The following is a 144,179-nucleotide window of genomic DNA, read 5'->3' on the forward strand; positions in this document are numbered from 1 at the left end:
ATATGGTGCTGTGTTTTGGGCCTTTGGAATGTTGCTAACACATCAATGTTTTGGTCATTGATAAAGAATTCTTGTAGTGTCAAAGTTTTCCCTTTCCCTCCCTGCAACTCTGTTTCCTGAGTGAACAGAATGAGGGTTTGTTTTTTGTTTCAGCCAGGACAGAAATTATTTTCTCACAATTAGCATGAGCAGAGAGGAGCCTGGAGGCCTGTGAGAATGTATAGGGTGTTATTCTCTGCCATGTCCCTTTATCACCAGAAGAAGTGAGGGGGAAGGGAAAGGGCTGCTTGGACTTTAATTTTCAGCTAGTTTTAAACCACAACATGGCAATCAAGAAGGTGCTAGAGGACACAGATGGAACAGTTGACACAAATGGGACAAAGCAACAGTCCATATCACAAGGTGTGATATTTAGCAATAAAAACTGTATATAAAGGAAGGTTGTTTTCCAAAGGGGAAATAACTTAGAGGCTGTCTGGGTGTAATTTTGCTTGTGGAAGGTGCTGAGTGACTTTTAGTTCATTGTTTTTTGGGGTTTTTTTTGCATTACTTGTCTGGTTTTTTGTGTGTTTTTTCCTCTTTCCTCCACTTAGTGATCTGTATTTATCTTCATCCGCAAGCTTTTCTGCTTTTGCTCTTTCTATTCTCTCCACCACCCTACTGATGGTGAGGAGAGTGAGCAAGGAGAGTTGGCTGTGGTCAACTCACCCCACTTCTATAAACAGTTTTTTTCATTCAGTGGTTTATATTTTGCTGAATCTCTGCTCTCGAGGAACTGAGTTCCAAAGGCTGTCATCACTACCCAAAGAATGCACTGAAAATTGGTTCATCAAAATAATTGCAATTTAAAAAAGATACAAAGAAGTGAGAGAAGAAATGTAAAAAAAAAACAAAAAAAAAAAAAACCAAAGCCCTTAGTTATGATTTAGTCTGTCTAAAGCTTTGAGTCCAGAAACAGAATGTGGGTAATTTAAGTCTAACATATATTTTTCTTCTTAAGAAAAAAAAAAAAAAAGGATAAAATCAAGATGTAAAGTCACTTTAAAACAGAGCAAAGAGTTTCTGTAACACTCCCAGTATTTCTTAAGGGTTCTGTCTTGTCTCCGTGAAGAAATGACTTTGTTGATAAACTCTACTAGTTTGTGTCTCAAAAAGAACATCAGTGCATGCATTCAAGACAGAGATCTCCAGATGTCCCTTTCATCCAAGCCATTCTGTGATTCTATTATATAATTAAAATAGAAGATACAGATCAATTTTTAGCATGAAGAACTTTACATTTATCACAATATTATAATGCACTTCCATGACTTTTGTTCAAAGTTCTGTCTTGGAAATACATTTACTGAGACAACTTGCAGGTTTGGAATTTGGAACTATTACTAAACTAGCTGAGAACAGGAAATGAGAAAAGTGTCAGACTTAAGGCATTTAAGTCTTTCTTAAGTGACTGTAGGTTTTAAAAATATTTAGGGTAACCTTAAGAAGCATGACTTGATACAGGTTAAAGAATTAATAGTTATTTAACATCATGTGGTTATTATAAGCACATATATATTACTTAGATTCTGACTCCGATTCCATAATGTGCTTAATATTCTGGCTGCTCCTGCTGAAGTCATATATATTTCTGCAGCGTTGAAGTCAAATTAAAATAAAATACTTTAGGACATAAACATGAAAAATGCCTGAAGTTAGCTGATCATATTTAGAATTACCAAAGTGATACAACTTCTAAATTAATCTATTAAATGTAAAACATCTGCTTGTGTTAGGCTGAGCCATTTGTACAACCAGTAACAGTTTTGGTTCCATTCATCTTTGTCAAAGTGAGCTACTTCTGCTTGCATACCCTAGAGAGCTACCCCCATTTTTCCAGCTGTGCTAACATTAGTGATTTAACAAGGATCCAGGTAACTCTTTACCTGGAGCCTTTTGTTTTCTCCTCAGGATTCAGCTTTTTTCCAAAGTTATTTTTAATTCAAACAACTCTTCAGTCACAAAAAAGCAGTGTCAAGCACAAAATAACAAGCTGTGCATAGAGGCAGAAGCTCAGCCATTGCACCAGGCTAACTTGCCTTTAAGGCTTTCCAGCTGGAGCTGACAAGCACCTGGCTAGTGACAGGCTGGTCTGTAACACTGCATGAGCTTGCTTGTTTCTGTTTGCAAATTCCCATGTAAACATGGGTAAAGTAAAACAGAGCAAATTCTTGCTGCATCTTGTCTGTCAGATTTAGTCTCTGTGGATTCACTGTGCTGATAAACAAACTGAAGCTTTTAAGATTATCACAAAACAAATAAATGCTCAGTCCTACAGCGCTTTTCTCCATCTCCAACATCCTCAGATAGCAGAATTCCAAACACACAAATTACATTGGTTTTTGTAACTGCTAGAACGTCAATCATAATGTTAGCAGAAAATGAATATAAAATAAATCCTATTTCCTTTTAGATGGATACAAAGATATATGGGAATGGATTCAAACTAAAAGAAAATAGATTAGATTAGATTAGATTAGATTAGACATTAGGGAAAAAAGAATCTTTGCTGTCTAAGTGGTGAGGCACTGTAACATGTTGCCTGAGAAGTTCTGTATGTCCCATCCCTGGAGGTATTCAAGTCCAGGCTGGATGGAGCTCTCCGTGACCTGGTCTAGCAAAAGGTATCCCTTCCCATGGCAGTAGAGTTGGAACGAGATGATGTTTAAGGTCCTTCCAACCCAAACCATTCTAAGATTTTATGAATATATGACAAAAATCTCCCTGTTTGCAATCTCAGCTTTTCTGTGATATGTGGAAATGTTAAGTCCCACAAGTCACTCGTGATTCTGGTCCTGATTAGGTAAAGTTCCTTAACATACAAATATTGTGCTTTACCAAAATTAGATATTTGTATATTTTTTCATATTTTCCGTGTGCTTTATAGAGCAGAAGTGCAGCTAACAGTTGTACAGGAAAGAGTGTTCATAAGCAGCATTGCTCACAATGTGGAGCTCACAGCACAGAGGTGGCAAAGCTATCCTTATCCTATCTTGCCCCTTCCTGAAAATTAACGTAGCTTGCATTGTTTACCAAAAGAGACTGAATTCCTTTGAATAATTTCTGAAATCTAGTCTTTGCTAATTGTTCTTCATCTATTCTCTATTTTAAGTACCAGCTACTGCAATTAATTGTTTACTACAGCTAGTAAAGATTTGTATTTTGCCTCAAGCAGATAATGTAGAAGAAAAGCTTAAACAAACTTCACTTCTAAAGAGAAAAATAACTTACTTTTACAACTTCTGTTGCAGATAAAGACACAATCATGACAAAAAGCAATAAATACATCTTAATAGAAGAAGCAGATAATTTCTAGTATTAGCCTTGACATCTATCACAGTACTAAAATATATTTTCATCTAATTGATTGAATCTTCTGTTTTAGAAAGGCATTCATCAAAACACCTTTCAACAGTGAATACAGGTATTTTTTGGGTGCTGTAAGCTTCAGATAGAGCTGACAGCCAAGTCATGAGCTGATGGAGTTTTTGAATTCCTACATATTCATGAAACCGCATAAATACTTGAAAACTATACACTGAAGCTAATAAAGAGTAAATTAACACCAACATTACGTATCTGTGATACATATGATATTTATTCAGACAGTAGTTACTGCAAAATAAATATATAAAATCTTGACAAAGAATAAGTCATAATAACTCTCTGGGAAGAGAGAGGGAAGCTAAACATGACTTATATAAATGATTCTTTTCCTGTCCTAGAAAGAAGGTGAGGCAACTAGATTGTATTTTCCAGGTATTTAGAAAAGTTATATTTGGAATTATCAGAAGGATCATGATAAAAAGATTTGCTAGACACTTTCCTGTAATTCAGGGAGTAACAGGAAAGTAGTATAGCACTTAGTTAAACACTTTATTTCTCTCTGTACACCATTTTTTCTTAAAACATTAGTTTTTCTATCTTGGTTTTTATTTAGACTACCCACCTGGCAATGCAGAAATGTGTGCTTTTAGCTGAATGCCACATTAAAACTACACTAAACAAGTTTTAGTGGTTTATGCTTTAGCATTTTTTTCGCACACTCTAATGCTAATATTCCAAATGTTGCCATATTCTGCTCCATAGTTCTTAGTCTTCATATGTGCAGGTGTGTCCATGAGAAACAAGCACCTTGCCTCAGTCACTGACCTTTTCATTCTGCTTTTCATTCTGGCTGCACTGGTGCATGAAACCTTGAGCTTACATGAGGACTTTATCCAGAATTGTCTATCATCCTCAAAGGAAAGTAAATTTTACCTAGGTTAATTATTTCTAAATCTACCATAGATTGTAAGGCTACTTTATTATTTTTTTTCTTTCCAATATTCACTAGTTTATTTCCTGTCATTATCATATTTAAGTGATAATACTTTTGGGCTGATTAGAACTCAGTACTTTTATTCCTTTGTATGCAGCTGTTTTCATTTTGATATTCAAAGGAACAAATTATGTTAATTTCTTCAGTAACTTATCCCACTCAAATTCATTTTACAGTTCCATGTAGTGAGCAGCAGAAGCGTGATCCCTCAGCTAGCAGAGGCCAGGAAACAATAGTGTTATTTGAGTGCAAATAGTAATTCCTTTTTTCCATCTTGTTTTTTTTTTTTTTTTTTAATTTCGTTTGGCTTGGATTTGTGGCTAAAGGCAAACAACATTCTATTTCACTTACCCAGAAACCAGCTGATATATTGAAATAACCATTTTAGAAAATATTTAATGTCCTTTGTTTGCTGTAAATAAAACAGGATATTGACACTAAAGATTTTGTTGATACTTATATTGCATCTCCACCAGAAGTGGCCATATTGTAGCTGTGCAAACACCCAATGAACTAACGAAGACCATGCCATTAAAATTGACAACACGTGAATTCATAATGTCAGAATATTTTTTATCGTGTCTGTATTTCATTTTAAGTTTCCCACCATTATCAATACATTTGAAATTCACTGTGTAATAGTGATCATTGCTAATTCATTCAGAACTGTCATGGAAATTTCCACCAAAATCTCACCATAATGCCTATTTATGAAAACATTTAAACCCTATCCTTAAATATTATCAATGAGTTGGAGTTAAACAGTTTAGCTATAAAATGTCACTTCTGTTGTGATCTCTGAAAATGTGTTATCACAAACACCAAAAACTTCAGATTACAATAATGAAATAATAAAAATGGTTTTTCTGCAGTCTTGCAGAATTTTCATACTTTAACTCAGAAAGATAATTTTTAGCCTTTGATTGTAATAATGTAATTATTTTCTGATTTTATAGGAGGGAAAAAAGACCAGTGTATTTAAAACACAGACAACAATAATTTTCAAGTTTGTTTGAATTATGTTTATGTAATAACAAGCTGAAATAGGTAAATTAAAAATGTATGAATGTATAGAGCTGCAATGAAGCATTTTTACCACATTTCCTGATTGCTGTTGTTGGCAGGAAGGATTATACTATTCACTGAAACCTTGGACTGGATTTTATTAGTATTTTATTCAGTAGGATCTTATTTTGTAAGCAGCTACACTGGCTACACTGTTAAGAACATCTGGCCTTAAACAGATCTAAAATTACACCACAGAATGAGAAACCACATTTCAGATTAAAAACCTGAGCCTTTATAGGTTGTGGTGCAACTAAGCACCATAGAGCTGCTCACTTACTGCCCAGGTGGGATGGGATGGGAAAGAGGATTGGAAAGGTAAAAGTGAGAAAATGCTTTCAACTTTTTTCAACATGGGTTGAGATAAAGACAGTTTAATCACCAAAGCAAAAACTGCACACAAAAGCAAAGCCAAAGAAAGAATTCATTCAATACTTCCCATGGGCAGGCAAGTGTTCAAGTATCCCTAGGACAGCAGGGCTTCATGATGTGTAATGGGATACCCCAGTGTGGTCAGCTGGGGTCAGCTGTCCTGGCTGTGTGTCCTCCCAGCTTCTGTTGAGCACCACCTGCTCACTGGTGAGGGGCTGTGAGAGGCAAAAAGACCTTGACTCTCTAGAAGCACTGCTCAGCAATAACCAAAATATCTCTCCATTATCAACTCTCTTTCCAGCACAAATCCAAAACACAGCACTAGAGCAGCTACTATGAAGGAAGTTAACTCTTTTCCAGCCAAAACCGTTATGGTAAGTAATTTAATTGCTAAGATGTTCAATAATGCTTCTTTTCTATGGAAATTAATGGGCCAAAAAGGCTTTAATTATTTTGCACTGGTTCAACATATGTGTGCTGTGATATCACTGAAAATAACTCACACATTAGTGAAAGATGCATGTTTGAATGTGTTGAGAAATAAAAGATACCTGAACCTAGGGCAAGGCTTCTGTGTACCCAGGTGTGAATAAAAGTGAGCTTAACGCTTCCAAGTATGTAAAAACTCCAGCTATTATTCTGGAAATATTTTTGTTTCCAGTACCGTGGTTTTTGCTAGCCCAAGGCATCTCAAAATACACCAAATATTAAATGAAGACACCTGAATTTTACTTTTAGAGTGGTATTTATTTGCAAAGAGATAGATCTAATGTAATTTCAGTTTCTGTAGGATATTTCTTCTGGCCTTGAGCAGTAGCAAAAGATGACAATGAGTCATCTCATATATTCTGTGTAATTTTCATTGTCTAGTGTTTTTGTCTCAGATATTTCGGGGCATCTGCATGTGTTTAAGTAACTTCATAGAACTCTAGATTTCCACTGACAAAAATGAAATCATGAAGGTGAATTTGAACAACGTGGTCTCATTAAAGGCTCATCTATATGCTCCTGTATTTAGATCCCTGCAACCTGGAGCTGAACTGTGCCACTGAGTCTGGATTTAAAATTATTCCATTTTGGTTTTCTCATTGATTTGAGCTGTAGTTGAAAAATACAATCTAAAAGTACTTCTGAGCCTAGGACTGAAAAATTTAGATCCTATTCAGTGGCACCCAGCTCTTCTAAAAACACCTTTTTATGATTTTGGACACTGTTTTGCAAAGCTAGATGAGTAAGTATGTGAAATAATCAAGTAGGGTAAAAGCATTATTAGTGGTACTTCTTAAATAAACTCCAGTAATCCAAAGCCATCAAGGGTTAATCTGTGTCACCGTAACAGAAGACAGATACCTGACATTGCAATTCTGTGGCAAATCATTGCTCCAAAATGCTGTCCAAACCTTTTGTGGCAGTGTCACTTCACATCAAATCCAAAAGCAATCAGCTGTGAGACTATGTAAATATATTTACTTTTTGTTAGGAGAAAAGGGAAGAGGGAACAGATCTCCTGATTCCAAAATTAATCACTAGACATGTAGAATCCCTTTGGTTCACAGTATTGACAGGTCCTTTCTCTGTCACATGAGGACCAGTTCGAGTAAGAAAGCCAGGCCCTGCTATCCCACCTGACTTTCATCTCACAACATCCATTCTCATAGGACTTACTGGTAAGGTGTTTTTTAATTTAATTTATCATTCTCATTTCAGGTAATTTACTTTTTCTCTTCCCCAATGCCATCATTGTCTGTGTATGAATGTATATGCTCCACAGCTTCTTTGAAGAGGAAATTGCCTTTTAGCTTCTTGGTTTCGATATGATATCACATTTCTTTTCTTTGAAAAGTCTAGGGGCATATACTAAGGCAAAGTGAATCCAATTATTGCTGCAACCTGCTCATTTTTTTCTTGCCTTCATGCTTCTCCAGAACACTGTGCATATATTTCAGGCATTTCTAGTTTATTAGAATTGCACAATTATTTGTGGTACCAGTCTGAACATGTCCTTGAATTTGTTACGGGAGGGCAGCTGTGAGGAGTAAATGGATCCTTATATTGTATTAGGTGTAGTTTTTGCCTTCAGTGATGGAGTCCTTTGTCCTTAGAACCTAGTTTAAAACAGCTACAGTATTCTTCACCAAAATAAAAGGCATTAGGAGTACTAGTAATTTCTATGTTAGAACACCAGAAAGTACATTTGGAAACAAATATCTAATTCTTTTTTACATCACACATATTAAACAAAATTAGTTTTAATGATCTCTAGTTATGAAAATGTTGTAATCACATTTAAGTCATTTGACACTTTGAGATCATTACTTTAAAAAATAATTAGAAGTCTGTTACTTAAATATTCTTTATTTCTCTATATTTAATATTTCTTTATAGTAGGAATGAAAACATTCTTTCTTCCCTGCTCTTCAGGAAATTTTTGTGTGTTTTTGACATTTTCCATTTATATTATCATGCCTTCTCCACAATTCCTTTCTATTAAATAACCTTGTTCTTCAATTTATTTAGTACATATTTTTTTCCATGCCAGCTGTTATTAATGACAAGAACAGCTCTAATTTCATTTCCAAATTTCTAGATGCTTGTCATTTTTATTTCTTTTTCCTTGGTAAACCTTTGATATTTGCTTTAAAATTAATGTTTTTCATATTTTGAGTAAAATCAATATTGCTGTTTTGATCACGTTTATTACATATACAGGATACATAATAAATATCTAGACAAATATACAACCAAAGAGTCAGTATGTATCTACCTATAATTACTGAAAATAGGCTTTGGCATTCTTTTCCTGACATATCTTTTGTAAAGTTCAAGGCAAAGGTCCCTGCCAATGTTATTTTAATTATCTAAATATCATGATATCTAAAGAAAACATGCCCAGTATTTTTTCTTACTTTTAAATAGTTTAAACTATATCAGTTTTGAATGTAATAGGAAGATGATTCATAACCAAAATATGTGTTGTCTGAATTTAATTTAGTATCGAAAGAATATTTTTTCCTTTTTTTTGAACACTGTAAAATTTTCAACCTGAAAAGGAATAAATGATCACATTAAAAAATAAAAAAAAAATATACAACCAAACAAAACTTTTAAAAAATTCTCTGGAAATATTCTAAATAACATTATTTTGAAACACCCTTTCTGACACAAACTGTGATGTCAGTGTTGCATGTGAACAAAATGGTTAAATGACTGAAATCAGGAGAACATTTTAACCATGTATACTCATTTCTAGTGGGAATTAATTTAAAAAGATTATTTTTCCTAATTTTATTATTTGTGAATCAGGCCTTCAACTGAGATAAAAGAGTTGGATACGTTCCATGTAACTGAAACAGAATAGTTAGACCAAAAAACCCCAACTACCCTATTAACCTTTATCACATTAAGATGTAGGTGGTGGCATTCGATCTTATTTACAATTAGTTGCCAAAAGAAAACAGTGATCCATGTGAAGTTCAAGTTGAAATAAGGGGCTTAAACTGGCATCATAGATTTTTTTTTTAAATTAATATCTTTTCAGAGAATAAACCAGGTACTATTTTGTTATTACCCATATAGAGAAAATTAGCAAAATTCTCATAAAGTTTAGCCTTCAATTAATTATGTAAAATAATTGCTTCAGGGAAACAAAGGCAGAGCTACTAGCCTGTTTCAAGACTGAATATTTTTTCAATATTCTAGGCTAGGTACATGGGCAAAGAAATCCTAAAACTCAGTAGTGTGCTATTAAAAAAACTCAACCAAGCAAAAACATGGTAAGTAGGGGAAAATTTTCAAGTTTTATAGAATTCAATCTTATTTACATACAAAAATTTATAGGAAAATTACCATCATATTTCCAGTCAGCTTTTATTGGACCTATTTAACTTGCGTGTTCAACCTCAAGGCCACTAAATATTTTAGGTTGATTTTTATTTTAATAAGAGTGGAAAAGTAGACCAACACATATTTTTGGCTATAGTAAGAAGTGTATTCTTGACAAGAACTATTTTGTAGTGAAATTTTCTGTTTCACAGTTGTTTATTTTTATGTTTTATCAATAAAAGACTAAAATCTTTCCTATTTCAACCACTGTGCACTACTAAGCAATCTTAACACCTTTGGACATTAATTTCTTGTTTCTTGAGAGATGATCTAATTTGCTTAGCTGAATATGAGATAACAACATGTGATACTGCAGCCCTTTTTTTGTTTGTTTTATAGTTATCTAACAGACAAAACTCGTCAGAAAGGAAAATATTGCAAGCTTTAAATATTAGGGTAGGTTGGAATGAATTTGAATGCTAATCAAGCTGGTCTCAAAAGATAGACTTTTTTCCATGTCTTAATGCAAGGTCTTTCAAAATCTAAAAATCAGGGATTCAGCTGCTTTGAAACCTGAAGTTTTGTACTATGTGATGAAGTATCTACAGTGGATTGAACTTGGTTGGGTGCCACACCAAGTTCACCATGCCCACCAAGCACCTTTACAACTCCCTCTTCATAAGCAGGATAAGGGGGAAAATACAACAAAAGTCTTGTGGATTGCGATAATGAGTGGAGTGTCTGTAGTGATATTACAAAGAGTAATGGGTGATTAAAAGAGGAGACATTTTTTTAGAATAACAGGAATTCTTTACTGTGAGGGTGTTGAGATATTCAAACAGGTTGTCCAGGGAGGTTGTGGATGCCCCAACACTGGCAGTGTTGGATAAGGCCATGTTGGATAAGGCCTTGAGCACCCTCCTTAAGATCTAGTAGAGGGTGGCCCTGACACTAGAAAAAATAACTGTTCACCACAGAAACACAGAACTTGTAGAATCTTAAAGAAGAAGCAGCATTTGCAACATCTGGCAGATGGAACTTAATCTCATGTAAGAAATAAAATTTAAAATAAATTACGACATTTTCTTCTTCCTCTGCACTTTATAACTTACAACACTTGTTTACTTATATCTTTACATTGTGAGATGTATTTAATGCATTTAATGCTGCAGATGTTTAACATTCATTGGATGTAACAGTCTCCATTGCTACAAAGCAGAAGCACTAAATCACAGTGAAACCATTAATGCAAAGTCTTGATCAAATGGCAACAATAAATCATCTTCAAAACCATTTTTGTCACTTCTGTTCTTCAGTTTTCATTAAGGCCATTGAAATTTTAAGTAGAATCTTTTGCAAGTGAAATTTGTCTTTTGCCAAGTTTTAACTTTTGAAGGTGATCAGACTTCCTGGAAACATTAAACTGTGCTATAGATGAATTGACTGGTTTTTGAAGATGAATGGAAATCAAAGACTTTATGCACTTATTAGATTATTTTTTGCTTAGATATGAAATATGAGAGAAAATTTTAATTTGCTCAGTTTCCTTACTTTATCATTAGATAAGAATGTAAAATACAATCTTTTGAGTTTTCCATGGGAAATCCTAAGCAGTGTTATAATGATCAATGTACTGCACTTTCTCATGAAGAAATTGATTATCACAGACTCATCAATTCAGAGAAGTTTTGGGTTGCAAGACAATTTAAAGATCATTAAGTTCCAATGCCTTTGGCAGGGGTGGGGAGACTTACACTAGACCAAGCTGCACAAAGCCCCATCCAGCCTGGTCTTGAACATCTCCAGGGATGGGGCATCCACAACTTCTCTGGGCAACCCGTTCCAGGGCCTCACCACCATCACTGTAAGGAATTTCTTCCTTATATCTAATATAAATGACCCTCTTTCAGTTTAGGGCCATTCCCCCTTGTTGTTTCACTACATACTCTTGTAAAAAGTCCCTCTCCAGCCTTCTTTTAAGTCCCTTTTAGGTACTGGAATATGTCTTCTCCTCTCCAGACTGAATGACTTTCTCCATAGTAGAGGGGTTTCCAACCTGTAATCAAATTTGTGGCCCTCTTCTGGACTCATTCCAACAGGTCAAAGCCTTGCTTGCATTGGGGGCTCAAGAGCTGGATGCAGTGTTCCATAACGTAATTCCTACTTTGGAGAAGTTTAAGCAATATCTTGTAGTAAAAGATATTCAGTGCATGGTCGTTCTCACCATGAACCAAACACTTATGAAGGGAATACCCATAGTGCAACTATGACAATAGAATAATTTTTCTGAACATAACTGGATTTTCAATCAGTGCATTGCTTTCAGCTGAGAGAAGAGCTGAAAAGTGCAATGATAGTGACACATCACTTGTAAGACCAAACAAAAAGAAGTGTTGATGATGATCAAAGGGGACTTGGTACTTGTTTGAGGTTTTTCCTTGACTTTATGGAAATTAGAGACAGAAACAAACAAAAAATGTATTTGAATATTTTGTGTAATATATTTAAATTCATTAGAAGAAAATCTCTGACATAATTAGTAGAGAGAGGGAATGGTGATTTTGAAAAACGTCTTTTTGCTATTTCCTACTCTGAGAAATTGCCATAGTTATATTCATGTTGAAGAAGACAGGTTTTAGTCATCATAAATACTTGAAAAACTCTTCATGGTAACTTCCTGCATTTTCAAGACACATTTTAGTCATCAGTTATTTTGCAAATATCTGGGCAGCTAGGCTAAAAGTCTTAGAGTTCTTAGTTGTTAAAATTATAATTCATTATTTTTCTCTGATGGTAATATGCTATTAGTTTGCCATTGGTATATAAAAATTTTGAGAGCTTAACATTTGAAATGGGAACTTAAATTACATCCTTCCCGTATAAATATATATTTTTAAGTTATGTTTTCATTTGTCAAGTATTTGTCAAATTTTTAATTGTTAATAGCTAACACATTTTCTTATCATATCTGTTAAACAGCTATTGCAAAACAGAAACACAGTAAATTCTTCATTTTTTTAGAGAATGATGAGTGTTGTCAGAGATGAGGTGTTCTAGAATTTAGTAATTACCACCCCTTCTCTAATTTTTCAGGGACTTATAGAATATTCTAAAAGAAACTGTCCTCCCTTACATTCCAAATGAGAGAAAATAATACCTAGATAATTGACATAATTTTCCATTACTGTCAGAGACTTTACAGAAAATTGAACAAGTGAAATAATGCATAATTACAGGTCAAAAGCTATGTGATATCCACAGTCTCTAACTGCCTCAGACAATCCCATTTCATTTTCAGGTTTCATCCCAGTTTTTTCTGTATGTGATTTTACAAAAATAGCAGTATCCCTCTAGTTAGGTTTTTCTTGGATGATACTTTTATGCATTTTCATTCTAAAATATGATAGGAAAAATGGCATCAAAGATGAGATGTCAAATTTCTCTTAGTGGTTACACAAAATATAGTCTCACTCCAGTTCTATTTAAATCATCATTAATCAATAATAGATCATGAATCAGCAAATATAAAGACATGTATTTTTCATTTTTGTTTTCCTATCTGCAAATTAAATATTTGGCCCAAAAAGCCACTGTTACTCTCTACTCTTCATTCATCTCAAATGGCTTTTGCTCATATTTTACTCATGTTAACACTCTTAAAATATTGTGATCTGATTTGAAGAGTCAATTTGCAGCACCCTTTATGTCAGTTATTGAATGTAGGTTTCCAGGGAATCAGAAATGGAAGATTCATAAACTCAAATGAACAGACAAAGGTCTGGATCCAAGTCAAATCACTACCCTATTACAGGAAAATTGGCTGCTGTTCCCATAGTGCTGAATCCATTGACATCAGTGCCCAGTACAATCTATGTGGCTTAAGTAGAATCGAGGTCGGTCTCTCAAAGGAAGATAAGTGTTTTTTTCCTTCAAAATGGCACATCTGGGAATGCTTGGACACCCAGAGTATGGTGCTTTGTAGGACTTAAAGGTCAAATTGGAGGTAATTATAAAATGTAACTGACTTTTACTGTAGGCTGTGCTTGAATTGCAGGTTGAGACTGAGGTGAGTTTTGGGTTTATTAGCAACCATTTCAGCAGAAAGACTTGGCTAATTGGTAGCACTTCACTTTCAAATCCAAGACACTATCATAACTAATTTAGTCTGTGAGGCCTTCTGCTCTGCACTGGTGAGGTCACCCCCAGCTTCACAGAGATGATTAAGTGAAGGCTGAGCGTGTTGGTACTGCTTAACATAGAGAAGAGAAGGTTTGGAGGAGGGAGATCTCATTGATATATATGAATACTGAATTATATTTGTTAAGGGTCTGGATGAGGACTCAGCAAGTTTGCAGATGACACTAAACTGTGATGAGTGGCTGAATATGATTCCTGAAAAAGCCAGTTGAATCAGAAAATGATTGTATATTTGCTTTCACATATCTTCAGGAACTTTGCTAGTAAGATACATGCCTTGATAGTCACAGGGACCATATGTGATACAAGAATTCCAGCAAAGGCTACTGTTCACTGAGAATAAGTTCACATGGCTTAGACAATGCTATTGGTGAAGGATTTGTTTATCTGTTAAAGTGTAATCTTTACTGCAATGCTGGTATTGTGCCAACACCAATTATCTTAAACAACATGTGCATGGTCAAGATGAAATAGAAAAGTATCTCAGAAATAGAAAATAAACATTTCAGAGTAGAAAATAAGAGCCTTTAATAGCACAACAGTTCATGTACTGGTTATTTGCAAAGCTGGAATGTGAAATCACTTTCAAAGAAAAAAAACTCCTGATAGAGCTATAAACTCTAATGTAATTTTATGTTTAACAAACACCTATAATCAAGGTAAGAGAGGGATATGAGTTATGATGTGAGATATTCAGAACATAGGAAACTCTCCAAACAATATATGTCAAACCCTAGCTACTCATGTCTAACAGAACATTAAAAATTTGAAAGCAAAATCTTTTGAAGTTCCAGGAATGATACCTACAGTTGAGCATATGCTAGGATGTATTTATAATTATTTAACTTGTAATCTTTTGTTTCCCACTGTTAGCTAATTGCTGACCTTCCTTCTGGCTAAATTATCCTTTTTACTTTTTTCTTAAGATTGTCTAGCTGTCTAGACAACAAGATGCATCTAGATTAAACTAATATAGAAAACCATTGATTCCCAGCTAAGATCAAAGCCAAGTCCTGTTTTTGAGGAATATTAAATGGCACATTTCAGGATAGATTTAGAAAAAACACAGGTCTGCCAAGTTGAAAAGATGGTGAACTTACATCTCCTTTTTGTAAGGAACATCCCTGATATCTGAGGGAAGCAATTTGTCAGCCTGTCTTGGAGTAGCATAATTTGATTAATGAATTATGGAGTAGCATAAGTTTATTAAATATTTTTTGAGCAAAGAATTCAAATTGATTAATTAATTGATTAATTTTCAAGTGAAAAAAGCTAGCCATAATTCCCCAGAAGCAAAGAGTCAAACAAAAAAAGTAGTTTTCTTTTCTATTGTTTTTCATGTAATCTATGCTTCCAACACATATCTAATAGCAAAAAATATTAAGAAAAGGTTTTAGCATAACAGCCTTTTAGAATAAAAACTAAGATGATCATAACTCAGGAAGTGGTACTCAAAACCATTTTTGACACTAGAACTTCATAATCATAATGAAAATTCCTCAAAATAACTTGCTTAGTTTAACATAGTAGGCAAAAATAGAAAAAAGAAATTAAGCCAATCTATCTCTGTACCACAGCACTGAGCTACCCTTCAGTATGCCATAAATATGTACGTGTAAATCAATGTCAGTTAGTTGCATCATTAGCAGATATTTTTAATCTGGCTCACTGAGTTGGGTTACTGAAGCATATGACCAGAAATATTTTCATCACATTTGCTCCCATATGCCACTGATTTCTTCAGTCTACAAGCATGCCACATAGTTTCTGGGTGTGCTGATTTGTCCATCTTTGCTAAAATTTTATCTGTGTGCCTAGTGGCATTACACACAAAAGTGAAAATGTTTGTTCTAGAAATGTTCATCCTGGCTTAATGTACCACAAAAACATTCTAAATTATGGTAACACTAGCACTTCATGAATGCTATGAAAGCTAATTAATTAAAGTTCATAGAGTATTTTTATTTCTTAAAAGTGATAATTATTCTTATCTTCTCCTAGTTAAGGACTCCCTTACAAAATACCCATTTAAGTTAAAACTTAAGGTAAAATCTCACTTGAAATTATAACAATTTGTGAGTTTTAATTAGTAAATACCAAAATAATTTGTATAGAATATACAAACTAAAAAGAACTAAGGTTAAACTGCAAATGAATGGGTTTAGTCTCCACCAGTATTTCTGTATTAGTATGCTAAGACTTTAAAAATATTATACTCATGTTTTACATGAATTTAACAATATAAAATATTTACACAAGGTAATTTAATAAATATTTACTTATCTGTGCTTCAGACAAGATAAAGGAGTAGAGCAATTAATGAACTGCTTTACTTAATAATACAGTGCATTTTTCAGAGGAAGAGGAATTACACTGTCACAGTGAAAGCCCTCTAGTTTGTCTTCAGACAAACAGATATATAAATTGAGTGAATAAATTGAGAATTGAAACAAACAAATTTCTAAAAATTTCTGCAGAGATATTCAAGAATAATCTTTAAATTTGATAGTGACAAGCACGGGCCCTTCAGTAAACCGATGACAGGGATTATTACTATGATAGCACAGAGACCAGGGATTCTATGAGTTCTGGACTTATATGGATGATGTTCCTGTTTCAAATATTTTTCCTGAAGAACTTTTGAGAACTGTCTAAGCATCACGTGTCTGAGGTTTTCACTAACAAAAAAGGACAATGATGTTCCCATGAAGAAATTAACATTTGTTTATGTATGTTAGTTTTAGACCTAGTGCAAAGATGAGAAGAAGACAAATCAGTGTAATGTTAGAACTTAGTTTTAATTGCAATTAAAAGGAAGTAATTGAAAGTTTGTTAAGGAATAGGATTAGCTTCTGACTTCACCCCTCAATTTAAGTCTAGAAAACTGAGAAAAGAAGAAAGACTCCTAGATGAGGTTTGTTCTTCCTAAAACACATGAACTTTTCCAAGAGAAAAAAGCTGATGTTTCAGGCACAGTTCCTTTGACTAAGCACACATTTTGGGAGGGTGAGGACATAGATGAATAAATAAATAAATATAAAAATAAATAAAGTATCTTTTTTCTCAGTGTGCTACAATCCATTAAATCAAATCCCTGAACAGTTGCCGTGCATTCCCACTAGGACCTTTCTAGGTTTGTTTGCTTGAAAAGCAGCAAAAGAAGTATTCTCTTCTCATTACCAGTGGTCAATTGATTAAGCCACTTTCTTAGATTTAGAAGATATGAGTCAATATTTGTTAATAAGAATCTACCTGGATAAGAATGCAGAACACTTTGGTTAAAAAATCTTTGTAAACGTGAAGAGCTGCTGCCATCTCTCTGGTAGCACCTCTGCATTTGACTGTTTGTCCACGATAATCTAATTTATGACAATCTTAATTTATGCTAGTGCCTGGAGTGAGAGAGAAGCTATCACTATCATAGCTGTTCCTGAGAATATAGTGGAAAGTAGTTAGTAGGAATGTAGATAGGTGACATTCCACTTTTCAAATGGAACTAGTAAAACCTTTATTTTATTTTGTTGAGAAAAAGAGGAAATTATATTGTCTCACCTGTGCTAATATGATATTGTGTCAAGCTGTATTTGCTTAGGATGGTGGGATCCCTTCTTTCAAGAGAAAATAAAATCCTCATCTTTAAAAGGCAGAAATGCAGTACTGCCTCTTAGATAGTAGATATTAAGACATTATTTAAAACATTCTTGGTAATATGGTATGCTTTTGCACTCAGTTGTGTTTTAAGGTATGCAATTGACAGAACTTTAACTTGGAGTATTAAGGAAATACCTTCTGTACAGAACTTCTATTGCAAACTCAGATTTATGAATATGAATTCTTTATGTCAAAGTTTAGGTTTTAATATGTTTCTCTTTTTTTCTCTGTTAAACCAAATCATACTTTTGATGTGTTTGTTCATATATGAAAGAAAATAATTAATGACAGAGAAAGAAAAGCAAATGAACAGATTTTTAGCAGTCATATGGTTTAGGTTTTTTTTTTCTTCTGATTCCAACACATGGACAAACTGCTGTCAGGAAGTGCCACGCTGCCTGATCATGGGTCTGACTAGCTGTTACATTTTTCGTCTGACATGGTAGGCATTTTCTTGCATCAACTTCAGATGTCAGTAGCAATGAGGGCCCTTGCTTTTTCTGGAACTATAAAGTTGGAGAAGACCATCTGCTCAGCCTTCTGTTCTCTGAACTCTTCCCTAGAAATAGTTTTCAAGAATATATTAAGAACTGCAATAAAAGAGATAAAGTGTAAGATGTTGGTAAGATAATTTTAACCCTTTCCTTTCACTTCATGAGATATATATTGTGTTACAGATGCTGCAGCAATGAAAACCAAAAGGAAATTTTGTACTTCACAGCAATTTGGTTTAGGGCATTGAATTATTCAGCACTACCATTTTTACCTTAAAATTAAATGTTTTCTGTACAGCTTTATATGCCATTGTGATATATCTAATAGAGTAAGATTCTTTTGATGTTCTGCTCCCATGCAAAGTTTGGAAAGTGTGTATTCAGCAGTAATCTCTGCCAGAACTAGAAATCTATTAAAACACTCCCAAAATAGCAACAGATGAAATATAGCTTTTATAGAGTTTTATTTAGAATAAGGAATGAGTATGGATTTAATGAAAATTACTCTGTACAAAGCATTGGCTTTTCTTTCTTAAAAAGAGACTCACTCTACAACTGCTTAAATTTAAGCTTATAAGCACAGTTTTTTTATTCACATTTTGTGGGCTGTATGCCCTGTTACCAAATTCAGCAATGACAGCACAACACAGAAGTTATCTAGCTGTGTACAGAATACTGGGATCCCAAATATGGATGGTGCCAAATACAAAGATAATTTTGAAAGCCAGCAAATGAGAGTTTTATTTTATAAGAGGTGCAATGAGTATAAAAACAATTTTATTTTAATTTTCAGTATTTATACAGACAGAAATCTGAGAGTTATCTTATTTAAAAGGTTTCACATCAAACAAAAATGAAGTCTGTGGGAATATTTTCCTTGTCTTGAATGAACTGTGGATCAGGATTTCCTTTCATTAGCTACTCACTGATTGGGAGACATGAAATACCATAGGCTGTAGAGCTATTAGGTTTTTCAATATGGTCTTACTGCAATGGTTTCTAACACTGAAATTTTTTTCCTCTTTTCTTTCTGATGAAAGCTATTATTACTGGGAAAAAGAGAAAAAATGTAATTACGCTGTCCATAGAATAGAATTAGTTTGAAATGCACTTTCACAACAATTCCTTTTGTAAACTTTTAATTAACGAGTAAGAAGTATTATCTTCTCAAACAAAACAGTGAGTGCAGTAGGGTGCAACGACCATCTTATCAGTTTTAATTATTCCAGTGCCTCACACTTATCTTTTCCTAGCACTGACATATCATTCTTGAATTGTACAGATCAACAGAAATGGTATGCTTTTTTATACAGTTCTGTTACTCTCAGCCACAGCCAATATTTTTGTTTCCTTGGTAATACATATCTTTATATTTAAAAATGAATGAAAAATTTATGAAGTTTCTTCCTGGTCACTGGGATATTTGAAATGAAAAACTCCTGTTTAATTTCCAGTGAAATTAATTATCCTGATATCATGAATTGCATAAAAATTATGGACGTACCAACAATTTTTCCGAAAAATATGTTCATAATTTTTCTTTAAACTCAAAATCCCAACTAACTGTCCCCAAAAGCTGTAAAATGTATTGCATTAAGTTGGTCCTAGGCTCTATTTTTACTTAAATGAGATTAAATTATCAAAGAATTTACTGTTTCACTGGAACAGTTTGAACTTGTGAAGTAAATATTTTGAGTCATGAAAACCCACTTCATTCCCTTGCAGGCACATAAAATAAAGCTAAACTAAACCAATCAACCAAACTTCAGCCATGTGAAGTCTGGCATGTCTGGCCTCCATCTCCAGAGACCTTCAATTTCCTTTCTCCTTGGAGATATCATATTTGATAGCATGAACACAAAAATGGAATTTAATTATCATCCTTAAACAGGGTTTACAAAAACCAAAAATTTACCGTATTTGTGGGTTTTTATGAGAGGGTGGCTTGCTGACCTCAAAATGTGTAATAGTGAGGGCAAGAAATAGTCTAGTTTGTGTATTTGTAGTTGAAAAATACAGGTTTTTTTCTGTTCAGAGATGGTTTTACTGTGCTGGCAGTTAGTCCAGGACATGGTGGCTAATTTACCAGGGAACTGGAAGGCCACTGGGGAGCGTTCAGATTAGCAGCCAATGAAAAATATAGACAATCAACACTTTTTAGAAGAGAAACCTAATATGAACAGAGGGCTGTAAAGAAGGCAGCTATTGTTTTAGGCAAGAACTGTGTGCTTCTCCAGTCTTCTGCTCCATTTTATTATTTTAGGTTAGTAAAAGAAAAAAAACCCAAAAACATATAAACTCTATTTTTTTTCTGGAAAAACAGATATTAATTATATAAACCCACCTGATAGGTAAACCAACATGATTTATTACTTTAAATGTCAAGACTCAGACCAGGAAATTTCAAGGAAAAGAGGGAGCAGAAACCAGTAAGATGTTGCACAGGAGAAATGACATCAACAGTATGTTTTCTGCATTCTGAATACAAACTTCCATAGATTCTACAATGTCAAATGGGCAAAATGATTATAAGGATTACAACTTTCTCTTGACATTACAATCATAATTTTTCCTGGTGGATAATCCTTTCGATGTCTTTTATTTATCAGTGTCAGAAATAGAACTTAACTCTTCTGTTTCCACTAGTGGTATTATGTCTGATATGTCACTGAGTCAGTGATTTTAGTGATACCTCATTCAGAAACATCAGAATGAATAATATAATCAATACCACTCAAGGTGAGCATTCGCCCATAGACAAGAGTACAGGATATTTACTTTGTGTTCAGTCTTCAGTTGTTTATTGACCTGCTTTAAGGTTTAGTGGGAAGTCAGTGACTTACGAGATACATAAAATACCCAGCTGTGGTGGTACATTTTTCCTATGCCTGTGGAAAGGCTGAAAAAGAAACATGAGTATATGCAATCTTTTAATTAATTCTAAGAAGTAATATACCAGAGTGAGGCACGCTGTGAAACAATTCACATGAACATTTTTACATTTATGAAAAAAACCTAATTACTATTAAATATTAAAACAATGTTCAGACAATTTAAATATAATCTGATATTCATAATTGTATGGCTTTTAATAAACCCAGGATGTCTGAGATCAGAAAGAGTTTGAGAAGTCCTTGGCAAGTCTGAAATAAGCCCAGAATGTTACAAGGTACTTATTGTAACTCTTTCATGCCTGGCTTAAAAAGTTTTAGTTATCATGGAATAAGAAGTAAGCTAGGGGTAAAATAATGGCTAAAAATTTTATGTTTTTAAATTGTATGTCACTGATTTCAGTAGTATGCTGTACAGTTTCAGAAATTGGACTCCTTGACTTTCCTCTTTAGAAAGAGAACATATAATAAGAATGGTGGGAAAGCATTAAAGAGGTGAACATTCTTGAGTTTTTCCATTTTTTTTGTCTTTGATATAATGTCAGATTATAGTTGCAAACCTTTACTACTCCTTTCCCAGGAAATTTAGGAAAATAAATATAAAATAATAAGAGACATTCAGAAATATAATTTGCCATTGCAGTGGTAGTGCAAAAGATTTTTTTTTTTTTTAATCTGAGTTGTGTCTGTTTTGATACTTCAACTTTTATGTAGTGACAATATAGGAATGGTAATTTTGTAATTATACTCATCAGTGTCCCACATGACAGTAGACACATTTTTCTAGTTATATCAGAGTGCCACAGAAAATGACATGCTATTTTCCATGAAAAAATAATTTTGGGTACATAATAGAACTTTTTTTTTTTTTTTAAATTACGTGCATATTTTTACCATATTAGATGCCTTCCTTCTATTCCTTCATTGAAATAATCTTATGTACCATTTTCCTTTTGAGTACTATGTTATGGTTACAAGTTCAGTCTCTGATTTGGCAGGACTGATGAGTTCTACGAATCCGGAAATATTTTGAATTTTTCATAATCCAAGTGATTGTTTCTATTTACTTCAACGTTGATTGTCCAACCATAACCTGTGAATCCAGAATAGAAAGTTCTCTCCACAGTGAGCATCACTTTCAGAAAGCTTCTTCCTAAAATACTGTTTGCATTCCCCTGTTAGTGATTACAGTAAGTCACGAGCAGCTAGTAAGGTTGATAAATTTGTCTAGCTATTTGTAACAAGTCTTTCCAGCAAAACCTTCTGCTTGGCCTTTTTAACATTAAGACATCAACAGATCTATTATAGTTTATTTATAGTTATTCAATTGTATTAAGTCGTTCAAAATCCAAAGGAAAACATTTCCCTGTTCAGCAATAAGATAACACATGTCTCAAAGAGTTATAGTTTGAGACTGAATGCTGGTTCTGCTGCCCGGAGTATGAGATTTTTCTGCTGTCTCCTTAATCTACAGATACAGCAGGTTATCTTTTTTTGCAAAAGGATGATAAATGATAAAAGGATGAGACACTTCCATGTATTGCCATTAAAAGTTTTTCAGTAGATAGATAATGAACTACTTGTATACAGTTTTTCAAAGTTCACTATATACAAAAGTCCATGGATTCATGGGATAGACAGAATTGTCATGTAAAAACATTTATTGCCCATAAAAATAACATGAATGCTTTCAGCATTCATACACATACAGATAAAACGCCACTGTCTCATAGGTAAGGTTTATTTCAAAGATTAAAATGAGATAGTATGAACTTCACATAAAAATTCATCACAACCACTGCTAGTACATTTAAGTGAGCATTTTGAGTCAGCAAACTTAAAAAAAATAAAAAAATTCAGGGAGACCCTGCAGAGAGACCTTGACAAATTACAGGTCTGGGCAATCACCAACCCTATGAAGTTCACCAAGGGAAGTGCCAGATTCTGCACCTGGGATGGGCCAACCCTGGAGAGTTTAGATGTGCTCAGGGAAATGAGTAGAAAGGGTCCTTGTAGTCATTGATGAGTTGAATGTGAGTCAGCAGTGCCATGGCAGCCAGGAGGGCCAGCCCTGTCTTGTGGTGTGTCAGGCACAGCTGGGCAAGGGAGGGGATTGTGCTGAGGTATCTTCATCTCAAGTGCTGTGTTGTGCCACAACACAAGGAAGATCTAAAGATAGAGAGTATTCAAAGGAGTGCAATAAAGATGGTTAAGTGCCCTGAGGAGAAACCTTATGAGGAGAACCTGACATCACTTGGTCTGTTCAGTCTGGAGGAGACAGGGGAGTCCTCATGGCAGTTCACAGCTTCCTCATCAGGGAAAGAGAAGGGGTGGTCACTGAGCTCTTCTCTATGGTACCCACTGTGCAGAGCCAGGAGTTGGACTTGATGTTTCTTGTGGCTCCCTTTCCATCCAACTCAGCATATTCTGTGTGATCCTTGAAATAAAAGCAACAGGACAAATGCAAAGAAAGCTACTCTGTGATGTTCAAATTTATTTAATTTTTTTACCATGCAAAGTTCATCTTGAAAAAGGTCACTCTTGTAGAATTATTACAATACCAAAAAAAAACAAACCTCTTAAACACTGTACAAACCTACCAGTTTTCTCTGTTGTAAGATGGTATCAATTTCATTTCATTTAGGTTGCAGATTGAAAAGTATCAGTTTGAAACTACAGAATTGATCCTGCATTTCTCCTTGTTGTTTAAATCATAAATGTGGAAGACACAATGCCATTTATCTTGTAATAGAGACAGCATTTAACTACAAAAATCCTTTTCAAGATCTGGGACAACATCACACAGATTTTAACATAAGGCAAAAGCCATTATTTCTATAACATATCAAGAACAGGGCATACAATTCTTGACACCCCAGATCCTCATGTATTTCCTTTTTCCACTTGTCAAGTAGTCAAGTGAGAACCAATTAAGGCCAGTATTTCCTCAGGGCAAAAAAATAATTATCTGCTCAATTACTCAAAAGTGATATAGCTCTCCATTTTCACTTGTCTTTCCATTCTTCCTGTTTTATATTTCAAATTCCCTGATAACTCAGTCTCCTCTTTACCTGTTTTTTTGTTAGTTTGTGGTTTTTTTTTTGTTTGTTTGTTTGTTTGTTAGTTTGGGGGGGTTTTTGTTTGTTTTTTGTTGTTGTTGTTGTTGTTTTGTTTTGTTTTGTTTTTTGTTTGGTTTTTTTGCTTTTTTGGGGGGTTTTCTTTAGCAAGGAAAAGCACCAAATTCTAATCTTAATTCTTTTTTCCTCTTAGTAGTCAAGTCAGTGCAAGTCTGAGATTAATTTTCTGTATAACAGCATTATTCATCTTTTTTCTCTTCTTTTCTATACCCAAACTTATTACTTTATTTCCCAGTTGTTTTACCATTTTTTCTCTAATTTATTCTAACATTTACACTTACAGCAACATAAAATTTTACAGCGAGGTTACAGTTGTAAAACAAGATAAGATGACCATGCATCTTTTTGCAAAAGATCTGTCCCTTAGAGTGATTGTACATCTTGTGTTTTAAGGACAAAATTCTTATTTAATTCACTTGTCACAGCAAGGGAAAACTTCAATCAATCAAAGCTTCACATGGCAGCACTAAGGTTGTAACTGATGATTACATTTGGGTCGTTTTTATAGTATTCAAAGAAAAAGAGGGTTTCTTAATAAGAAAGGCAAGGTAAAATACTCTCTTTTTTGGTTTCTTGGACAAAGCCCAATAGCATAACTTTAAGAAAAAGCATTTAAGTTAAACATTTTGATAGTTAAAATGTGACATTAGTCTAAACTTTTGTATTTCCTACTTGAAACCTTAAAGTAGTGAAAGAGAATGAGAGAAAAAAAAAAAATCCAGAAAATTACAATGGAGATGTACTTCTTTCCTGGAAATGTTGAGTGAGTATGAAAGCAGAATGCATCTTTTTTTTTTCATTAACTATAGGTCCATTTGTCATGGCCAAGAATTCTTTTATGAAGGCTATAAGCCTTCATAAGCTGGATCTCAGGAAAGTACATTCCAACTTATAAATAGAGGAAGACTCAGTTCCCACAGAGATTGGCTGCTTGTGGTGTGTTCTTGGCTACTGAAGAGATGAAGGCGAGCTACAGACCAGTGTGTGGAACAAAAGGCAAAGTGGTTCTTTTGAGCTTAAGCACAGGGCAGCATGACTTTCAAAAGAGAACTAGAGAGGAAGACTCCTGCAAAAAAGAACCACTATGCTGGTATTACTTTCAGAACCTTTAGTAAGATAATTTTTTGATGGATGAAGGACATGAGATGGAGGTAAAAATCTGAAAATTACCAAGCAAGTAACATTATTGCACACTCCTCTGGCATTTCTTCAAACCAGAATGTGAACTGTTATTGCTGAAAGCTATGACAAAAATATGTTCTGATCTCAAGAAATGATAGTATGAATTTCTTTAAAACCTTTCATACTGGAAGATGATGAAATTCTTTTAAAATCTTATCAAAAATGTCTTCAGAAAGAAAGAAAATAGAGAGCAAGAAAGAGATCTGATTTCTAGAACTGTAGATAGAATCTTTCCATATGTTTGTATATTTGTCATATAAAGTCGAAGCTTGAAAAAAAAATCATAATTCTCACAATAGCTATCTGTCAGGGTGTAGTTTGCATCCCAAATTCATGTTAAATTGATCAAGGTGTAGCCATAACAATTATGAACATAATAATTATAATTATATCACCAAAAGCTAGCTACTTTAATTTGCTAAAATTTTATTTTCAGGTCTTCAAAAAATGAAAACAACTTTAGCCTTAGCTTTGTCTGAAAGGATTTCATAAGCTGCATTTACTACATTAATGCTGATTCCCTCATGTTACAGAAACCGTGTCACAGAAATATTCAGTAAAAGTTCTGCACACTGGTTAAGTGGTCTTCCTCTGACCAATGATTGCTTGTAGAAGTATCAAACTGAAGTGTGCAGTTTATGCTGAATATTTATGCTAAGTGACTTGCCCTAAAACTGGCAACTGCTATCACCTCAGCTCCTTTTTAACAAGTGCTTTGAAGTAAACCAGTGAGTAATTAGAAAACCAAAGCAGAACAAAAACAGGAAGAAAAGAACTACAAGGATACTGTGAATTCTTATAAACCATTACAGAATCATTTGGATATGTAAAATGTGTTGTAACTACTTAATATGAGTTACCATCAGGTAACAACTGGTAGTTGTAATACCATATCAGTTTTTCGAGAAAAGGGAGATGCCAAGCTATATATTCTTTTTATATGATCATCACAACATTCTTTACTCAGTAATTGAAATTCCATTGTCCTGAAAACATAAAGGTTTTATTTTCTCATATCAAAATCTGATGCAAATTTTTTTCAAAAATACAAATCCTATAACCCAGTAAACGTCTCTTCATGTTCTCATTTAGCAAAATTTCTTGCCATAAAACCTTATAAAAGAATCTTCATATTTGAAATAAAAGAAAACTGGAACATAGAGATTTAAAGCACTCATTTTGGTGTCCCACAGTGAGTTCAGCAAAAAAAAAAAAAAGTCTATTAGCCTGTTTAAGACTTTTCTGTGACTAAAAAGAGATTCTTTATTTGTATTAAGATGAAAAGAATTTTGACCATGAATTTGCAGAGTTACTGTTAGATTCTCACTTCCATAATTTCTGGTTTTTGGTGTTAAAAGATCTGTTAGAGCATGCAAACAAGGGAGAAAACTGAATAATATATTCTGTTATAGAATCATAGAATAATTTAAGTTGTAAGGGACTTGCAGAGGTCATCAGGTCCAAAATCCAGCTCATAGCAGGTTGAACAAGATCAGGTTGTTTGAGGACCTTGCTGGTCAAGCCTTGAACACCTTTCTTTCACTATCTTTTAAATCACTTGCTGTCATGTTTTACCAGCCTCACAGTGATTTTCTTTTCTCCCTTAATCATGTTTTCCCAAGTTCTATCTTGTGTCTATTATCTTTCATCCTATCACTATGTACTCTCACGAAGAAGAGTTCAGCTCAATTTCTTTATATACTCACACTAGGGAATTGAAGAAAAAAATGAAGTGTCTCTTTAATTTTTTCTAAGGCTTAACAAAACCAGGCCTCTCGGCTTCTCCTCATGATAAGACTGCAGTTCCCAACATCTTCCTTCTTTCTTTTTCTGAAATTAAGCATGGTCTTTGAGATTCTTTTGTCATCAGGTAACTAATCACCAATAACTTTCAGAGATGACAGAGGCCTCATAGCATCATCAGCCACCTTCTGTAGCACCCGTCTGGACTTAAGCACATTCAATTATAAGTGCTTCCCAACCTTATCTTCCTTCACTGTGGGCAATATTTCACTCCTAATAAACACAATTTTGTCAGAAAAGGTCTGAGAGCAAGTTTTATGGAAAAAAGAAAGGCAATGAAGCCATCCAGTATGTTGTGTTCTTTGCCACTTGGTTTCCTGCCCTGTTGAACAATAGGCCTCAGTCTTGATGTAGATTTCCTTTTTCTGTCAACGTCCATACTGAGGTTCTTCCAATTGTCTTTTGTATAGTTTCAGCCTCAGTTAATTATGGGAATTTTGAGAGTCTCTCCCAAAATCTTGTTCCTTAACCTACTTCCTTGCAGTAGTCTCTGTCTTCTCTTCAGGTCATTTTAAATTCCTTCTCACTAGAATTAGCAAGACTGCTAGCAAAGGTGCTCTTTTCCCAATTTTTCAGATGGACTATATAGCAATTCTCATTTTTGAGAGAAAACATAAAACCCTACGACATCACCTGCACAGCAAGGTGTTGAGCTACAAGGTGCGTGCAGTCTTACTTAGCTGAGTCCTCCCTCACTGGAAGGACTGAGGAGAACATGATCTGGGCCCCTACACCCAGAGCTTACCATTTCACTTTCTTTTTCTTTTTCTTGTTCCTTCCTCTGTTTCTACCTATCTGATTTTTTTTTTGTTTGACTGTTTTTTTTGGGGTTTTTTTTGTTTTTTTTTTTTTTTGACAATGGAGGTCAACAGCAGCTCTTTTCACTCATCAAAGCAAATTTATATTACTCACAGACTTATAGAGAAGGCTTCATTTGCAGATCTAAGGAGACTTTTTTTGAGAAATATTATGAATCTCAAACTGAAACTATTTTCAAACTATATTGGAACTCAAATTGGAACTATTGGAAATATGTTCAGGTATTTAGAACTATGTTTGAAATTTAGGGTTGCAAATATGAAATGAAAGTAAAAATGAGATAAAACTTTTTCAGGAATACATTTCACTTACAAAAATGATGCTGTGATTTGTTAAAATTAGACATCAGTTCTCTGCAAGGATTCAGAAGATAATTTTTTTAAGATTTTGGTTCTCTTTTTTAATATAGTTTTTTCCTCTCCTTATGAGAAAAGTAATGCATTTAAAATAATGGAAAATAATTATTTTTTCTCTGCTTTATTACTCTCACTTTGGCATGTCTAGAATTGTTAGCATTAATTCTTCAACTTGCCTTAAAATGCTGATCTGCTCTCCTTTTTATTATATAGAGAAAAAACGCCAAGCTTTCACCCACTGTATATTTTGAATCATAACAGTGGTTTGTGCACTAGCAATGTGACAGTTTTTAGCACTATATATTCAAAAATTTTATAGATATTTTTATTTCTATGAGTAGGGAAGATAAAATATGGGAATAGGAAAATGTCTAGATTAAATTAAAATTTAATGAATAGCATTGGTTTAGCTCCAATTATAAGGCTGGGTTCAGCCTGCATAACTTCATGAATAGCCTGAGACAATTTTTATGAGATTCTCAACCACAGATTTATCTTGGCTTTGAAATAAAGGGTATGTATTATGTTGAAGTCTCTCTGCACTTGTTTTCACAGGCAGAAGGAAACAAAATCCATTCTATGTGAATAATTAGGAAAAAACAGGCAGCTTTATGATAGTGTTATTTTTTACCTCAGTCCCACACAGTCTTTCACATTGATTTCTTACATTCTTATCCTGAAGCAGAAAGGACCCTGCTCAAAAATCCTAGCCTGACAATGTGACAGGGACTCTGTAGAAACAAACATAGTAAAAACAAAAAGGAAGGACAAATCATAGGGTGGCAGCAGCCTCAGAGAATGGCAGGTAACACGTTATCAAAGGAATTAAGGTAAATTGGAAACAATAAAGGGACAAAATCTTTTTTTAATGGTACCAAATTTTGACTTACTTGGAAACATTTTATTTCCGCATTGCTCTCTCTACTCTTATACTCTTGATGAGGAGACTTCTGATAGACCTTTATAAATTTAACCACATAGAGCTGCCATTTTACTGTATGATCAGAGAATCATAGAAGGGTTTGAGCTGGAAGGCACATTTAAAGGTGATCTAGTCCAAACTCCCTGCAATAAACAGGGACATCTTCAACTAGATCAGGTTGCTCAGAGAACTGTTCAATCAGACCTTGAATGTTTATGAAGCGTCTGCCACCTCTTTGGGCAATCTGTTCCAAGGTTTTACACCTCTCATTGTTTAAAGATCATTTCCTGGTGTAGAAATGTGGAAGGAGAATTCCTATATGCTTTCAGACTGTTTTTTAGAAAAAATATTAGCTTCTCAACTTGAATCCAACATGTCAAAACTCACAAATAATAAGAGCACAAGACAAAGGGAAACGTGGGAAACTTGTTAGATCAAATACAGAGGTCCCTTCTTTTTATTCTTGATAATTCGGCAACATTGGGACACAGTCATCTCATCCTGTTAGTTAGACGGTTCAAATAAAGCAAATAAATCCCACTGTCCAAATGCTAACTTAGGTGTATGATTCTGGAGAACATCTACACAACTTAACTATAAATCCATACACTGTAGAAGTGTTAAATTATACAAAATGGACTCACACACTGATGCAGTATTTTAAAGTGTTTTCAAAAGAGAAATCAAACTTCGGAGTAATATATCAGTATCTTGCAACACCATCTTTCCACAAAATGGATATTATTCATAAAACAAAAAACTTTAAAATCAATTTAATACGGTGTTGGTTACCCCCAAATGAATGCTTGCAAGTGACTCAGAGCATAGATGTTACATAAAGTCAGTAGTATGTCAATAAATAATGCAAACATTCTACTTTCACTAATTCTCTTCTACTATTTTCGTAAATTTTAAGGAAATAATTTTTGGACAAAATGGCATTTTCCCTGTCAATTCAGAAGGCCAGCCAGCAACATAATCAGCTGATTAATTATTGTTTTATTTGTGAAAGAAGTCACCTTTGAGATTAATTTGTTCAAACATGAAAAGCTGTATATTTGACATACACTTTTGTTCCCTGCTGGTGAAGTGCCAAGGAATCTGTTTTCGTCTTGCTTCACCAGCGTACTTTAATAACTATAAAAATCACTCAAAGGATCTACCAATGCCTAGATAACATAGGGCAAATATCTTGAAACTTATATAGAGAATTCCAGCTGGAACACTACAAATAATATGGTTTTATCTCCCTTGTGTTGCTGTAATGTTTATGGTTATCAGGCTTTCAAGTAAATCAGAAAAATCTTTTTTTCTTTCTTTTTTTTTTTTTTTAATATCAAATTACTAAATATAAAGAGCTTGTTTGCTCTTATTGGAAACTAGACCTCTTGAAATACTTACCATAAAGTGTTTTCTCACAGTCATAGGAGGTAGATCTTAATTAACCTTTCCAGTGCCCTTGCATTATAGTTAATTAAACCTGTACAAACCACAATAGTTAATTCTGAATTGCAAACTTACAATGATCAAAATGGTGAGTATAACCCCCTTTTGGAGCTTTCAACTGACCTTGCAATTTAGCATTATAAAACTTTTATTGAGAATACACACTTTTAAAGAAACAATACCTTCATATTAGGTTTTTCTTGGTGTATTCAGGCAGCCATTTTTTCTAGAGCAAATTGATGGCAGTTACTACTCCCATACTGTGACAGGTACCTTGAAAATAATTAGGTATAATACATATATACATATATGTACATTCATAAACATAAACACAGATATAAGAATAGTCTTTAGAGAGTTTCTCAGATGGGAATAAAAATTCTACTCACTACCTATACCATTAAAATTAGAGGTAAAATGGAACATTTAAATCTTTATACTGAATAGCAAAACATGCCAAACCTGTATTTGGGACCATGTGAACAGAAGCCAGTGAGATTTCAAGACCAAGGCAGCAGATTCACCTGAAGTTCAAGAACTACAGTATGCTGATTTGTAGCCAGCTTTTCAGTGCTCACATTTTCTTTCCCAACATGGTGTAAACATGGCACCCCAGAGAATTTGGGAGTCACTCACTTAGCCTTCTTATGTACATAAATGCTCATGTTTCTCTGTTTGCTCTCCCTTTGTTCCATTCATTGAACACTGCAAAAGCCTATTTTGTTGTAAGTAAAAGTAGAAATTTTAGGAGAAGATTTATGGATGCAAGTGTAATGTTCATGCCTGAATAACTTTTCTTCATCTTCATAGAGAAATGTCAGCAAGCTATATGAAAAGACAGGAACAGAAGACTCGTAAAAGACCTGCATTCTTTTTTATTTTATTCAAATTAAACATTTGAAATGTACACAACCATTAGTTTACAATTCAACAAAGAAGATGTAGACTACCTTCCTTATTTTTTTAATCTTCTTATGGCTATCTTCCTGCTCCAAATCTTAAAGCAAAATATCTTAAAACCAATATTAGTTTTTTCATTACATAAATCCTCAGTAGTTTTTATTTGTTCATAAGATGCAGATCTGTCTTGTTTCCCCAAATGAAAAAATTTAGACTTCAGTTATAATTTAAGTCTTAGCATATCACTACAAATTCTATATTCCATTTAATAAGGAGAATGTATAAAATGACCAGAGCTGCATTTACTGAAGATGGATTACAATCATGCAGAATTATACATGGATACAGTTAGGATTTGATTGTATTAGGTTTTATTTCCATGTCACTTTTCTCACCTAATCTCCTGGTCAAGGTGCTTTCAGTTAAAGAATTAACAGGATCAAATTAAACTGGTAATGCACATATTTTTAAAATTTATATTTAATTTTAATCAATTGTGAAGTTCCTGATATTAGGTAATCTTATTTCACTTGTTGTCAATCAAATACACAGTTTTCCACAAAAAAAAAAAAAAATAAAAAAAAGAAAAAAAAAAGGCAGATATGAAAACCCAAAACAAAACTCTTTTCCATCCAATACTTCATGAGTCTTTAAACAGCAGCCACATAAGGACTTAAATGTGAATTTATGCATGTCTAACATCTATATTGATACTCTGGCCTGATGTCAGGACCAGTGAAAAATTATCTCCTCAACAATATTACGTAGATTGCTCATAACAGTAATTTTATTGAGAGATAAAATATCCTGCACTGGTGGAAGCTAAGTAAAAGCCTGAGTGCATTTTATGAATATATGTCATCCACAATAAAAGCCTGGAGCGTAACCAATCAGTCACTAGTCGTCTAGTCTAGAGTGGAGTGCACTATTTACGTTCCTCTATATAAGAGCAAGCTCTTCTAAATATATTTTCAGCCTTACTGATAAGAAGGCCTCAGTTTCATGAGAGCTCTTAGGAAAGTCCAGGTCTGTTCTTTGAACAGCATAATAGATTTAGACTAAGTGTATCTCAAAATCTGCAAACTGTAGTGTTCACACATTCCATGCTGAGACACACCTTAATTAATGAGCAAAGATTTTCTTAATTAGCATTAGAAAATAGCGGGTTATGATATTTTTTATTCAGACTTCCATAGAAGAATGTTCTATAAAAGATCCAGCAAGACTGAAAATTTTTGCTTATTTCCTGTAACATCTGCACAGGATTATATTGCAGGAAAGAACCTAAAGTGATTCATTGGATTCTAATCTAGTAGAAAGATTGTACATCCATAAATATCTGTCATATAGACTGAAGTTTTTATGCATCTGTCTTTCATTTCTCTGCTACTCAGATGTAAAATGGGTGTGTAGTTTCCCAGGCTACATTTACATTTACTTTCTGGACATTCTGCAGTGATCTGAAAGGACTGGATCCTCAGCTAGCCCATGCTGGTCACCAGGAAATTCACTGTCTTATTAAAGGTTCATTCTAAGGTCAAATCTTGAAACTGTTGTGCCAAGAACTCCAGTGACTTTGGGATTAAGAAGATTTATTGTTCTGTTGACAAAATATAGAATACCTATGAACAAGCTATATTGAGAAAGACAGGCAAATCGAATGGGAAGAAAAGTCTCCCATCTGAAAATATCCTCAAATTTAGTGATCACAGGACCTAATCTGATCTGTTTGGCAGGAAATTACTAATTTTCACACAACTTCTCAATGAGAAAGACAGTATTATTCCATCTTTCTTGCTTGCTCTGAGCAGAAGGAGTATGCATCTGTCTTCTTTCACCTCCAGCTCATAAAAAGGATGGGATGGACAGCTTCTATATTTGTTATGCATTAATTTACTTCAATAGAACAAGAGTTCAGGTGACCTCATTTCTCCTTTCATTAACTTATCAGCCTGGCATTTTTTCTTATGACATTTTTAATCTATGTGGTTTGCTCATTTGTGACTATAAATAAGATAATCTTAAAATAATGCTTCTTGACTTTCAGCATGGCCATTAAGTACCTACTTCACAGACTGAGAAGCTCAATAAAAATTTGCATTGTTATGTTTAGGATATTGAGCTGCTAACAAATTAATTGATAAAAGAACAGAAACACAATTTCTTTGCCTACATATGCTTTCATGATCAGATTTGCCTTGAAGTCAGTGTGTGAACTATGTTTTATTTTCTGCTTTTAATATTCCTTTTATATTTTTTTTAAATTAGATTCCAACAAATTTTTACATTAATTTCTAGAGTTATCTAAATAATTTTATTGAAATACTGTTTTGGCTATTTGAATTCTCAGACACATCAGTACTTTTAGATACATGAGCTATTTTAAAATCTTAATTAAAAAAAGCAGTTATATAGCTGCCACTTTCAAAATCCACGTTTAGCAAGTTAAACAATGGGGCTTTTGGGGGGAGCCTTTTTAGTTTCTGCTTTGATCAAATTAGAGACTTTTAATAGAAGCACCCTGATGCTAATAGGAAAATTTCCAAACTTTTCCCTTTGGTTTCCCCCCTTAAGAAATTTATAAATAGGAAATATTACATATTGAAAAAAAGCAATCTATTGTTATCAATGAAATCTTAGGAGAGGAACAAAATCCTGTTTAATAGTACATAGAGATTTTAAAAATCCCAATAAATCCCAGAAAAAATCAGGAATTGCATCTTGAAAATATAGTAAAAGGAAGTATTTTCTGATTTTTACATGTGAAAAGAATAAAATGTTGCACTAAGGTCTATCAGAGGAATTCTGTTTTCCACCTGTCACTATTGAATATCTTTACATGCAAGAAAATACCAAGCATATGATATCGACAATTTTTATGTATGATAATTTTTAATTCTTTACTGTGTGATTGCATGGGATGTTTTTGATACAGCGTAAAAGGTAAAGCAGTAGTTGTCAAAAGCTTAAATTGTACAAGTCTGCAACAGCTCAAAGGTCTTTAGTAAGACCCATCAGACACTGTCTTTCCTTGAGGCTTAAACAAATGTTAGGTTTTGTTGTGTGCTGGCCAGAAAGAACATTTTATTGACCAGTCAGAAAAGCCACTGATGAGATCACAAAAGTTATGAAGCATCATGAAGCATTGGACATTAGTGAAACTAAAAGAGCATAAATAAATAAATAAAATCAGACAGAAAATAAAATAAATCCAGCAAGAGGAAATAGCATTGTTCCAAAAATCAACCATCACAACAAAGCAAGACAAGTCTTGGAAACAAATCAAAACTGACGTAGGAAAAATGAGAAACACAAACACATGGAATGAATCATTCATAAGTTTGTTTGAACACACTAGGGAGCCCTGTGAAGTTTATAATTCACTTCAGTGACGGTAGAATTAAAATTAGAGACAGGCTTTTAGATGTACTAAGACATTTCATTTGCTAAGTGCCAGAATTTAAGCACTATACTGATATTAAATGTAACTGCCCCCCTTTCCTGTCTGAGTTGCCTTTAGCAACTTAGAGGCAACATCTTTCCTGCTTTAGACATCTGAGTTCAGTAGATGATTATCAGGCTAGTTACCAGACATGTTGCCTAGGTTTCTTTTACAGTATTTTTACTAAAAAAAAATCAAACCAATGAACCAAACCCCCCCCCCAAAAAAAAAAAAAAAAAACACAAACAAACCCAAAAAAATCAAACAAAACAGAAAAAAAACCAATCAAAACAAAACAAAAAACCAACCAACCAAAAAAAAAAAAAAACAAAAAAAAACCCAAAAAAAAAAAAAAACAAAAAAAAACCCAAAAAAAAAAAAAAACCGCCAAAACCCACTCCAGCTGTCAAGCATTTGAAAAATAGTCAAGAAGCAATAATATGACAACCCAAACACACAGCTAAGTCTGAACTTTCACTTCTCAGAAATATGTGGTCTAACTAAAAGTCACACACTGGGCATCTTCACACTTCCACCCTCAAGATTTCTCTCAAAAGATGTTTAGACACTGCAGTGTAGCTGAGTCTTTTCAAAATTATTACATTTGGGGGTGAGGGAGTGAAGCTGACCCTGAGAAAATGGAGAAGAGAGGTGTTGATTTAGTGATGATTTTTTTGCCTACTTCTACTTGTAACAGTGATTAAATATTTAACAGGAAATAAATTTTGCTTTGCCCAAACTGATTTTTTTTCCCCCCAAGAAAATAATTAGTAGCAATCTCATTGTCTTTATATTCACCTTTGCTTTGCCATTCCCATTCTTACTATTTTCTACCCTAATCCTGCTGAAGGATGAGAGTGAGCAGGTGGCTAAATAGAAGCTCAGATTTTCTCCAAGGTTAACCGATCACAAACAAGTAAATACAAAACACCACTGTTATTTTCCATGGATATATTCATTGAAAAGCAGGAAAAATATATTTAATATATAAATAATTTATTTTTATCTTCTCCCTTACTAATAGATTATCTCTAAGTTTACCCAGTTCATTAACAAATTGTGGCAAAGAGATGACAGATTTAATTTTGCTATTTTTCCTCACTTTCACAGTATTTCATTCAATTTAGCACCTCTTATTTTTTAATAGATGTAGTTGAAATTAAATATTTACAAAACAAATCAGGTGATTTCAGACATGGAAAAACAATTTGTTTCTCTTTGGAGCTAATGCTGTTTTGCCATGACCACAAATATGTTACTCTTAACCAATCCAAAAAAACTCAAGTAAACTTCACATTTTATCCACTATCTATATGTCTACCACTTAGTCAACAACTTTTATTCCAAAAGATTTTAGAATTCATCAGAACAGACTTGTTGAACATTTGGAATTTAGTAAATAATTTGAATGCCATGTGTTGATTAATATACTGTGCACAAAATCAATTTAGTTTTTCTGTTGAGCAAAACTGTCCTTTGTTAGCAGTGTGCAGTCAGAGCAAAAAAAAAAATACAATTGCTTTTTTAAAGTGTACAATGTTGTGAATTATATTAATTTCAGCTCTTTTGTTTCACACTGGAGAAGAAACATGACAAGCTAGTGACTACAGTAAACAGTTTTGGCTTGAATTAATAGATGAGTCTCTCAATAGGTACAAAATGTAAATTTGAGGGGAATTGCTAAAACATGCTAGAGTTTTCTAATGTAGATACTGTCTCCAGGGGAGGAAATATTCTAAATGTCCTTGCATATATCATAGTCTAATGAATATTCAGTATACCTCAGTGGTCTAAAGAGTGAGCAGAGTGCCTCAGTTATGTTGTAAAGAGAAAATCAGTTATTCAGACAGGCTTTCTTCATAAAACTTGATTTTATGTAGTCTTTTCACTTAGCCACTGCAGCTAAATTTTAAAATGAATGATTTCTTGGAATTTTTGAATAACTTAAAATCAAATGGGCTTAACATTTGCTAAATTAATGCTTTGAGAAGTGTTTCATGTTGAGTGAATTTGCCAAAGCTATCTGATTTTCTAAAGTTGTCGGTAAAGCCTTTTTTGTTTTTTTGACCTCTTGAGAATATCTTCTTGGTATTTCTCCTGTGCCTGTTACTCAGAATATGTAAACAACCATAAGCCCTGTTAGAAGTCTCATCAAATGAGCTTTTTGGAGCTCCTTACCAGACTGTGGTACATGAGCAGGGGCTGAGGTATCATTGCAGCCACTCAGGGTCCATGGCAGGAGCTGGACTCCCCCAGCCACGTGCCTTGGACAGCCTCAAACACAGATCTGTTTGCCTTCTCCTCTCCTTACTCTCTTCAGTAACTGTGATTAAGCTGCTTACACTTGGGGAGGCAATAAAACCCCCTTATCACTATTGGAGGAGGAAGAGGATTATCCATCCCCACCCAAGAGCTCTGGTTCTCAGTGGGAACACTTCAATTATTTGGAGTTTTTCCAAGTTACCCTTCTCTTCCTCCAGTTTCTGTACTTTTTTCCATGAAAAAACAACATAAAAAGGAACAAGTCCACAACAATGCCTTCTATTAGGGAACCAGGGAGTTTTTATTTCTTATCCTATTCTTACTTCATTGCCTAAAAATTTTGCTAAGTCTAATCCCCCTGCACTCACATTTTAGGATCTAGAAAAAAACCTGAGCAATGCCTGCCACAAGGACACCCCTTGCTGCACCAAGCTTTTGTTGAGGGCAATGTCCTGACGTAGTCTCAAATCCCTGCCCCTAATACCCACAGAAATCATAGTATGGTAAACTTTGGTCTGAGAAGTTGGTATCCCATTGCTGATGGTAAAATTCAGTACTGATTTAACAGGACTCTTTTGACCAAGAGAGAAATGAGACAGGCTGGGAGTAAGGCTGGGTGAGTCAGCATTGGTGTCCCCATCCATACAGTGCTGGTGGCTGGTTACTGTGAGATTTTCTGAACATTTCTCTCAGATACTAGGATTGCCTACTCTGCAATGTTGCAGATCACCTTTTGGGTCCATGTTCTTCTTCTTATTATTTTTATTAGGTAAAAGTGGAAATGGGTTTCCTACACTTTATTTTAGTGGGTAATGCTTTCACCTGAGATTTAAATTTCAAACAGTCTTTAGTTCAAAGAACTGGGGTTACTGAGTAAATGCACCATCTGTAACTAGGGAGCTACAACACATTACTTTCCCCTGAGTATCGTTTGGATTCTTATTTGCTGAATTTAAAAGTACTTCCCTTATAACCCCCTGGCTGACTGCAGCTTTTGAAACAAACTAGGAAAACAAAAGAAAGCTCTTTTCTTTATGCCAAACTTTTGCTACAGCTGTGAGGGATATCTGTTTAACAATATTAAATTAACTATAACATTTTAAAAAGAATGGTGGAAATTGTATTGTTCAAGGTTGCACATTCGTATTGCTGAAATATTATCCAACTTTTCAAATGCCAGATCTTGCAGTATGTATCAGACTATAAAAAATGTTAATATATATAATGATAGAACTAGAAATGGGAAATAAACTGAGGTAATCAATGCCAGAATTAAAAGAACACAAACTAGGTGGAAGCAAAATGAAAACAAAGTGATAAATTATAATAAAAGAAACCCTCTCTGAATATAATTGGATTTGATGAACAGTCAGATTGTCACTATAGATACATTCCAACAAAAAATATTTAAATAGTGTTTTCTATATTATATTGATTTATATGTAAAATATGCTTACATAAATATTCAGACTATTTTTATTAAACTAGATTTATCATTTTCAGCTGTTGAAGGAAAAATTGCTATTTCTTCAGTTATTCAGCTGCAGTCAGCTTTAGAGAGTAATCAAGAATATCTGTTACAATTATGTCACAGCTAACATTAACAATCAACTGAGTACAGAAGTACTAAACTATAATACGGAAAAGTTCATATAATTTTTTTCTATTCTGATCAAGTAATTAGATCTTGTAAAATAAATTTCATGTAACAAATATTTTCTAAATATTATCAATCATGTATATCCTAGTAACATAGAGTTTTAAAACTCCCTTACACCTAGTAGTCCCAAAGGTAAAAATTTTGTTCACTTCTAGAAGCATATGCATTACCTACTTTTCAATAGTTTATTTTTGGAATAATGTTTAACCTACTTATTAAAACCTGTATAATGGCATGGGTAACACGTTCCTTCAGAATAATTCCCTTCAAAATTATTAGATGAGGAATGAAGTGCAGTAAACTGTGATCACATGACTAGCAGATATAGTTCCTAGAGAATTAATGTTATTTTTTCTAAATCTGTTTCAAATATGTTAATAATGATTTAATCAGACAGCTTCCTTCCTTAGTCAGAAGCCAAGCTACATGCTTCACTGATGAAAAATTATGTTTTGAATGTATTAGAAAATTGAATGTGCTCTGTGGTATTCTTTATTCTTTGATTGGGCTTCATTGTACAGTGGTAATGAAATTTAATTATGACAATAATTCAATTATTAGTAAACTTAGGTGACAGCAGGTCAGCTAGAAGGAACTGGAAATTTCCAATTCAGCAATTACATAGTTAAATCAAGATTAAAAGAGAAACAAAGAGGGACTTCTGGAATAATTGGCAAATCGAAGATTTAAAAATTACTTACAGAACAAATTTATTTCCTGGAATAAATTAGCATATTCTTATACATATAATACTTTGGCTTAGACATTGTATTTTAAAGTTTTTGTACAGGATTAATATCTGTCTTATTTTTGCCCTGGGTAATGTTTTACCCTGGATGCTGTTTGGAAACCTGGGAAAAGTGCCTACAGCAGATTGAACTAATTACAGAACTGCCCCAGCTGGTGAGAAGAATTTTGTTCTGTTTCACAGCTGAGACTTAATGCAGGATGCTAATAGCTACAGAGAAACTAACTTGATTTATAATCCCCAATTAAATCTCCCTCTGTAGTAATTAATTAAGAGCAACGCAACTGCAAATTATTCTCATTCTAACTTATATAAATCATATACAGAATAAAGAAAACAATAATTATTTTAAAAAACTGTACCTGGAATATACCATTGGTTTCTTAAGCATGAATTTAAAGTAAGTGAAAGATGTGACCTTTTTTAGAGAAGGACTGGTGGAATGGCCATCCTTCCTTTTTGTCTAAGCATGTCCTACCCTAAACCAGGACAGCATCATTCAGGTTGCACTATTCTTGCAATGCATTAAAAACACTAATAAACTGGAGATTGGGAAATACAAGAAAAGGAAAATTAGCATGCTTTGAAATCTCAACCATTACAGTAGAACTGATGTCATATTAGTTCTATGTTTTGATGTACCTATATATAGTACAGTTTTGAGGAAACAAGGAACTTGTTTAAGCTGAATTTCATGTTGTCCTGAACATACTTGGTGAATTTACAGGTGTATAGGAACATATCTATCAATCATTCTGTGTGATATTCAGTTTCTAGACATGAAATTCTGAAGCACACATGTGGTTTCGGGCCCATCCATTCTATTATAGTGTTACTGATTTTTACAAAAAAACCCCCAAACAAACAAAGAGAAGTTTACAAATTCAATTTATTTTAAAATAAGGTTTTCAGTAAAAAGCCCAAAAGTTTCCCAGTAAACTTGCACAAATTTGGGAGCTCCCTATATCCTGAATAACAGCAGCTTTTAGCCTGGACTGCTAATTACTATTACTATTTTGGGTTTTTGAAATGAATACTGATTATTATTGAGGTTCAGGACAAAGCCATTCTCTTAAATTCTGACTATAGTCTCCTTTTATACACATACACAAAAGGAAAATATTCAGTGATGAATTCTACATTTGACCTAAATACTGCCCTTTTAATATAATCTCTTCCTTATCACTTCAGCTCAGGCTATCACTCTGGTATCTGGAAAACAGGCTAATTTAATGATTTGTGTTAAACCCTTGTCCTAAAAGAATGAAACGGTTGATGATAAAATGAACTGATAGGCAAATTTCATGATGCATTGACAACTTCTCCCCATAGTTTATTATGTATTTTTCTTGTTTTTTTTCAAATTGCAGACAACATCTTTGTAAAGAAATATTTCTTTGCCACCTAATTACCCTTGCAAGTTTGTTTTTCTTTTTTTATTTTAGTTTTGTATGACTTCACATAAAATACAGTTTTACTCCAATTAATAAAACTATGAAATCATTAAGAAAAAGCTATAGATAGTTAGAACAATATACTTGATCAAAAATTAAGTCAGTTAGATGAGATTGGATTAAATACAACACACATTTAACAAATATAGATCATGTCGAGTTTAACTACTACATTCTTAGACAGGATAATTGATTTTTTTTTTCACAGTAGTAAAATATTCTTGATCTAATCTTCCTAGACATCAATAAAGACTTTGGTACACTGCCACATTACTAGGAAAGCTGGGGGAAGTAGAGATTCGTAAAACAAAAAAAGGGATTGCTCAAAGGGAAAGATACAGTTGAAAATGATGAAAGGGGACAACAAGTTTATTTGTCCAGGAAGAGGTTCCTCAGCAGCCTTATTAATATTTAATATTTTCACCAATAATTTTTAGTAAAACAATGGTTTAAAAGTTAATAAAATTGCTGACAGACAATAAGGAAGCAGTAATACTTTGGATGATTGGAATATTATTATATTATGTTGAGAACCTTATTTATTATCCAGAAATGTAGGTCACACACTCTGACATCAAAAAAAAATTGTTTCTGTTACAATATGGAGCCTCTTCATTTAGGAAAGAGAAGAACTGAAGAATACAGCTATGTGCGTAAACTATTCAGGGGATGCCTATAGGTTTCAAGGTACAACAAGGCTGGGAAAACAGCAAAGATGTCCTCAGAGTATATTCTATATAAATATTTACAATCATTTAGTACCAAGAGAACTTGATTTTTTAAAAAATTAGTTTAATGACTGTATATAACACAATTGCTGTTCAATTTATTGGTGCACTTTACATAATTTTTTTCTTGCAACAATGAAATTTTTTTTCAGATGACCTTTAAAGAAACCCTCTTTCCCTTTAGAGGCTTTTTCTGCCTCCCATGTTTGAGAAGTGTCTCATAACTACAGTTCTCTTTTTATTTTATTAAATGAATAGTAATTATATAGACATACAGAAAATACTTCATTATCATTGTTAATTGGAACATAATAGAAAGTGAACAGTTCAGAACCACCACCTACTTCTTTTCTAGTCTTTGAGTTCTGATTCCTTTTCCTCTGTATCTCTTCCTGGTCTTAACTTCTTAATATAGCAAGCATTTTGATTTTATTCATTATAGACAGTAACAAATCTTATAATTTTGTAGACAATAGTTAGATGACACAAAACATTTAAAATTCTAAATACAGATAAATGTTGCATATCTTAGCACATTTGTATGTATAGATAAATTATATTTTTCTGCCTCTAAATAACATCTTCCCTTGTGACACTGGAAGAGTCTTCTTTACTCAAGGCCTTGCAATCTGTGTCTTCTCCTATCTTCTTTATGGTGTGAAAATCTTCAGAATTCAGTTAAAACATCATCTTTGACCCATTAAAATTTACCATGTAGAGTAATTGCTTCTGTAGCAAAATTCCAATCTTCCTTCCTCAGGCATCCCTTCAAATTTTCTTCTCAGTCTGCATCTTCCCAGGTTATTTTACCCTGTAATGCGACTAGCATTACCCAGAGCTAAAAAAGAGAGATTCTTAATCTGTGCTGAAATGTGTGATTTTCATATTCTTTACTTTTTACTGTTCATATTCATAGATGAGTAAGTAAGACTTGATTGTAAGTAATATGTATTTATCATATATTAATTATATTATTATAATATGCTATAAACTATATACTATATAATATATATTTTATATTTACAGGTGATAATAAAGCCTGGCCTCTATTTTTTGTACAGAAAATTATAGGAGGTGTCATTTCAGACTGCTTATTTGTTCATTTTGTCACAGCTTGGACCTAAAATGCACTTTAATATGGAGCCTGAAGCTTATTTGTTTTTGAGTTCTTTCAGTTGCCATTAATGTTTCAGAGATTAAGCTCTCTGCAAAAATCCAGTTTAGCTGCATTATTTTATTTTTAATGATTTCTTAAAGTTTTTGTAAATTATTGTTTCAATAGAAAACAGAACTGTGTTGTTTCATTTATCATTTCTCATTAGATGAATAATTTTTATTATACTGGAATTGAAATAGTAGATAATAACTTGTCCTCTATGAGTTAAGTGCAAACAATCTGATCTATGCTTTTGTCATACTTCAACTTAATTGCTAGGCTAAAGGTTTCTGCTAGCTGGCAGGTTTAATAGTGAATGTCCTCCCAGCTCTCATTTTTCAGCAGACTGCCTGTAATTTTCAGCTCTGCATAGTGAAAGGATTGTTTTTTCAAATTAGATTATGCTAAAAAAAAAAAAAAAAAGAGAACTTCCTATTGTCTGTTGCTGACTTCCTTCCTAATCCTTCTAAACAAAATAATTTCCTTGTAAAGTCTGATGTAACAAACTGTATTTGGATTATTAGAAATTACACTGCAGGAGTTAAACACTAGAAGAGCAAAATACCAAATGGTCTTAGGAGAACGTTTTCACTTGCTTTTTACACCCAGTTCTCTTCTCTTAAGTGATAGCTACAGATGTAGCTAAAACTGTTTTTGGTGAAATGTAACCCCCACCCAAACATAAAAATTATGTCATACTGCCACAGGGGAATAGTACCTGCCTAAGGTAGGACCAAGTCTCAATGCATCATATAGTTGCTTTAAAGACTGGTTAATATAACTGAGACATAAATCATGCTTACATACAATGCTATTTCATTTTCATAAGTGTTCTAGTGTCATGGTGATTTTTTGTTGACTGGCTCAGATTGCATTTCCTCTGTATTGATGGCAAATGTTACAAATCACCTGATGCTGCCATGTTTCTCAGCAATGGAAATTACTGCCAGCAGAAATCACAGTTGTATTTGCCATGTATTCTTTATTCTTTCATGTCAAAATGAGAATCTTTTCCCCATGACCACTTTTATATCACTTTTCATGAAAAGAATACTTACATTTGTTCTAATGTTCTTTTAAAATAATTGGTCTGGAATTGCAGCTTATGAACCAATCTTCAAATTCCAGTAAGTGTATGAGATGAATAGGTCTTTCTGAGGCCAAACCCATTTATCACATCACTGCTTTAATACAAAATCCTTTAGTCTTCTGGCTGATCACTTAGTCTGCAAGAGGAAGTGCTGATAAAAGCAGCTTCTGGTATGAGAAGGAAAAGCTGAAACGTGGTCATGAAGCAAAGACATTTATATCACTATGCATGTCAGATATGGGAGTTGAGGGAGGGTGGGAGAAGGTGCCATAATGTGCTTCTATAAATAGTGCGGAAAGTGGAATAATAGACACTACACTCCAATGCCCCGCTGACAGAAATTATATGGGAAGCTGGGACAGACGGTAACTTTTATATAAGATAGATTAACCAAGGGAGATAAGAATGAATTTTCATAAACTTAGTGTTTCTCTCAAGACATGAAGGAGAACTGGAAAATAACAAGTCTGCAGAAAGGAGAAATAGAAGTCAGGAAGAGGTAATGAATAAAAGAGAATGCCACTTTTACTTTGAAAAACAGAAAATAATGTAGCATTTAAATATTCAAGGCAGAGAAAGAATTTTAAAAAAATATGTTCTCTGAGTCTCAAACTGAATAAACTTCACCCAGATTACATAAATAATACTATATGATGCCAAATTTACAGGTTTTACATATTTAAGATGGCAAAGTAAATCAGCCTCGCCTCTGTGCCTCATGAGATCATTGAACTCCTCCTTCTCAAAGACATGTCTAAACATGGGAAGCAGGGAGGTTATCTGTAACAAAGGGGAGAAACTAACAGGATGAAGACTCCATGTCTTTTTATATTGCATAATTCTACAGACTCATGTCAAGAACCCCATATACCAAAGTTTTGACAATTTGAAATTATGGGGTTTTTTTCATTCCATCAAATCTAGTTGAATAAAAAAGGTGTGATTACATCCCCTGCTGGATGTATATGAAATTTGTCCTAACTATTTCCATATGGGTACTAAGGAGAAAAGGCGAGACTAGAGTTATTTTCTATTATATTCTCTTTGAAGAAGGTTTTTACCTTTAATTTCTAAGATATTCTATACATATTGCACTTACAGAAAGGACCTAAACCAAATTTTCAATACTATACTTATAAAAACAATAGCTTAGGATTGGGCTTGCAGAGTAAGTTCTAATTTTGAATAAGTAAAACCACAGGAATTAGGACTTTATAAAACATGCCCCAAAAGCTATTTCTTGAACCAACATCTATATCATTTTAATGTATTTTAACAGCTTGTAAAATTATTATTTTGAAAAGATTTCTCAAACCAAGAAAGGCATAGCTAAAATCTGATGAAAAACTGAAATACATTTGAATGACAAATAAAATAACATACTCAGTAATTTGCACTGAATGTAGAACCTTTATGTTACTCCAGCAAAGAGAGACATTTATCCAGGTGGTGGGTTTAAAACCGTATCTTGCATTTCCTGAGCCTCCTACATCGTTGGGCTATATAGCCACATATCCAAAGAGCTTTTAGACACTACAGATAAAGCAAACAAATGGAAACACAATTCTTTATTATTAATGATGCTTTTGTTATAATTAATGATAAACATTCATAAATAACATAGGGAAGAGGTACACACTGTTGTTTGGTGGGATGTCCATTACTGCTTTTAGACATGGCAATATGGTATTGCTGATTGTGAATTGCTTCATCTCAAGCAAGTGTACTGTGCGTTCTCCTAAATAGATACACAGATGCAATATTCAATATAGAGCATCTCTCTTTGTATTTTGATCTTCATGCATTCCATAAATTGCTCTGAAATATGACAAAAATTATGTTTTAGTATCAATAAATCCAAAAGCAAGCTTTAAAACCTAAATATCTTATTCAAAATTTTAGTTCTGTCATTAAATTGACAGAATAATCATGACTTTTAAAATATTGATGAATATTGTGGTTTCATGCCTCTATTTTTTTATTCAGTAAGTCATGTTTTTATACCTGCATACAAAGCTGGTAGTTTACTTAAAAAGGAGTTATGGCCTAGTGTAATCACAAGGTTTTAAGACCTCAATCCTTGAAAAGCAGTGACTTAAAAAAATCTTGTAATTCGTGTGATACGGATACATTACAACCCTGAAGGTCCTTCTCTAGTTTGTCTGAATTTGAAAACCATTATCTACATTGACTCCCTGAACAGGCATTAATGACTCCTACTAATTATCCCTAAGATAAAGCAAATAAATGCTACATGTATAGTTCTTACTGTACTCTGCTTAATGATTTATCTTCCTAGGCCTTTGCCTACCCTGCAAGAATTGGAAGAACAGCCACTTCTTTTTAGAGAAAAAATGCTCCTGTTCTCATTAAATAAATAGACCAAAAAAGAACAAAGCATGCATGACAGAAAAAATGGCATGAAACATTACTGAAGAAGTGAGGGATAAATTCTTGTACAGTTGGAAGAGAAGTCCCTGCAAAATAAGAACAAAGGGGAGAAAATATTTTTTAGAATGCATTTAAATTCCATGTGATTTAGAAGCTTTGGTTTCCCCTAGTCTATTAATTTCCTTACAGTGCTGCTATTGCGATTACTTGTTTTTCATCAATAAAAGTATCATGCTTTACACAAGTAATTTTCATCCATTATGTATATTTCCAGAGAAAAACAGTAAAATATTCTGCTTCCAGTATTAATAATATTACCTAATTTATTTTAGTAGTACTTTCATTGATTGACATCTATGTAAATAAAATTACCATCTCACCCAAATCAGGAAAACTATTCTCTTTTATTCCCAACTGTCTGCAGAGGACTGCCATCTCAAAATTGTAGGTAATTTCTCTTTTCCTAAGTTAATGCTGGTTCATTTTCATGGTAACATCCTATTCAACAGTGACCAGTTCTGCATTTGTACTTAATTCTTTTGGCATTTTCAGTAAATGCTTGAGACCTGCCAAATGGGTGCCAAGATAAAAAGGTCTTAGCTCAGAGTTTCATTGATACAAAACTGCTCCTCTGGTATTTAAGTACGTGAAAGATTGTTTTGCCACAAATTATTTAATTCTATGTCTCTTGCCTGGGCTAAATTCTTTTTTACAATTCAAATAATGTAAAGTAACTCCCCAATTCCACTCTTCTTTTCTTCCTCCAATATTCTTTTAAGTAACCTCAATGTATTCTGCCATTTTAGAAACTTCTAAGTTATTTTTTCCTATAAATTCTCTACAAATCTGTGTCATTTATCTGAGTGGTGCTACACACCTGAGAAATATGTTAGTATTGTTAAAATAAGGACTGAGTTTTTTACCTAATTGCTTTTTTGCTCACAGAAACTGCTGTAACACTCTCTACAGACTGAAGCCCTTATAAGACATCAGTGTCAAAAATGGAATGAGCTCAGCTAACATTCTACCGTCAAATGTCACAGTAATTTACAGACATATATGCCTGTTTAAGAGCTTCCTTTTTCAATCCCATCATGGGCTTAATGACATAAGGACAATGGACAATCTTCCAAAATGTATAAAATGTCATTTATTACAACATCCTCTCCATTCTCTTAAATCTCTAAAAGGACAATCAAATCAATATTACATAGCATATAAAGCTCTGACATCCATACCTCAGCTATATCTGAAGTAAGCACAATTAAATTTTTGTATTGTTTCAAATACAGATTTTTAGAAACATCTGATTCATTTAAATGTACACCCTGGAGGGCAAAGGGGTCAATTTACTCTATAAGGGTTTCTGTCTTCCCATTACCTATAAAGTAATCCAACAGGCTCATTCTCTCTCTCTAAAAAGTGAGACCAATGAGTCATTTGTTTACATGATACTCATCCATCAAAACTCCTGGCAAGACAAAAATGTTGTTCCTTGGCTTCAGTCAAACAAGTTAGGCAAGAGACCTAGTAATTAATAGTCCTGCCATGGCTTACATCTTTCTTTCTAAAAAAATAAAGCATTTGAAATTACTTGGTGTGAACAGGAGTTGTCATGCTACCTTCCTTTTTCCTGCTCACTCATTTGTTACGGTATGCTTAAAAGGATGCATTAAAGGCTACAAACAAACTGGGCTCACTTTTAAGTTATGGACAATTATCAGAGGAACTGAACAGGAAGATGCTGAACAAAAAGGGGAGAGAAGCTCACTTTGAATTTCTTATGTGGTTCTGTTGCAAAAGGTCTTTTAAGACCCTTGTGAGCTGTCATTCACTGGCGTGACATCAAGGCTCTCAGTCCCACAAGTCACTGACCCATCATAACAGCTGTTTGCCAACCTGCTGTCAAGAATCTGACTGTGGGAAGTTACTGGTAAAGAATCTATAACTCATTTGGAAAACATTTCAGCCCCATGCCTTTTCATTATATTACTGGATAAACTTATTTCCTTGGTGTCAATATAGAATGAGACTTGCTGGCTCAGGCTTCTAGTTTGCTGAACTGATGTAAAACAACAGCTACCTATTACTGACCACTTGTTTGGTTTGTTTGTTGGCTTTTTTTGCTCTCTTCAAATCAGAAAGAAAGATGAAAGTCCATATTATGATCAGAGTAAAGACATATTAGTTATATTAGCATAATATATGCTAATATAGCATAAGCATATTAACATAAGTGCAGTAGCTGTAACAGGATTGACACGATCTTGTAACTATGTTGTTGAAACAGTCCCAGAAATATTTGTCAATTCCAAATTGAGACAGGTGGTGAGAAAAGATAACTGATGTTGGTTAAAAAAAAACAGGAGCAGAAAGATATTCCTGAATGAAAATTAGCTATTTAAGTATATTGCTTTCTACTTATTTTGGGAAAAGAAAATAAAAAGTAGATTACATCCTATCATCTGCACCACTGTGTGCTCCCCATATGCAGTTTTCTTTATTGGTGTTGAGGGTGTTTAGGCAATGGCTAATTGGCAGACGCTATTTCATGTATCTAGACCACTTTTTTTCGGATAAACATAAGCTGCACCTCATAATAATACCTGAACAATGTTACTATCCTAAATTAATTAACTTTCAACTAGCCATGAATTGTGTGAGTGTGAGAGTTGGAGGCAGATGCTTTTTTCTCTAGTTTTCAGTACAGACATAGGCACTGAAGCCAGCCTGTCTCAGTAACAGACCAATGCAAAAAGTTCTTATATCAGAAGTCTGCAGAGTTGCTGCAATCTAGGATTTAGCAATCTAAATGTCTGAATTACAAATGAGTCAAACCACAAGCCAATATTCTCCACAGAACAGATGACTCAAAAACGAGGCCTGAAGTTTTCCAAAGCAGAAAGTTTATGATCTGACATGACCCATGGGAGTGAGCTGTGCCTCACAGAAGAGAAGAAAGAAAAACTGTCCAGGAGTCTTTGTAGATATGAAAATTCCATCTTGATCCCAAATGTGATTTTACAACTAAGCTGACCCTCAGGACGCAGTGACTAAATGCTTTAAAGATCCTTTGCAGCAGGCTGCAGCTCAGAACTGTAACTGTCAGTGACCTCTGTTTACTAAGCATCCATGTAAGCGATGGCATTAACCTGTGGTATGTTGATTCCTTAAACTGCTACCAGGAAAAAGGTACTTCTTTGCCTTAATATAATGTTTTTCTCATTAATATGTGTTTTCACTCATGGTGCCACTAATATTTGCTGTTATAAATTGTAACTGTGAGGCTGCTGTCTGAGAGGTGACAATAGTTGTAGCCCATTTTTAAAACGCCCTTGTCATTTGTCAGAGGTTAATACTGGATTTTCAAACATAAGCCAAGGATGTCCTTCTAATGTTTTTTTATATCTTTCTGATCATTCAGACTTGTTAAGAAACTTTATTCTAGCAGCGATAACTGTAGGTATTTTAGCTAAACCTTTGAAAACCAATGTCTTAGAAAAAGAGTTTATTGTACTTATAATGAAGTTTTCAAGGGAAAAATTGTGAGCACCCATGTTTAAAGTTACCATTACTTCACAGAACAATTTAATCATAGTGGTAACTGTGCTTTAAGGAAAATGTTTTTAATCCTCTAAGGAGATTGGTTAAGGAGAGGAAAAAAGTAGGAAACCAGTCAACTGTATTCCTCAGAGAAAAGCTAAACCCTTCAACTGGATGATAAAGGCATAAAAAAGACTGTAGGTCTGTTAGAAGCAGCAGGTGGGAATAGATGAGGTTACAAAACACATGTTTTTGCAAAGAAACTGGTTTTTTTATACACTGAGTGGAAATAATTTATTGGACTCTCATTGTAAATACACACATTTCTTCAGCATTCCATGGTCATTTATAAACAGTGAAAGAGATTCAGGCACTCATTCTGTACAGTTTCACAGTAAGTAGGAAAAGAAAATCCAGCTCAGATTTCACATAATGAATGTGAAATATGACCTCACTGTAGACACTCCAAAAGCTTCAACTTCAAGTGTTAAACTTGCTGGAAAACAAATTTTAAAACCCCATGTTTTCATTATCAAATTATATGAAAACAATTTTTTTTCTATTTGAAAGAGTTCAAAGAAAGCTTGTTGATTTCAAACAATTATTTTCTGTGTTTTGCTCCATAACATTGAGTTTTCATGGTCTTTTGCTTTTCATTAGAGAATGAATCTGTAACTAGCAGCTGATTTAGAGCTGGTTTTTAAGCCTAAAATTTGATTTTACATGGATAGTTTTGGTTTTTTTCTGTGTGTTGTGAGTCAACCCTGCTTATAACCTGGTATAATCTCAATTAAATCCTGAAAGACAAACAGACACTGTGCTGCTTCTGAAGCATTTTAAATGGATTCAGATGCATTAGGAGAAAAATAAAGTAAGAGAATTCATAGTGAGTAAGTAATGACTATGCTTCGGTGTACACCAGTTTTCATGCTGGCCTGCAAACATTATAATTTAAGTACTTTCGTAATGGAAATTTGAAAGTTCATTATCTTTGCTTTTCGAAATTCAGAGTCTAGAGACCTTTAAAGTTAGACCTGCCTATGAAGAGGGAATGTCAAGGAATTAATTTCTTTTGAACTAAGGACCCCAAACCTTTCAAATTTAGACACCCAAATAATATGGTGGGAATCTAAGCTATGTCTCCTACAGTAAAATACTGTAAACACCAGTAAATGAAATCATATTAGCTTAGCCCAGATTGTTTAAAAAATCATTTATTAGTGAAATAGAAGCTATGAGGTGTTCTTATATTTCACAGGAGAAAAAAAAAAAAGACTGTAGAGAGAAAGAAAAGCAGAATATACTGCAATTTTAACTTGGCAATATAAAATTGTTGTCAAAGAAACAATACCAGCTAGTTTTTGCAGCAACATTATAGAAGACATATTAAATAAAAGCAAAAGTAAAATTTCTTTGCAAACAGAATCCTTACAGTAGTATAAAATACAGAGTGCAAGAGTAAAGAGAAGGATTTAAAAATACTCCAGTCCTTCGCACTTCAACTATTTTTGTCATAAAAGTACTTTGTGTCTGCTTTTCTCTACAAGTTCTAGGTAAGTAAAACCACAAAATTTTAAAAAACTAAGATTATGGGGGTTTTATTGATAAATTTTCTTTCTAAAAATAATTTTTAAATAATACTTTTTTTCCACCTCCCACACCATGGCACCCTAAAAGAAGGTCAACTTTTCTCCTCTCTTCCAAAAATGCAGACATTTACAGTCTCCTTTATTGACTCACTTCCAAGCTCATAATCTTTGTTTGCCACTAAAACAAGACAGCTGTGTTTTTCTGAAAGACTCACACTGTGGGCAGGTGTTGATCCTGCTGGGGAAAGAATTAAATATAATTTATGACAGCCAGGCATATGAGCTGTTTTTACCTTATCCTGTTGAAAGAAGGCAATAGAAACTTTTCTGACAGAGAAACCAGACAACTGGTTTGATAGCCCACAAGGAGAAATTCTTTGGATCAATCCAATATCAGAACGTGATTTCCTTGGATTCAATGTTGTATAAGAGTTTGTTACCCAGGTTGATATCTGCTAAAGTATTCTATGTAAAGAATCTCCTGGGAACAACTCATGGGAAATAGCAGGTGTAGTCTGGGTATGGAGAGGGGAATATAGATATAGAATTTAGTTGTGCATTACTGCACAGAAGTGAACTTAAGGCAACTTCAGGTTGAGATGGCTGTAACAATCTTTGCCTTCTGATTAATTTTCTTTGATTGAAGGACTCATTTTGTTCAGCATCCAACCTTGTACATGGACTTATTCTTAGCAGAGGGGTCTCAGGTTTGCTACTTCTACAACTGACACAGCATCACTTATTATTTGGTACACCTTCTTTCTTGGCTTCTGCATTGTGTAGAGCTTAGCTGAAAGTAAGTTGACTGCTCTTTGAAATGTTTAATAGAGAATTTGATACATTGTGATCCTATTCCGATGTCAGCTCAATTTTTTTCAGTTGCTCTCAAAATTATTTTGTTGGATGTTTGAACCTTTTGATTGAGACAACCATAGCTGTAGTAGTCAGACTATTGTGCACTATATATATTTGATTATGTTAAAGAACATTGCCAAATTAAGGAAGTAGCACATACGTATATTTTCAAATTTTAACTATAGCATTTACCAGAGCTATGAAACAGAAACTCTTGTAACAAACTTTTAGGAGAAGTTTAGTCTCATGGAGTCTGCTTCTGCATTACTCCTTATGTTCCTCAGATTGTACTAAAATGTCTCATAATCTTGGTTAACAAGGGACCATATAAAACTTGTCAACTTGTTTATGGTAAAAGGTGCACTTTCAGAGGAATAAGGTGACAGCAAAAAAGTCTACACACAAAGCTTTGAGACACATAAATTTGACCTTTGTCTCAGTAATATTCTTGAAGTGAATATATAGTAAGGTCCCTTGAATAGCATTATGTTTTAAATTGATACATTAAAGCAGTTACAATGAAAAAACAATTTCCACGTTTCTTGACTGTTGTGATTTTAAAATCTCAGTCTTGTGTTTGAATAAAGTAGACTTCTGCTGTGTCCTTGAAATATGAATTTCCTAATGAAACCATGAAAAAGGATATGCCGCTATTGTAGTTTTGCTCCTGCTGAGAAAAATAATTTTTACCTCGGCTAAACATGATTGTTTTGTTTTTTTTTTTCATGTAAAAATGCTTATTATAGTATGTTAATATTCATAAGAGTTCTTTTAGCATAATTATAAATTATCTTATAGTCGGTTTAATTTATCCAATAATTACAAGCCTGCTTCCCAATAAAAAATTTGCTCTAAATAATTGTTTTTAAAATGTGGGAACTATCAAATGGAACATAAAATATATAGCAAAATATATCAATGGTTCTTTGGATAAAATATGACTACATGATTAATGTATCAAAAGTGCATAGCATAGACCTTAAAGTAAATGTTGTATCTGCTATACGTAAATGAACTAGGGAAACATAATTGTATTTTCATATCTTATTTTTCAGAATTTAAAGGACTTAAATCCAAACATATGTCAACATACAGACACACATACACACACACACAATCATATATATGATTTTGCCTGAACACAATTAAATGAATTTTTTTTCATTCATATTTCCCCTTATTATCTTAGGACAAGTAAATGAACAACCAAATCTTTCTTTTGCTGGTTCTAGAAGTTACACAGATGTTATCCAGAGAGGTTTATAGGGGAGTTCCTCTCTAGCAAGACATTCCATTGCTAAAACCTTTACTTAGGCTTCTACATCTCTTCCAGTAATTCCCTTTTGTTTGCTCTCTTTTAGCCTTATGTCTTTCAGTCTGCACTTACAATGTACCGTTACTTTTGAAGAATCATATGTGAACTGAGGTGAAGTTTCTCTTAACACAAATGTTGGCATTTTCAGTTTAAAATTATTTGATTTAAAATGAGGAACAATTTCGGCTTCACCCTAACAGTTAAATAGTCAGCGCTTGTATAAGTTTATGTGTCTGTTTGTGAGTCTAGGTATACTTATATATGGGATCAGAAAATGGGATGTAAAGAACCTTGCTCAATTTAAAAAGCTCTGGAAAACCTCATATTGTCCTCCTCTTCAGGGATTCTTGGAAAATTTCTCTTTAGTGTAATTAATTTAAGATTATTAAACTGTGCCATTCCATTATTATTACTTTAAAGTTTGTTTACTTTATGCCATAAAGTTTATTTACTTTCACTGTATGCTTAGGACATTCTTCAGCACATAAACTCTGTAAGGCAATGAAGAGTATTGAGCAGGTGTCAATTTTCATCCTCTGACCAGCCTCTGACTAGTGGGTTGTCCTTAAAAACATACTCCAGGGAAAGGGAATTTGAATTAATGCTTTGCAAGAAATTGATGGTTGGCATATATTCTGTATGGATTCTCACCATTTTAGAAGACCAAACATAGAGCTCCTGATGGCACATAGGAATTTACTTTGCTTCATCTGCAGAATTTGCTATGATTTGTTTAGTTAGTGTATTTTCCTATTTTTTAAAATTTTATGTGTATATTTAAAAGTTCTAAATATATATTTTTGCATCAAATAACTTACAGTAATGCTCTCATTTTTAATATTACATTTATTCTCAAAAATTTTGACTGTTTTAATTTTTTGTTATTGATTAAACCTAATATAATAAACCAAATATTTCCAAATTTTCTAAAAGATATCTTGAATGTTACTTTTATGCTATATTTTAATGTTGCTGCCTTGTCAGGAATCTCTAGGATACTGCAGCCAGTTATGAAAATGAACTAATGAAAATTTTAATTTTATGTAAGTACAAAAAAACCTTTTTCAATAAATGTTACAATAAAAAAAAAGAATCAATGGAATTCACTGTTTTAGGTACAAAACAAATATGTCATTTATCAGTCTATTTTAAAGTAAATTAAAAAGAGAAAAAATATATGAGATATGTATATATGTAGTCTCGCCACAGAAAAATATATATACTTGTTTCAATGGAGTAATTTTTAAAGTTGAAATAATGTTATAGCTGCTGTATCTCTTATGAAATTTTTAGGCTTCTTGAGATTTTAGTGTTTCAGGAAGTTCAGATGATTTCTTATATAGACATATATAGATGACATATGGATACTCTCACACAGTTCATCAGATGTATATACAACTGTCATAAATAACATCTGTGGACTGTAAAGCTGTTAAGGTCTTTGAAGAGAGCAACATTTTCATGTCACCAATATAACTACAGGGACTAGAGGAAATTGGTTATTTGCTCTCATCTCCCCTTTAACCAAGTAACCTGTTATATAGGATTTATATAGGATTTTCTCTTTTCTTTTATAGAATATACGGAGAGAATTCTTACCATTTGGTACTATGACTCTACCGCTCAAAAGTAGCCAGAAAAGGTGAGACAGCTCAATTTCTGTTCAAATACTTTGACTGGCAAGATAAGATATCTGACTGCTGCTAATAGTAGCGTATAAAATACTCTTGCTTAAACCTATCTTCTACAGTCCTCTCAGTGATAATGGGGTCCTGTAGATGGGCCTCCTGAGACTTTTAACTATCTGAATTCACAAGAGTTAATATAATTAATTTCTGAAGTCTTTAATAATAAGAATACCCACTGAGAATTTTTAATAAGTAGACCCATTTTATGCTCTGGTGTATTTTAATTCATATTAGGCTTTTTTTTTTTTTTAATTTAAAACAAGAAATCAGCAGTGCTAGCAAAGGAATGTCTATCTTATATTCAAGTATACTTTTCTATGTCTCCTAACACTCTTGTGAAAAAAAAAAATAGTACTAGAAGAGATCAGAACAAAATTTCTCTCAAAATTCAGCTAGTTGTTAGGTAGCAGATTATAGTGATATACACTATATGGTCCCAAATCCTGAATTCACTGTTATAGAGGAATACTATAAGGTCTTTACCAGAAGGACATTTTAGAAAATAGCAGAATAACTCAGTAAAGAGTTAGAGATGTTTACAGTTGGAAGGCTTGCTGAAAATAATGCCTCTTTTTGTAAAAGCATTCCCTTGGGAACTTTCCTCACTGCTGTTTAACCATAAAATTAACATCTCATCACATAATTTGGAAGTGTTATAGCACAGAAGCTTTATGCCATCTCCCATTTCCAGATGTAATATGGCTGTGAACAGTTATTACTGAAAGACATATAATGATGTCCTGAAACACATTTAATGAAAGTCCAAGCAGAGTAGTTGGCAAATGTAGTTGATTATATGGCACTAGATGTGAAATATGCATTAGCTTAATTATGTATACTAAGCTTTAATAGATTCAATTTGAGGTTATCTATAGTCTACTTTACGTAGAAAATCAAATCAGAATGCAGTGTTGAACTCAATAATGCACGACATTTCATTTTCACTAACAAACATAATGCAGTTTCAATAATCTTTAAGGATTTTGAGATTATTTATAAAAGAAACACAAAAGATGCTATCCAAAATGCGCATGCATAGGCAGATCATGAGGCTGTTCTGGAACTCAGAAACTCAGGAAGACAGAGAAAAGTTGATTAACATCTTGGGGCATATTTTTGAAGTACTATAAAAATAATCAGTACTTTCTCAGTACTGCTGAGAAATAGAAAGAAAAGCAAACAGGTTTGTCAGGGATATCACATAATGTTTCATTTTACAAACCAGCATCTTCAGCCTCATGTCAGCAATAAACTGAGCTGATAAACATGGAAGTAATCTCTAGATCAAGAACATATAGAAACCTATATTTTTCTCATTGGTGAGTGGGAAAATCAGAAACAACTATTTCATTTTATCTTTAGGACTAGAACAGGGGGCAGTGAATGAAATTGAGGACGGCATGCTCAAGGAAAAATAAATAGCAATTTTTTGCTCATTCTTTTTCTTATGCTGTCATGTCTGTCTCATAAATTAAACAGTGGTACATATGTGTTTCTCATACTCTGTACACTTAATATGTACATAATTCCTCATTAATCTCAGGAAAATAATCTGAAATAATCATTGTTGTGTTATAGACACTGCATTTACATAGCTTTTTTTTTTTTTTCGAAGAACCTTAATGTCACTAATAATCTGCTTTATGCAGATAAATAGAAATGGGGAAAATTATCCCCAGTGCCTTTGGAGCAAAGAATTTGAAAAGCCAGGCATAATTTACATTGTCACCCATTGTACTTTTCAGCACTGAAACATAAAATGTCTTTCAAAAACACAGAAAAATTAAGAGTAGAATTAAATTACAGATATAAACCCCCAGATTCCTTCACATGAATTCAGAAATTTAAATGATTTATCAATTAGACAATGATTGATGAAGATTCCCATTGAACTCAACGGAAAGAGATAAACACTCCCAACATCATCTTATAATGTTATATGTGTCCCTACTTTGACTTTATTAATAGCTGAAGCAAAGCAGAAAAGTACAGTTAAGTTTTCAAAACTAATTTGAATGAACCCAGACTTTAGCCTTTTTTATAAAAACTGGCCTATTCTCTTCCAGTAAGCATGATTACTGACACATTTTCCCAGTTCAGTGGTATGAAGCAAAGCATAGTATGGCTTTTAAAATTTTTTTTTCATCACTGATGATTGTTACACCAGACTTCTGAATTTCTATATACCCATATATCAAACTTCCCAGATAAGGGAAACATTATTCCAATGTGTAATTTAATTCCCAATGTGCAGAATTTTTGCCATTAGCACAGGCAATTATGTAAAAATGTTTCTGTCAGTCATCTGGAATGTTATCTTAAGAGTATGGAACTGAGGCAGCTATAAATTACGAGTAAATCTGATCACGGAATAGAATGTCACTTATTTCACTTTTTGAACTACTTGGAACATTACTTACTATTTTATTTTTTTTTTAATTTTTTAGATGAAGGTTGTGTGAAAAAAAGGTGTGATGTGGAGCTAAGCTTACATGTGAGCCTTGTAAGGCTGTAAGCAACAGTAAAAAAAAATCACCATCTCAAGCTGTAAGAGAAGACAAGTTCAGTAGACTAAACAGACTGCAAAAAAAGTACTCCATATTTGTTTATAGAAATCAGATAGAGAAGCCTTACTTGAAAGTTTTGACAAATTTGTAATCATTTCACACTTTCAATCCAAAATATAGAGCAAGTACAATAATAGTTTATACCCACTATTTGAATAGTGATATTTAAATAGTGGTAAAAATAAATGCTTGTATTTCCTTCTATGTTGCTATTTGACTTGTAAATTGGCCCTTTGTTTTAAATAAAATCCAGAGGAGAAAATTTATTTAAATATATTTTAGTCTTTTTCTTCTGTTAAGGGATTTTTTTCCCTGAGATTTTCTGAAAAGAATAGTTTCACTGTACCAAGGGTACCAAGGGACTATGTTATCAGCCTGGCAAAATAACACACATGCACAGAACTTAAGGACTTCAGTTCTTTCTTTTTTGATCTTTTTTTTTTTTCTCATTTTCTAGTGGCTTTGTATTAATGGCAGACTTCTCTGGCATTTCAAATCTTCAAGTGCAGAATCTTGGTGGAAGAACATGCTATGCCAGTTTAAGTCTTCTTTTTTGCCCTGCTTTTGTCAGAAATATATTTCGGCTTATTTCAGCTGTGCTTTTAGAAGTATAATATCTTACAATAGGAAGTGGAAAATTTTATAAAAGATGGGTATTTCTGGATGTCATTCCTAATATGCCTCCCTCTGAGTCTGACAGAGGTCACTTTTCAATAGAAGTCAAGTATGTCAGCTTTTAAAAGAAAATGCACAGAGGAGATAATCTTAACAAAATAGTTACATTCTAAGGTTCAGTGAATATCAACTGGTGTCTTATATAGTTGCTTTACCAGAATATAGTAGGCATATAAAAAGAAGATGTAAATTAAATGTAGGTAAAATTTGCACACTTTGTGATATATTGTAATGGTCCTTACATTTGAGTTGGACTCTGAGGAAAACAGTGCATGAGATTCTAGAAAATTACTGTTCTTTAAAATGAATTCAAGGAACTGAAATGAAGAGAAAAAGTACTTCATTATGAAAAGATGATTCTCAAATATATACGAAGTGAGATGATCCTACAGTTTTCAATTTGGGGAAACTAGCACTCTATATAAAAATATACTTCACTGAAGCAAAGTTACTACATATTAAATCATTCTGTTTCTTTAAAATAGTCCCTTCATAAAGTCAGTTACTTCCAAGTAGTTGTTAAATTACTGCCTATTTAACCCTAGGGATTATTTCAAGTCCTGCTAGGTATTGTTCATATAAATTACTGAGAAGTGACATTATCAATAATCAGTTTTCTAGGCTCTTTTCCTCTCTTTTACAGTTTTTAACATTTTTGGGGGGTTTTTTTGGGGTTTTTTTTTGTGTTTTATTTTTTTTTTCTTTATCTTGGAATAATGTCTTTTTTTACAGAATTATGACTTTATAGTAGTATTCTCTATTGAGAAAATTATATTCGTGGAAATATTTGAGATGAATACTGGTGGGACTTTACATATAAAGAACTTACCACAGAGTCTTCAGTGAGGGCAGAAAAGTTGTATATATTATCTCTAGTTGCTGGATATCACAATTTCCAAGTCTTCTTCCCTGGTATTCCTTTATAATTTGGATCACAGCATCTTGTCTGTGAGTATATGGATCTCTCTTGATAAGGAGTATCAGCATTGTCAAAAAAAATTTTTCAGTATGTAACAGCTGTCACAAAATCATTTTCAGTTCTTGGAAGTATTTTGATGTCAATTGCAAGTATAAATGCAAGTAGTTCTGAAAATGTTATACACAGTGCTGCAAGTTTAAAATGGCAGAATCCTTTTCCAGGGAAGAATTTGTTTGGTGGGCATTTCACTCTGTCAGCTGTCTCTGTTAGCATATTATTGTTTTCCCTGCTTTATTTATGAATTCATTAGTTCATTAGAAATGCCATCTTCAGGCAGTTGTCTCATAATTTTAAATTGTGTCCAGATCATCTTAGATAAACTGTTCTCTCTTCATGTAAAAGGAACACAGGAAACTTAGTTTGAGTACAATAACAATTTTTCAACAATGACAGAAATCAAAGCATAGTGAATAAATAAATTAACAAATAAGCATGCAAACCCCAAAGTGTAAATAACCAGCAAAATCATCATTCTCTAAGTTTTTTCTAGGGAAAGGTTCTAAGAAAAAGCAGCTCACATCAAGATTACCTGTAACCTATATGAGTGACCAAAGCAATCATGCTTGTAGTTGTAGCTATATCACAGTGACTTCTCTCTTCTTTTCAAGAGACGCGTGCTTCTTTTTTCTTTTTTATTTTCTTATTTTTTTTAAATAATGTACAACGAGGTTCATTTAAAAGAATACAGAAGAAAGGAAAGGGAAACATGGAAATACTGCAGATACAGACAATTTTAGTATTGGAACAGGAGGCTGCTGTAGGCTGCTTTAGGTTGCAGTGATCTTATAATAAAGCATAATTAAATAGTAGTATTAGTGGTGTTGGTGGTGGCCTATTTGAATTGGAAAAAAAAGCAAAAAAAACCCAAACAATTCTTTCTACTTGGGCTCTGGAGCAGATGGTTGTGTTTAGTCTGGATAAGAGATTTTAAGGTGATCTCATGTTTTTTATATCTTCTCTTGGTTACCTTAAGAACCCCCAAAATGATGTGCAATACTTCTAGTTTGAACGGATTTTTTTCATTAAAAGGAAAAATGGGAACATGAAAATAGCTGAACTTAATAAATTAATTGTGGAATCATTTTGTACAGAGGGATTATACTGTGTGCTTAAAATTGAAATAATAATTTTTCTGCTTTTTTGTGATACAGAAGGTAGATTTATCTCTTGTTTAGAATCTGTGTTGTCTACACCATTGATCATTGTCTTTACTGTCTTGTTTTTTTAGGAAATAAGGAAAGAACAGAATTATATAAATATGCATATTGTGAATTAGTTTCTTATGCTTATATTGGAATTAAAATATATTTTACTACTTACATGAAATTCTATTCTGCTCAGAAACATTCTACACAGGAAGACAAACTCATGCACACTCCAAGAATCTGGCTTAGTTACAGGTAGAGGGAGGGGAAGAGATGAAAGGAAAAGATCACAGATATGGAATACGTTGTCTCTAAAGTTAAAATTTAGATTTTTTTTCAGAATTAAATAGATAAATCGGATATTTAAAAAAATAAGTATTTTATCTCTGCCTCAGTAAAGCCATACTAAGAGTACATTAAATTGAAAACTGAGATTGCTAGGGTGATTCATGTCCTTAATAACTAAATTGAAGATCCCCAGCAGAATTCTTTTATGTTTAAAAAAGAAGCATGCTTTTATGTGTGAATGTGACATATTTTTAATGTACTTTCAGGTATTTTTTTTAATACTAACAAATATGTAATGTTTAACACTACTTGTATTCTAATACCTTTTCTTGTATTTCATCTCTTCACCTCATATCTAATCATCTTGGACAAAACCCCTATATTAGCTCACAGAAGTTCCAATCAAAATCTTTAATTACTAGTATTTTTGTTCAGATCAATTTTATTCTAACAAAATTTGGAATCCCTTATGTGAGTGTGAAAGTGAAAAACAAAAGGAGCACGCAGTATAACAGTTAAAGGCCCGGTTATATCTGAAGTACCCTGCTGTGTCTGCGATATTCAATGAAGGTCTAACAGGTATGAAACAAAACCTATGAGAGTCTGGTGAGCCCTTGGGGAGGCAGCTGAACAACAGATGGGAGACTTAGGCATCTAACAGCATTGAATCAAGTCAGTTCAGTTATGCTCTAAATAAACACTTGGTACATGTAGAAAATGTGTCAGTAGCTTCACTGTAGTAGCCCTGAAAATTTTAAGAAAAATTCGAGGTTTTTTTAAGTACAAAATGCTTTCGGTTCCTGCTCAGTACAGCTGAAGTAAATTAAGATCTTATCTCTATATGCATATATGTAATACATATATGTAACTTCAGTATATTCAGTATATCATTCATATATGTGATCCCTGTACTTATGAACTTATGTAAAATAAATGAATAGGGAGCTGCTCTGTTGCCAGGATAAACCACCTATATTAATATGCTGAATGACTACCTAAGAATTAAATATAACCAGAAAAATATTAAATTGGTTCTTGACGTAATTGTGAGACTCAATACAGTTTTTCTTGTATCAACCAGGTCTTTATTATATTTTGGAAAATAAAAACATTCTAGGAACTCAAAGTGCAAATGGAAGAAGTTTGCTGTACTTCCTTTAAAGCGTTACAAAAAAGTGTTGCCAGAAAAGATGTCAGTGGAACTGTGAAGACTTTCAAATAAGTTTTGAAAAGAGTCTGTATTATGAGACAAATTCCTACTACAAGAGTAGTTTGCATGGTAAATCTGGTGGAATGGACATATTGTTGAGTAATTGTAGTAAATCGTGTGTGTAATAAATCATCAATTGTAGTAAATCATGTTGTATTGTAGTAAATCATCAGGTCTAGGTAGTAGCCGTGTACTGAAAGTATGAAGGTAATGCCAGTCAAAGCAAAGCATACTGAAGTAGATATGTGACTTCTTATGCAAGTTATAGGCCTTTGCATATTGTATTATTATTCACATGATTTTTTAAATTTTTTTAGAGTTACTTCACATTTCACTTGCAGCTGTCATAAAACATAAAGCATTAGCATCCTCCTTAACTGTGTAATAGGAGCTGTCAGAGACAGCACCCTTCAGCAACCCTTCATTTTACATGGGCAGTTTTAAACAAAATAAAAAGCATAAATCATAGTAGAATTTTCATCCCAGTTCCCTCCATCCTTAGAATTTTTACTGTGAATATTCTTGATCTCTACCCCTATCGTCAGCTGCTATTCTCTAATCAGTGCTTTTAAGCAGTCTTTCTGCTTCTAGAAGGATACGAAGAGATGAACATAAACCACGTAATCAACCAAAAATCTTAGTAGAATAACATTAGTAAAGTGATATGACTTACTTTTTCTTTTTGTAAGAATTTTCATGGGACTGTAATTCTTTCCTTTCAAGGCAGCAAAGAATTAAGATAGATTCTGGATCATTAAATGCAGCTGTACCATATATATCCAAGGAATGGACACACAGTTTAAGATTTTGGACCCAAGGGACAGCAAAACATACTTTAACTATCATTTATCATTCATCAGGTCCCTTTTGCTCATTAATCAGGATTTACTGCCTACTCAGAAAATGGAACTATGCGTATACAGCTGTTACAAGATACCTTCAGGTTCCATGGCTTTCCTCTTGAAATAATTAAATAGTTTGTTCCTGAGGATCATGACAGATAACTTTTTTTTTCTGCATTGTCATGCATTTTTATTCTGTTAAACTGATAAAATATTATTTTAGTCAGTGTTAAAGATAGCATGACAAAAAAAATTCTACATTTTTACAGATAAAGAACCAGAAATAAAATAGCAATGTTTGAACAAAGCTCCAGTAAACCAAGAATGGTGTTTCAACACCTAATTCTTTTTTCAGTCAAAGTCCTTGCAGGAATTCCATTAGGCATTTTTCTTTCCTGAAATTGCTTGAGTAAGTTACTTCTATTTTAAAGCCGTAAGAAATATGCTGATTTTTAACACTTTTGCTGCTTAGCACTAAGTGGTTTTGATTTTTAAAAGTGAAATTTGGCAAGTGAGTCATACATATGTCCTGACTGCTTGCAAATTGACTTTGAAAAAAGGATGTTATGTCTTCACAGAAAGTAAGAACCTTCTGAGAATGTTTTGAGGATTTTTTTTCAGAAATATCTGAATTACCTCTATTTTGGTTAGGAAAAATGCCAATTAGTGTCCCTCTGCACACCAACTGATAATTTCAATAAGGTAATGAAGACCTTCTGACGCCAGATAAGTTGTTCATTCTTTTAGAAATGCTGTAATTTTTGGTGTTTAGTTAAATCTACAGATAGATTTAAATATAAAACTGAAGAATTCTTCCTAAATGATGTGCAACTGAAAAAAGTACACTCTTTAGATATCATTACGTGCCAGAAGAGTCTGCATTTGTAAAGTTTGCTTATATTCAAAATGTGTAATATATACTTAAATAGTTTTACATCCCCATTTTATGGTAACCTGATTCCAATATTAATTTTACATTAAAGATTACACATAGTTCCCAGGGAAGTCTTTTGAAAAAGAAATATTTTGCTCATGAGAAGAACAGAACAGAGAGTATTGAAGGTAACTTGGTAGGCCACCTCATAGAATCACTGGAATCCTGCCTGCAATGTTCATAGCTTCTCATCAGTATGTGGTCTGACAAGTTGTGGAGACACTGCTTTCTTGGTGTAAATGGGGAGGTGAATATATAAATTTTCCACAGAGCATTCAACTATTTGCAGTTTTGATTTAGAAAAGCAACAAAATTAAAGAGAGGAAAATTTATTAGGGAGAAGTCCAATGTCAAACTCCTTCACGAAAAAAATTACTATGACTATTTGCCAATATATTCTCATGTAAAACCAACTATTCATTTAACTTTCTCAGTATCTCTATAAAACTACTCAGAACATCTCTTCTCCTTACAGGGTCTGTTAGGCATAGGAAGTTATCAATATTCTTAAACCTTTCAAATAGCATGGATATCACGATGGGCACCACACATAAATCCAGTGAGAACGAGTATTTGTCTGATCAGAACAGAGGTAGAACAATAAAGGCTAAACAAAGGAAACAAAACATAAATACTGAAAAGCTGCTTATGAGGGAAATCCAACATCTTTTGTATTGGCTAAGAAAATGGTCCAATAGGGAAAAATACTGACAATTAATAGGCTAATTCATAATGAGCCTATACAGATGGTCACACAAACACCTAAAATGAGGGGGTGTGATCCCAGGTGGGCTCTATTGCAATGAAACAATAAGGAACTAGCTTCTCCAAATAGCTTTATTGAAATTGAAACCTTGACAATAGATCATAAAATCTCAAATTTCTCTAGATATTCTGAGGCTAAGAACTACACATGTTTTGCAACTGATTCATAGGAAAAGCAAAATTTTTACCTTCAATTGAAACAAGGCACCTTGCTAACACATTCAGAGAGTCTATTGAAAAATACCAAGACAATGAATCATTTTTTTCATTTAAGTGTTCATTCAAGACTCAGTGTTTGTTTGAGCTCACAGCATACACAATAAAAAGTATGCAATTTAGAATTCTAGAAGTTTGTCTTTGTATACACTAATCAGAGTCTGGATAACCAGATGGTTTGGTGATCAACAGTCAACAAAAATCCCATGCCAAAGCCTCCAAAACCTCACTAGATAGGAGATAAAACCTTTTATTCAGCCTAATACATTTCTTAATAACTTTTTCTTACCAGCACCAGTAAGAGACACCATTTTTAACATGTTATTAAAAGTTTTTGATGATGGACATAATACTGCTGCAGTTTCCAGAGGACATGAAAAAAATGCTGCAGTAGTATTCTTTTCCTTTGGTATTACATGACTTGAAATATCTTATTTCACTTGATGAATATCATGACTCAGAAAAAACCTGTTTTCCTTCTCCGTAAGAAGATATGTTTTAAGAGGTTTAACTCAAAACATAGATGTTTACCATACAGAATCCTAAAGATACAAATAATACAAGGGGATGTATGATTTTCATGCTCTGTGGAATAAGCATCTTGCTGAAATGAAAAATTCGAACACTTCTGAGAATCATTTTTTATAAACAATTCCTTTTTGTGTTAAATGACAATGCCTTAATGTTTCATATCTGCTAAGAAGTTAATACATTCTGAGGGGAAAAAAACCCACAACTCCAAAAATCCACCGAAAATAGTGTCACTTGCTATATAAAAGACAGGTATTTTAAAGGATACATTTATTGCCTCTAAGGTAAATGCAAAACCTTTTTAGCACCTTTGGTTCTTCTGCATCCCTTAGACACACAAGCTCAATGACAATCTCAGCCTTCAGATTTTGTACATGATTTTTTTTCTCTTTGAAACAAGATAAATCAGTTATTAAAAAGGTGAAGACCTGTAAAAGCAAACCACCTTGTTTCCTTCTGTAGGGACTGTTTCATAAGCATAGAGACTGAATAACATCTTTTCAAAACAGAACTGTGTGACACAAATATTTTAAGGAACACATATTATTTACGCACAATTCTTCCCTTGTTGCCTTAAAATGGCCACTTGTACCACTTTTCATATCACTTAAAAGGATGCGAAAAGCAACACTGTGAACATACTTCACAGATTAATTTACCCTTATGTGCTGTGATTTATCTATTATGCCCATGGAAATAGGAAAACTGCAAACAAAGCAATGTGCATGTAGATGTTTTTTGTTTTTTGAGCCAGACAATTTCTTATTAATTACCACTCATGATGTTATTTTGCATAATTTGCATTCTGAATAATCCAGGAGTGGAAGAAGAAAATAAAAAATACTGAATGGCACTGCCAGAACACATTCCAGGAACAAAATAAAATAACAATACAACTGGATGTGCAATTTTCCTCAGATGCAACCAGGAGAGAATGTAATACTGTTCCAGTAATTCCCTTAAGTAAGCAGATTAACTTGTATTTTAGTCTTATTTCATGAAAGAACACTTTCCCAAATTCCAAAAAAGACAGTTAATTTTTCTTAATTTTTTTGTAGTTCATATAATTAGGAGTTACAGAATCTTAACACTCAATATATAGTGAAGAGAGATACTGTTATAGGGGGCACAAAAAACCCCACAACACCAAAACCAAATTTATTCCTATATGTAGAACAAATACTAAAGAGAAGGAAACAGATACTGATAATGCTGCTTAATAATCTCAGTTTCAATTATTTATATGTTGCTTTGTTGTGTTTCTTATGTTAGTAACTGCAAGTCTTACCAGTATTTTCCAAACCTTCTTAGAGAAATCAAAAAATATACTATATTATAATAAATTATTTCAAGTTAAAATCTACTGGGGTGTTTATTTGTTTATTGTGGGTTTTATCTAAAATATATTTAAAATGCACGTGAATTTAATGCAGACAGCACAGGAGCCAAAGATATGTCCATGTACAGGGTGTCTGGAGAAGAGGACATTTTTATTTACTGCACAGCTTGAGAAGAAAAAGGCAATAGAGAAGAAGTCATGGGATGCATGATTTCAGAGAAGATCCCTGATTTAAGATATTGACAACACAAATGAAGTAGCCTTGGGATCATTTCAGGAAAACATCATGCAATGATAGATTTTATACTTCTGGAGGAGTTTAGAGTTCTGGAAGTCACCCATGCATTTTGCGATGAGACCTTCTCACCTGCAAATATCCAACAGTTAGGAGCATTAGTTCTTGGTACCTCTGCAGAGTGGAAGCATCCCATCATCCATTCAGCATAATTCAGGTACATTCAGAGTTGTACAAATGTAACTGATTTTTGAATGTAAAATGTGCAAATCTTTTAAAAAACATTACTCAAGATGGTCCATAAATATACATATTTATCAAATAAAAATAGAAGTACAGCTGAAAAAGCAAATACTTGAAACTCACGCAGATTACTTCCCTTCTGTTTTCAGGTTTTATTCATTTAAAGCATAGTCATATATCAGTGACAGCATGGCTAACTTAATTTAGTCTTTGATTGTAGAATCAGCTGCATTTTGTGAACAAGATCTTAGAGATAAAACAGGCTATGGTGCTTTTCCAAAGCAAAGTGTCTGATGTCTTACATTTAGAAGAGACAGATATAAGCCCCAGTTCTCATTTGGACTGTGAGAGTTATTAAGGTTCTTCACTTGTTATTTGATCCAGCACATTCCTCCACCACTACAGAATACAATGTTCTAAAAGCAATATCCATCCCTCACATGAGCTCACACGGGACTACAGCATGCCTCAAGAAAAAAGGGATGTTTCACTGCTGTGGAAATGAAAGGGTTGCTTTCCATCTCTCTGTTGTGCTTCCAAACTGAAGAAAAGCAAATATTAAAGTGACCATTTAAACTAAGATAAGCACTGTTCAGCAGCCTCTTCACTAAAGTAAATAAGAAAACTCCACGGTTTTTTACAGTACTATATGTTGGAAGACCACTAGACATTGGCTTAGAAAATAGTAAGTGTTTGTCTTTTCTTTGCTATCATTTTGAAAACAACTCTCAAACAAGATATAAAACTTCTCTCTGGAAAAAATACCCGGTGGGCTGTGCTGCCCTCAATGTCACAAACCCCTATCTTGCTTTAAGACAACAAAAGGGCAACTTAAGCAAAACCATCTTAAAGCTTGGCAAATTTTTGCTTTCTCCCACATGAAATTTGGAAAAAAAATGATTGAACAGACATCCGTCATGCTATTCATAAAGATATGCAAATTTAATTGGAAAAGGATGCCTTCTCTCATGCTACATATAGCCCGCTGTTTGCCGACCCGGGGCTGGCCGGGGTTCACTGGGAGGCACCCAGAGAGACGGAGACACTGTTTTATTAACATACAGAAATGATTTAAGAGAAAAAAAAAGTCTTGATCGTTTTTTCACAGTATTTCTCTTGCTTTTTCTTCCAGTATTTTCTACGTGCACTTTTCATATGAAATTATCAGTAAGAGGTTTTGCCACCAATTTTCAGATAACTGATTGGTTTGTTATGGCTTGCAAATTCATTGCTTATAGAATTTAAAGTCTATAATATTTTTTCAACTGGAAGAAAATTCCTAACATGAAATCACAGTTATCTATGCTGTCATAAGTAACATTTCAAGACTAAGAAAGCTAGGCAAATAAAAGGAATTCAGGTCTGAGAGAATTTCAGCTGAAATCTCTTAAGATGGATGCTCAGATAGATTCTGCATTTTAATTCATCATGTTTCTGAAATCAGACTAAAGAACATGAAGATATAAATTATATATATGCACACAAGGTAACTTTAAGGGACAGTAGTAGAATTAACTAGAATATGTATCAGAACCAAAATAAGAGTTCTGAAGTTTTTGCTTATTTGTTTTGTTTTGTTTTGTTTTTTTCTTTATTGCTTTAAACACGATTATTGCAAAACCAAAATGGGGCAAATCAGAATGCATGCAGATATGCATCAAAGTTGGAGTTTTAACAATCTTCTATCTGCTGGGATCTGTTCTATAGAAGATAAAAATAACTACTTTCATCCCATTTTCCTAAAGAGAAAAGACTGATGTCATCATCCTGCATGCAATCTGCCTGCCGTTACCTGCAGTACCCAGTAGCAAACTTGACTAAAGCAAGGCTCTATGGTTACATTCTCCATAAAAATGAAAAAAAGAAGTTAAAAATGAGAAGAAAGAGTGCACATGAGTGCACATAAAATGACTGACCAAGTGAAAAGCTTCAGAATGAGGTCATGTGTTCTCAGAAATCAGAGAATCCAAAGAGGAAAAAGACTTCATAAATGGGGTACAAGTTCAGAAGACCTGTGCACAGTATTAAAGAACAAAACCAGCCAATGACAGAGCTGGAATTGGGTTGAAAGCTTAAGAAGAAAAGTTTTGAAAGTCAGTGTTAAGTTCTCACTCACTAGGGTGATAAAGAAATAAGTCCATGATACACTCAGAAAAGACTTTATTATTGATTAAAATAATTACTTATCATATTAAAAATGTTTAAAATATTTATCATTTTAGCACTCCTTTCCAGAAAAATATCTTCAAATTATCTTCAGTCTTCCAAAATCTGGAATTACAAAAACAAAGTATAAAATTTAATATCGGGTTTTATTTTTTTTTCACTCTGATTTTAGAATGTGATCAGTGATGGAGTTGTTCTGAAATTACTAATCAAATATTATTTGAATTACCCTTTTTCTGCCTTCTATACTTACACTCACAAGAAAAAATATTATGTGAGAGTCAATGTTTTCTTAATTCACCCTCATTCTAGCAAGGTAATGACATGTATACAGTGCAAGTTCTTATGACTTTACAAGCATGCCATTTCTTAAATACCAGCAACCTGAGCTGGAATTAAAAACTTTGTTGAGATTGTGAAACAGACTGTTATGGTTAAGAAATTTGCATACCCAAATTGTACTTGCTTTTCCTTCTGAGGCCTTCAAAGACAGCCACTTATTTTCCCTGATTCCACAAAAAAGTTAAATATTTCCCATTCTAGCTTGTTTTGGAGCTGGGCTTGGTGATGCCAAACATGCTGTTCATGCTTAGTGCAAGAGGAAAACAAGTCACAGAAAGACGCTGGGGATTGTATTGCTTAAATCAAAGGATGTTAAATTCTGCTGGGAACAGATATCACTATTCCCAAGGGAAGAGCTGCCGCTCGATATTATTAACTCATAGGTCTAGTTTTAAGATGCTGAAGAAGGCAAATTTATTATTTTATTTATTATTCTTTCTGATTTAAAAGTCCAGATCCTTCTTATAAGTTCTAATGTAACCCAAATAATTTCCCCTTGGTGACAAATAATAGGAAATGTACAAAGTAATCTCCATAGTGATATTTAGCTGTTAAAATAAGGTTATTCCTAAGACATTCTTCTCTCCAGGCAATTAAAGTTTAAAATGTCATGATTTATGTTGTTTTCCTTTGCCTCGTTTTGCCCCAATTAAAATGTGACAAGATTTTTATGTCCTATCAGTTGTCTCAAAGATTAGTTTTTTATGCCTTTTCCATTTTTCTTAAACATTTTTTCTTTATTAATGATTCATGCTCATCCTATGTGATCTTTTTGTCTATGCAAAATACCTTGACTTTGTTTCACGAGTAGGTAAAAGGGAGAAATCCCTCTATTACTCCATGCCTGATTTGATAGGAACAGGGAAAATGCTAAAAAAGGGAAAAGCAATGTCACTGGCTCATCTGCTGTACACCTGTCTAGACTGACAATATTATACTACTGCACCTCAAACTGGTTGTGCTCAGTATGTTACGCACTTATTCCCCCTTGAAAGTATCTGGTGAAATTTCAGAATCTGCAGATTGTGGTTTCCAACAATGAGTGAGACAAAGTATGTTTCTCTCACTATATACATGTATGTCCTTCTCACGATATACAAATCATAAATATGAAAAAAAATGCAAAATAAAGCAAAGCTCTAAATGCAGATATACAATTTTGTTTTATTTTAGATTTGAGAACAGTTACTTTACTTCACAGTTTACATACCTCTCAGAAAAACTGCTGACATCTTACTGCTAGTATCAAAAGGAGTAGGTTAATCAGTCTTAAGATACTTAGAAATAAAATATTACTTCAAAATTTGTGTTCTAGTTGCTTAAAAATTACTTGGAACATATTTTCATAGGATAATTTTTGTTCACTCTAAAATAGGAAACCAAGGTTAGATAAGTTACCCCTTGGAACTGCTTTTGTGTTAAGGCCTTCTGAGGTGACCATTTCAGATTTAAATACTCAGCCTTTGTTAAACTAGATTATTTGCTTCCTTAGACTACAAGGACAGAATAAAAAATGCCAGGAAATTAATTCAGGATAGTATTTAAAAATTCAGTGATAAATAATTTTACCATACATGATTTTATGCTATTTATACACTATTATATGGTATTCATACACTATTTTATGCTATTTAACTTCAGCACTGTTAGTATACACTAACAGTGCATACTAATACACTTAGTATACACTGTTTTGCGCTATTTAACTTCAGCAAAATGTATAGCAAGCACATTTATGTTTTGCTCAGTATACTCATAGTTACTGTGATCTCCTGATTTAATGAAGACAGAAGAATAAGCACAACTGATAGTGTGATTCCAGTAGCTAGGGATTTATTTTTTCATGAGTTGGAAGACAAAAAATTACAGATTACAGAATTTTATACAGAGTATTGCTTGTTAAACTGAAAAAGTCCACAAATATGACTGTGGCTCTGAAAATTATAGATATTGTTTTCTCATAGACATGTTAAATAAAAAAAAAAAATGAAAAATAGCCACCTGAAATGTAGGTAATTAGTATTTTATGGCCATTTTCTATGTCTCCATGCTATTTTAAATTTTCCCTATTGCATTAGTTGCAAGTGAAGACAAATTTTATAACTATACAGTTCTTGATTCCATATTTCTCTGTTTGTTTGTTTGGAGATTTTTGCCTAGAAAATTTAATACTACAGAACTTTTAAATTTTCTTCATGTGAATTATTCACTTCAGTGTCTTGAGACTTCTATCTTAGAAGAAACCAAATTGGACAGTGAAAATCCTTATTTCCACTGGGATTTTTATTTTTAGAATTTTTTTGCTTTCCCTCCATCTGCCTTTGAGCAATTTTTTGTGCTTCAAGCATGAACAAGCAATATGAATCCAATTCCTAGTTTTTGTGAGGCGCATTAAGTTACATGAAATGCATCTCAGATCAGCTTTTTTGGAGCTATGCATTTGTTTAACTGTTTCATCATCTCACTGACATCAAATCTTTCCAAAACCCAGAGCTATATACTATGAAAAAAATGAATATGTCTGAAGTGGATGTGAAGATGAGAAGGAAAAGCAAACAAGTAGGCACCATATTGCTTTTTGACAAGGAAGGGTTCCACTCTGATTTTCAAGCTAGCAATCAGTCAAAACCATCACATTTTGGGATTATAATTCAGTCACCTCAATTTACTTACAGGTAAGGTACAATAGCAGACAGTTAGTACTTGCTTTCAAAAAACACTTCAAAGACTATGAAGAACAAAAGGCAAACAATCAGTTTCTCCTTTCCCCTTTCCTAGCTTTGATTCGATTGCAGCAGAAAGAAATGAGTGTTGGCCTTTTTCTCCTGCCCATCCACAGGGCAAGGTATTATCTTCTGTACTCAGGAGGAGAATCAAGGTTGACCAAAGCGTTTCTCACTTTACCTTGCTTCTATTAACTGAGATTCACATTCCCTTTCTGTTACAATGTTGTTCCTTCAACAGTTTGCATCAGTTTTTATTTACTGCCAGTAACTACTGTGTAGAAATAGCTTCAGAGGCTATATTCTAAATGAAAGGAACCCTTCAATGTACTTGAATTCCTTAGCTGTTACTAATTATTAGCGGTAGTTGTATATTTATATCTATATATATGTTTACATGCTCTCTCTCTCCCTTTATAGATATATATATATATATATATATATGTATATCTACTGATTGAGACTTAAAAATTCAAGCCAGGAGGAACTAATTAGTAGGTCACTACAACAGAGCAGTTGTTCTGGTACTGCTGCTTGGAACGTTTGTTAGATTTTTGCTATTAAACTGGATAGTCTTTCTTATTTCTTTGCCAGAAAGAAATAATTTCTTTGCTTTGTCTGAGTTCTCAGTAAGTTTCCCACATAAGAATTATTTGTGCTTGTATTGTTTTCCCAGAGCACACGATATTCATCTATTGAGACAGAGTTGGGCAGATGTGGTCAAGATCTTGCATACTTGAGTGGTTCTTTTGGGTGAGTTTCACATCTAAATACATTAATGGTTGTTCTGATAGAAAATACTTCCAAACAGTTGCAGAAAATTTAGTCAGATCTTTGATTGTTGGAAAAGGCAAATGAAAAGTAAAAATAATACTGGGTCTTAGTATTTCAGTCAAAAAATTATGCAAACTCATTCATTAACTGATCAAAATTTTTTAAAAAAACCCCAACACTCAAAATCCAATGCTTCCCCTCAAAAACCCTACCTTTTTGCTGATTCTTGTCTAATGAATAAACTCTTTGAGAACTTACTGTTGTAAAAATTGAACTGCGTGTGTGGATAATAATCCCATTCTTTTTTGCTTATATTAGGATCAAAGGATAATTCAGACTGGGACATGAGGACTTTAGAGTCCAGCGCCTGCTCCAAGCATGGCCAATTGTGAGGTTAGACCAAAATGCTCAAGACTTTCTCCACCCTGGCCTTCAAAACCTCTAAAGATCTAGACAGAGACTTCATAGGGCAGCCTGGTCCACTGTCCTAAAGGGGATAATGCTTTTCTCCTTATAGCCATTCTGAACTGCTCTCATTTTAGTCTCAGACTCATTATCCAATATCACACCATCTTGCTGACCCTTTGCTGAATTTTCCTATTTTTGATGTCTTTTTTTTTTTTTTTTTTTTTTTTTTTTTTTTTTTTTTTTTTAATTATGACCCCGAAGTGGATGTAGGAGCTAGATGAGGAATGCTGAGTAAAAGGGATAATCACTTCCCTTGATCTACTGACTGTGTCCCCATAAATACATCCCAGGATTCTGCTGGCCGTCTTTGCTGTCTAGGCATACTGTTGGCTGATGTTCAACTTCTGCCCACTCCCCAGCTATCATTTCCCAACTTGTATTGCTGGTCAGGGGATTTTACATCCCAAGGGCAGGGCTTTGCTTTAGTCCTTGTTGAATTTCACTATGTCCTTGTCAGCTCATTTCCCCCATTTTCTATTACTCTCATAATGACAGTGCTACCTTCAATAATATCTACGGGTTTCTGTGATTATTAATTTGAATATGCCTTCCTGTTATACATGACTTAATACCAATACTCTTTGAAATGAGGCACTGTGCTTGTACAATGGAAGTAAAGGTTTTTGGCTCTGTTGAACATACATATCTTGACCTGTCATAAAAAGATATTTATCATTTGCTTTTTATGATCCTTACAACTGACCACCAGAACCTGGATTTTTTAGGTCTTTTAATTCTATCTGCACTCTATCTTAACTCAGAGATTCCTGTTATGATTACTCCTTCATAGTATGGCTTGTCACAGTGTTGAAGATGAGTAAGAAGGAGGACCCTGATTATTAATAGTCCAGTCAGTCTCACTTCAGTCTCTGGTAAAATTCTGGAAAAGGTTATTTTGAGCGTTATTGAAAACCACTTGAGAGACACTGGTGTCATTGGTCATAGCCAGCACAGATTCACAAGGTTTAATCATTAAGCTGGTTCTGCTTAACCAACTTAATTTCCTTTTACAATAAGATACTTCAACTTATAGACCAAGGCAAGACAGAAGATGTGATTTTTTTTTTTTTATTTTCATTTTTTTTAATTTTAGCAAAGCTTTTGCTACTGACTCTCATACTCTCTTCAGGACTCATGTCCAACATACAGCTAGACAAATCCATAATACATTTGATGAGGAATTGGCTAATGCATTTGACTCACACTGGGATGGTGGCAGTCATCAGTAGGGTGCTGCAATGTTTAATTTATAAACCCAGTCCTCTTTAATATTTTTATAAATATTCTGGATGCAGGAATTGCACATTAGTTTTGTCAGCAACATAAAATTAGGAGGTGCCATAGGAAATGCAAGGGTAAAGGCCTTTCAGAGACATCTGGGTAGAATACAGAACTTCAATCACCAACACTATGAAATTGAATAAGAACAAGCACTAGATGCTACAGGTAAAATTGTGTAATCCTTGTTGTAGATATAAATGGGGGGATGAGAGCTTGGAAAGAATCCCTCTGGAAGCAGATCTGGGAGTTTGGGTTTATTCTAGGTACTTGTGCCAGGGAGTTGGGTTTGATGATCCCCACTGATCCCTTCCAATTTGAAACATTATATGATTCTATGAATCTTTGACTTTTGTATAATTGAATTAAATATCTATTGTTTCTGTGCTCACAGCTATGGAGTTTCTCTGAGACTCCCATTCAAAGTTTCCCTGCCTTGACATCAGCACATTTCACAGTAGATACAGTAGATACACTCGTAGTTTAGTTCCAAGATAATTCAAATATTACATAAAATAATTTCCTCAGTCAGTAATTGTGGAACTTTGTTCCTCAAATGATGACTTCTTATAAGTAGGAAAACTCTTATTACTCTAGAGTGTTTATTATGTATTGTGTTCACCAAGAGTTTGGTGTAATAGAGCATATTTGTAATAAACTTCTGAACAGTTGCTTGAAATATCTTTTCAGAAAATCAGGAGTGAATGGTACTATAAATGAAAACTAGAAGCAGAGTGTAAATACAATGCTAAAGGCACAGACAATCCCATTACTTGGAACATATCCTTTTGTTTGTTTCTGTGTACAATATTCAGCACAGATTTTTATAGTCAGGCAATTATTAATAACTTTTAAATAGTAGCAGCAATTTATTTTGCATGTTGTTTCATGATAACATTGTAGACTACTAGAAGCCAAACATTTTAGGTTCCATTAAATCATGAAGTCTAGAAATCCCCCTTATTAATACTGGTAATAATAAAAAGTTGCAAATTTTGATTAATTGTTCCTGCGTCGAAGTGGCATCTATTTAAATTTGCAGAGTGCAGCCATGCTTTAGCTGTCATAACTGGTTTGTTACCCACATTCAGCAGATCTTTCCTTTTACATGGTACTCACAAAATGCTAGTTCAGATTCATTGAGATAAATGGAAATCATTATGTTGAAATTATTCCCTTAACTAAATATTTTATAATGAAGACACTGTATGTTCTATGAGGGATTAAAAAGAAAAAAGTAAAACATTATGTATGATACTAACTCAAAGACAAGCTACCATAACAAATTGAGAAGGGCATTCACGATAAGCCCCAGTAATCAATCTTAAGTATTCTGGTGGTCTGTTAACACAACTTGTGGTAGCACCTGTGCTCAAATGGCATTTAGCTTTCCTTGGCAGTCTTTCATGAGTCCTTTCCTACCTTTTAAAAAGCTTCAATCTAAGAGTTCCTATCGTACTGCAAAAAACAGATGTAATGTATGCTTCACTAAAACCATGATCTGGGAGATGTAAAAGCAGAGATCAAATTTATAAGAGATACCCTGTTTCTAGTGAAATATAATGTGTTGTGACTCCCTCTGGGGTATAATAAAACTTACTGTTAACTTAAAACTATTTCTGGGAGCTGGACAGGAAAGTCATATACAGCTTGACCTTTACCAATTCATGCACACTTTCCATGGGCTACTTGAGTCAGTTAATAAATTCTTTTAAATCACTCTGGGAAGTCCTATAGATGCATTTGGTGCACTACTCTGCTGTCTCTAGCTCACCATAGAACCTGAGCTCCAGACACAACAGATTTAAGATAATATAGGCCTCCCAGCTATGACTTCTGTCTTCTGTGTGTCTGCATGATTGATAGGATAGGTATTAAAAGTTAGGCACATTAAATGCCTTTGCACCTTTGTCTCTTGAGACAGAAGCAGACACTGATTACAAGCCTATTTCCCAGGTTGCTCTCTAACAGTAAGAGATTCTTATAAAGGGAGGAACACCATTTCTTCTACAGTCAGAGATTCCTAAATTTCTTTGCAGCTGAACACAATTTGCAATGTACTTTACAGAACCAGGGGAAGATGTGATTATACAAATACTCAATAAACTATAACCATTATGGCTACTTAGCCATTCTATGAATCTAAACCCCTGGTTAGGTAATTGCCATGCAGGAATCCAGCAGAAAAGTAGTTTTTTTAATAAAGAATGTGTTTTAAATCTAACTGTGTGTTATTTCAAATTATTCAGGCAGTTTTAAGTTTGAAGGAAGCAGAAAAAATATTTTGTTGACTGGCCATGTCAAGCATGGAAGATGAACAGAAGAAATTAATTCTGCAGGTCACTTGAGAACCTAGAGAGTGGTGGATGGAAAGGGGTTAAATGTCACAGTCCAACACATGCAAACAGACTTCTTTGTGATGAAAAGTAAACTCTGGTCAAGTCTTGTTACATGTGACTTTGTTTGTTATAGATGTGGAGTAATCTATCCTCAGAAATTATATTTGATTATGAAGATAATATTTGACAAGGAACATGGAGGACTAAAAGACGTAAGCACCAAATGAAAAATTTGGCATTCAGTAAAATATAAGTAAGCTAAAATATTAAGGAATTTCTCCAGAAACATCTACAAAAAAATGAAATTTTTTGGTATGCAACAGAAGCACAAGAAATTGTCTCAAAATATGTCTTTGTGTATACAGATATAAATGTATAAGTACATATTTGTAATTGATACAATACTATGGCTCAAGTAATAACATAAAGCAGGAAATTATAAAGACTATAGAAGTACGTTTTGGTTGGAAATATCAAATTACCTCCACAGGAGATGACTTTAAAATATATGATACTCAAGCACTCAAGCAGTAAATGCAAAAAATATATGCAAAATAACTTCCAAAAATATATAACATCCTAATTTTTTTCTCTTCCATGCTGTCACATATCACAAAAATATTACTCTTCTTTATTTTGACATCTTTTGTTCTTAAGGAAGGAGATGAGAACAGAGCTGTGGGACAGACTCATAAACAAAGTGAAACTCCTTAAAGTTGTGCGCATTACTTAAATGACTACTTGCATGTTTGCAATTACTTAAGAAAATATTTTTTAAAATAGATGAATATCTTTAATTTGCTGTTTTGGATTAAATACTTATGTGACGTGTCTGTGGAATAAAACACCAGAATCTTCAGCTAAAGATTTTCTTCTTTAGAATTTCAATATAGTGAAGAGACCCTTTTAGATATAATGTTTACTTCTGTCTATAATTCTTGTATTTTCTTAATTTAATCACCCTATAGAAAGCTATTTAAAAAATACAAGAAAGAGAATAAAAAGAGTAAGTCCAGAATTTTTTTTCATCGCTATTGTAGATATTTTTAGGAAGTCATTCTCTTAGCCTCACATAATCAAAAGAGTGCTAATACGATTTAAAAGATCTGAACTGTACAATGTTTCTAATACAAAAATTTCTAACAAAAGAAAAATTACCCCAATAAGATATTAAATTGCTTCTGTTAATAATTATGAATAAGTACTCTGATGTGCTCACATATTTTAATGATCCCTAGCATTTATTTTTGGTGAACCACAGTATGTCACTTTACCTCTTCAGTTACTTAGGTATATTGTCCACAATTCAGTCACACTTCATCTTTATTAACAAAGCTTTAATAATATTTAGGCATATAGGCTAAAGAAAACAATCTAGACTTCTTCCACAGTCAATGAAGAATTAAGTCCTTAAAAGGCTGCTTCACCCTAAGGTTGTTATTCAATTACCTTAAGAAGGGGCAAAATACCCTCTGCAGGTTCAACTCTTTTCTACTGACTGAAGATCTGGAATTAAATGGCTGCATTAGTATGCCTGAAAGAGATAAACATGAATTGCATCCTTAACCTGCTGGACTCTAACAAATGGTTCTCATCTGTTTGCTTCAAATAATTTTTCATAGTATACTCTGTATTACCTCCAAACCCATAAATTTAAGGCAATGTTTTAATAGTTTAAGCAGTATTTACATAAAAAATAGTATATTAATATTTACTATATGTGTATTACTGCTCCTTTCTACTGTTCTCCATCTGTACTTTTTCCATTGTAATTTTTTCCATTTTTACTATTGATGAGTGAGTACATGATTAACTATTTATTTTCATCATTAAGAACAGAATGAGTCAATATTTTGTTGCCTAACACCTTTTAATGACATTAAGGCCTCTTAACTAGTCCTTTTACAACATTATAGACAGATTCTTCCTTATCTTCGCACACGAACAAAAAACCATCTTTTTTGTGGTTACTTTATGTCCACAGGAGATAATTATGAAAATGTTATGAGTATAGCAAACATAATGCTTATTTTAGGATTTCCTGTATTATCTGTTAACAAGTCATCAGGTAATCATCACTGATTTATACAATATGTAAAGGAGTTTTACAATTCCATTACTTTCCTCTGGAGGAAGAGCTAAATTCTTACTGCTACCCAGGCAGACCAAACTATATGAAGTGGTTTAAAATCACTGAGCTATCATGATGTACCTAACTCTATATCCTAAATCTGGTGTTCAAGATTTTATTGAAGTGAGACTGAGTTGTCAGAACTACAGAGTAGATACAGTTCAAAAATTAGTGATGAGCATATAGGTGGTTGCAGGTTTATCTTGTTCTTATTCTACGAATAAAATTAGTGTCACCTACAGTACAAGATACTCTTTTTAATGCTCATGGTTTCCAATTCAGTAAATGCCGTTAATTAAAATAAAAGTGTTTATTGTGCACGGTGTATAAAAGGGAGAAAGGAGCTTATTAACTTGCACTATTACATCTGAGGTAATAGGCCTTTGAATCCTTAAGCAGCTTTTATCTGATCAAAGTACATTTCTAGTATATTGTTTTCTGTATCTAGAGACCAAGTCTTAGAAGAATCCCAGAAGACATTTTTTTCTTAAAACTAAAATCTATTATAATAATGATTCTAGAGGTCTTTTTTTAACTTTGCCAAAGAGATAGAAAATATTACTGTGGACTTTGACTTCATCCAGTATCAATGCCTGGAACCTGGTTATTTTTCAGGAGCTGAACTTCTCACCACCTAACTCAGGTCGAAGTTCACTAATGGTTACATGCAGATGTGAAATACAGTCATACTCCCCTGTAGTTGGCTTCAGTCACTCATTATCCAGTAGCTGGATCTAGACGTAATTCACCTCCGGTAGCTGGCATTTAAACCTTCAAACTGCCTGGCCACTCTGCTCTCTTGTTCTATCTGTTGGCTTGTGTGACTGTGAATTCTCTAGTAGCTCATATATGAGGCTGAAAATGGAGAGGTCATGCCTGTAGATGATAGTCAGAATTTATTTCAAAGACAAGTAGACTGTGGTGATAAAGTTTGACACTTAATCTAGCAAGGAGTTAGGAAGTAAGCTATGTAATGGGAATAGGTCATGAAATTGTACAAAACAGCACAAATGGATAAAGTAAAATCTAAACCAATCAGTCTCATCAGAATTCTACACTTGCCATTTTTCCTGTTACAGCAGTACTGACACTTACCATACAGATTAATGGACAAATGCTCATTAGTATCAGAGTCAAAATTATGATATAGAAAGTTTTTTAAGCATCAACTCAGATTCTCTTGTGTACGCTTCTCCTTCACAGGTCATTTTGAGTGCTAAATTTAATGGAGACAGTCTCTTGTAAGCAGTGAGCTGGTGATTTTCAGAGTCCTCAGCATCTTGGTTTGCTCAATGGGGAGAACATAGAGCCAGGGAAGGTCCCTGTCCCTTAATCTTAGGTACATGTGGGCTCATATTTATCCACTCAGTGGTCACAGTCTGCTCTGAAGTTCCCAGCTAAACTGTGAAAGCCCAAACATTTCCTGAGATTGTCTAGTGCAAAACCTGTAGTTTTTACTAATAAATGGGGGAAAATGATCTGATTTAGTGGGTGACAGTGCCTGGTTTAATTTTATGATGTTTGCCATCAGAATATTAACTTTATATAACTCTTTATGAAGGACAGAATGGCTTAGGTGAGAAATGTATAGACTTTAAAAACTTAAAAATATTTTAATGTATTTTTTTTTTTTACCTTTTTGAAAGTAAAAAATATTTTGCATTGAGAAAAGCACTTGGGCATATTCATCATTGTCCATAGTTCCGAGAAGTCAAATCCCTCAGGCAGTAAAGCCCTCAGGACTTAGTAAGTTAGTACAGCTGATATACAGGGCACTGTTGTTAAGAGTTCAGTCTAACAGTGGGAGAACGGTATGATTCAACTTGAGAAGAGATAAAGGCAAAAAGACTGACATTTGAGAAGTATAATCAGAGAAACTGGGAGGCGAGAAGAATTGCAGCCAGACCATAACTGTGATCTCTCTCTAAAAAAGTTTGATAATCCTTTGTCCACAGAAAATCACTCAGACTGTCAAGTCTTCAGGGATTAATGTACCAAAATAAATTTGTCTTTTTTATATGAAAAATATTTCAGCCCTTCCTTCATGTCCAGACATTTAAATGTCAGCATGGTGCTAAATGTTCCTCTTGTATTACAAAGTGAATCAGAGCTCTTTAAAGGAGCTGCTAGACTTTTAGTTTGGTTTGACAGAATAGTTATATAATTAAATGAACCAATAGGACTTTGTATCTACTAAATTTGATTCCGAGTGGTTACTTGTTAGTTCACAGCCCCCAACTACCCTAGACACATATTTTGTGATTTAGCAATTAATTAATTAGTATCAGTACTATTTTTGCATCATCTTTCAAAGAAATTCTTATTGCCATTTACACAAAATCACAAAATAAAGGTTACTTAGATGTGCAAGCAATGACTCAGGAGCACAAGCTGCCATTCAGCTATTCAGGCCCCCAGTGAAGCACAGTTTACTGCATTTTGTTATTTGATACCTGTTCATGTTAGAGCATTTTATTCTAGGGGAAAAAAAACATCTTTTTTTTTTTTTTTTTAATGGCCATGATGGCTGATGCATTATAGGCCTTCTTGGATTCCTTATATGGCCAATCATTTTTATACAAAAACAAACTACCCTCAGTTTCATTGTTTCATTTTTATTTTCTTCTTCAGCATTTTAAGTCTCTGCTAAAAGCTCTCAAAAAGTTTGCTTCTTCTAGTAGTTACCTACTGTGTTCAGTGATCATTCTTGCTTAACATTTATGCCAGAGACCAAGTTTTGCCTTGCTTCTGTTTCTAACTGATAGTGCATGACAAATGAGAGCTTCACAGGTTTTTTTTTGCTTAAAGACTTCTTAGGAAATCTCTACTTTTTTCCTCTTCCTTCTGCCATCTACACACAATCTTTCCTAAGTTAAAACAAAGCAATGTTTCCCAGATATGTGTTTTTATTCATATACATTTCATTAACATTTTATATTACAAACTTATATTACACACAATTTTTTGTTATCTTCTGATTTTCCCACTGAACTTGGAGAGGGGAAGGGGAAGCTTTTTTCTTGCAATTTTTGTAATTTAAGATCAGAATATTTTTATTAAAAAATGCAAAAGTGATTTTCTCTCATTTTGGATGATTATGTAAAACTTATTTTCATAGATTACATGATAACTGTTGATTGTTTCATTTTAAATTTTAATACAGTGATGATCTAATCCACTAATCCTTACTGAATGCAATGGTAGGAACCTTCAGTTATACATCAGAAGCAGTTCAGCAGGCACTCACAATACGTCAGAAACATAAACTCCTACAACCAAATATAATGATTTATTGATTTCTGAATCTTCAAATTCCTAGCACTGGTACTTCTATTTCTGTCAAAATTAAATGAAAAGCAGAAATCTTATTCATAATAAGAATAGGAATAGGAACTTTTAATCCAGCATAATTTTATGCGTAACACTTGTAGGACATTATAGCTGGATAATTTTCTGAAGAATTCCACGTTATGTTCAAGAATATTTAAATGCCAGGAAAGTAAAACATGTGAGAAGCTCCCTGCAGCACTGACAAAAATAAAATGCAACACTTTATGGTGAATTTTCAAGAAAATATACTGCATTTGATTATTTTGAGTTTCAAAATTCTCATTGAAATTATCTGCTACTGAGGAATGAAAGACTGGCACAGAATCAATAAATATTCAGAGAATGCAAAGACCTCAACAGTATTCTACAAAGAAAACATTTGGGCTGCTTAGCATATGCATGCTTTGAATACCCATTTAAAACAGGGAATTAGAATCAAAATGTAGTTTTCAGAACTTACACTTTTTCTAGGCTTCTAGGGTTTGACTGGTGAGATAGTGGGTACTCAGCTCATTGGTAAGTAAGATCTCAGGAAAGGACAGGGTTCTCTTTGATTGTAAGAGCCCTCACTGTGAGAGATGCCAGAAACCAGTATACAGACATTTTCAGCCTCCAATATCTCGGCAGAGTTTATTTGCAGAAAACAGATCGGCCCAAACGACTGCACCTAACACAGCCTTCCATAAACCAGGGGGACACAGTGCAGCATATCACAATTTTGTAAGATGCAGGTACAAACAGGGAAAGCAAAAGAAAGAGAAGGGTCAGACATATCAGTCTAATGTCTGACATATACAAAGTAACATGGTAGTTTTGGGGTGTTGGTTGGGAGTGTGTTATGTTCAGGCTGAGATAGGGATTTATATCAGTAAAGCTGAGTTTATGTAAGGTTAATCATTGGATTCCACATCTAATACCCATTCAGAGCAGTTTAGCGGCCCCCAGGATGAGAATTCTTTGCATACAAATTTAATATCTACAGTCTATTTTATTGCATTTCATCTGGTCAATGTCATCTGATTTCCTAATTTATGCAAATAATGGAACTTTAGAATGTACAGCTCAAGTATCCATTTCACAGTTTAAAGTTTTGCAGTTTAAAGTTTTACAGTTCAAGTATCCATTCTACAGTTTAAAAGAGAACACCCATAATTTAGCTTTACACAGGTAAGAAGATGCTGAGATTAATTTTATCTCTAAAGGCTTTATTGGGCATAAAAGCGTTACTCCATTTATGTCCACACAAATAATCTGTATAAGGATTACTCACTTAAGGTATGCAAAAGTGGTAAAGAAGTAAGGACTGATTATAGAGAAATGTGAAAAAACCTAACAGATCATCAAATCCCTGACTGCATTTCAGTATAGACTTCTCCTTTGAGATCTGGGGTACAGTGCTTTCTACTACATATGTATAGATTAAGTTGCAAAACAATCCTGAAGTTCCTATACTGCCTTATCAGCTGAGAATATGATCTCCCCAGAATTGCTATGCTGGAGCAGGTGGATTCCTGAAAGAAGGCTGTGAACCCATGGAAGGCCCATGCTGGAGCAGGTTCCTGGCAGGACCTGGAGATCTGTGTAAAGAGGGTATCTTGCTGGAGCAGGTTTCCTGGTACGACTTGTAACCCTGCGGGAGATCCGAACTGGAGCAGGGTTCTTGAAGCACTGCACCTCAGGAAAGAGGGATGCACGTTGGAGTAGTTAATGGAGAATGTTGGCTGTGGAATAGACTCACATTGAACAGGTTTGTGGAGGACTGTCTCCTGTGGAAGGCACCCCATGCTGGAGAAGGAGAATGCCTCTTCTCCCTGGAGAGCAGCAGGAACAATGTGTTATGAACTCACCATAACTCCCATTCCCTGTCTCCCTGTGCTGTTGGGAGAGAGAAGGTAGAAGGAGGAAAGGGCAAAGGGAAGGTATTTTTAAGACTTATTTTGTCATTATCCTGCTCTAATTTTGTCAGTAATTAATTCAATTAAAATTCCCAATTTAAGTCCCCTTTGTCCACTCACCACACTTGGTGAGTCATCTCTCCCCATCCTTATCTCAACCCATGAACCCTTTGTTACGTTTTCTATGCCCTGTACATTATAGAGATGAGTGAGTGGCTTTGGTGGGTGCTGAGCATCCAGGCAGAGTCCACCCACTACACATGGCATGATATTTTTGAATCATTCTACTGTTATAGTTTGACATGCCAAAAGCAGCTGGAATTAAAGGCAGATAGTATGTCTTAGAAAATTCTTGTTTTTAAAAAAAATTATTAAATTGTTAAAAAAAATGTTTGAATCCCATTCCTGCAGAACACTATATGTTAAAAAAACCAAAAATCTTTGAACTAGTTATTTGACAACTTGTTTTCTGAAATACCAGCTTTTACAATATGACCCCCCTACTACCCCAGTTATACGCCATTTCATAGATAAGCACAAACCAAAGCTAGTTACAATCAAAATAAAACATGTTAGTATTTTCCTAAGTCGATTCCATTGACATTTCATTGCTACTAGATTAAATCAGTTCTTAACCATTGTCATTAGATAAAATCTCTTCTTAAAGAGATGTCCCAACAAAAATTGAACTTGAATCATTGAATGTCTTTCTTTTCTCTTTTTCCTCTGGAAATGCACATCACGCAATGCAGGTATAGAGTCCGTAAAACACAAAATAACCTGTGCAACTTTAAAAATGCTATCAAGTAAAGAGTTACGGAATATTATTCCCAGTAGTGGTGGGATTTCCTTGGACTTGTCCGCCAGAGGGTTGGTGAGCCACCAAGAAGGATACACATAAGAAGGAACAAAAAACACTGGTTTTTTTCCTTCATACACACAACATGTAGTTAGACCGGGAAACTTTTTCACGCAAGTTTATATAATTCAAAAGAATACTGTGTTAGCTTATGAAAAATAAAACAGTTTGGGGTTACACAGGCACTTAATTAGACAAATTATAATTTTTTGAAGGGCGAAGATTATTAGAGGGAAATATGTGCTTTCCCTTTCCTTATGCCCTTTATGATAGAGATTGACATTTGGCTGCTACCAGAGGTAAGATGTTGATCTAACCCAGTACTTTTGACCTTATGTTTTTATGTTCAAGAAAAAAGGTACAGGCCAAGAACTGGAAATATCCCAGGCATTATTATGATCTGAAGACCTCCGCAGAGTGTTACAGGAGAATACTTGCTGAACAGGCTAGGAGTCTGACTGTGGTGATGAAAGCAAGAGCTATGAAATGTGAGGTTTTACACCAAAAGAGTTTCAGGAGGTTTCTCTAAACAGAAATGGCTTAAAATTTGCTTCCTTCATATACGGCAAAAATAGATGAAGTATTATTACACTCAAGATTTTATTTGAAAATACCCTATTTCTGACTGAAGACTGACACATTGAATGAAAGCTCTCTGGAAAAGAACATTGACATAGATACTATCAAAATTAATCTTTTCCACGTAGTTCAGACAAAAGCACCATGTTGCCTAAATCTAATTCTAGTTTTCATGCATGTATCTCCTAGAGTTTCAGTATTTTTTTTTTTTTCAATCTACAAAGATTGATTCAGCATTTTCTGAAAACCTGTAATCGAAATTGTATTTTTCATTCCTGGTACATGCCTCTTACCTGCAAAAATATTTTTAAGATTGGAATTAATTACCTATTTTTAAGGTTTGAAAATTCTTCTTGTTATTCGGCATTATTTTTCCATTTCTCTTTTAATACTGAAAACACTGGATTTGATTCTATATCTTACACAAAATCTTACGGGAAGTAGTTTTCATTTCTGAAGTTCTTGAGACAAGCTTTAATTCTGAAAGAAAGAAAGAAATTATTTGTTTTCTGCAAAATGCAGTTTAACATAAAGAAAGATTTACCCACAATCTAAATTATTCTTGCACTGGACCTTACTTATCTGTCATTTGAGTGAATACAAAAATTTTATCTAGCAGACAGTCTGAATTTCATTTTCTCCATCCCTCCTTCTGTCCCTATTTCCCTCCCTGCCTTCCTCCCTTTGGCTATACATCCATCTATCCCATCCTTACTTCTTTTCTAGAGAACCAAACAGCTGATCCTGGTAAGAATAACCATACGTCTGTGCAAAAAAACAGTTTGTAAAAATTGTTAACGTCATGGTCCCTCACCTTTTCCAGTTTGGCAAAAGCAGAATGTTACAAGTGCTAAGACATTTATCAAGACAATCTGCAGTTGATGCTTTTTTATATCCTTTTCTGTTTGAGCTCAGCCAAAAAATAGGATTTGCTCTGAAAACAGTAATGCCCAATAAATCAAGCTACACTCTTTTGCAATGTATTTCAGTATTTAATCCACTATCAGTAAGCTTACACACCATAAAACTTTCTCTGCATTGACTGCTCCAACAGCACAATTTGCACAAAGCACAGAGTATAAATTTTACATTATTGATATTCTCCTGATTATATATCCAAGGTTTTGCAATGCGCTATAACAATGGAGTTCACAGAGAAAATATTTCCTGTAAAGAATACAGAAACTGACAATGTAATAACTTTAATCACCAAAATAACATGTTTAATAATTTCCTAGTTTAAAAGTTTATAAAATCTCAAGGTGTATTCATATACATGTGAACATGTGAGAATTTCTATCTCTGTTTTAAACAACATGGGGAAAAATAATAAATTATCATGAACATATGAAACAAAATCAGTATAACTTCGAAAATTCTTTGGCATCTTTTCCAGGACATAAAGCAGAATCCAAGTGAGCATTTACAAAAGAATTTAATATACTTTGAGAGAACTGATAACATAATTTGTTTGTGAAAATTATGTTTTAAAACACGATTACTAGCAGTCCCATGTAATGTTACCATGCACAGTTTGGCTTGAAAAGGTGTAAAGGGTCCTGAGAAATGGTTATAAATTAGATTGACCTCATACTGCCATCCATTAAAAAAAGCCAAACATATGTCCCAGACAGCAACATGTATTAAACAATACATGCAGAATTGTGGAGTCACAACTAAGTAACTGCAATTTTTTTCTGTTGTCTTCCTGATTTAGGATATATCTCTCATAGGATGCAATGACTCTCATGCTCATGAGAAACACAAAATAACTGTACTTTCTTGCAATCATTTGTTTCAGAACAAGCCTTCTAATTTATTTTATTTTTTTTTCCTAAGCAGCTATTTCTTTACATTCTATGAGGAAAGAAGCTAAATTCAGGAACAATCAGATTACAGAATGTTTCACATTTTAATTTGCTTCTTTCATGATCCTGAAGCCCAAAATGTTAACTAGACTTTAGCTAGTGTTGCTAAAGCAATAGGGAAAAAAAGCAGCAATGTTCAATTTGGTGTCTTAATAAAAAAAACTCTTGGGGTTTTCAGGAAATTAATTATGGTTTTGAGACAGCTACGTGTTGCAACTGATGTTGAGAGAGTTCTAAAACACATCTTGTTGTAAAAATTAGTTTCCACTAGGGATACATTTAGATGCCCATCGTGTTTGTTCTATTTCATGCAATGGTGCATTTTTTAATATTTAAACACACAGTTGGATTGCTTCCTGGAAAGCTTTTAAAACTTGTCTGTTATTTTCACTGTTACATTGTAAGTGCATTACTGTCTTCCACTTCTCAAATATAAGATTTACTCATGGTGAACATTTTGATCTTTCCAAAGACAAATCCCCTGTACTTCTGCTCTCTCTAAGGTTTAAAATTCTGTAAAGTCACTACATAATTTTTCTCAGTAATTAAAATGGGTAGCACAGTTATGTGAGTATTTAAGTAAAGTATCCTGTGATTTTGCCAGAAACAATTAGCATGTCAATGTGATAATTAATAATTAAAAATTCAAATTGTCATATTTAATGCCTTGCATGTATTCATAATTGTCATTGACTGCTTCAGTACCTTAATTTTAATTAAAAATAAACAACAATGAAAGTATGTAGCATTTTCAGATAAAATATTAATTAAGTTTGTTGTGAATTACAATGTCCAGTGGGAAATAAGGAATTTGCTAAGCTGCCCTAATTGCCCTACAAAGTGTCTGTAAAAAAATTAAGTTTTATGAAAGACATTCCTGTTATTTGACAAAAAGCAGCATCTACTGGTTTATTCAGTGCAGTAATTTTTAGCAGCCTAGCAGAAAATAACGGGATCATTAAAACAAAATTCTCCTCTCCTGTCTGCACAATAGAGCACTTACTATCTATTCTGCTCTTCTTCCTTGAAGAGAGCTCTTTTTGCTGGCACTGGTGTTTCTACACATGCAGGAAGATCAGAGTGGCCCTATGAATCTGTTCTGTTCACATAAAAGAGGAAAATTTAGACAGAAGACTTTAACAAAAGATTAAGACTGAATTTTTCTTTTAGACACTGAATAGAATGCCAGCTGATACCTGTTGGAAATTCACATAAAGATTGAGAAGAAACAGCTGGGACTATATGTCCTTAATTTCCATGACAAAAAAAAAAAAAAAAATCATGTTTGTCTGTCTCACAGGTTTTTAACACAGACCACTGTTGTAGTAACTTAAGTGTTGCCTGATTGTACTTTTCTCCTAGATGCTTTGTGACACAATAGCTTTGGCTCAGCATATTACTACGAAAAACGAATGCAGGGTGGACTCCAAGACAGAAAATACTGTCCTAATTTCTCAGACAATGTGAATATGTCTAAGCAGAAAGCCTATAAGACATTTCTCTGTTCAAGGGACACCAGGGACAAGCTTCAACACATATGAGACATGGAAGCACATATTTCCCTTAATTCTTTAAATTGCAAACAGTTAATGATGAAAGATAGATAGTTAATGATGAAAATGATGTATAGACACTGGGTGTCTACACGAAGTGTTCAGAATTTCTCTCATATGCTCTGCTCCAGTTTGGTGTAAGCACTCAGTGTGAGGTGTGTCATAATATGGTGTCCAAAATATCTCACTTTCCCGTAATTCAGAAGATGTTGTTTCTTTTACTTGGAATATACACAGTGATTTCCTGTGAGACATAGAGAATTAGGTCTTCTCTTTGGTGTCCATTCAACCTGAAATATTTGTAACTATTTCTATTATTTACAGTTTTCTCTATCGATTGTTTTTAATACACTTGCCATGACAATTAATTGTTCTGCCATTTTTTCTCTCTCCAACCCCCCAAAAGCCCAAAAACTATAACCACCATAAACCTCATCCAAACCACAAAACCAAAAAAAAAAAAAAAAAAAGCACAAAAAGGCAATTCTCCGAAAAAAGACCACAGACATATTGATAGATTTGGTTCTTACAGAGAATAAAGGAATTCACATTAACAGAAAACATATAAAAGAAAAAACAAAAAAACAATTTCAGCATAGGATGATGTCTCTAGAATTCTCTATGTAAATCAGAAGGAAAATGCAAATACTTACAATTATTTCCTATACGTTCTCTCAAAAAATAGAATTTGCAAGGATATCGTTCAAACACGTCTATTTAAGTGAGCTGGAACATCAGTTTAAAACATATGCAAAGACAAGTCTTGTTGGTAACTTTAGTTGCATTGATGGACAATCTTTAGGCAATTGGATCTACTACTTAACTCATATGCAGGTATGTATGTATAAAATTTTAATCTGCTCTTTGAATCTAAATTCCATCCATAAAGTGTGACACCATCACTGCTCTTTTTACTTAATGACTACTTAGAAGGCAGAATGAAAATTGTGACTAATGAATCTAAGCAGCAAGTTACATGAACAAGGTGAATGAAATGTGACTTTTTTTCTTTCCTTCTCCCTTTTTTATGGCAATCCTGAAATAGAGAGTGTGATCATATAATTAATGACTGTATTATAAAGCATATGCACAAGAACACTGAACTAACATTTCATCTGACCTTAATGCTAGTATTTCCTCCTTGCACATGCTCAACAATTTACCACTCTTAGAGAATCTGAGTAAGTGTACTAAAATATATGGGACAATTCTGTGTATCATGACAAAGCCATCTGGAGCTTCCCTGATTGAATTCAATTCACAACTAAGTCCCACAAGCCAGATACCAAACCAAAGCCCCAAGCAGCTTACCTGGGATAAAGAAACATAGCTAATAGGTACACACAATAATTTGTTGATAGTGCAAAAAATTAAGAATCTGACAATGTCATTAGGAATAAAGTTGTCACAATACTAACATACCATCTCCAGTATTCTATCAGTGCTACTTCCCAGTAATAATAATTTAAACTTATATGTGTAAGCTTTCCAGTTTATATCCCTATTTCTGCTATTTTACCCTTGTTGAGCTGCTCTGAGTCCCTAAGAAGCTGGATGCTGGAAGGACTGCAGCAGATTTTCAGTATGACAAATAGTTTGCCAAGGGACATAGAGTACTAATGGTTGGCAATTCTACCTGCTTCCCCCAGAATTCACTACTTTAAGACATTTTCTAATGCACAGTATGCCTTCCTCTTTCTTCGTACATGATCTTTTTTTTTCTCTTTTTCATCCCCATAACCTCTTCACCCATCACTTTAAGTTGCTTTCCTTTGATGGCAAATAACTGGTGATCCATGACCTGCATGAAGCCCTGGGTTTTCCAGCTTCATCCTGTGCCTGCATTTTAAAGACTGCTCTCATGTATTATATTCTACAGTCATAGGTCGTTCTGCACTGAATGCCTACTGGTTAGTACTATTAGTGAAAGTTATGGTGATAATGGTTTAACAACAAAACTGAACAAAGACAACAACTAAAATGCATAATTTAACAGTCTGTGGTACTGCTGCTGTTAACTAACCTAAAACCAAAGTTTCAAGACATGTCCCTACAAAGCAAGACTCACAAATCCTAGTCCCAAGTCCATGCAGAGTTAAGGAAAAGCCTGAGGTCTCTTACTGGGAATGGAAGTACTATAATTATAGGTCTACAGTGTTATGGTATACATTGGTGCCACATTTCCATTTAAAGGTTAAATTTTTTTTTCCCAGGAAAGGTCCTCTTAGAAATTGTACTTCTAGTTAAGGAAGAGAAAATCATTGAAATGACAGAGTTGTATGTATTTGACAATTTTATTTTGTAAAATCTTTAAAGAAAATGAAAAAAATCATCCAGCAAATGGAGACTTAGCTCTTCAAGCATAACTACTACAGAAAAATAATGGTTTAACCCAGAAAATGCTGCAATGATTTGCCCTATTCCATTTAGTGAAATATCTCAATAAAATTGTATTCAGATACCTGGGCTGGGGAAGAAGAGATGGAGCAATCAGAAGAACTAAAGTTATGTTTGCAAGGTTTATGAAATTTGTCACAGACTCAGAACTCTATGTGACTTTAAATTACTCAGCAAATTCCATGACATTTCAGGTTATCAAGAAGTAGTACTTTTTCTAAATTCTGGTGGAGATGGCTTTAGTTTTGCACAGTATAAAGCTGTTATCACAATGTATGCAATTGCATTTACAAGAGGTTTTATTATCTGGGTATCTGCCTTGACAAGTATTTTCAACAGCTATGTAACTATGGTGGATAAATGCACAATGAAAATAGCTCTTTGATGATGTGTTACTAGGTCTTAATTTGAATTTTTTTGCAGTGATAGTGTTTTAGTAGAAAAATATATATTGGCTTCCTTGTATAACTTGTCTCATTGATGGTCTAATGCTTCCTGAAAATCTCCCATGCTTTATATTAAAAAAAAAAAAAAAAAAAAAACCCAAAAAAAAAAAAAAACAAAAAAAAAAACAAAAAAAAAACCAAACAAACAAAAAAAAAAAAAACCAAAAAAAAAAACCCAAAAAAAAAAAAAAACAAAAAAAAAAACCTAAAACAACAAACATTAAAAAAAAAGAAAAAAACAAACAACTCAAACAAAGGAATTACAGTCTTTTATAACTATAGCTAGTCCATATATGAAAGTTCAGCAGTATCATAAATTCATTTATTCTGAAACAGAAAATAGTTGGTTGAGGTTGCGATTTCTTGATCCTTAGAGATTTTTATGAACACAACTGGACAAGGCACAGTTATCTTCCTGTAACTACACCTGTTCTGAGACAGACATTGGACTAACTAATCATCTAGATTGCCTGAGGTCTGTTCAAAAAAAAGATTTTATCATGAGCATAGGTTTCTAGTGTGATATAGAATCATTAAGGTTGGAAAAGACCTCCAAGATCAACAAGTTCAACCTTAATATGAGAACTTCCAAGTTATTCAAGTTATTCATACACACACAGAGTAGGTATGGTAAATGGCTTCCAGGACACATAAATCATTCTGTAGGATAAAAAAATATTAAGAATCCTTAAAAAGGGAGGCAGAAAAGTGTTTTCTGATGTTGAGTTTTCAGTAAAAAATTGTGAGGTTGGGAAGCTATGTGTGAGCAAATTGTAATTTGCAAATCTATAATTCCAGATAATAATTATGCCTTGGGTGATAACATGTCTCCCCAAATAATGTGCTTCATGTTTAAGATGACAGCATGCAGCCTTTAACGAACAGATGACACAGATTTATTCTTCTCAGCATCCCACAGAAAAAAACTTACTATTTTTTAAGACCTTAAACTAATAGTTAGAAGCATGCAGAACATCTTGTTAATGTGTTCTAGATATGCTGATAAACCCTCATACCAATATATTGTATTTCTAAACTATGTAAGCTATTCTCCGCAGGTTGTGTATTTCAATATTACCATCCATCAAATTAGTCTAACTTGGTCAAAAGTAGAAAGTAAAATGTCAAACCTGCATGATCAAACCTTTGTTCTGGAGGAAAGACAAGTGCTAAATGATCCAGAACTGCAAGTAGGATAAACCAGTAGAAAAAGGACAAAATTTTTTTTGGTTTTTTTTAAAGGTGAATGTAGGAATGTACCCACTGTCGTTCTGGGTTTCTCTTAAGGCATGTTTATTCTGTAATAATCTGCTTAGCTGATCTTTAAAGAAGAATTTTGCGATATTTACTTTTATTTTTCATATTTATCAGTGTCGGTATATCTGAAATATTTAGTTGCCATCATATCTGAAATATTTAGTTGCCTCTGGTAAGAACAAGAGGCAAAACTTTCTCCTCAGTCACACTTTCTGTAGGAACCCTCATGTTAACCCTCATTCAGCAAAATGCAATGACTCTGGGCAACCACTGAGCTGTGATAACAAAACACAGCTGAAGGGTATATTAAACAGAGTATCTTTTTGTCTTGGAAATAAAAATCCTCTCGTAATCTGAAGAGAAACCAATGCAATAGACCAGGGACATACAAATGCATTATATACACCTGCCTGGAGACCAGCCCCTTACACCTGGTATATTTCTTTCTGTTACAGGTACCTCTTCACCAGAGAGATAATCAACAGTTGGAAAGACTTCAGAAGGTGTGTGACATGGACATCAGTCTTAAATGAACTAGATATATAATGCTTGTCGTGAACATTAAAAAAAAAAAATACAGTATTGGTACTGAAAACAGTGAAAATATCTTAACCATGTGAAAAGAAATTAAAACTAAATAAATTGATAAATTTTGAAACAAACTGTTATATAAAACATTTTTCATAGTGAAATATAAAATGGCTTTGCAAAGGAACTAGAGAAAATTTATAGTACCTTGCATACTTTAAATAACAAAACAAAAATAATATTTTCAAACATCAAAAAAATGCAGCACCTACCCAGAAAAGCTTTTCTTAAACCTGTACTCCCATTTGCGGTGGTTATAGAGCATTCAAAATAGCTCTAGCACTAGATTCACCTATACACCTATTTTTCAAATATTGTATCATACTAAATGCATATTTCAAGGTTCTGCTTATCACTTACTGCACATGGGGAAGATTTTTTCCTCTGGCCTTCATATACAATGTTTAAGTTTTTTTCACCTTTATATCAAACATTAGATGGTGATCACAGAAAAAGATAGCATGCACAGCAGAATGTGTAAGTTTTTTCACTGCTGTTCAGACCTGGAATTTTCCTTATTGATGTCTTGCTCAAGTATTCAGTGCTTATGTGACTTTGGTACAGGAAAAAATTCTCCAGACATTAATTTTTTATAAACCGCTAGGGATTATTATTCTTTCCCCTTTGGCATGGAGATCATCAAATTTCATACTGATGAAAGTAGAATACTTGCAGCACACTTGATGTTCCTTGCTCCCTTTTCCTACAACTTCACAGCTGTGAGCATTAGTCTTTTTTCAACTATATATGTATAGATTTCCTCCAGTTTCAGAAACTGCAAAGTACTTTGTGAGCTGTAGTTTGTCAGCTTTTACAGTGGATATTTTACACACACTTCAAATAGAATTTTGAGTGCTTGGGTGTATGTGGTTGCAATGGACAAAATTCAGCGACAAGTTGACACCTTATTCTATTTCAAAATACTTTCTAACAAAATCATCCTTTTTCTGTGCAACAGTTCCGCAAGCTTTTAACAAATGCTATCTGGCTGGAGCTAAGAATTTTCTTGTTAGGCTTCTTTTAACATTCACTACAATCTAGCTTCCATCACCTACTTATTCCTATCTATGCAAAAATCTCTGATTCCATTTATTTAAATGTTTCCAATATAAAAAAACCCAAAACATACAACCCTTTCTCTGCTTCATTTTGGCTTTTCTCACAGAGGTACTGCAGCTATTGGCTTTGTCACGTTTCTGTAAATATTCTTCCATCTTCTTTGATAGCTTTCCATCTGGTTTCCAACCTACCTTCTATGAACACTTCTTATTCTATACGTATCATACAGTTTTCCTTTTGTCATACTTTTTGTTAATTTTCTTTGTTGTTCTTTTTTTTGTTTTGTGGTACAGTTCTAGAATATAGGTATATTGCTGGTTTTCTTGCCTGTTTCTTTTTGTCTCTTAAGCTATTTCAGTGGGTACATGGCTGTGTCATTGCCTGTGCTTCAATACTTCAATTTCGGGGCCAAGTTTGTCGAGCAAGGCTGTACAACATCCAGAAGTTTTACCTAGTCTAGCTATCAAGCCAGCTGAGCTGAAACCATACTCCCAACATGAGCAAGGGATGAACCAGAGAAAAAAGTAACTTACAAAGTATCTCAGGACTGTGATGTTCAGACAGCTATGCTGAACTATCAAATGACGTCAGGGGAAAGACCTATGTTACCTTGGAGCATCTCTTGCAGGAGGGTCAAATCCAGCCACCTGAGTCAAGGCTGACACAGCTCCACGTTCTCTGGACCAAGTATAATGAACTTGAGCTTGTAGTCCCAGTAAGCACACAAACTGCCATCTGCAATGCACAAATAAGTACCTTCAGCCACACAGATCACAAAAAGCTCATACATGATCACAGTACCAACGGTCTCATCCTGTGCCTGTCTTCTACAGGATACCACACATCCATTAGTGCAAGACTGATCCCTATGTATAATATGGATTGTTGCCACAAAGTGGACACAGACGGTCCCTGTAGCTGTCACCTGGACATAGGAGAACACCTGAAATCATAGTGCCACTCTGCCAAAGCCCACTGGAACCCAGACTAGCTCGGTACACTCCAACAGCCAAACCAGGAACGGGGGACAGCTGGATACTGGGGCTTCCCAACAAGCAAACCTACTGACCCACAAACTCTACAACACATAAGTCCAAAGGCACCTCTGCACAAGGGTTTAAATACACCTACCAACCAGGGGGTGGATACAGAAAATCAACCAATAGGGGGATTTCAAGGATGGAGCAAGGAGATAACATCAACACTGTGGGACCAGTCAGGATAGGGAGAGGGGAGGGAAAGGTCACATGGGCCAATGGGATGTCATGGATTAGGGGATTTTCAAGTGGGTGTTTCAAACAGGGATTGGTCCAGGGGGTGAGTGGCAGGGAACATTCAGGAAAAAAGGGCAGGGTCACCTTGAGAGGCAGGGAAGGAGGGCAGGGTTGTCTAGATATGGAGGGATGGGACTAAAACAAAGGGAGGGGAATAGCTAGAGGGAGGGTACAACTTAGGGAAAACCAACTTGGGGAAAATGTTGGTGGATAACAGAATGAACCATTTAACAGTAACTTAATGAAATAAACACAAACCACAACACCACTCCAGGTCGCCTTTGCTAACACACCTGTGCACTGGGAACCTACAAACTCACACATCCCCACACTAACACACCACAGATTCCTCAGGAGTTGTCCTTGAACTCATGGTCCTTGCAGCAGGTGGTCCCAGATCCTTGTCCTTCCCATCTGCCTTGCAGGAGATGCAAACAAGCACAGACTCCATAGTGCCCCCACAGATGGGCAGTTCCTCCTGCGATCCTGATCTTAGAAACCTCTCTCCATCTCCCAGGCCACTTCACCAGCTGGCCATGAAGACTGGTTTGATCTATGTAGTGATCACGCTTTTGGCAAATCTTTAAGCATCAATCTCTTGCAGTTTTCTGAAAGAGATTCCATCCTATAGGTAGGATGACTGACTGTTTTTAACATTAGCGCTCTCAGCACTTTAGGTTTATGAGATCAGTTCCTGTCATTTTCCACAGTGAACAGAGTTTGCATTTATCTTTCTATATTTTTTATTTCTTTCTTGAAAGTGTTTCAGAGATAGAACATAAATAGTAGATATGGGAGTCTAAGGCAAAAATGAGATTAAATATTTAGATATGTACATAATAATTAATCTGACATTCAGCAAATTAAAAAAACAAAACCAATTTGCAAAAAAACCTCAAACATCATGCATTTTATTTTTCCTCCTTTCCCTAGTTATTTCTTTATTAACATGAAAAGAAGCAAATTGTAGGCCTTTACTTCACCAAAGCCACATCCAGAATACAGTACTTTAGATATTATGAACAATATCTGAGCATTCTTTTTATGGTGTGAGTTTTAAACTGCATAAATTTCCTCAGCCCATAGTAGTGAATTCATTCTATATAGATTAAAGAAAGTCAGATGTGTAAGAACAGTATTTTAAACCCTACTTCTGAATATATTAAGGCTTAAGTAAACTGATAAGAAATATTATAAATAAATTAACTTCTGGAATGTAAAAAGTACTCTAGACTTTGCAGAATACTTTCATGGCTTGAACAATGCAAGCCATACCAAGCTAAGACAATTAAATTTCTGCAGTTTTTGCAACTGAAAAAAGTGTGTGCCTTAGTTTCAACCAGCTTTTGGAACCTTTATGTTCATTTCTTGGTTACCAAGTGTAAGAGCTGAAGCAGAAGAAATATTGGAATAGACATTCACCCTCCTGGAATGAATACTGGAAAAAGGAAGGGGAAGGGGGAGGTGATGGGGAAGGAGAAGGGGAGGATTTAAAGAGATAGAAAATTTACTTGTAAAGTACAGGATGTCACCACTAAATCTTTTGATAACAATTTTATAAATATTAAAAGAGAAAGTAGGAGTATTTCCAAATTTCTAAAAGCAACTTCTATGGTTTTTCACCATTTTAGAGCCTAAAAATTAAAACATATTTTTTCATAGGTAGTTTTTTTGTGTACAGTAAGAACCAGCCAAAATCAGAACACCTCAATTTCTTATTAGATCTACACAATGCAAGTTTATGTATTTTTGCTAATACTGTAAAATTTAAAGTGTAATCTGCAATTTTTCAAGAGACTAAAATCTGCACAATTGGAACACTTTCCTATAAATGTAGCTTTAGTAATAGTGCTAAAGAAAGTTTCTGTAAAGATTACAGGTGTTTCTTACAAATCAGCATATTACACAAGTAATATATGTTAAAACATGAATAAAAGGTAAAAATATATGCTCCAGCAGCATTAATTCTTTTATGCTAAAACAGTAAAGCCAAAAAAGAATAGAATACTTTTTTTGCCATAGATTTTTTACTCATTCTAGAAAACTGGTTATATTTCTATTTTTTCCTTTTAAAAAAATATAATTTTATTTATATGGGGTTTATATCTGCTACTATCAGTTTCTACATATTTGTTTTATTTTTCATGTTTCTTTGTATAACTGAATTTCAGAAAATCAGAAAGGATTCTGAATTAGAACCATAAACATAATCAAAATCCAACTCCTGGCCCTGCACATCAACATCCCAAAGAATCACGCCATGTGCCTGGGAGCATTGTTCAAATTTTTCTTGAGCTCTGTCAGGCTTGGTGCTGTGACCACTTCCCTGGGGAGCCTGTTCCAGTGCCCAAACACCTTCTGAGTGAAAAACATTTTCCTAATATCCAACCTAAGCCTCCCCTGACACAACTCCAGGCCATTCCCACAGGTTCTCTACTGGTCACCAGAGAAGAGATCAGTGCCTGCCCCTCCTCTTCCCCTCAGAAGGAAGTTGTAACTGCAATGAGGTCTCCCCTCAGCCTCCTCTTTTCCAGATTGAACAAACCAAGTGATGTCAGCCACTTCTCATTTGGCTTCCCTTCAAGGCCCTTCACCGTCTTTGTTCTCCTAATTTGAACTATATGTGTAACTAATAGTTATATACACATTTTGGCACGCAAAACTGCCCCCAGCACTCGAGATGAGGCTGCCCCAGTGCAGAGCAGAGCAAGACAATCCCCTCCCTTGCCCAGCTGGTGATGCTGTGCCTGGTGCACCCCAGGACAGCATTGGCCCTCCTGGCTGCCAGGGCACGGCTGACTCTCATTTGTCTTGCTACCAGCCAGATCCCCCAGGTCCCTTTCCAAGGCATTGCTCTCCAGCATACTGTAATATGGACTGATACAAAATGTAAGAAATAGGGAGGTCTTAAAAAAGTAATAATTTCAAAAGATTGCCATTAGAGGTTGGAAATTTGTAAACTAATCATAATTTTATAGTCTAGTACATTCAAGCATTGGAAGAAGACCCAGACACAATAGTTGTAAATCTGTAGCATAGTGATTTGATATTCCATTTAATATTGTAACAGAAGACATAAAGAAGGACATTATTTATATAAAGAAGATAGAAAGCTGTGTTTATTTTCTCCAATTCTATATGTTTTTTTGTAAAATCACTTATACTTTCTCTTCAATAAGACTAATATAAACTCCCACCAAACCCTTCTGTTAACCGATTTTGGGGAATCTTTCCTTAGAACGATAAAATAATTCTTCAAGTTTAGTAAATAAAAAAGTATTCAAACACTGACATAAAAGGCATTGACATGTTACGGGGGGGAAAAAGGATTTGTACAATTTGCTATGCACTGCGAAGTTCAAAAATATTTTCTTCTCATAAAAATTCTTTCATTATATTTCTGAAGCACTATGTGGTTTTGGAAGATACCTTTTTGCACATTATGTTGATGCATAAATGTATACAACCTCTACAAATAAAAGTTCTCTTTCTGATGCAATCTCATCTGAAATTCTTTGAGATGACATAACAGCACTAGTTTGAACCCATGGAAATAGCAAACAGCTTCCAGCAAGTGCAAAGCAGTAAGCTGATTATTATAATCATGTCTTAGGGTTTCAGGAGAAGCTGTGCAGTCTATGTTTTCTGATATGATGTCTTTTGAAACACTAGCTATTTAGACCGGCCCATCAACATAAAATGTGAACAACTATGACTGTCCATCACATCACATTATTAACTATTGTGTTCTCTTAGTATTGTTCAATCACATCAAATTATCGTTGCATTGCGCCATGATGATATTAAGGCTTTTAACATACTGCTACAAAAGAAAAGCTTTTAAATAATAAAACACAGCAGAGAAATGTATCTTGAGCTTGCCTTAAGAACCAGTACTGGAAATACATCCACATTTTATTATTTTCTTTTTTTTTTAATTCCTTTTAATTTACTTTATTGTACATGTAAGCAGGATCTGAATTCTTTTGGGATTAGAATATTTTCTTAAAGAAATGGCACATAGATTAATATTTCCTGTAACCTCACAGATTGTGGAAAACGTATTGAGGCACACTGCAACAGAACCATTTCTCTCCCTCTGAAAAGGATGGAATAATGGCAGCAAAACATGCTATTCCTGAATGAATCAATGAGATGTATTTTGAGAGAAGTTCATTATAAAGATAAATATTAAAACATTAGGTAAAGAAAAAAACAATTTAAAAAAAAACAAACATAAAAAGAGCACAATAGATACAATATTCAAGGAATGAAGTATCCATGAAAATATACACATATGGAGGACAAAAATGTCCTCCCCAAAACAAAAGCAAAAAGAAAACAAAACAAAAAAAAAAAAAACCCCGAACACTGTCAAGAACTAATCTAGGAAATTTATACAAAATCAACACTTAGTAAGAACTGAGGTATCTCTTACTTTTCAAAAATAAATTGAGGAAAAGTCTAAAATATAAAATAAAAATTTCTATACATATTTGTTCACCTTATGTATATAATAGAGAATGGTATTTTTGTACAATGACGAAATCTATGAAAAAATACAGTACTCTCTGTTAAATTCGGGATTTTTTCTAGAGTAATTTTTTTCAGACTTTCAACTCCAGTAAATCCTCTGGCTCCTATGAAAGTGTGTAAAATTTTTCATTGAAGTTGTGTTCATGAATTTGTTAGAGAGTTTTCAGTATCACTGAAATACTTTCCATTTTGAAAATATTGATTCATGGATTAAGCTTGGCAGATGAACTCACACAAAATGTACAGTGAATTTAGATATAAGGAAAAGTCACATTTGATCAAGATTCAATGTAAAATTGGCCCAGACCTTATATTCAATCATTTTGTCATTCTGTCTCCCACAAGTTCCACTTGCAAACAGATGAGAGAAATGAAGTGCATTTATCAGACAGGTAATTCTTTCACTACTTTGCTGCTCACAAATGTGAAGAATTTCATTCAAAGCACTACATCCTTCACAGAAGCAGAAAAGAAACACTGTTTTCCATATTTCCCCTTAGTTATACTTTGCTCACAGGATCCCATGTAGTGTTTAATAAAGGTTATGGTGCTCAAAAAAAAAAAAAAAACCAAAAAAACCCAAAAAACACAAAAACAAAAAAAAAGCACCAAGCAAACAAGAAAAAGAAACGAACAAAACAAAACCAAAAATTAAAAATCACCTTACTTCCCTTTGGTTAAATTGAAAATTTCTGTTCATTTCAGATTCAGTTAAGAAGATACTTTAGGTGAGATTAATAATCACTTTCAGTCTTTAAAAGGAAACAAGTTACTTTATGAGACAGAATATTTTTGTATGATATAGTGGACTTAGAAAGTGATGTAACTACAAGTTTCTTATTCTTTATGAGTACCACTCTCAATCCAGTTCTTAAGGGAGAAGAGAAAGCAACACCAGTAAATTTGAACACTTCTCAGCTGTTTTTTGCATCCCAATAACAGAGCCATATTGTAGAAAATATTCACTAATTACATACTGCTGATCAATATTTTTTGAAAGTTTTTGGTTATATTTTTCTTTCCTTTAATTGGTTTGGCTGCATTGGAGTAGCTGTGATTCATGTTTTACCTAGAGAAAGCCAAAAGAACATAGAGTGGAAATAATGTCCAGAGAAAACTAGTAAAGGATAGTGTTTATATCACTCAACTTCAAGTCTCCCAGTCCCATTCTAGACAGATAGTTCCAGTGGGTTCCAGTGGACCCTTCCTGGGACACAGGTGAACCCCTTGGCTGAGAGGGTGGCACCTCTGGGAAAATGTACTTGAGAAAAGGTAAAATGCTGCCCCAGGAGGGCGAAGTGAGTGGAAAAATTAAACACAAACAAGCAAAAAGAAACCAACAAGTAACCTGAAAAGAAATAGCTCTTCAGACATCAAGGTGAGAGGTGAAGTAAGGAAAGGAGGTGCTGCATGTAGAGGACGACATCAACACGTATGTCCACACTGCAGACCATGGAGGTTCCCACACCAAAGTGGGTGGATAATTCCTAAAAGAATTGAGGATCAAGGAGAATACATCTGCTTGGGCAGAGAAAAAGCATTATGAGGAAGGAGAGGTAGAGTTGAAATGTTGTCAACTGACCACAACACTATTTCTCATCACCCCTGTGCTGCTCAGACTAAGGGTAGGTAGAGAAGTCAGGGGTCAAGGGTTAAAACTGAGCTGGAGGAAAAAGGGATGGGTTTGGGAAAAGTGTTAAAATTATTTTCTTTGTTTTTCACTATCCAACTCTATTCTATTTGGCAATAAATTGAATTTATTTTCCCCAAGTCAACTGTTTTGCCTATTACAGTAATAGTTAAGTGATCTCACTGTCTCCATCTTGACACTTAGGATTTTCCACTTATTTTCTCTCTCTGTCCTGTTGTGGAGAAAAGGTGAGAAAGCACTTGGGTGGCAGTATAGAAGCCTGCCAAGGTCAACCCACCACTGTTTTTCAAATAATTTGTTGGTTGTAGCTTTTCATAAAAGAAGCTGTAAGTGTTGTTATCTTACAGAGAGCTGGTTTTAGATAAAAGTTTTATGTTTTAGTGGAAGAATAATAAATAAATGTCCTTCAAACACCTTGGAAGAGTTGATGGCACAATAAATCAATATTCTCTTAATTTACCTTTTATTGATAATCTCATTTCTCAGTTCTATCTAGTTTTTGTGTATTTTATATAGAGTATTGATGGGATTTCTGAGGAAGAGGGATGTTTCTTTGTTTATTTTGTTTAGGTTTTGGTGTGTTTTGTTTATTTGTTTGTTTTCTCCTGTCACCTCTCTTCTTCACATGTAGACTTCTATAACCTTATACTCATAGTTATCTTCCTGAAAATGGTATTAATTCCTCATAAAATCAATTTTCCTGAGTATCTAATTACTAGAACTTCTTTAGTTTTGTTTTTTACTGTTTGTGCTGGTTTTGGCTGCAGTAGATAGATTTAAATTTTTTCACAGCAGCTAGCATGAGGCTATGTTATGGATTTGTGCTGAGAACAGTATTAATAATGCAAGGATGTTTTTGTTAGTGCTGAGCAGCACTTACACAGAGACAAGGAATTTTCTGTGTCTCATACTGCCTCACCAGTGAGGAGGCTGGGGATGCACAAGAAACTGGGAGGCAACACAGCTGGGATAGCTGACCCCCAACAGACCAAAGGGGTATTTCACACTATATGGCATCGTGCTCAGCATATAAAGCTAGGGAAGAAGAAAAGGGAAGGAGTAGAAAAGGGAAAATCTTTGGAGTGATGGGGTTTTTCTTCCCAGACAACTGTTACATGTTGTGCATTCCTGCTTTTCTGGAGATGGCTAAACACCTGCCTGCCCCCAGTGATAAAATAAAAGACAATTAGCTGAAAACTGTAGATCACTTTAACTGTGAGAGAAGGATGATCTGTCTTAAGTTGCTATCAGCTTTGAACTTTGAAGTGCTAGTCACAAGGCAGAGTCAGACCATGGTCAGAATTGAAATAAATTTTATCTCTAAAACATACCTTGTAAAATCTTGGTAGAACTGAAACTATTTACCATAGAAATAGGCCTGGCAGAACATATGTGTGAAGTTAAAACAATCTGAGAAATTATAACCTGGAGAGTCGTTGGTATACAGTAGTGACCTTACTGTTCTGCAGAAAAAAATTACTAATTCATTTACATTGTTTACATTTCCAATATCATCTATCTATCATTTATCAGTGAACAACTACACAATGTTTACTAGTGCTTATTATTTTCTATTTGTTTGTTTGATTATTGTTTCTTTATTTTTAATGTTTTCACTGTAATTGCATACTTCTTACTTAAAGCACTTAAAAAGAACAAGCACTTAAAAAACCCCAGTCTATCAATACATGTATCTCTGGTGGTAGAAAACATATTTTTAAAGGTGTGAGCAGATGTCAAGCTAAAGTGGAATGGTTAATCATGCTAATTGCTCATTTAGCTAATTTCTACAAAAAAATATATCTAACATGATTATCACTCATGACTCTGTGCACATTTCTGGCAGAAGTTCAGGTAGTCCTGAATTTCCAGTTTAAGCTTATGAACCTATGCCAGGCTCCCCTCCACTTTTTTTTTTTCTTCTAACACAGAAAGAGCAGAAGGATGATAAACTGACAATGATGTTCTTTGCCTTACTGTTATCCTAATTCCTCTCCTGTTGTTTTCAGCAACCCTGCAATTCTCTTGCAAGTGTAAATTGTTGCTGAATGAATATGGATTTACTCAAACAAACCTATACCTATTTTGTATAAGAGTTGACTAGGAAAAGTTGCAGTCATGAAATGCTAGGAATAACTGATGCTAATAACTAAGAATAGAAGGACTGTTTACATATTTTTATGCTTCTTCTACAATTTCATTGCATATACCTTTAACTATCCACGTGTTCCCTTAAATACTAATCATACATTTACAGAGATAGCCTTTAGAAATGGTCTTGTTAAGTTATAAAAAAGGTTGATTTTTAAATTAAATTTACTGTCGGATTTCTGTTGGGTTTTGTTGTAACTGTCTCTAGTTTAGCATATTGACCTTGGTAGAAGTGAAGGAACAGGGATATGAACAAAAGAATCATAAATGAATCCTGGCACTGTGCAGCACTGATGTGGAAAGTGGCAAAAATTAAATAAAATGTCTGCTCTCAACTCTTATTTCTGCTAGAGATGCCTGATATGCTGTAAGGTTTTGTGATTTACATGGAATCTCATTTTGGTCAATGTCATTAAGCTTATGTTACATAGTCCATGGCAGAAGGCCATGAGGTAGGAAGTACTAAATTTTGGATTGGTTGACTAAAGGTCCATGATTATTGGAACTTAATTTTCTTTCCATTAGAAAAACCCTGAGAATAAAATATTGTTATTCCTTTCACTTTATTAATCATAATAACAAAAGACTAGCATTTCTGGTCTTGTCCCATTCCTGACTAGAAATTCTGCAATAAAAGCCTTTCTATTAGTATTTTATCATTTCTGGATCTGAGTTGCAGATAGAATCCTTAACAGGAAATTAAAAGCAAAGGCTAAGAATCTCCAGACTGCCCAGTGATTCAAAATTAACTTAAACCTAGATTCAATCTTAATTTACCCTGCCTCTTTGTATTATATCCAGTGTTTAAAAGAAACTTTGTTGCATCTTTTCAATACTTAAATATTACAGTAGAGTCAAACAGGAAAGGATTAATTTATTTTATCTTGAGTAGCCTCAGAAGCAGTCATCTTGATTCTGTCTTGAGTCAATGGAAAAAGCTAGAAACCAAGAAGATATTGATCTTACTCTGTGTTCTAACTCGCTCTCTAATCTAACTTATGATTGATCTAAATTAGATGAGCTGAATCTTGGATCATTGGTTGCTGTTACATACAGTTAACATATTTAGCTATATGTAAGTCTGCAGTCTCAGACTTTGAAAATTAATTTCTTAAATTCTTTCTTATGAATCTGCATTCAAAAGCATTTCTTGGGTGTTCAGGATTCTGGAATCTGTCCTAAGATTTTCTAGGGTTTTGAATAAAATTGTACTCTAGAACACGAATAGGCAACTATACCTGAAAGTCTCTCCTCTAAAGTTCTGACTTGAAAGTTTTCTGCGATGTATAAGCATGTTATAAACACAACAGTTAAAGGTTGTGTGCTCATTGAGATACACATGCCCCATAAAAAGACAACAGATACCTCTTAAAGTAAATAATTTTTAAGAAAACTTAAGGACAACCATTAAAAATGCTGAGTGTCTGCATCATTATAAAACTAAAAGGAAATGGTTCTTCAAAGTAACATCATATGAATAACAAGTAGGGCAAGCTGACCTGCAAAAAAACCCCACTTCTATCACAGCAACTATTAAAATGCCACCAGTCCTGCAAAAGGATTTATATCAATCTTAGCAGCTGCCAAGCAATGTACTTGTCCTGAAGTGAGTTTGGTACTCTTGGGACTCTGTAGTCTTCTCTACAATGTTCCCTTTATCTCACATGGGTGCTTGCAGTTGCATCACAGAGATGTTTCTGAAAATGACAAGGATTTGGGTTCTAAAGGCTATACATAGTTTCTGGACATAAAAAGAGAAATTCTGTAGGAAGAGGAAGTTGGAAGCATCTCATACAATTTTTTATTGTGGAAACAGATCATTAGTCTAAGCCAAGTATAGTTGTATCTGTTGAGGAGAAATAGGCACTTTTAAAAGCCCTGGATAGGCATTTGAGATAAATGGGGTAACTGTCTTCCACTAAGTTGCTAGGTCTTCTTGTTCACATTGGCACTTTTTCTTTACATGCATTTAAACATACAATGTTTTATTAAGATATCTATTTTCAAATATCATTATAAAATTACCACATAGAAATACACAGGAATATCTTTGGCAGTGGTGGTATTATGTGTTGCAAAAAAAAAAAAAAAAAAAAAAAAAAAAAAAAAAAAAAAAAAAAACAACAAAAAAAACCAAAAAAAAACAAAAAAACAAAACAAAACAAAAAAAAGAAAAAAACTAAAAAAACCCCCTTGCTTACTAAGGCAGCATATATGTACAGGGAATACTGACTCCTTTGAGAGGAAGGCCCTTGATTGGTTCATGGGCCTAATTGGTTTGGTATAAAGGGAAAGTAGGTCTGATTATTCTATGAGTGTAATCCTGAACCCTGACTGCTCAAAATGGGGAACTCTGATTTTGTTTTCTTTCCTTAAGATCCATAAGAAATGAAGGAACATTCTGTACCTAAGTCTTGTCCCAACACAGATTCAAGCTAGAGTTATAGTATCTGTCTATCTAGATGTGAGATCTGGACAACTATCAGGATTTCCTTGATGTCTTGAAAGTATACATTAAGATTTTGATATTTCAGTGGCAAGTACTCAAATTTTACAATTTTTGCAATTTAAATTACCTAAGAGACATTGCAGTTAAAAGTGTTGGGCATTAACTGCATATACACATCATCACTAAAAAAAATCAAATTAATTAAAAAGCAAGAAATCTTGGAAATATCTTTCTATTGTAACTTGGAATTCAAAGGCATTCTAATTCCTTGCTAATAGGTTCCATAAATAAGACTAGTGCTTTATCATTTCAGGGTTAAAATTGCCTAGAAAAGGACACTATGCACAGAAAATTAAAATGGTCTGATTGATTTCAAATATAATGCAAGAGAGAGCCCTGCTGGCCAAGCTTAATAAATACAATCCCTATTTTAGTGGCCTAAATAAATAATTTACCTTAAAATAAATAAGTGAAAAGCACATTCTAGAATATTTACCTTCAATTTAAATGGTTCATTGAGAAATCCAAAAACATATTCAAGCAGTGTAGCTGCTTCATTATCCCATTGCCCTTGGTAGTGGTGCTATTTTGTAACATCCTCCTCAGTGGAATAAATGGACTATGAAATGTTTTACCACAAGAAAGCAGGCAAGCCCCCTCACTCCCTACTTCTGGGTGCTCTAAAAATGTGAGAATAAATATGAACTTTTAAGTTGCTAATGACTCTGTGTTGCATACCCAGGAAGTTTTAGTTAAGAGAAACAAGAATTATGCACCCAGAAAAAAGAAATAGAAGGCTGAAAAGGAAATCCTTTGCTGTTTCATATGGGCAGCAAGGAATAGAAAAATGTTTATGCAGCTTGACTAAACATCTAAACTATAGCTTTCTGAAATATACTTTTTTCATGTGTGGGTGGTGGTAGGGATTGAGGGTGTTTCAGCAGATTTTCCATGTACTTAAATTTGTTCTCCTGTATAAAAGCAAGAAAAATTCCAAGAACAGTTGGATTTGAATAAAGCTGTATTCAGCAGACCAGCATCAGCTCTAAATGAAAGTCAGCATAAGCAGGATACAATGCATACAGGAAAGACTTAATTACTGGAAGAAAATAAGAAACAACAACAGCAAAAAAAATTCTTGTCTCAATTTACTTTATAGTTTAGTAGATATATTAATCTCAGTCATCAGTTTATGAAACAACCACTGCAAGAGAAAAAATTGAGAGTGCAGTAGAAGCAAAAAGATCTCTTTATGCCTGTGAATTTTTTAGAGATTTTTCTTAATCTTCCATTCAAAGCATCAGTGATATGCCAGGGAAAAGCAGGTGCAGCGCTAAACACCTTTTTATATGGAATATTAATTTCCTAAACTAATTTGTCCAGTAGTTCAAACTAGGCATCTAGCGCGATACAAGGCACAGTAAGAAATCCACAGTACCTGCATGTGGTTGGCAGACTTGACACAGAACTTACAGCAGACCCACAGCCAGCTGGAGCACCAGGTGGAGGTCATATAAAATATGTTACAGCCTCCCAAGCTGCACTAAGAATCTTTGATTAAGGCATAAGATACTTGTGCACAAAGGTGTCTAAGTTCTTGTTACAATTCAGGGGAGAGCTAAGGGAAGAATCAGTTACCCCATGAAAGTTGCCTCAGGGAAACCTGTCTGGCCTGTGAGTGGTAGTTTGTTGGATGAGGATCTCCCTGGATCATACCTGTTCACCTCCTGGAGATATCCCAGACAGCCTGAAACACCTCAAATAACACTAAAAGTCTACACTTAGGCAAGAGACCCAAGCTCCCTCTCAGTACTAGCAGTAAAGCCTTGAGAGCAATCCAGCTCTTCAGGCAAGAGACATGTACATCTTGATTGGAGAACAGCCCTCAGAATCAACAATTGTATTGGCTGAATTGCCCCTAATTATAATAGCAATTTAGATGAATTAGTGGCTGGTTAAGTAACCTTTTTCTGTTTGTTCATAAAGAAAAAAAATTAAAAGTTCATACTGACTGCAGTTTTTTCCTGGGGAAATATAAGGCAAGAAGCATACAAGGTAATTCTTTGAAATGGTCATTTTGGGAAAAGATTAAGTAAGCCAGATAGAATAAAAATAAAAAATATGAATTAAATTAATTTCACTTACAGTTTACAGATGCAGAACTCTGAATGTTTTAAATAGAAAGAGTTAGGTCATGCCAAGATTATACATCCACATTTTAGATGTATATGACTGTACATAAAACGAGGAATCTACAGTGTGAATAAAGATGAATACCTACTTGAGGGCAAAACAGGAAGAGTGGTCTGTGGCCAGTCTATACATCTTGTACCACAAACTCAAATATCAGGTTTTGTTATGTTATGCCAAGAATTTAAATAGGAGATTAGCTGTGGTCCTAAACAATATATACAAGAACTAAAAAATATCATTAGCATTTACAAATACACTCATCAGAAGTATATTTAACCACCTTCTGTATTTTAGCAACCTATCATTGGATGCAATCCAATTACTTCCTGCACAGATGCTCTGCAGGTACACAGTGCCCCCATGACAACTGCTTTCCCATTGTTGTTGCTGACAAGCCGCGTATCCATAAATTCACAGGAAAAATGCTGGCTTTTTCATCTCTTCTTTTCATCCTTCTTATTTTCTATATATTTTGAAATAATGTGACCAAAAAAAGAGAAGAGCAAATGGATTATGTTTTTTTTTTTTTTTTATAAAATGGCATAATGATGTTCTTGCTAGCCATTCCCAATGTCCAGTTTATTTTTTGATTTTCATTATTCAATGAGCTAATACTTTTGCAAAAGTATCCATGGTAAATTCAAGGTCTTTCTTTTCAGTTATAGTGGTCAGTTCTGAGCCCACTGTTACTTTATAAGAGATATAAATAAAGTAACAGGAAATTTAAAAGCTAGGTCAGATCATGTCACTAATACAAAGCTTATTTCTACATATGAATGAACCTACGGAAGACCCAGCCCAAAGTTTCTCAGCTATGTAAACAAAAGTGAATTTACAATAGGCTGGCTGGACAAGAAATGTTATGTGACATTTGAGTTATGGTAAGGTATACATGAGAAGTATCCATCACTGCAACCACTTCAGCATGGAGAGTGTAATTTTCACTAGAGCTGTTCATCCTTCTGCTGTACAGGCAGGAGAATACTGACAGCCATCAAAGTCCAGTGTATTGGTTTTCCTCACCTGGAAATACTACTATAGCTTAGTAGCAGAAACTTCCATCTGCTTCTGCCTTTTTTGTCTGCTTTTTTCTCACAGTCTCTTCCAACTGCTTCAAGCAATTCCAGCCAGCACCAGCTGAGCATACCTTCTGTGCAGGAACAGCATGACTGCACACCAAATGAAGAGTATGGCCAGTGACCTACAGGCTGGCTGGCTGAGGGAGTACTTTGAGCTCATTCACCAGTGGATCCTTAAAAGTGGTGGGAAAAGGAATTTGTGCAGCAGGAAAACAAGGTACTGAAGCTTGCCATATAATGTCAAGATACAAATGAAGTGCACTGTAATACCCAAGGTGGGACTTACAAGCTATATGGGATAGAGCAGATCAGTCCCACATTTACTACAAATAAGTAAATCCATGGTTAAGTGAGGTTTAATCAGATGTTATGCAAATGCTTTGGGAAATCTAGGCTTTACTCCAGTTCTCAGCCTTTAGTGCTATTCTTTGGTGATGTCAGACCAAGAAATTTCTTTTTGTTTGCTTGTTTTGTGTGCTTTTACTCACATTCCTAAATCGTCAGTCACTTCTTATAGAATCCTTCATGTTATACGACACTGAATTCTTCTACACATTTTGAGCATGCCTGAGTTCTTTGCTTGTCAAGTTTTTTGACCAGGCCAATCCTGATGTCACTTTTGTGATCTGAATGATAACATTTGCCACTGACTACAGTTCATCAGTTGTTTACCATATGCTCTTGAAACTTCTTGGAAGCTCTAACTGCGTTAGCATTGTCTTCAGTTAGCTATGTGGAATAATTTATTTTTTTTTTTTTATGATGAGAGTGGTGAAACACTGGATCAGGTTTTGCACAGAAGTGGTAGATGCCCCATCCCTGGAGACATTCAAGGTCAGGTTGGACAGGGCTCTGAGCAACCTATTCTAGGTACAAATGGCTCTGCTCATTGCAGGTTGGGGGCAGAACTAGATGACGTTTAAAGGTCACTTCCAACTAAAATCTATTATGGTACTGGGTTGCCTTGTGTTAGGGAAGAGTCCTCCATGGCCTAAATGTTGTACTGGATCATCATGGTTTTGCACAAGATAAAATACTTTCTTTACATTTAGACATCGTCCTGGAAGATCTCAAATGAAAAATTAATTCCTTTCTGTCTACCTAGTGTAGCTCATTAATCAGTTTGTCAAGGCCATTTAGTTTAAATGGAACTTCTGAAGAAGACCCAAAGGTATGTTGTGCTAATTAAATGAGTTGCTCAAAGCTTGCCTCCAAGAACAATCTCCTGTGATTTAGTGGAAAAGGTGGGGAAAATGTAAAGGTATGCCCACATGTTGTGCAAAAAGAAGTTTTGGGTGGGAAAGGATGGAAGTTTTGTGGATTTTGCTCTCTTCTAGTCCAACTAAGCATAGTATGTGTTTCAGATTACCCCAGTTTTTGAAGAATTTTTTTTTCCTTTTAACTAAAATCTATAGAAGCAAGAGGCTCAACAGCATGACAGATTGTTTCTAGTTCATTAAAATTTTTGATAAAGTATTCTCATTATTTTCTAGTTCCCATCAACTCACTGTTATACAGGAATGATTTTTTTTTTTTTTAGAAAATTGGGGAAATCACTGAAAAAAACAAAAAGCTCAGTAAAGAGAGGGAAAACACATATCTACTCTGAATGTCCCCATCTTACAGTCAGTCAGGTATCTTGTGAACACTTCTGGGATAACACCCAATGTTATTTCACTGTTAGTGCACATGAAGGTGTTATTTCTTAACAATTGCATGTCTCTTGCTCTTTTTTTTTTTATTTCATTCAGCAGTAATTTTTCTGCTTCAGGAATTTGTGCCTAAATTACCTGCAAAATTGTATGAAAACTTCCATCTTAGATTTGTTATTTGCTCGTTCCTGTTCAGGTTTGATGTTTCTTTTCATCCTACATGCCTGTGCATTTTAGTGGGGCAGTCAAGTGTGCTGACACTGATGAATAATTTAAAATTCTCAGTATACCTCTCCTGCATATTTCTGAAGCCTGCTTTTTGCATCACTGTACAGCCTTCTCCTCTGTTTCTGTCATACCTGTTTGCTGCATGAAATACAAAGTGTGTTGCAGAAATTTCAGCCCTATAAATCTGACTTTTGCCGAAGAGCACCAGGCACTGTGAGGACTCTGCCCTCTACACCCTGTCCTCCCCATGGGGCCCCCGGGAGGAGACAAAGGAGAGTGTGGGGGGAGAGATGCAAACCCAGAACCCCATGCAAGGCCCCCTCTGAGGAGTCCGCACTCACCATGAGCGTGCTGCTCCTCAAGGTGCTGCAAGCACCACAGGTCAGCCGTGACTCAGATCCCTGCATGGGTAATGCTGTAAAGCAAACAAGTGGTACATAGATTTAATGAAAACTTACTGGAAAGCCTATATTTTAGATAAGTATAGATGTCTGTCTACAATGAAAAGCAGACCATTTTAGCATCAGAAGGGAGATATAGGCCGTAGAGAACAGAAAAAAAATCTTTACTTAAAAAAAAAAGCGGCAAGATAAAGAAAAATTTAAGCTATAGCTGTAGATCCAATGCCCTCAATTCTTACAGAAAGAAACAAAATAAAAGAAAAAAATAAAAAGGAAGCCACAAATTGTGGTCTCATATCCTTGCAAACAAATCCATGTGAAGTCAATGAAAACGAAAACACACACACACACAGAGTTTGGGACCTTGCTGCTATGTGGCATAGGAGTAAAAACTGGGAATTAAATTGAAATGTGGAACTTCTGTGTTGTTCCCTACATGCACTGAGCCTTAAAGGAGCATTCCAGCTGACCAGGAATAATCACTCAGTACTATATGGGAACCTGTAGAACTTGAGTTTATCTGCTCAGGGCTGGATAGTATCATGTGGGATCTTGAGGCCAAGGCTTAGAGCATCACAAATGGCACTGGGCACCTGTGAAATGAGAAAGCATGCCTGGGGTGCTTAAAAATGAAGGATGGTACCCATATTTTCTACTCTAGGTCATCTAAATGTCAGCCTTCTTGTCTTAATTACCAAATAGATGTAGATAAGATATTCTAGAAGTTTTTCTTAGAAAGTTGCTATAGGATAGAAAATGGAAGATAATCTGTCTCATTTCTTTGACCTAGAGGGAACATAGTTTATAGATGTGCATATATATATATGTACACATTAGCTACCATTCACCATAAAAATGGCATTTTCTTATGAGTGACTGTCTCATGGAATCATAGAAACCATAGTTTTGGTTGGAGGGGACATTTAAAGGCCACCTAGTCCAACCCTTCTGCAATGAGCAAGAATATTTTCTAATTCAGGTTGCTTAGATATCTGTCCAACAAGACCTTGAAGGTATCCAGGGATATCTCCCAGTTCTCTGGGCAATTTGTTCCAGTTTCTTACCACCCTCAGTGCAAAATGTTTCTTTCTTATTTCTAGTCTGAATCCATGCTTTTCTAGTTTAAATCCATTACTCATATAAAAGATCCCTCTCATTACTCATATAAAAGGCTTTCTTTTAGATCTCCTTTAGATACTGGAATGCTGTTTGAAAGTCTCTGTGGTCTTCTCTTCTTCAGTCTGAAGTACACTCTCATCCTGTCTTCGTAAGAGAGGTGTTCCACCCCTCTAATCATCCTCACGGACACTTCTGGATACACTTGAATAGCTCCATGTTCTCCTTGTGCTGGAAGCACCAAATCTGGATGGAGAATTCCAGGTGGGGTCTCAGAGGATCAGAGTAGGGGGAGAATCATCTATGAGCCATTTGGCCATGCTGCTTTTGACTCAGCCCAGGATACAATTGTTTTTCCAGGCTTCAACGTCACATCATTGGCCCACGTACAGTTTTTCATTGGCCAGTTCTCCCAGGTACTTCTGCTCAGCATTTCTCTCAATCTGTTCAACCCCTATTCCTTATTGAGAACAGGAGTTAGCCCACCCCAGGTGCACTTGGCCCTGTTGAATTTCATAAGGTTGCCATGGGCCCAATTCTTGAGATTGTCCAAGTCCCTCTGGAGGACACCACATCTCTCAGGTTATCCACAGCACCATTCACCTTGTGTATCTGGTGGTACACTCAATCCCACTCTGTCCATCCTGCTCTTAGTTTGGGTACTCACACAAAACCTTTGCCTTACAAGACTTTGATTCCACAGGCAATAATACTGGAGTTAAGTTCAGGATTGTGCACACAACCCTTTAAGATGACAGTGCTTTCACATATCATGGACTTGCTGTCTGATATCTGATAATTGTACCTTGGCCAGCATAGTCCATTTTGCACTGTGTAGTCATTCTTGTGTCATTACAAGTGTACACGTCGGAACTTGCCTGCTACAAGGGTAGAACCTCTGGTTTTCATTTACATTCAGAAACAGTTTCATGAGAAGTACCTTAATAGCACAAAGCTGATATCATGTCTCACATTACTTTTGCCTCTTGCCTGACCCACAGCTGCAGGATGGGTTTGTGACTAGCAGTGGTGGTATAACATGGCAGTAAGTGATGTTGTAACATAGTTACATCATATTTTATCAATTTAGAGAATGTGTTTAATTGATGAATAGATTGTTCATAAATTTTCAGCTTTACTGTAGTTATGACCAACACCATTATGTTGTGTAGATTATTCAGATTCTCTCAGCTGCTTTCAATTTCTTCAGATCTTGAGCATCCACTGCATTGTAAGTCTGTATCTCAGCTACATTCAGCAAATGTTTCTTTACTGTCAGTATATTTAAATCAGCAGAGTCCAATAAACCTCACAGCCACTAAAATTACTTTTTATCCAAATAAGCAGAGATCAAGCTGCCTCTTATCTAATGAAACCTTGTTCAGAATTTTGGCCTTTTGAATGGTAGTAGCACTTCACTTTTTCAAGTCAGTGTACTGCTCTTGATTTGGAACACTGTATTTGATCTCTTTACAACCAATGAGAACCATCTTGCAGCTTCCATCCAGTTGTCATTCAGAGATGCGTTCTGTTTCTTTGGTCTTAAACTCAATGAACCAAATTTTTCATGCTATAACTCTAGAAACATTTGCTACAGACTGGCTTTTGCTGAGCACACAGAGATGTAAAAGATGCTTAATGTCATGTTTTATAGCTGGTTCCTTTATAGCCTCTGCTTTTTTATAATATGCAACGTTTACTGTTGCACTTTTCTACTTCAATATCCAGCAAAGAAATTAACTGAAAATATTACAGACATACCATAGTTGATGAGAACAATAAAGCAGTGAACTGTGTAAGTAATGTCTGAGCTGTGAAGAGATAGATTCAGCCGTAACTTTTGAAGGTTTTGTTTGCTTGTTTGCCTCTTTTAAATTGAAGAACCATTAGTATATCCAGACAGAACATCTATGTTGATCATCAAAATAAATCAAAAATTTTTGAAACACATTTTAGAAGTAATGTTCTCCATGCAAAAACCTTGCATAGAATTGTATCTATCATGTAATCAGGCTTTTCTGACATTTCTGTTCTTCTGCTTCTATTATGTTCTGCCATTCTGCATCATTCACAGAAGGGAAAAAACTACAGCACATAACAAGACAGCTGCTTAAAAGAAAATTTTCTTTCTAATATTGGATATAAGACCTAAGTACTTGAAGATCATAAAATAGGGAACTATTATGGCTCAGCTGTATTTTTCATTTAATGGAAAAATTTCTTCAGTGCTCTCTTGCTTCCAATTTTTGGGGCAACCCTCCAGAAAATGATCTGTAAGTGCATCCTTATATGTAGCTTTCCTTTAAGAGTCCTCTGACACTAACAAAAAAGTCTTTGCATAATCACATAAATGCCCACAGGTGATTGCATGACTATAATCCCCTCTGACTGTAATCTCCTTTCACATTAATGCTTGCTTGAGTATATTCTTGTCTTACATTAACAAACTATGTGTGCAAACAAATTATCTTCTTGCAAAGAAGTGGTTGCCAAATTTTGTTTGATGTGATAATTACTATTTTACTCTCTGTGGACATTATTATTGTTTCTCCACAATCAGACTCACTTGTGTCTTTTGTGATTGTTGACATTTTAAACACACACAATAAAAGTCTTTTTGTTTAGTTGATTTTACGTATCAAATTTGTATTGGAGCATTTGATACATTAAAAAAAAAAAAAAAGTAGCGAGTTGTTAAGCAAATGTAGATGCTCCAGAAATGTTATCAGTATTAGGCTAGTCATTTCCATTTGAGTATGTGTAGATAAGGGATCTTCTCTCTACACCTACCTGACAGTCTTACATTTTTAATCCAATAATTTTCTTTGCTGTTTTAGTTATAGTATCACATAATGATCTATTAACTGACATAAATCCATAGCTCTGCTTGGAAGAAGAGCTTTCTTTTTATGGAAAGGTGGTGCAAGTGATGTCACAGTGATGTTTCTAGATGACTAACATATATAATACTTTATCATTCTACAGATTTTGGAGGACTTTCTTTTAAATAAATATAGAGACATCCACATTTAAAACCACGCTTTCTTCACAGACCAAGAGCAGCCGGGGGATATATATTCATATGTAGGCAATTATGAGGTTTTAGTTGATCTTAAATAAAATTAGTTCAGATAATTGGTTTATTTAAAATGTTATTAATTGTGTATCACTTGTAATGACATTACACAAGGCACAAAAATGAGACTTCTTGTATTTACTGGCTTCCTTAAAATTGAGTAAAATAAAGTATTTTTTTAAAAATTCCTTAATTAAATGAAGCTTTGATTGCTTATCTATCTGCCCATCTGTTTGTCATCTGTTTCACAATATTTTTTTTAATTATTAATAATTTCTGTAACATTTGAGAAGAGTGAAACGCTCAAAGACTATTTATTTTGTGTTTCATCAGCCAGGTGGCTGGAAAGGAATGCCTGACCCGAGAAAGGCTTAAGCTCATCAATTTTCTTCTCTGTTTGGCCTGTTAGCAGCCAAAAAATAACAAATGGATCAAGATGCACCCCTTCTTATGTAACAGGTAATTAATGAGCCAATGAATGAGTCTGAGTGATCCTGGGAAGTATGTGCAAGGTCAGAGAGAAACAATGTAGGGAAGTGTGGGAAGTACTTCAAGGGAAAATACAGATACAGGACATGTCATGGGATCTGTATTTGTTCTGTCATTGAAGCATAGTTCAGCAAGCTATAGGAAATCAAGCTGCACCTTTTTCACTGCTCAGAAAACAATTTCATCACTCTTGTTAGAAATAAATGCTAGAGAAACTGCTCATCCTGTTGCTTGTCTGATTTGCCAGTCTACAGATGACCTCTGCCAAAGGAGCATTGTGTGCCTTGTTCCATACTGTATTTATATCGATTTCCACTCACAGCACCTCTGCTCCTTTCTAAGTTCCCTATAAAGCCTCTGTCCCTTTCTTAACTTTCCAGACAAGGGTAACTGAAGGCATGCATTCCTATGGAATAAAGAATAACTGAATTACACTTTGTCCTGGAAAATAAGAGGTATTTTGATTTTGCTTCTTCCTTTCTTGATTATAAGCTCTTATACTAAGAACATTCACTCATTTACTCTTTGTTTATATGGCACTAAGTAATTAGAAGCACAATATTTTTAAGTGACAACAACAGCCAGCTCTAGTTAAGAGGGAGTGACCACGAAAGCACTGCCATATGTTGCATTCAAATGTCTGTAAAATATAACAATATTTGAAAAAATTAATTTTGAAAATAGGTGTCCACTGGCACTCCTTCATTACCCATTTATTACATTTATCACATTTTTGAGTGGTATTGCTTAACCAGCGAGAGAACTGCTGTACAGGATTATGAGCTTCACAATATCCCCATTGGGATATTGTTAAAGAAAGGAGCAATTTAGAGAAAAGGGGAATTTATCTAAAGAGATGGCAGAAAGTTTACAAGCTGTAGTTAAAACATAAATGTCCAATTCTGTATTAATATAGAGGCTTCCCTACTTCCCATGTTATAATACTACTAATTCCCATACTTCAGTGAATGAATGGGTTTTTTTGTGGTTTTTAGTCTTCTCACTGTAATGAGTCTATTTATTTTTCGTTATTTCACCCTACAGACAACACTGCTGCAAGAGTACAGCAGTGAGTAGGAAGCTGCAGTAAATAGGTCACAGCAATTATTTCACAACTTTGCTTTCAATCTCCTATGACTTTAGGACATTAGGTGTAGACATGGTGATGAAAATATCTTTGTCCAGCTCAGCAACATGCTGTGAGAGGCAGTTTGTGGAATAAGATCCTGAAAAAGACAGCAGCATGAGAAAGTGTAAAAATATAACATGAGGGACAGAAAGAAAATGTCTTTGACATTAAAGCAGTATAAAAGGGTAAGACCTGATTCTCTTTGCAGTTGCTACTCTAAATCAAGAAAAATGATATCAAAGCAGTAGAGTTAACATTGCTTTACCTGTGAAGATATGCAAAGCTTTAACTTTCAGAAATATCTGCTCTTGTGTCTAGAAACATAAAATATGAAAACATGTGATAAGGAAAATGGTAATTCTGTAAGCAAAGGCACAAAAATTAATTCTTCTTTAAGTTTTGACCTTATTGGTAATGCATTTAATAAGTTGTTTGCTTGTGAAACTTGAAGGTCAGTGTACAGTGTGCACACTGAAATCAGTTTTGTTTTACTGTTTTACTTACAGAAACAGAAACCTGTGAATTGTGACACATAAAAAGACATAATAGATAGATGACTTCAGGCTAAAGCAGAATTTATTTTTTTTTGCTTTTTTTCATAACTGTGATGAGAGGAAACACAGTTGACTAACTCGAGCTGAAAGTTAGTGGTTTTTTATGCACAGAAATTAGCATTGAGCAATTCAATCAACAACTGAAACTAATCAATCGACCCGGTTCCAATGTCATCAATATATGAAGCCTATTAAGAATTCTGAAACTTCAGATATTACATTTATGACATCTAAACCAGAAATCCATTAGAAACAGTTGTATCTTTTTCACTGACCCTAGAAGACTTTTTGCCTTGATATATGTCCAGTTTAATGTGTTTGGGTTTTTTCTGATTTTCGTTTGTTATGGGGAATTTAGTTTTTGGGGTTTTTTTCTTTTTTATCAATATTGATGAAGGGATAAATATATATCACAAAACTAAAGGATTTTTAGTGTTGCTCTCTATTATTTGCAGCTGATAATTTCGCCTTCCAAAAATATTTATAAAAGAGAACTGGTTAAAATTCAAAACCCAAAAACAAAATCAAAGGGAAAGAATGAAGGTAAACAGTCCACCATATTTTAAATGGTTAGGAAACAAAAAACATGGGTTACCCTAAGGTTTCATATTTGTATTTTACATGCTTATTGTCAAAAACTTTATTAATTTATTCCAGATCCCTGCAATCAATTTAAATATATACATATGATTGATTTTTGCAATACACTTTCTGAGAAAAGCCTCCTGCTCTGATTGGAAAAATCTGAGGATGTACCTAAAGTCTGCTTATCTCATTATGAACTGCTTCATGTCTCACAATGAAAGAGTATAAATTCTAAAATTGTGTGGGGGGGGGGGGTTTTTTTTTTTTTTTACTATTTTTTACCTGTTTTGAATGCTAGCTCAAGTAGTCATTAGACATACTGTTGCTGTGCAAATGTAGCTGAAACAAATAAACATGGAATGACTCTCCCATTAAAGCTGTTGTAATTTGCAAATTGAGTTTTAAGAACTAATCTTTACTTCTTGGGTTGTTATTTTCTATTTAAAAAAAAAAGAATTCAAAAAAGGTTTATTATTCAAAGTTATGACAGCCACAAAAAAGACACGTTTTGTGGTGTCTTTGGGAAGGCCTGGGGACTTTGGAACTTGAAGTCTAAGTCTGCTATCTGCTAATTGCATAATGAAATGCTGACTGAAAGTTTGAGATTGACTTGATTGATTTATCTATTGATTGATTAAAAAAGGACAAAAAGTAAAATAGAGATGAACAGGAGAGGACTTATGCAGATTTAAATCCAGCTGTACAGGCAGTGTGAACAATCAAGACTCAAAACTAACTGTGTGGTGAGATGAAGGAAGTCTAATGTCTTATCTAATAATGACCGTTCATATTTATACATGTTCTTTACACTGGATATCAGTGTGCAAAGCAAAGTTTTTAGACAATAATATCCTTCTGGAACATACAACCAAAAATAGACATCTTTAGGTCATTATTCTTGTTTGTTTGTTTGTTTCTTTGTTTGTTTATCTGTGGCCCATAAGCTGAAACTGCTTTACATCTGCCTGTTTATTAAACGAAGACTCATGCTATAAGTAAAGAAATAGAGCAACAATGGGTATTAAATGCCTATTTCTTTGAAGCACTATCTATTTACCTATGCATCTGTTATTCCTGTCTGATGTCAAAACCCCAAAACTTCAAAGAATTTAGAAATGAAATGTCAATTACTTTAAACATTTGATGCTGATGAATACCGTATCAAGGATCTACAAGGATCTACAAACTGGGTTTTTAGGTATTTTGCCCTCTATGGTCATATAACACCCCACATTTAAAGAAAAGGCACAAATGTGCTAGGTGATCTAATCAGTGCCTGACAAAAGCCTTAGACCGTTTCAGAGTTTGTTGTTATACCTAAGACGCTTAAATAATATTTAGGACTGGTGTTCTAGTGCAAGTTCAGTAATATTTTCTAGAAGGAGACGAGAAAAAAATAGTGATGTAGTAACTTCTTTGTGGGTTTTCCTGTTGGTGAGTGGTAGCTAAGAGATATTATTCTGCTTTTATTTATCAGATATTGTAGTACTGACTGCCACACTTCTCTTGCTTTGACCAGATAGAGCCAAATTGCAGGATTCTTTAGACTTTACATTTTTAAAACCTTATGTCTTGAAAGATTAATATTATTTTCATGATCAAGTTCAGTTTTGCCTTTGGCATTATGTGATTTCATAAGTCAGCACTTAGTGTGTGACTTGAATTAATGATTAACACTATATAAAATCTGTTAACTTTTAAGTTGTAATTGGAATTAATGAAAATTAACAGTCCTGTTGGCTATAAATCAAAATTACCATAGAGAAGAACAACCACCTGGCTATTTTTTTTCGAGGGGTTAACTATATTTTTATGGAAAACTGTTCCACAGTAGAAACATAACTGCATAATGTGATGAGAAAGATTGTAAAATTGCATAGCAGTGACTTATAACAGTTTTCAAAATTGCTTGTCCTTACCAAAGTCAAACCCATAATGTAATATACAGGATGCAATACGAAATAATATGGTTTGCCTTAAAGCATTTTTATAACTTTAATTTAAAGTAATGTGTGTTATAGTCTTAATAAAATAGTAAAGAAACCTCTTAAATACAATAAAATGTTACCCTGTGTGTGCAAAAAGAAAACACTGGTCAGCATAAGGCTTGCAGAATTAAAAAAAAAAAAAAAAAACAACCAAGCAAACAAACAAAACACAAACCCCCACAACAACAAATTACCTAAGATATTTTAAATACAGAAACTATTAATGTCAGTAATCTGAGATGCTTTTAGGATTTTAATTTCCAGTTGTCTCAGATTATTGACTGTATTAATTCTGCTTGTTTTTCTGCTTGTTTCATATTTGTCACAATAATCAAACACTGAAAATGTGGCCTCATCTTAGTGGTATGTCAAGCAAGGACACTATCTTACAGATATGTCATAATGATGAATTAATTAAAACTTGAGAAGTGCTCATATTATGCTAATGAACTCTGCTGCCAAAGCTAAAAATAAATAATTTCAAAAATAGCCGTTTAAAAACCTTTAGAGTGGCAATTATTTAATTACAGGGCACCTTTAAAGAACTGAACGATAACTCAAGTGACTATAAGTATTTATCCAGTTATGCAACTTCAGCAGCTAAAAACAGCATTCTAAGTGTAGAGCTTCAGGTGACATAGATCAAGGCAGTTCCATGGAGTTAAGTTCAGTGGCAACTGTTTGTAATAATTATGCATTAAGTTTTAATTGTTTAGTTGCTGCAAATGTGTTTGACTTTTGAGATGTCACTCAGGTTTCTGTTAAATTTATCATTAAAAATATCATGAAGGTGTCATGGACTAAGCTCTTAATATGCTGTTACACATAAAAGCCCTACTGTAGCTTCAGAAAGGTCCCAGTAGGGCTGAAAGATGCATTAAATAAAATAAGTATAATGCTCAGACATTATGATAGTCCAGCTTTAATGGATTATTTCTGATGTTTTACACTGTTAATTTCTATTTGCTGCAGAAGGGACCAAAATGAAGCCCCACAGTGTCTTTAATTTAGGTCAGACTGAAAGAAAAAACTTGGTTATATCTAACTGCTTCAATCCAGTTTTTGTGATTGAAGACACCTGGTAACTGTCTACCTAAATTTGTAGGTTCTTCCCTTTTTGATCTGAATTTTTTTCTCCAGAGCTTTTGTAGCAGTAGATATAACTTCCCCTATCACAGTAGTCAGATTATTTACTCTTGAAACAAGACCCACTGGAATTAGAAAACAGGCTGACAAGATCTTTATATCCTGAGGGACACAACTGACAAGAAATGCTCTAAACCCACTCTGCATTAACAGACTTCACTGAGATGCCAAAAGCAAACCAAGAAAAAGACAAGATTTTAAGTCTCTTTCATTTAAGAAGTGAGAGGTAGAGCTGCTCTCTTTTTATATAATATCCTACCAAAGAGCTTGGGTAGATTTAGGCTCAGCCCAGCATGAACCAGACCTGTTTTCAGTGCTTAAGCATTTGACCCAGCCTTCTGACCTGGTCAGAAACTAAAAGTGCTGCAGGTGTTCTGTTCTAGTGAGATTGAGCTGCTGTGTAGCACTAAATAAGAGAGATGGCCAAAAGACAAAGAAACCCTCATACATGGTGCCTACATTTCCACACTTCTTGTGCAGTTTCTTGTACAACATGAGATTTGTTTAATGCTCATTTGACTATGAGCATTAAATACAATTGAATTTGATAGTTGTGCATTGCAGCAGTATTTCCCTCTATTACCGAGCTATAAAAGCCAGAGATGTCAAAAGGAGCAAGGTAGACAATAATATTCACAGATTAAAGTTCAGACAACTGAGCAACTCCAAACAAACCAACACATTTCTACACAATGGAAATACATCAATTGTTCTTAATGTAAACAAGACCAAAACAAAGTGTATTGAAATTCTTGAAGTTGCTAGAAGAATCATTATAAATATCTAAATTACTTGAACTGATAGCAAGTTTAAGGATTCCATTCTAGAGACAAAAGAGGAGTTATGTTTCACACCTTTCAGTTGCTAAGCTCTAGACAGTTCTACAGTAGATTCCTGGCCTTCCAGTACCAAAAGCAAACTGAGTTAAACTATCTGTGATAGAAACTAAGTCCCTGAGATTCATTAGGGGAATATTTGTCAAATAAATGTACTAAACTCAAAGATTTTACTACAGTTTTTGGAATGCATGTTAGAGAAGAACAGAGAAAGGGTATTTTGAGTGATAGGGAATTTTGCCTGTTAACATCCTCTCTTTTGGGGGTGACTGCATTTTCTTAGGGTCAGCAATCAAACAGTGTAGTACTGATAATGTATGTACCTTTCAATAAGGGGTACTTTATTTTTAATAATTTCTAAATAAATGTCTAAACATGAAACAGTAGTTTCACGTTTGCCACCTAGCTAGTGGACACTTCTCTCAACCACACTACCCATATAGTTCATACAGCATCATAAAAATTAGATCCCAGGAACATTAATAGTATTAAACATTTCCAGTACTTTAGGAATGGGCTCAAGCTTCTTTGCTGTGTTTTGGAGACTTTTATTTTGTTTTGTGTTTTTTCGCCATTGTCATCTCTTTTCAGCAGTTCAAAACTGCTAAAGAATCTCCAACATCTAGATTTGTTTGTAATATCTACTATCATAAATATTAACATATCTGTTCCTAGCTAGAGATTGTTGTAAGATGCAAAAATATAACATTAAATTCTCATTAGCAACTATAAAGACAAGTTTATTAGCCTTATGACCATTCTTTATCAGCAAATTTAGCCCAGGATTTTAATTGTTAGAAACCATGGATTATGAGCCAGATTTCAATACTGACCTTAGTATTTGTTTTACCTTAATTTGCTAAAAATGTACAGTCACTATTTCTTCCTTTTCTTTTTCTGAGTAAATGCACCAAATTCTGCTAAGAAAACACATGATATTATTTTCTCTCATTCTGACCAGTGGTGTGGTATACTGCTGAAAGATATATCTCCTTAATGTCTTACATGTCAACAGTGCCCTACTATACAATAGCTTCTACCACATTTCATGCAAACCTCATGCACATCTGTAAAACATGCTCTTTAATCTTTTCTTCTCACATTGTGCTGTCACAAAGACTATAGATTTTCAGTTGTCTGTAAAACTTTGTGTTTTACAGTCAAAAGAGACACTTTTGGTGCAATGACTAGTTTTATGCAAAATACATAGAACTGCATCGCAGATAAATCCCAAGGTTTGTATTTATCACTAGTAGAATTTCAACAAAACTCCAACTGGTGTACTTTTTAATTAAAAAAATCTAAAATTAAATCTACAGTCCAAACGAAACTAATTAAAATTAAAATCGAAAACAGGTCTTACTGAAAAAAATCTGATGTGGACAATAGTGTTAAGGTTCAGTATGCAGTAGCTTTCTATTCCTTGCAAACTAATTTGAGAATAGAAATTATTGGCTTCCCAATAATTGCAGGTAAAACATGTTGATTTAAACTGAATTTTCTCAGAGTTTTCAATGTCTGTAAATGTTGAACTAAAAATAACACTTTTTCTGTGAACCTAGACTCTTTCAGAAATAAAAAATAAATTTGATTAAAGTAAAAAAAAAAAAAAAAAAAAAAAAAAAATTCCAAAGACCTTTATTTGACTTACCTGCTAGAAAAATGCTGAGACTGACCCTGTCAGCATTCATCACTCTCTGGGATTCCCCAGATGTGTAACTTTTCTGTTGCAAGCTGACTCAGCTTTAAATGGAAACTGAAATGAGTTTTGAGGATCACAATAATGGCATTGAAGTCTGAGGGTGTCTTAACCTAATGCCCAATATTTCATTCTTTGAAGCAAAGAAATAAAGAGGGATATGGTATATTTTCTACCATAATTCTTTAATCTGTATGTAAAGAGAGTAGTATGTAGTCATTTTTGTATGCTGTTTTGTTATGATAATAATAAAAATGCAGTTAAAAGGAGAGTAAAAGTAATATGTCATTGTAAATGTAAATATAATATGTCATTAAATGCATGATAATATTATGATCAGTTTCTTTTTGTCATAAGGAAGAGTATGATTTTGCTAATAGATTAAATCTTATTTATTCTTTTTACGTCAAAAAGAGCAAAATCTTTAAATAAACTGCAGACCTCAAAATGACCCTCACTTCAAATGTCAGTTACAACTAATTTCTATTTCTTGTGTATCATCTGTGACTAATGCATTTGCCATAAACACATATTTTTATTCTGAATATCAGATTAAGTGAATTCTTTGATCCTGGAAATTGCAGAAAAACTCTGTTTTGTTCTTACTGATTATGATAAAAATTCAAGGAATGTTTTTTTCACTTTTGCTAGAAAAGAATCCTATGAAAATGGCTTAACTCTTCTTTATTGAATTTGGAAAAAAACCCTGAATTTTGCATGATGACTAGCTCAATACACAAATATAAATTCAATTATTTGCCTTTTTTCAGCCTTACTGGGACAACAATCCCAATAATTCAGTTTTCTAGAAATAATTATTATATCCTCTCTCATGCTCAGATATTTGTAGTACAGAAATGAAATAAAATGAAAAGAATTGGAAAGAAAGGACAATATATTGAACACAACACGCAGCAACCTGAAGGGAGATGGAAAACTTAGGACAAGGTAGACTCTTGCAGGGAAAAAACTCTTGTAAACTGAAGACTCATCTCCCCAGTTATATTCCCCAAAACCCTTTCAGTATCTCAGTCTTTCTCCTTCTCCTGCCCCTAGAGCCTAAATACTATTTTGGTGTTCCAAACACAATAACAAAATGAAAAGGTTCAACTGTCTTTTTTCTATGTTCATTAGAAGTCTTGAGTTCATTCTGCTTTCTATATTCACATACATTCTACTTTCATATTCAACAGTATTTCGTATGTGTCTCATAAAACCTCTCTTTAGCACATCAAATTTTAGTGAAGATGTGAATTGACTTCTGGAAATAAAATAAGTTGGACAGGAAGCTCTCAATATTTTCACTCAGTATTTTTACTTGGCATATTCGCTCCTTTTATTTTTTCTTCAGAAATGTTAAAGATTCCGTAGCTCAAACACATGTGGGGAATTTTTTTTTTAAATTCCTGATTTTTTACTAACTGAAATCCATTGCATTTACATGATCAATTTTGTGTCAAAACCACAGAATCCTACAGTACATTCTGTATCTCGCTGTACTGAGTGTGCATTTTATGAGCAAAAATAGTTTCATACCTACTTTTGCCTCTATTCAGAACATTCTTTGGTATCTTGGTCTATGTGGGCTTGTATTTTCCCTAAAGAACTTGGACACTACAACTAGACATGAAAATACAGAACGATCTCATCTCCTTTAGAACTGAATCATCACAACAAATAAACACAAACCCCCAGGATGATAAGAAATCGTTCCTGCCTTGAAAGAATTAAATGATCCATTCAAAACCTTATTATTTTCATTTTATTCCCACAATGTCTGATTTCTCTACAGATATAGGGAAAATTGGAATAAAGTGTTAATAAGATCTTTAGGAAAAGGGCCTAAAACAACCTTTCATGTCTAATTAATTATATTCTCTATTAAAATCTGTAATGGATTTTTGCAACCTGAACAAAGAAATTGCAAAATTCAGGAATAGTATATCCACCAAAATGAATTTGAGCCAAGGAAGTTCTTACTCCCTTGAACATTTTAAAGTGTTGTATGATTGTTTCTTAATTAGCAACTCAGCCTTGATAGTGAAGATACATAAGAAATTGAAAGTCAAAAGCTGCCATATTCTGACTGTATGTTAGTTATTGCAGTTTTCGTTGTAAGTCTGTTTAGCCTAGTGTTCTTTGTAACTGTTTTGTTGAAATAAACACTGCTGAAAAAAAAATAATTGAAGCTTGAAAGAGCTGAAAGAACATTGATTACTAATGTTTCAAGGTCTCTAAAATTAAGAGAAGCTAAGCAACAGGCAGCACTGGAGATGGGCTTCTAAAGTGGGAGGAAATTCATATCCCAGTATGCATGAGTGCTAGCCCTTTCTTTCCAGCCCTGCTGGAAAATCATCCTCCTTGCAGGAATATTTGCAAATGAATTCACTCTGTCTTTGAAAGATACGCTTTACCAGCCCATGAATGATGAGCAAATTATTTGGTAGCTGGAATAAAAAATGTCCCAAACATAGCTGAAGACTCCACAAAGTGTTGTTAAAATGAAAAAGAAGCATTTTGTTAAACAATAAACCACAAAATGACAGAAGTCCTCTAAAAATCCAGTGTTTTAAATTCCTCCAACAGTCATGTTATTTGTCTGAAATAAATCAGAAAAACAGAGATGTTGAAGCTGTTTCAGGATTTAAATTGAGATTTTTCAGCTAATATCTATATCCCACAAATACAGATTTCAGATTATACTTTCTTACTTCTTCAGTTTAGAATAAGTCCACAAATTATCTTTCTGATCATTTTCATAGAATTTTTAAGCCTTTCCTAGCATGAATATCTCTCATAATTTTTATCTCATAAGAATTTGTTCACATATCACAACATTTTTTTTAAATTCAAGTACAGTATCTGCACCTTAGGTTGTTTTCCAGATTTAAAGATGTGAGACATTGCTAACTAATAGCACTAGAAGTAATAGAAAATAGGTAAATTAGCTCTTCAAGATGGTCATACTTAAACCTAAAAGTGCTTGTGACTTTAAAGTTCCATATTACAGCCTCATATTCCATGTTGAAACAAATTTGTAGCAGTCTGAACATTTAGGAATCTATTTAATTTAGTATCTTAACTCTATTTAATTGTTAGTTCACTATATTACCTCAAAAAAAGATTGTACAAGATTTCCTCTGGTAAAAGAGTTATGTTTAATGCAGTTAGGGTATATTTTCAGCTTGATTAACACATCTCATAATCCTTAAAACAAATTAGTCTAGAGTACCTAAAGTTCTGCCTCTGGGTATTCCCCATAAGCCATCAATTGCTTTACCTCTGAGCAAAGTTGTTAAAAAGCTTTTATGTTTGAAGTGTAAATTAAGCAGAATTTCAGAGTCAATGTCCAAAGTAGTGTTAATGTTCTGCCTCCTGCAAATGTTGAAGTACTTGACAAACCTAAGTTTTCCACAGAAATATTATGTCATGCACCTGGAGTTTGATTTTGTACAAGGCTACATATGCTGGAATGTTGAGTGACCTTTGAAAGTTGTCTGCTACCTTATTTTTTAAGTTATTTGGGCATAAAAAACCAAAACCTGCTGTGATCTAAATTTAAGCTTCTTGCTCCTGAGTTTATTTATACATTTAATCATACGATCATAAAAACAGGGCAGGATAGGATTACAGAAGGTCAGCCATTTTCTGTCAGGATCAACTCTAATAAAACCATTCTTGACAGGTATTTACTGAAGATGTATTTAAAAACCTCGAGTTATGTAAATTTATCAGCTATGTAGGCAATGTATAATTTGGAAATAGTTCCAATTTGTGTCAATGTACTGGAAATAGTGTCAGTGTACTTGAGCTTATTGTCCTCAATTGATCTGCTCTGAGTTTCTGAGGTCTCTTCTGGAATGCAGTTATTTTCAGAGGAGAGAAAATCAGGCCTCTGCCTGTGAAGCCTGTATGACTGTGGTTCACAAGTGATTTCCCTACAGAAACCTCTCTAGTGTCCACTGATGGACACTGGCTCTTCCAGGCCAAGGTTGTTTGCTGGCACTTTGGTATCTTGATTTAGAAACATAAATGTTGTATGTGTGAGACAACCAAAATAATACAATTAAGTTGGCCACATTATGAAGAATGTAGCCTTAAATGAATAATACTTCTAGTATTTAGCAGAACTTTTCTTGTCAAGTGTTTTGGGCTACTCCAAACTGAGTCTAGGGAGAAGGGATGAGGTAAAAACTATGTGATTCTTCCTATCCATCTAACAGGACATAGAAGGACAGCTTCCCACAGGGGATTTCTTTACATCTTTAATCATTACACAAAATTAAACTCTCCCTTCCCACTTGGTGAAATCTTCCATAATCATGCCATGAGCAGGAACAAACAAGGGTGATACACATCATGCACCTGACGGATGGATCTCTGAACAAATAGGTACAAACAACTTTGTGGTACCGAGATTATACACTAAGCAGTGTGTCATGGCAATACCAAATGCTAGATATAAATACCTGGATCTCTATGGGTCTTGTAAAAGGGAAACAGGGACTTATTCCTGAAGCATACTATTAGAACAGTAAGTGAAACCACTGTATTTTAATACTCATTATTCCATCAAGTTGTTTTTTTTTTTTTAATTTAAACCCAGTATTATACAGCTAATTCATTATCATCTTCAATGGCTGAAAAAAATTAGAATGTATATTAGAACAGTTAACTTTTTTTTTTCACTTTGGTCACATTTTCTCTAAACTCTATCACTCCAGCTCTATCCAACTGTAAGTCCTGATAAGAGCTGTGTTTTAAACCTTTCAGCTTAAGAGAGGCATCACTGTAGTACAGACTGAAGAAAATTAAGTCCCCTGAGTCTTTGTCCCTTGATTATCCATATGGCTTAATTTTTAATTTATTCACAAGCTCTCATCTCACAGAAACTTCTAGTTCTCTCTAAGAAAAACTTGGATGTAATTCTGCTGTATAATTCACACCAGAGTGTGAACTATATAGTTTACTTCCAAAATCAAATTTCAATGACTACATGATACTGACTTTTTTGACACTGACATGCTGTAGGTAATGCCACACTTAGTAAATTGTGCACCATGTAATCCCCATTAACACTCTCATGTCATACCATGGGACACACTATATAGACTTTGAATTTAATGCTGTAAATACACTATTTCTGTTAACTAAATTAAGTTCCTCACATTGCTTGAAAAACTTTTTACTGAGTCAAAGTCCCATTATGCACATGTAAGAAAAAACAGTAATTCGGCCCTAGGGCTAAAAAGACACTACGTCAAAGCAAAAGCGGACCTAGCCAAGTTCTAGGCAGTGCAAATGTCATCACTGCTATTGAGGGTTGACCTCTCCAGATAAATACAGGTATGAGCCATCCTGCAGCGCTAAACTTCGAAGAAGAAGCTGCTCCCTGGAAATCTCTTCAGTAGCATAGATGAATCTAGTAGATCTGGGATGTCTGCACTTATATTGCATGTATTTCAACTATTCTGTAGAATTCACAGATGACAACAATATTTTTCACATAATAATAATAATTATTATGTTATTAATAATAACATAATTATTATTAATAACATAATATTAATATGTTAGTATTAATTAATATTAACATATTAATATTATATATTAATATAATAATAATATCACAATGTAAATAATCACAATGTAAATATATATAGCAGTAGTAGTGGAGCTTTTGGACTGTAGGCTTCTTCTTTTTTTTCCTAACAGATAGGATTTAAGTTCATCATAAAACAATTGCCAAAAGACTATCATGACTTTTGTTTCTAACCTTGATATAAGCATCTTCAAAATTTGTGGAGTATTCATTGTGCTTTCTGCAAGCCAATCTTGCCTTCTACTTCATGATAATTTGAAGCAGAAACTGTTACCCAGTGAATAACCCTTCAGCTTGACACTACTCTAACTTCACAATGACAAAAGTGAAGGAATCATGAATTTGACTAAGTTTCAGGACAAAATTCCATGATTTTTTACAGTTTGCCAGTAAACTTTTGTGCGATTTTTACCTCTTGAGAATATCTTGTTGGTATTCCTCCCATGTGTACCCAGAGCAAAAGAACCTCGGTTTAGCCCAATACATGAAGTGTCCAGGGCATTGCAGAAGGTGGTAGTATCTCTTTGGAAACATCCTTATGATGCCATTGCTGGTAATTTCCCCTAGATAAAAAGATGCACTAAAAAAGATTTGGTTATAGTATTTGCAAAATCAGTTTGTACTGTTTCTTAAGTTTAGCATAATAAAATTGAAGACAGTCTATTTCAACCAGGTATTGCTCTACCTTTTTCATAAATATTACACTTAATAGTACAACAGCATTCAAAATATTACAATGGGAAAAGTTATTTTATTTTTATCCTTATACTAACTTGCATGTTCTTATTCTGTTTTTATCATAGTTTCCAGTACTGCGATCTCTTCAAGTTTATATGGAAAATGTTGGAATAAATTAAAGATTGCAGTCTATTGTATTCCAAGAAGAAAGATCAATGGGCTTTCTGAAGGCAAGCTAAGATATCGGAAAGGATGTATTTTGGATAATGAGAAATTTCTGCCACAGCTCATATTTATTGAAATTTGCAATTCAGGCCTGATGCTGAAAGTCATATGCACATCACTAATCTTTATTTTGTGTCTTATCCATCAGCTTCTATATCACTGGGTATCGAAGGTTTAGTATTATTAATCTTTATAAAGATTAAGTAATCAGCTTTATGAACCTAAAGATAAGTCACAGAAAATATCACTACTTCTTGGCCAGAGGTGCTCAGGCAGCTGCACATGAAGACTTTTGGAAGTGTGATTTAGAGCTGTGAGGCAGCTCCAAACACACAGATGTCTGTGATCTAGGTGTCTTGCTGAGCCACATGCTTAAATCTGTATTGGAGATAATAGAGAACTAGTCACTGGGTGGATGTAGTCATTCAAAGGTAGAGAACTACCCAGTAGACCAAATTCATGTATTTATTTCAGAATTAACTGAACAGCTTTCTAGACTCCATAGATTGTAGTTACAAACCAAATAAAATATGAAGAACGATATTGATTTTAAGAGAAGATGAGAGGTACCTAGTATATTTTCCTCAATGATCATGGAATAAAATAACATGTTCTATTTCAACATGAATTTGACATTATTTTTTTGCTGCCAATATTCATGGCAAATATTTTCAGCACAACTGAAAAGTTTTTGCAAACAAATACCTCTTAGCTGCACTTACTATTTAGGAAAGAAACCAAATAGAAGTAAAGCATATTCATCCTTGGATCTGTGCTACACATTCAATATTAATCTTATTTACCTTTGAAAATGTAATAAAGCCAAATGTCTATGGGTGTCTCTTGCAAGGGTAGTTAGGCTGCTATGACCATTTATCTTTTCTTATTTATGTAGACTGTGGTTGCTTTGCGTAACATTTTAACCTTTAGTGTAGTTTTGCATAACTCTCACATAGTGCCAGCAAGGTCACTGCAAATTCTTATTCTTTAGTCCTCCATGCCACAGACCAGGCAATGTCTCCAGAAGTTCCTGCTCTTGCTGTATCAGGTCCTTCATCACTATTAGTGCACATGAGTTTCAGGAAACCCTCAGAGAGTGAGTGAAGAACTGGAAAACATTAAGAAACTGCTAAAATGAAATTCTGCTTGTTTATATAAGAGAGAAACTTTCAATTAGAATAAAACTTCAAAGGTTGAGTGTTATGAAAGGTGAAGGACTTCCTGGTCACTGGGTATTTCTGACCTAAATCCCATTTTTAATTGGTAGAACCATAGACCAGAACACTAAAGGTAGTGGAATCCTAATGCTGCACTAAAAAGTGAAAAATTAAAAAAAAATCTAAGTATGTTTTGGCAAAGGGGAATGGTCTTAAAAATATACAAGATGTATTTTTTTTGAAGATGCTGTCCTAGAAAAAAAAAAAAAAAAAAAAAAAACCAAAAAAAAAAACCAACAACAACAACAAAAAAAAACCAAACAAAAAAACAACCCATTACTTAGAGGTTACTGTAATTTCTATTGTGAGAAATACTTGCATGGCTTGCTCTTAGATTTTTTCTCCCACAGACATCAATGATTCATACTTCCATAGATAATTTCAAGGAAACAATTGTTTTGTTTGCTATCATTTTTGTTGGTTTGGGCATTTTTTGTTTGTTTTGTTCTGTTTCATTGAGTGGTTTTGTTATTTCCCCCATACCCCCCACAAACATTTTGGTAATCATAGAGGAATGTAGCTGTGCATGACATAGTGCTGAATGAGCTCCTGTATAAAGGGAGTACATAATTTCTCATCCTTAGCAAGGAGACACAGCTGTGGTGCTGATACAGGTAATTAGCTGCTTCTTACAGCTGGTATAGGGTGCATTCACTGATGCCTGGCTGCTCTGTGCTACATGAACAGACAGCTCCTATTTGAACAAGGCAGAAATATTAATATACAATATATACAATCTAGAATTCTACTCACATTAAACAGTGCAAATAGCTTTGTGTTTAAATGGTTATCGTAAGATCTGAGAAGCTGGAAGTCTTTTTCAGAGTGGCTCTTGTTGAATCTGCCATATAAGCAAGCACAGCTGATGTCTTTTAAATTATGATTCAACTTTTTTTTATCTGTAGAATGTAAATAAAATCCTTACTGGAAGTTAAATGTAATGTTTGCATCATACTTTTATGTCTTGTGGCACCTGTGGAAGACCTGTGTGGTAAATGTTAGAAATGTGAAATTTGGCAGGGGCATTCATTGACCTGTGAAAACCTGTTTGCATTTGGTCAAGAGATGTTGAAGCAATCTTCTGTATATGACAGCTGTATTTTCATGGGCAACTGAAAAATGACAAATGTAGTGACCCATCAACATTTTATCTTCCTTATGCCACTGCATGAATACTCTTAGTGGAAGTTTTCAGTTTGTGAGTGTCCTGCCCCTATCAAACTGGAGCAGGTAAAGAAAACCATGTTAAGATAGAGGAATGTATAAGTTGTTTTCCACATGGGAGAGAGACATGATTAAATGTTTCAAATGAGCGCTGTTATCCCAGAGTTAGCAGGGCATTTATTATGTAGTGACTGCCTTGATACAGCAATCATTTGATATGGCAATCAGAAGGTAATCTCTCATGCTGTGAAAGTGGTATGGAAAATGTAAGAGCTTTCTCTGGTGAAAGAAGGAGACTTGTGTCAGGCAGGACTGGAAATCCATCTGCACATTGTCCTGAGCAAATCAGGAGCATACAGGGATATATATACAGAAGGATTTGTGCAGTCATTTTAGTGTCTATTGCAAAAGTATAATTCATAAATATATTGTACCATTTCAGAAAGGCAGTAGCACATCACTGTCTTCTTCAGATAAACCAGTACTTTTCATGAAAAAACTTCAATATGGTTTGATTTGTTAGTTATGTTCATTCTTTTTTCCTAATTTAATTACATTCTATGAAATTAGCAAGCAAATAATATCAATCTATAAACTAAAGTACAGCATGCAAAGGAGAGAAGTAATTATACTGTGGATGTTGTTCTGCAATCATATTAAGTCTTTTCGTGGGCAGACAAAGTGTTCTGGGTGCATGTGTAAATATGTTCATATTTGCTGTTCTATTCCATACAATGGAATGTATTTTATTTCATAAAATATTGCCTGCAGTTTCTTCAAATAACAGTACAGTAGAAACATAGTAAAAAGTAACAGAGAATTAGAAGTGCTGCTAATAAAATAAAGTCTAATATCAAAATTTTCCAATTAAAAATAAACTTTTAAAAAAGGAAATAGTTTCTTTGGTTTTCTTATTACAGGACTGGAATATATAATTTTCTGGTCTACATACACTTTGTTCTGACTTGATTTTGTGCATCTCAAATTACATTGATGGTTATGGATAAAATTTCATCTGCCTCCACAAAGTTCTTATTAAAATCTCTGTCAATGAGAACTGGCATGTGTTTCATTCTACTTCATGCTTCATATTTATATGATTATGAGAACACTTGAACAGAGCCTGCACAGGTGATTTTTAATCTCTAACTATCATTATGTATTTCCCAGGCCAATTCACTAGACAGCCAATGAAATTTTTTGTTCAGTGGAAAGGAGATTTTAATAATCTAATTGCATTCAGACTTATACCCTCTGCATTATTATTCAGTCAGGTACAGTATAAAAGGACAGAACATCCTGCTAAGAAATTATATCCCTCGCTCTGAGTGGTAGTATACTTGTATTTAAAAACTAAGCTTTCACATTTCTTGCAAGAATATATTTCTACAGAACCACCAGCTTTTATTATGTCTTAATCTTTATGTGGATGTCATTTTAATACAGCTATTCTACATCCAGTCTTCAATTCTTATTTTTCTATAAGACAAGTGTTGTCTGAAAAATGTTAGGTATATTTTAGTAGTGAACCCCAGTTCCAAATATCTTCAAAAAACATGTATTTGATTGTTGTTATGTGAATGTCCAGATAAAATAAAGATACATGCATAAAAAGAGGTATAAAATGTCCTTGATATCAACATGAGGCTAAAAACCTGGGATGCTGGAAGAATGTTGAGATGCAATGGTAGCTCCAAAAAAGAATACTTTTGAAGGCATTTTTCTTTTTGTTTCCCTTTCCATTTCTGTCTATACATCTTTGAGTACTGAGAGTTGCCTATGAGCGCTAAGTAAACAATGAGGAAACTGAAGGAGGAGTTACTTTAAAAACCTAAATGCTGTGTTGATGTTTTCTAGATAAACAACTTTGTATAGAAGGGTACTTGAACTGGATTTGCTTTCTCAAAATTATACTTGCTTGCATTTTATTTTACAAGAATATTCAGAAATATCACCATAAAAGTACAAGTTTCAAAGATGCTGTCATTTGTTTCAGTAGTACTACTACTGAGCTAAGAAAGGAAAATATTTTATCTGTGTGTCATGAGAGCACATTCTTCTTGTTTTATCACTTGCCCACAGTTAGACAGGACTGCAAATTCAGCAGCTTGTTTATAGGAAAATCAGACAACATGAGGAAGACATGGGACCATCCTTTTGTAGAACAGTTTCCATTCACTCAGGGCTCTGAGGTTCACTCACTGTATGGAAATTTCCTGTAAGGCTTTAGCCTGAAACTGGAGATGGAATTGTGTACTGAGCTTTAACAGATAACATGCGAGTTCTCCGATGTGGGCAATTGCCCAGTAGGCACCAAACCACAAATCTATTTCCAGAAGAACCTGCAAGCTCATTTTTAGCTGTTAATTAAGATGGAGCTCATAGTGAATAAGGGCCCCTGCATGTTGGTTTTTCTGTCATATGTCCAAACTTCAATCTGATTCAGTCAAAAGTTTTTAAAATCTTGTAACATAATATCATTGCTGGATCATTGGATGATTGTACAGGTTGTCTTATGTGGGTGACTGTCAGTGAGCTGCATTTCATTACTTTATGCCTTTGATTTTCAGTGAACCATTATGAGTCATTAAGTGATCAGAGTCATTTGTGTAGAACTGCAGCTTGTACAATTTTCATCTCAATGTCTATTTTTGCACATGGTATATGTTTCCATATTTGTGTTAAATATATATATATATATATATATGTATACACATATATGTAAACACTTCACAGTAACCCATTGTGAATATATTAATATAGATTAATGCAGAGTTTGTAATTACAAGGAACTTCAATCCATGAGGAAAAGGTGATAGTAAAAATTCTCTCTTGCTTTGCCTGTGCATCTGATGACAGAGGGTTGGTATTTTTGACATGATTACCTGAATGCTTTGCTTTACAGCTGATGCTAATGAATATAACATAACTCAGCCATCCATTTGGATTTTACATAGTCCTCTAAGAGTCCTTGAGCGTGGGAGTGAATCCTAGCTCTGAGTGAAAGTCAGGGAAGGCAGTCAATGTTGTAAATGCTCAGCACTTCATGCAGATCTCTGCAGAACAGAGCCAAAAGTGAATATGCCCCAGAGTATTGACAATAAAATTGCCTTATTTCAAATGCACTTAGTCATGGCACCCTAAGAAGAAGTAACACATTCTTTTCCTCAAAACAGCCAAACATGTGACTATATTCATATTTATATATATGTATGTTTGTAAACCTTTCTAAAGCTGATGTTTAGAACAGTGCTAAAACACATCTTTTGTAAAATCAGTACATGAAGAATACGAGAGTTCATATACTTTCATCAAATGGTACAGCTGAAAAAAAAGTCTTGAATTTATACTTAAAATGTGTGAATAATTTATATAAACTCTTTTTTTCTAAGTAAAATGAACTAAATTCATTATGCTGTTGTTTTAATTACCAAATAACAAGCATTTCAACAACTAGGTGCTGACCAGAAATTTATCCATGAAGAAAATGTTGGACTAGTTTTTTTTTCAAAACAGAATTGAGTGTAAATTATTTTTTCTAGACATGATCTATTTCATCCTGGCAAAAAAGCCCAACCATTCACTAAGCTCCAGAGCTCCTTCTGCATCTTCATTTACACCTTATGATGTAAACAGAGACTGGAAAGCAGTGTTCTAGGCTCAAAAACATATTTCCCTGTCCTGTTTTTATGAAAAGGTCAGAATCAAAACTGGAACAGGGCAAAGACATTATAAAGAAGAAGACAATCTCTTGTGATCTGAATAGTAGTAGATGCTTTATTTGAAATATATAAGCCTTTAAGCACAGGATATAATGTTGAAATGTTGCTTCCAGGCTCACTCCTATTGACTACCCTTGCAGTCTAAGATATTTCCTTTAAAAAAAAAATAAAGGAAATTTTATACATCAAAGTAAAGGTGACTGTTTACCAAGGCACCTTTCTGGTTATATTGTCAATGCAAGAGGAAATAGGGTCTGTGCTCAGGATCCAGGATCCATCCTGCTTATGTAAAGGCTTATCACTCTAAGTGTGGGACTGGGACACAGAAAAATGAGGTGAATTTTGTCAGGCTTGCCTCTTGGTGTGTCTTGCACAAGGCTATTTTTATCTCCTTCCATCAGCTCTTAGTCTTAGCAAAGCACTAGCAGAAAACCTTCATCAGCATTGTGGGAAGGTATTTTATGCATAAAGAAATTAATCCCAAAACATCTATTCTAATACATTCCTCTGCCATCCTTATTCATTGTTGGAAATAGAGAAGCAATATACCATCAATAATAATTATTATGGTTAAGCTTTATTGGAACAGCACCAGAATTTCCAGATGATCTTTACTATCTAAACAGCCTTACTGATTTCCCAGTGTACTGGAATAACATTTGTGCATGATTTATGTGCCAGATCTTCAGCTGGTCTAAAGCAGTGCAATTTTACTAAATCCAGTGGATGTATGTTGTTGTGCAACAGGGGATCTGAACAGTGTTCTGTTCTTCAAAAAGAGCTCCAATGGATTATTGAGTTTACATTAAATCAATGGAACTGTTTGCAGAATAAGGTGAACTGTGGGGTGTATCAGCTGATCCATGAAACCAAAAAGCTCCTTAATAATTAATAAAAGTATACTTGTCTTACAAACGCTCTGCAGATTCTCAATGCAAATATCTCTACGACTGCTTTTCTGTAGTATCTATCTTAATTTTATTTTAAATGAGAGGATGCTTTGAATGTTACTTGAGGATGCAATTTAAAAAAAATTGCTGAGAGGAAAAATAAAAATGGCCCTTTTTCCGGTGTTTATTTTCACAGAAATTCACAGCACCAATCAGTCACTGAACCTTAGTTTACTTTAACCTAAGGCATTAACGCAAATAAGATGAAAAATATTGGCCACAAAATAAAATTTAAAACTCCTCACTAAAGAGCACTCTGCCATAAGTAAGTGCATATTCTCCTAGAGCATAATATTAATCCCTCAAATAGAATCATTAATCACAGAACCATAGAATGATTTGGTTTGGAAGTGACCTTAAAGATCATCTACTTCCAACCCCTCTCCAATGTCATGGATAGGGACACCTTCCACAAAAGCAGGTTGCTCAAAGACCCATCCCACCTGGCCTTGAACACTTCCAGGGATGAAGCATCCACAGCTTCTCCGGGCAACCTGTCTATGCCTCACCTCTAAGTAAAGATCTTCTTCTTAAAATGTAATCTAAACCTATTGCTTTCTGTTTGAAGCCATTCCTACTTGTCATATCACACATGCCCTGTAAAAAGTCCCTCTCCAGCTTTCTTGTAGACTCCCTTCAGGCACTGGCAGACTGATAGAAGGTTCTACCTGGAGTCTTTGCCATATTGAACAACCTCACCCCTCTCAATCTCAATTCATAAGAGAGGTGTCTCAGCCCTGTGATCATCCCCATGTCCCTTCTCTGGATACACTCCAGCAGGTGTGTCTTTCCTAGGTTGTGGTCCCTAGAGCTGGATGCAGCACTCCAGGTGAGGTGTAACAAGAACATAGAGGGAGAATCACCTCCTTCCATCTGCTGACCATGTTTCACACACTTTACAGACACAGATTGGAGAAAAATCTTTATAACATACATGTAATCATCATAACATACATGCAACAAATTTTGGGTTATGACACATTTTTTAATTCCTAGTATTTTATTTACTGGGATATTTTCTTGTGGTTCATGAGAGTCAATATGTGTTGACCTTGGTAAGAACATGAAAGTCACCAAGGCTATGTAAATCATTGTTCTTCTGACTTGGATCTAGAAAGAAAAGCTTTTGAAGCCAGTGTATGTTACTCAGTGCTGTCATTTATCTGTAGGGTTTCATAGTTCAGAAGTAAGATCATATGAACATTTCCAGGCCATTTCAATACAAGCTAGGTGATAGATGAACAATAACATTTTTAACTGCTGCATCTGAATTTGTGAAAATACATTTGTCCTAGAGGTAAAAGACATCAATCAAGCCCATGTTATTAAGTAAAGGAGGAAAGTCACCACCCTAAAGCCCACAGTGTTTTGAAAATCTGTAGTATAACACATTAAATTTTACCTTCAATTAACTATTAGTTCTAGTGTGGTTTATTGTCACTCAAGGTCAATACTTTAATTTTAAATTAATTAATTATAATTTCACCTCATAAAGTCTTATCACCTAATTACTCTTTGATTGTGTATTACTGTTACCTAGCTTAATAAGGCAGCTGAGCTGAAGCCTTTAGGTAAAGTTGAATTTAACTGTTTTTTTAATGAATTTTGCTTTAAAGGATTATGACAACAATAACTAATAAATGGTAAGTAAAAAAGTGAGGTAAGATAGGCTTATGGGGAACCAAGCTGTGCCTGAAAATATTCTTTTTTGCCTCAAAATATTAGAACAGAGGTTCTAATTCAGGGGTTTAAAATACAGCTTAAGCATAGGTCTTGTGTGGGTATGTAACAGTCAGATGAGAACATCTCTGCAGAAAGCTGAAGGATGAATGGATACAGATGTGATTTCATCTGTACTACACCTTGGATGACTAGTGACAGAAAATGCAGATATATACCAGCCTAAAATCCATGATCCATGCTGAACTTTTTTGGAGTGCTTTTTTTTACCACACCTGACTATCTGTCAAGATTTAATTGGAGTTAAAATGCCTTGGGGAAATAGACTCCTTTTTTTCAGAGGGTTGGTCTATCAGAGTTCTAATTTGTAATTTTCCTTTTGAGACTGTCAGAGGCCCTCTTTGCAACTCAAAAGTTTAATTACTACATTTGCAAGGGTCATCACTCAGTCACTGCAGGGAAGATGAATCGTGCAGCGCTATTAAATAAAGGATACTTTCTAGAGCTATTTTTAAAAGCAGTTATGACAAAAGTACCACTGTTCTTTGGGACCATACCTCGATGTCTCATCTAAATTTCTACTGTCACTTAGAATCAAATAACCTTCTGTCTGTTCCATAGACTTGTCTTTAAAAATGTTCTGTAGTTCACAGCTATCGCTACTGTCAGCTTTGCTGGTATCTGAAATTTTATAATAATAAATTAAATTGTGAATTCCTTATTGGTTTTGCTATATTCAGCTAATTGGAGGATAGAAATATAATCTTCAAAGACTCATTCATACGTAGTTCCAAATCAAACATGATTTGCTGGGCAGGTTCAAAACCTTTTTCTGCTTTCCCTCTGTGGACATGTAGATGTTCAAATAGAACAACCACTAGTACACATGCAAAGGACTGTATTTCACTCAAATATTTATCAGAAGTTCTGTTGTTTTGCTTCACTTTTCTAGTCAAACAGCAACAGCAAAGAGTCGTGCACTTTTGAAACTAACCGAAAGTCTGTCAATTCTATCAGTAGCTATGAACTCAAAGTTCTTACTTGTAAATTAAAAAATCAAGAAATATTTATTTCTATGTTGTTGTCACTTAACTCATATCTTTATTTAAAGTATTTATTTTGACAGTTTATCATATCACTTAAACAAAGCACCTACCTGGGAGATTAACCCATAGGAAACAATTTTCTCTTTGTGTCAGGTGTTTCATGAAAAACTCAGTGCTTACATTAGACAATGATGATGTGTTTGTTGCATGACCTCAACTCCATAAAACTTTGCCCCAACATCTATATAAATCAGATATTGCATTCACATGCTATATATTTTAACACACTCCCTTCAATGAATGAAAATATCATGATTTTGTTAAAAGTAATATTTTCTTCATAGGGCATTTCTTCTTCATTTTGTCAATTTCAAGGAATTTCCTCTCTTTGGCCTTTTCGATATTTTGATAAAGTGTTTACACACATGTTTAAATTAATCATTTTAAATTGATAATTAGCTAAGGACTAAGATGTGCATTACAAATTGTATAATATGATGGAAACTGTACTGTCACTGACTGTCATTTCTATCAATATTAGAAAAAAGTTACTTCTTCCTGGCAATTTATCTTCAAAGAAACTGATTAAAAATGTATTAAATTTCCATAATTTATAGCTGGAAATTTTAAAATATCTGCCAGATAGTGCATTATATTGATTATTTGATCAAGTTATTTACTTTCTTAAAAAATTTCTCCTCCCTGACCCCATCTTCCCCACCCCCTGGTGATTCACTGTGATCACTCCTTTAGGTAGTCTGTGAGAAACACAATTTTTAATTTTCATGTTTCTCACTCTCCCTCTCCTTCTTCTTAACAGCATTCTATTTCTCATTCTTTTTAAACACTGCTCTTGAATATTGATATAATCTGCATTTAATGAATATCACAGTGAATCTTCTCTTAGTGTTGGACTACTTTAATTAGTGCAGTTGTACCATCTTGGAGGTTTGCAGAAAAAAACCCACCCCAACACTTAATGATATTGAAAATCCAAACAGTCATTTTAATGATGGAAAGAATCTTCTATTCTACCTGAACAATCACAGTTGAAACATATATCTTTTAATTGTGATTTCGTGATTCATGTTTTCACATATACTCTGACATAGCCAATACCTAGAGTGCTAACAGGTTTTTCTGTTTGATTATGATTCCCTGTGAATATCAGTGAAATTTTATGGTTCAGTTTAGCTTGATCCATAAGTTACTGTAATCAAATGTATAACTTCATTACTAATATAATATCACTAAATATAGACCCTCATTTAAAGCTGAATGTAGCATACATATGTGAAAATTTGATTAGTTACTTCACTGCTTGCACTCTAGTATTTTTAACAAAAACACAGTTGTTATATTTCACTGAAATTTGTTTAGGCTTGCTGTACAAGGAGACATAGCTAGAAATACAAAGAGTTTCTCTTCCAGTTAAAATATATGAACAAAAAAAACAAACAATAAACAAACTTAAACCCATAGCATGCATAATCCCTTTGTAATGATGAAAGGCATAGACTAGAAGTCAATTGAAAGACAAGGTTTTATTAGTTATTTGATTAAATTCAGTGTTTCACAACCATTGGAGACTGTATGTCAAGTAAAGTTAAACATAAAAATACCTGTTGATAATATAGCTAGTTTGGCATTTGTGTAGAAACCCAATGAGATGGAGCTGTCTTAAAAAGAGGGAGCTGGAAAGGTTGAGCATTTTAGAGAGTCTATTTGTTTGCCTATTTTAGGCTCAAATCAATTATACTTACCATATCTCACATTCTCCTATTCCAAAACTTAATTCTTCTGTGAGTGGGAGCATGGAAAGAACTTAATGATCTGCCATTGGTAGTAAGCACAGAAAGAGCCACAAGAGACTATGCTGACATCCAAAATTATGTTTGGTTTGGTTTAGTTTTTTTTGTTTGTTTCTCTGTTTGTTTGTTTTAAAAATAATGAAAATAAAATCAAGTAATTGAAATAAAATTGCTGCGTCTGCTTTTATTTACCTTTGAGAGATAACTGGAGAAACTGTAGAGACCACTTAAGATTCTTTCTGTAAGTTATCACATTTCCTTGGCAATGTACTTGAAGAATTGAAATGATAAACTTTTAAAGACCCCAGCTGCAAGTTTGTAGAGGCAGAGTTAGATACAGACAAGGGAATTCTTCAGAGTATTTTTTGTCTTTAGTTGCTCCTGTGGAGATCTACATCATCCCTCAGGCTGTCATCCTCTGCAAGACATTTTCTCTCCAAATAATACATAATTTAGTGAAGTACTAAGTCAGAGGTGCTTTGTGATCCATCCT

The 144,179-nt window shown here is 34.1% G+C and overlaps 1 long non-coding RNA gene across 1 annotated transcript; it reads left to right on the forward strand.

The window, feature by feature from the left end:
• The first annotated feature begins 6,000 nt into the window (after positions 1 to 6,000).
• On the forward strand, positions 6,001 to 94,360 carry LOC121355652. The gene is made up of 4 exons (XR_005955451.1): positions 6,001 to 6,171; positions 55,228 to 55,292; positions 73,215 to 73,291; positions 94,168 to 94,360. It is a non-coding gene; the product is annotated as an uncharacterized LOC121355652 (long non-coding RNA).
• Positions 94,361 to 144,179: the final 49,819 nt, after the last annotated feature.

Source organism: Pyrgilauda ruficollis, unplaced genomic scaffold (assembly GCF_017590135.1).
Source record: "Pyrgilauda ruficollis isolate IOZ18807 unplaced genomic scaffold, ASM1759013v1 scaffold26, whole genome shotgun sequence".
Taxonomy (NCBI): Eukaryota; Metazoa; Chordata; class Aves; order Passeriformes; family Passeridae; genus Pyrgilauda; species Pyrgilauda ruficollis.